Genomic DNA, 144,179 nt, shown 5'->3' on the forward strand with positions numbered 1-144,179 from the left:
ACACCTGGGTTCACTACACAATTTACGAGGAAAATAGCTCCACTATTATATTAAAAAATGGCGATATCATTCACAGAATTCAGGATTTTAGTCCAACTCATGTTGCAGTAAAATCCAAAGAAAAAACATACAGAAAAATACATGACCGTAAGTTTCTGTAAAAAATGTTAATTGTTGATTTATTTGATTTTCTCTTTTAGACGAAGTACTAGTAGCTGATCAAATTTCTAGAAACTCAACAATAATACAGCTACCAAAAATTTCGTGTTTGATGTTGTATGCTAACTTATGCCCACACTGTCGACTTGAAGTTACCAATTCTGGAGAGCTCCAATCTCTTTTAGGAGAGAAAGAGTCCGCCGTCGGCAGTCTGAACGCGTGGAACCATCTAGAAATTTCTTCAAAATCCGGAATTAATATCACTTTGTCTAGACAAACTGACGAGCCACACATGGAAGGAATTTGGATTATTGACTTGAGAGAATGCCCCACTGTTTTTAAAAGAAAACTACCATCGAAAGAAGTCGCTGCCAACAAAACTTGTCAAACTTTAAACGAAAATGATTCTTCAGTGGGATCACTTAAGAAAAGCTCACAATCTCTTTGCAACGCTGGTGAACTGGGACAAAACTGCAGCCTAAAGTGTGAAGATATTCTAGGTTCTGACAGAAAATTTTGTGAAGAGTATCAGATTTGTGAAAACACTCGTTCTGATTGTTATTGTGCTTGGGGGTCTCAAGGACCGTTATGCAAAGAGAGTAAGTAATTAGACTCTTTGATTTTGGTTGGTATAACCAGAAATCGAATTATTTTAGCTTGTCAAAATGGAACATGGGGTCCATCCTGTAAGAAAATCTGTCCCTGTTCTGACAATTGCGACAAAATAACGGGAGAATGTTTAGAACAATCGTCAAAATCAAGTAGTAAGTTTATTTATATTTGATTTTTAAATGGAATATTGTTATGTTCTTTTTGTTTTAGAAATAACAAAGCCGTCTGTGCTTCTCGTACTGACTTTATTTTTCAAGTTTCTTAATAATGGTCTCTGAGTGAGGTGCCTGCTTGTATTGATGACTGCTATAGTTCGTAGAGTGAGAGTTTGAATGAGAGAAAAGTGACTAAATCTACGCAATAAAAAGTGTACCATACGCGCGAAATTTAATATAACCCCAGTAACTGACAACCCTGTCAACCCATTTCGTGTTTTTAGTGTATTTTGTAGCATAATTTATTGCCAACCTATATGTCAACTGCCGAAATATCCCAATCTCTCACCGGATGTACTATAACTGGTCCAAACTAAAGAGAGACATCCTAAAAATATACAAAAGTGATATTTAATTTAATTCTTACTTTTAAGTTAAAGGATTACTTGCTTATTGTTTGCAATTGAGATTATTATTAAATTATTACATTCCTATGATATTATATTTATATGACATTAAGCTTTCAGGAAATTATCATATTTTTTATATTACATGTACTAATTTGTATTAATAGAAATTATAGGAAAAAAAATATTGTTAAACCTCCTTATAAATATGTATGTTGTGTTAAGTAAACGAGGTCTGCCATTTCATGATTTGTCTAATTCAAATTGTCTTTTCTGAATTAACCCAAATTTACAATGTTTCCACGATAAAGTTCTTCCAGCAAATAGTTCGACTGAGGTGACAACAATTCTGTCCAATTTTGGTCGTCGAAAAAATATAGTTTGAAATGGGTATTCTGCATTCGTAAGGAAACCTATTTATAGAACACACAATTTTGTAAAATTGGTTTATTTTCCGTTATTTACGGTCACATGATATGAGAAAATAGATATCGAGTTTTAGATAAGATAAAATTTCATAGGAACGATTTCTAAATAGAAGCGTTTACTGTAGATAAGTAAAGTTTACAACGCAATCATTTTCACAAAAGACGTGCCTTCACTAAAGTTGAAATGAAAAGTTCGAAGTTTGTGCTTAATAACAAATTAGTGCTTTTATAATCTTAATACAGAGGGTATAAAAATAGCGGATTAACGCTGCAGTATGTTGTATATGTGCGCCTGAGGAATCTTAGCACTATTGTTCTGCAGTTTCTATCTTCGCAACCAGAATATGTTGAGTTCACGTTGTAATATACAGGGTAAGTAAACACGAATAAAGTGCAAAGATTTTAATCCCGGTATCAGACAACGCACTTTGAGATACTGACCAAATTTCGCGTTCCGAAACGTCACCGTTTTCGAGAAAAAAATGGTTAAAGTTTTTGCAGAAAATGCCGGACGACACTGATTTATTGGGACAAGTCAAGGATTCATCATCAGTTGAGTGTTGGGAAGAAAAACGCTAATTAACAAATCACCAATGGAGGGCACTTGGTCAGTTTTCGTAATAATTGCAGGTTATTTTTTTGTTATTTTGATTATAATTAAAGTTTCAGTTTGATCCACAAAAAGTCATTTTACCACCAATCGATCGAGATAAAGATTGGCTCTTTTGAGGGCCCAATTTATTTCAAACAAATTAGTTTTTTGCAATAGGCACTTTTGAAAATGTTGTTTTTAAAACCAGTAATTAAGTGAAAGTTAAACAAGTATGATAAGTGATAATGATAAGATAAGAGGGAGCTTAAACGTTTTTTGTTTGAACGGTTTTTGCAGTCATTGGGAAACAGGGTTTAAATTCAGTTGCATAAAACCTCCTTTCTACGGTCCATTCTAGAGTGAACCGAATTTGATTTACGACCGGTTTTAAAATATATTAGACTATATTTTGCGATCAGAAAATTTACAAATCCTATTGCACCCTTGATGATATTTGATGATATATCGTGTGATTCATTAAATTTCCATTCTAGGTAGGCCGTGTATTTTGGACGTGCGTTGACTTCTTGTTCGATAACTAGCAAATCTCGCAAATATTAAGTCGAAACTACTGTAATGGTGTTAGTTACGACATGAATTTTTTTCTCAAAGCCAACTGCGAATGGAAATTTAATGAATCATACAATATGTTTAATTAACAGGTTTAATTACTCTCATTCTATTAACTTTTTTTATCTTAATGTTAATTAGGTAAATAACACATGTAAATGAGGATTAACTTTAAAAATGATTTAACGAAACAAGACTACTCTGATCTGATTTGCGCTATGACCAGTTAAAAGTTGGGGTCATACTATAAATCATAGGTAGGTACGTTGAACGCATATCACATTTATATAAATAGTTCTATGAAATATTGACAATAAAATGATATCATTCAAAACGGCAACATACAGGGTGATTTTTTTAAAACGGCAGGCGTTGTAGAATTTTTATTTATGAACCAATTTCAAAAATTTAAAAAACAAATTAAATGGTTTTTAATTTACTATTTTAAAACTTTTCTAAATGTCTTAGTATCTTTTGGGCGATACTCAACTTTCCTATTTTAAATTGGAACCCTTTTTTTTTTCATAATTTGGAAGATATTAATTTTCTTGATTCAGAAATGTGCAATATGTTCTATTTCTACCAAAAATATTTTAAAAACATTATCAAAATTGAAAAAAAAATAAGCAATAAAAGTTAATAAAATCTATTGCATTGTGTCAAATAAAAGAATGCCGTTATTGTAATGTCAAAAAGCAGCAAATAACAGAAAGGATCGGCATTTTTTTTGAAATTATTAATAACAAAAGACAATAATAATTACAAATCAGAAAAAACAACTACCTAATTTAATTAAAATACTGTTGAAACGCCATCCCGTTTTTTTCATTGCACAATTGACACCTACGAGAAATGCATTGTGCAATGTAAAGTGTAGCCTATCTTGTTGAAAGAAAACTTGTTCTTTCTGTTATTTGCTGCTATTTGACATTACAATAACGATATTGTGTTATTTGACACCACGCACCTAGATTTTATTAACTTTTATTGCCTAATTTTTTTCATTTTTGATATTTTATTTTAAATATTTTTTGTAAAAGTAGAACATATTACACATTTCTGAATCAAGAAAGTTAATATCTTCTAAATTATGAAAAAAAAAATGGGTGTCAATTTATAATAAGAAAGTTGAGTATCGCCTAATAGATACTAAGACATTTAGAAAAATTTTAAAATCATCAGTTTATAGTAAATTAAAAACCATTTAATTTGTTTTTTAAATTTTTGAAATCGGTTCATAAATACAAATTCTACAACGCCTGCCGTTTTAAAAAAATCACCCTGTATGTATATTTAATAACAGAAATGCAGTTTAAACATACATTGCTTCGTCATTATTGACAGAAAATCTTCTCGCTGGATTTTAATTACGTTGAATCGTGGTTGTTAATTTTTAAATTCCGCAACAATTTTCATCTAATTCTTTAAAATAAAAGACAAACATTTCTAGTTGCCTTTTCAATCATGTCAAAATCAGCGTCGTTTGGCAAATAGGAGTTTAATTCACATTTTTATGTGTTATTTAACTTATTAACATTAAGGTAAAAAATGGAGTTGAAATTATAAGAAAAGGAGTAATTAAATTTGTCGGAAAAGCGTCGAATAATCCAGGGGGGTTTTGCCCCATTCGAATTTCGATTTTTTTTTGCAGAATTACTATCTACAGCGGTGTCTGATATTGTGGTTAAAATTTTTGCACTTTATTCGGATTCACTCTGTATGTATGTACCGGGTGTTCCGCAAATTACTGGACATAAAAAAATAACATGGGAATTTAAATTCTATTTTGTCCTGCTTTCCCGAACTTTCAAATAAAATTCGGTTAATGGTGGATTGTGCTTTCAGAGGTTTTAATTTAGAGAAAGAACTATTTTTAAGTTCTTGCAAGACCCCAAGCACAAACCTCGTTACAGAATTTTTACTTTTCATTTTACTCTTAGAAAATGACATTCTTATAGCAACCTGTCTTAAAGAGTTTTAATGCAGAAGTGCATTTAACTTATTTAGAAAAAACAAGAGTTGGCTATTTATCAAAAAAATGCATATTAAGCCTTAACAATGACTCTAATTTTCAAGATATCTCTGCTTCTGACTTTTTAAAACATTTTTATAGTCGACACGGGTTAGCAAATCCAAAGTTATAAATAATCGCCAATACAATGTTTATTATTTGATAAGATACGAATATAAGATAAGATTGTGAGTTACAAAGTGTCTCAACATCTGCTAATGTCATGACGTTCAACATTGCAAGGTTTTCTTTAGATCGCATTTCTAAAACTGGTAAGTTTTGCATGTTGTAATAGTGTAACCCATCAGAACACAACAACAAAGGAACATTATTTATAATTATCATAAAACACGAGTAGTCCGGTCAAATTAGACATTCGGTGCTACATAAATTCGCAACAAGCTGAATTTTGGTACAATTGTTCAAAATACAATTATAAATAAACCCTGAATGTTCCCCATCATTCCCGTGTATGGAAATTTTTTTATTTAAGGTCAAAGGTCAACAAAATGAGTTTTTCGCCATTTTCAGCAAAACGGTAAGTTTTATCATAAAAATATTTCAAACTAAAATTGTAGATCATAAAATTATCTATAAAAAATATATCAACACTTTTTTTCCTACAAGCCACCGTTTCAGAGATATAGCGATTCAAACAGTTGTAACAGCCACCTATGAGATAGTGTACTTTGCGCGTTTTTTTTAACGTGGTTTCCCCAGTAGGCCTACTCCACAAGTCAGTAACAATCCTGTTTAATTAAAACTATTGTAAATAATGGATATTAGCAAAAAAAAAGCGATGTTGATAAAAAAAGTTGAGACATTTATTCATCTGAGTCGTAATTTTCGAATTCTGCTTCTCGATTTTCTTCTTGTTCTTCTTCTGCTTCATTCTCGTTTTGGGTGCAAGTAAATTCAGCCAATAACGATGTATCGCAAGTCAGCTCGTTGAAGTCAAATAAATCATCAATTGTTGATGATTCAACATTAGAGCATGACTTGCCTTGGCAACTTGTACACCCCAGAGAACAGAACAGTCCCACTTTTTTGCAACCACATTTTGCGCTGCATCCCTTTTTGCAGTTGCAAAAAATTGCGTTTAGTAATTTTTCCGGCGCAGGTGGAAGCAAAGTTGGAACTGGTTCCAATTCATTGTTTACTAACTTCCAACCCCAGTCTGTTGGGTTTTTCTAAAAACCAAGCCACACTTGAACTCAGTATTTTATTCAATAAATAAAGGGACTGGGTTTCATTTTATACCTGTTATTTTATATTTTAAGTGCAAGTTACAATGACCGATAGAAAAATATTTTAACTTCTACTATATAATAATACAACTCTAGATATGAATATACGTGGCGTACTCAAACATGTTATGACGATTACAACTGTTACAACTTTTTGAATCGCTATATCTCTGAAACGGTGCCTTGTAGGAAAAAAAGTGTTAATATATTTTTTGTAGATAATTTTATGATCTACAATTTTAGTTTGAAGTATTTTTATGATAAAACTTACCGTTTTGCTGAAAATCGCGAAAAACTATTTTTTTGATCTTTGACCTTGAATAAAAAAAATTCCATACACGGGAATGATGGGGAACTTTCAGGGTTTGTTTATAATTGTATTTTAAACAATTGTACCAAAATTCAGCTTGTTACGAATTTATGTAACTTCACCCTAGCTTTTTGGTCTAATTTGACCGGACTAGTGAGCAAACAAGTAAAATTTTGTTTCTAAAATAAGTAATCAGATCTATTCAAAACCGTCACTTTAATTATGAGCAAATAACATAATATACTGGTTGTGTGTAGGCGGTTATTTTTGATTCATTTAAATAAAAATAACGATTCATATTTCTTAAAATAGACCGTCATTAAATTCAATTTTACGTTGATCTTACCTGTTTTTGATCAAAATCTTGTAAAAAAAGTGACAATATATAAATTCTGCGGAACATTTAGATGGAAAACTTCATGAACTACAGGAAAGAAGTAAATCTATAAATAATTGTGTCGCAGAACACACCGAAAGATAAGATAAAATTTCGTTGGAACAATTTCTATATAGATAACAGGACCGTATGAGGCCATAACTAGCTTTTTTGAATATACAGAGTGTCCCAGAACTCGCGACCCATAGAGCAAGGGAGGGTGGCGACAGCAATACAGATAGTAAATATCAAAACAAAAATTGATTAACTTTAACAGTATTCGAGAGAGGATAAAAAATTAACGACCAATCCCGGAAGCTTTTCGTTTCGAAATTTTGGTTCAGAATTGTTGCCTCCATAAGCTTTTTTTCTTTGGGTCATGAGTTCTGAGACACTCTGTATACATTTTTAATCAAAATATTAACAAAATCTATTCAATATACTGATTTTTTTACATACACACAATTTCTTAACGTGCACTGAGTTTAAGTGTGTAGATTATGGAAAATTAGTTATGGCAAGTAGACTTTCTATTTTGCGAATCCTAGCAATTACAAGACACCCCTCGCCCATCGTCGGCTAAACGATCCTGATTGGCCACCCGTATTTCCGTTTTAACTCAATTATCATGTGCCTTAAATATTTTTCGTTCATGTGCCTGTTTTCTCTAGGTCACGTGTTCTAGGACCTACAGATATGTAATATATATTCAACAACAAATTTGTTAAAAATAACTTTTAATTGTAGTTTCTGAAAAGTTTTACCAAGATATATTTATTGTCTATTTGTTTTTGATTTCAGGTCAATACATTCACCAAAGAAAACTTTTGTTCTGCTTGATTGAATGGTGGCATCTCTAATTCTTTCACCGGGCTGTGCAATATCACGCGAAGACATAACTACCCTCAAAATAAGAGATAATTTGTGTCAATCAAGAATAATAATTTAACCAAGTTCCTGCAGGCACCTACAATAATGAAACTGCCCATAACATCTGGATCCACTTCACAATTTATCTGGAAAATAGCATCATAGAACGGCGATATTATTCACAGATATATGGGTTTAGGTCCAACTCATATTGCAGCAAAATCCACAAAAAAACATAGTGGAAAGTACATGACTGTAAGTTTCTCCAAAAAGTGTGAATTTTGAATTTATTCGATTTTCTTTTTTAGACGAAGAGCTTGTAGCAAACCAAATTTTAATAGTACAGTTACCAAGAATTGTAGAGGAGACGGAGGAAAATGTTCCTTCGAGGTAAAATGACTCCCTTTGATTCCCAAACTGGCGAGGTCAGATCCACACAACAATATCCGCAACAATGTAAGTAGATTAAGGCATTAAATAAACGAATAGACAGAAACTAAGCGTCCGAATATATTCTTCTCTCTGAGCTTACATGGTGGAGGCGCCCTATAACAATCCCGTAACATTGATTAAGAATAAACGAAACTGTAAAAAAATTTCAAGTAACATTTAAAATTAAATTTGAAGGGAGAAGTATATTGCAAGACGTTTAGATAAATTTAGGTAACAAACTCCAAAAGTCTGATAAGACCGGTTGTTCTATACAGATGGACTTGGACACTCAATAAGGAAGATCAAGAAAAACTTGAAATTTGGGAGATGAAAATGCTACGGAAGATATTTGGGGGTGTTAAGACACAGGATGGGGAATGGAAGAGAAAAACCAACCGAGAAGTCAAGTATATGTTCAAAAAACCAGGAATCAGCCAGAAAATAAGAGCGCAGAGAACAAGCTGGTTAGCACATATTGTGCGGATGACCAACCACAGAGTCACGAAAAAATGTCTAGAAGAAGGAACTGGCGAGAATAGAAGAAGAGGTCGCCCGAGAAAAAGATGACTGGACGAGACAGAGAGACGAAGAGTGCCGATGGATGGGAGGGAAATGGCAGCAGATCATCAAGAGATCAAAGCCAAAAGCCTACAAGGCCTGTAGAGCTGCCATATATACAGGGTGGGTCAAGCTTGCATAGTCTCTCTGTGACGCTTTTTATAACTAACTATTTTATATTTTTGAAAAGGTAAATGTATATGTCTAAAAAAATGCATATTTAAGAATTAATTTCAGTTGTGAGGAGTGCACTATTTTTGCAGGACCGCATTCAACTTTTTATCTTTAAATGTAATCTACCACTTTTAATGAAGAATTTCCATGAGTTATTTGGTAGGCTATTCAAAACTGTTAACTTTGTAGTATTTCAATTTAAATTTTTAAATTTACCGCCGGATGTATAGTTGGTGGTATAAGCAACATGAAAAATGACGCTACGCGATACGGCCATGTTCACATATCAAACGTTTAAAACTCTTTAAAGGTCTGCTTCATCTCCCATCTAATGCCCCTCACAACTTTCAAATTTTTGGTCGCAGCGTTGTCAAGCTATGAATTTTTTTCCGAAAATTCTTGAAGTTGCAGTGTCTGACTTAAAAATTTACAGCACCATTACCTTTCGAGATATGAAAATAAAACTTGACAGGTTCAATAACTAAACTATGCTTTTTCTCTTGATTTGACAGGAAATTAATTTTATGGTTAAATGTAAAAGAGAGGCGATTTTAATTAATTTTCAGGAATTACAAATGGCTAGAACTAAATCTAATTATTTTTTAGCGAGAAAAACCATCCAAGACTAACCAGAACAGATTGACTGCAGAAGACATGAATTTAGGTAAAAAGTCTTTTAACAACCAGTTCAGAGATAAAATTAAATTATACTTTAAAGATTCCAAAAATTGATGAAAGATTCAACTGCTTGGAAGGTAACCAAGGCACTGAAGGTAAAGAGTTCAAGGAACAGAAGAAGGAACTTGAAGAGTTGTTCAACTAATTTCCGCAAAATTCTACCAAGAGGTTGGGCAACCAGTAGGAACAAACAAAAGTGAGGATGATCTGTGAGGTGGAAGAGGGATTTTTCAAACTGTTTTTAGCAGTTGGTGCTAAAGAAGAGGAGAAGTTCTGGAAGTGAATGTATTATTATTAAAATTAGTGGATTTTTTAATTAATTATTGTGTTTTTAATTTTAGGTATTATAAATGATAGGAATTCTTTATCAAAATTTGAATTTATTGTCGTATCGCACAATGTTAAGGCCCTTATGGTTTTTGAGTTACAAGCACTTTAAGTTGACCAATCACAGCCCATAAATTCTTAGATAACATTCTGTTGCTACGTTACCAGCAAAAATGTTTCCTTAAATTGCACAAAGATGCGCTGTGAATGGTTAACTTTAAATGCTTGTAACTTGATTCTATAAATGCCTGAATATTGTGCGATACGATAATCAACTCAGATTTTGATGGAAAATTTCCTATTAGAAGGAAGTTCTTCTTAGAGCAAGGGAGGATACCGACAACAATACAGATGGTAAATTGATTAAAAATAAAAATTGATTAAGGTTCGAGAAAGGATGAAAAATTGACAATCAATCCCGAAGACCATCCCAATTTCCTAGCAATGAGAGTGCATTGTTCTCCTGACCAATGGATGATGTATGTGTCCATAGTTATCGATTGTCAATATTCTGTTCAGCTTCCGGATTGGCTACAGTTTTTTTGTCTTAACTCAATTATTTTTGAGCTTAAAAATATGGGTAATAGATTTTTACGGTTTTTTAAAACTTAAATTTTTAATCAAAAATAATGTTTGTTTTGTTTCAGAATTACGTAATTCTTAAATTTTATAAAAAATGTTTATAAGCTGAAGCTCAAGCATTACGAAAAAGGCCGCAAGAAAAAGTTATTGAAAGCCAGTGTATATAATACCCTGTATGTACATAGGTACTCATATACTTTTCAAAATTTACACATACGTGTTTTGAGAACAACTAGACAGTAGTATCACGTCATTTTGTCAAAATTATGACTTTTGGGTGGTGGAAAGGCTGAAAAATTGCTCGTAATTTAATAATATTCATTCACAAAACATAAAAATCAAGTTACCTTTGATTTCTGTAAAATCAGAGTGTACTTTTCAATTATTATTTCATGGGACTGGGAAGTTTGTTGTCCATGTCAGTTCAGTTTGTTTATTATTATTATTATTATTTTGAAATTTTAGCATTATAATTGACAAATGTCCATTTGGTTACCATTCTCACCAACTGTTCCGTTTAGGGTTATTTTTTATCGCCAACCATAATAACTTTTATGTTTTGTGAATGGATATTAGCTAATTATTTGAGAAGGACATTAAATAATTACGTCTTAACGTCCGAGTTTTTTATGAATTAGTTAATATCCACAGTAAATACAAAGCTTTATTGAAACATGTATGAAGGTGGCAATGCTACCACCCAACAGTTCTGCAAATTTCCAATTTTTTATTTAAGTTTTGAAATAGCGAGGAAACCATTTTTAAACATATTTTTTGTTACAATTAATATAAATAAATGGAAATCATCAGATTTTAATCTTCGGAGTTGTTTTCATTTCCGAAAATACATTGAATATTATGGATTAAGAGTACCTAACTATGTTATTATGAATTATTTGTATCATCATTATATTATAATGTATCTACTTTACATCTAAGCATAGAAACGTATTAGATACATTTTAATGTTCATGTTTCGATAAATTAAATTAAAATAGGTACTTACTAAAAGAGTGCCGTCTACAAATAATGAGGGTTAAAGGGAGATGCTACATTTGACGTTTGGATGTTTAAGATATTTCATATAATTTTTTCTTTACGCAGAATTCTGAAGCAAAATTTACCGTTACAGATTGTTCGACAACCCCATAATGGAACAAAAGTTTTCCGCAAACAACAAACGAAAAAAGTGTTACAAGCAGATGAGGAATTATACACCAAGGGCAAATTTGAGGACTGGTGAAACAAAATTTCACTTCAAATTGTCATGCAGCAGTGAGAGAAGTCTAGGATATTTTTGGGAATTAGTATGCATTGTTTAAAATGCTGTAATTTATTTATTAAGACCCGCTCTTTTACAGTCTGTAGAACATTTAGACCAAGTTCGTTTCTCGGCGTCTCAGCTGCATACTTATAAAGCTGACTCGAAAAGTGGAAAAGTGGTAAAGAGAAACATTTACAAAGTGGAAGTGACATTTTTAAATTTAGTGAACTATTTATTTTCTACTTATGCTTTTAATTTTAAAGATTCCAAATGATGGGTGCATTTGTTTAACATTAAATTTTTATTAAATCATCGTAATTTTTATCATTTACTATTATTGAAATTTAGTGGATAAAAATAGCGAGTATTATGAATCATAACGCCTTCTAAAACGTCTTAGGGAATCGAAGCTATTGGTCAAAGGTTTTCAATATTTTCAGTTTAACAAATTTCTTTTTGATACGTACCAAGTGAGTCACTGAAACATTTTTCTGTGGTTTTGGTTAAGCTGAGTTAATAAAAGTTTTAATTAACAACAATTTAATGTAATTAAACAAAAATTTATCTTAAGTAAATATTGACATGGAAGGATTCTTGAGCATGGTTTTATTTTGACTTCCTCAGTACGTTTTAAGACTTTCCCTCTGCCTTTTTTCGACCCACAGTGCTTGTTTCTTTAAATGTCCTAACAATGTTTTGCACAGTTGCAAATAGATGGTTGTAACTGTGATCGATCGAATCAATCAAATTGTTAAAGCTCGTTAATACACAAACGTGGTAAATTTTGCCAGTCTCCATTCGCTGTTCTTTCTCCTGTGCAGAAATAAGCTTCAATTAAGAACGTTTTTTGGTCGTTTGACAAACCTATTTTAAATGAATTAGTAACTAACACCTATCAAACTGTTTTTATATCAAGTTAAGACACACGTTTACAAGAGATCAGACCACTAGATAAAGAATTCATTTGATCACTCTGTAATTTTAGTTGATTTCGAAAGTCCACGTGACCAACTTCTTGCAAGTATTGCATTTTTTTGGACATGGTATACATTTAATACACTTTTTTATTGTTAATATAGGCACTAGAAGATCTACAAACCCAAATCGACGATAAACGACAATACTTGCCACACTGTAACCAACTCGTGTTTGTAGAACCCAATTTAAACAACATAAAGAAGAGTCTATGACAAGAATCTTAGTAGGAATTCTTCAAATTATCGTCCAGTGGTACAATCCATTGTCTTAGAGGCAGCGTTTGAGTCTGATTAAATAATAACAAACTGTTAGTTATGCTCTCAGATATTTTTGTGTTCTTTTACTAGTTCTATGTTTTGTTTAATCAATTATACGATTAAAAAACAGAATAACCAGGTGGACTTCCAATTCCTCATCAACAACATTTTCAGGCAAAATTCTTTAAACAACTACATGGTTTTCAATAATGTGATATCGAGGACTGGACGCCGAAATATAATTACGATCGAACTTCAGGTAAGATCTTTTGATCTAGTAATAAAACATCATGGCCTGCTCCATTATTACTGACTTGTGCATTCGGCATTTTGAACTGATTATTAGCTCCAAAGGGTTTTCTTAGTAGTGTTTGTGTTCTTATAATTTCCGTTGTCGTGCCTTCTTTTGTCGCACTTACACGATGAGTTCAAATTGAGTGGGAGAGATCGCCGTTTCTCTGGAATCAAGCGTTCAATGGGAATTGCAATGTTTGCACAAGCCGTGACTAATACAATAAAAGGTCGTGTAAACCATATTTAGTTTTGTCGTTATTACTAATATTTAGGTTAAAGTTAATGTACAATTTGCTCTCGCTACTACCATTATTAGTTACCAGAATTAAATTAGTCTACAATGAGAAAAATTTGAATTTGAATGTTTGAATTCTCGTCAATCGGTTTGTTTGTTTGTTACCCCATCCCCTCCGCCTCAAGTGATAACGAAGTGAATAAAATTGCAGTATTTGAAGTGAACACGTTTACAGTAATGATTGAATTTTGTGACAATTTTAAGATTTCCTTTAGGTAAGATTTTGGGTTTTATAATTAATAAGCAGGCCGTGTCGTAAGTCGCGAATAAACTTGAAGAATTCATAAAGGCCGGCTTTAAAAAAAACATAAAATTGTGGTTTTCGTTGTTACGTCAGTTTCACTTCAAGGTTGAACTATCCATATTTGAAGATAGGGCGTTTCAATGTAAAAGTTCGTACAAAATTGCACGAAAACGAAAAGAGCTATTTAATGCGGTTTTTTGTGTTTGAAACAGCACAAAAAATTGTAGTGACGTTACCCTATGAGATTTATATCTTGGTTTTATAAATATCGCGAATAAACTTGACGAATTCATAAAGGCCGGCTTTAAAAAAAACATAAAATCGTGGTTTTTGTTTTTATGTCAGTTTCACTTCTTAAGGGGATATCAAACAAATTTCAGTATAGGGCAAATTCAATGTATTTTTCCAAACACGATTACTCGAAAACTACTTGAGTAAATTGCTTTCTGTTTTTTGCATATGAATCTGTTCAACGTGCACTATGTTAAATGCTGTATACAATTTGGTGTTTAGGAAAAAATTGTATTTTTCATAAATTTAGTTCAATGTATTATTAAGTTTTTTCAATCATCACAATTTTTTAATATAACTTCAGTATTGAACCAAAAGTCTTTTTAACTACTTTCCAAACCTTTTTTAAATTATATGCATGAACTGATTTTTTTTTAATTTGCATATAACGTATTCGATGTGAAATCAGTTTAAGAAAAAATGGAAACATCGTTCTGTTTAAGCGTTTATTATTTGAAATCGTTTTACTTGTAAAAGACACTATTTTAAAAATAAACTTGGTACAATTTGCTTCCACCCCAAAAAGAGAGGTGAGTCGATAACAGCCGAATACTGTCGGCATTGAATACTTAACATATTTCTAAGTATACCTATGTATTTCCACGGATCAAACCATATGCAATGTTTATTTATTTTGAATTTCAGATCAACCAATTCGTCAAAAAAAAGAAATTACAATGCGTTTATTGTTCTGCTTGATTGGAATAGTAGCCTCTTCATGTCTTTTATCAAACTATGAAGGATCATGCGAAGAAATAATCACACTGAAAAAAGATACAGAGATCATTTGTGCCACCAACAATAACAACTTAACCATGTTCCTGCACCCACCAACAACTGAAGCTTCCCAAAATACAAGTTTGGCTTTGGACATTCCAGAATCTGAGTGGAAGTGGAATAATTTGACAAATATATTTGCATTACCTGTTATTGATCGTCGATGGGAACGTAAGTAAAATAAAATTGAGATTTATTGAAAGTGAGGACTTTTTTTAGATTTTGCGACAGTTTTTACCAATTATACGATGTTTAAACTACTAAAACCATTAAAATCGTTTTCTGTATCTTTATATTCGCCCGAGAGAGTCGACTTTTTTTTAAGAGACAACAGGCATTCAAACAGAATTTCTGATCAGTTTGGAAAAAGGAACTCCTTGAATTTTACCAATATTGAAAACTTCGAACCTTTTAAGTCGGTTTCCATATCCATATATTCACCCGGAAAAGTTGCCTTTTTCTTTGTTGAAGGCAAAGAGAAGTCAAAAAAGTTTGAAAGTCAGTTTATAAAATCGAACACTTGGGTCCACTACACAGTTTATTTGGAAAATAGCACCATTAGTATATTACAAAACAACGCTATTATTCACAGATATGTAGGTTTGAATCCTACTCACATTGTAGTGAAAACCACAGAAAAAACATACTGGAAAATACATGACTGCAAGTAACTCTAAAATGTGTGAATTTTGAACTTATTCAATTTTTTCTTTTAGACGAAGTACAAGTAGCAAATCAAATTTCTACAAGACCAACAATAGTACAGTTACCAAAAATTTCGTGTTTGATGTTGTATGCTAACTTATGCCCACACTGTCGACTTGAAGTTACCAATTCTGGAGAGCTCCAATCTCTTTTAGGAGAGAAAGAGTCCGCCGTCGGCAGTCTGAACGCGTGGAAGCATCTAGAAATTTCTTCAAAATCCGGAATTAATATCACTTTGTCTAGACAAACTGACGAGCCACACATGGAAGGATTTTGGATTATTGACTTGAGAGAATGCCCCACTGTTTTTAAAAGAAAACTACCATCGAAAGAAGTCGCTGCCAACAAAACTTGTCAAACTTTAAACGAAAATGATTCTTCAGTGGGATCACTTAAGAAAAGCTCACAATCTCTTTGCAACGCTGGTGAACTGGGACAAAACTGCAGCCTAAAGTGTGAAGATATTCTAGGTTCTGACAGAAAATTTTGTGAAGGGTATGAGATTTGTGAAAACACTCGTTCTGATTGTGCTTGGGGATCTCAAGGACCATCATATAAAGACAGTAAGTAGTTAGACTTTTGATTTTAAATTTGATTTGATTTCGATATTAAAAAAAATCAATTGATTTTAGCTTGTAAAAATGGAACATGGGGTTCTTCATGCGAAAAAAAATGTCACTGTTCGGATAGATGTGATAAGATAACAGGAGAATGTTTACAACAATCGTCAAAATCAAATGGTAAGTTTGTTTATATTTGACCCTTTGTTTATAAAAATATATTTTTTTTTTTACAGAAATAATTCAGCTGTCCCGGCTCTTCGTATTGACTTTGTTTCTCAATTTTCTCCTGGATGTGTTGTCATATTAATTTGATTTATAATTTTTTTGCACGATAGAACAATTTTTTGCTTAGTTTCCGCGCCTGTTGTTGAGTTGAGTTTACTGGTTACCAAGATAAACAAAATTTATTTACTGTTCTAGAACGGTAAGTAAAAATTTCAAAATAGTCATTTAAAAAAAAGGATTTATATACATTCTCATACCGAAACTTTGACTTTTCAGGAATTATTGAAGAACAGTTAATGTCAATTATTTGTAACATTTTTAGTTTTAAAAAAATTATCGAAATTTGTCTATCGTGCAAAAAATATTATAAGTATTACGAACTATACCGACTATACCGATCTCAGACAATAATTGGAGTTGTAGTTTCGCTCCTCCCCTCTAAAGTGTCCTTACCGTTCTTAATACTTAATATACTATATTTATCTTATTTTTTGTATAATTCTTATTGGTATACAGTATGTCAGTGGATTGAGTTCACAAGAGGAAAAAGAACGTTATTTTTCATTTTACAAAAAAATGACAAAAGAATGAAATTTGTTCCTTAACTTAAACCAATTTCCACTATTTGATTAACCCATTACCTGTTTTAGCACATAGTTCAATTCTAACTCGTAATGCTTTAAGACTGTTTCGAATTTTCTCATTTATTGTTAAGGATGCAATTGCATTTCTTTTCCAATTTTTTAATACTTACACATTTTTGGGTAAATTTTCCTTTAGTCTTTAACACACTATTTGATATTGTGAATCCACAGCCTGCTATTATTTAAATACGATTACAAAATTTAATAAACACAAGTAATGAAAAAATAATTTTTAAGATTACAAACTAATAATAATTTTGTAATTTTAATTGCAGATTTATCTGTTTTGAAATAAGCAAAAATGTTATTTCTTTGTCATTTTTTTGTAAAATGGAAACTTTTTTTCCCTCTTGTGAACTCAATCCGGGGACATACTGTAGATATTTTATTGTATTTATAGTTACTATTACGGAGTCAAAATTTCAAACATCACTGGCAAGCTTTATTGTCATTGTGACTGACGTTATTGTTTGTCATGTCAAGATTTCTACATTTGCTGTGCTGTGTTATAAATTTTAGGGTTGACGATTATTAAGCAATTACGCTCTCTGGTGACGATTCTTAAACTAAACCACACATGCTTTATTGTGGGAAACGTGATGAAAAATGACTTATAATAATTAAATTTCCTTTTGAAACAATAAGATTTTGGCTTTTCTCACACGTTGAAACTATGAAAACAAACTTCAAGTTTGATTTTTTACGTTTTTTTTATTCGAATTTTGACAAGAGCCCACAGTGTCATTTAACAGCTGATTTTTGACAGAATAATGTGGCACGAAACCTTAGTGCAAAATGTCAATAATGACAGTTGACAGTTTTTAAACATCAATCAATTTGTTGTTCGAAATTTTGATTCCGCCATAGTAATATTTGTTTGACCATAAATAATCTCTATATAATATAATCTATAATTTTAAGTTCATAGCTACTAAAATACCATCGCGATAAAAAAAACTAAGACAACATGTTCCTATAAACACTTCCAAAACTGAAATGTTCATGTAGACACTATTATTGCAGGCTGAATCCGTCTTTTCGACATGTCACTGTGACACATGTGTCAGATTTGAAATTTATTTTGATACTGCTGGGTTGTCAACCATTGTTTCATTATCATCTAACTATAGCCATGTCCACCTCAGAAATGGGTTGCTGTAAATGATTTTTGTACTCCAGGTTTCTATGTTTTATTTTTTAAATGATTTTGTACGAAAGGACCATTCATTTTATTTATATTATGTTTATTGACTAATACGATATGGCAAGATTTCAGACCTGTTATCTTGACAAATAAATTCTCATAGATCACTAAAAAAAATAGCACACCACGTGAAACCAAGATTAATCAACTAAAATTTTATTGTCTTAGTTTTTTTTGAGCACGATTGTACCTAGAAATATTTTGGCATTGATTACAGCCGCAGATGGCAGTTTGAAGTCCGAGCCGAAAGGCGAAAGGCTTTAATAAGCCATAACATTCGTAGTATATTCAAGATTTAATCGGATTCTGCCGATTTTGCCGAAATTTTAATGAAACTAATTAATTGTCAATTTGACATATTGGTATTGTAAAGTGACAATTATGATAATTTGGTATCGTAAAATGTCTATTACAGTACGATTATTCAGCTGATATTTCAGTACAGTTATGAAATAGATGAGTTATGTTAGTCTGTTCTCATTGTACTATATTATATAGTCTCTGGGTTTTTATTGTCTTGATATTTAATCTACCCGTCCTTGTCACCCCAAACATGACAATATACAGACCGAATCCGGTTAATGTATTAAACAATCTCACACTCCCCTACTTAACAATATCTCCGTACTTTTCTACTTTATTTGTTGTATTATTAAAAATTAGTTATAAGAGTTTAATTCCATTTTTAAATAAATATGGTTGAAAACTTGAACCACTTCATTTTGACCCCCACTGTTTAATAGTTTTTTGCTGAACCAGTGCTATCAAGTAAGAATGTGATGATCATACTGATAAAGATGATGTGTCAGATGCAAGAGAAAATTAGTGACTACAAACTTTACAAACTTTTTTTTAAAAAGGTGAGAAATTCTGGAAAAGAAAGTGATGCATATTATTAAATTTAGTTTATAATTATTGTGTTTTTAATTTTAAAAATTATAAATACAAAGTGAGTCACATAATAACGAATTAAATCTGCAACACAAAATACACATTTAATAGGCATCGCTTTGTAAATTTTATTTCTACAAAACTTGCAAACATAGTTAGTGGATAAATTTGAGATTAGCAATAATTCTGTTAAATTAACAAAACAAATTGTTGCAAGTATGTATTTGTGTTATTGTGGAGATGATCCTCATGTTCGGTGAATGCTCAATAAATGCTGATGCAGCCGCCAGCCCTTTTGCATGACGATAACCTGATAGCAGCCTTTATTAATTGATTATAAATTAATTGATTAATTGATTATTTAACTTATTATTATTATTTAACTAATTAATCAATCGATCAATCGATTTAATTTATCTAATTAATTTACACTTTCACTTTTGGTATCTAATAAATACTCCATTAAAAAGCAATTAAAAAGTCATTAGGCTATTTAATTAATTTAATTGACCTTTAATTGACCTTTAATTGACCTTTGATTAATTACTAATAGGCTGTCTTACTACTAAGCTCATTTAACATTTTCCAAAATTTATTGATTCATTTTTTTTATAAATTGGTTACATTTCACTTTATTTAATTTAATAAATAAATCTCGTTAATCTGAAGTAAAAAAATCAACACATTTAATGGATAGTTAGAGTTAATTTTAATTGCACAAGTAGCTTAATTACAAGTTAGATTAATAATTTAAAGTACAATAAAGTGTATAATAAAATGTGCAATAAGTGCCTAAAATATTTATAGCCGATAAAGCAAAAGTAGTCTCTTTCTCTTTAGAGTCAGGTCACTGCAATATTAGAGATACCAAAAATTCTATCTATTATAAAATTAAAAAATCAAAAATATTCAAATTGATGCGGTAAAATCGTAAGATTACAAATTCTAAGTAGGGTTTATCTATGAATAGATCATCTATGAACAGAAAACCAAAATAATAATTGTTTTTCGATTATTAGTATTATTTTTTGATTACTTAAAAGAAAACTGTCATTTTGATTTCAAATGGAAAACTATACTTTTTATTATAGACCGATGTAAAATTAAATTTTGCGTTTAATAACATCAATTTTTGACTACAATTTTGGGTAAAAAATTATAGTTATTTAGATAAAAGTCATGAAAGTGACACATTATTGATGAGACCAGGGATTTAAAGACTTTTGTATGATTAAGATAAAGTTTTATTGGGATTATTGCAAAATTGTCGCTTTTATTTTAGATTAGTTTAAGATAAACTTTAATAAGACGCTAAGTTTGTGCTCTATAACAAATTAGTGAACTTTCCTAATACAAAGTGTGTTGATCTAAATACTGTTCTTGTGTAATAAAGTCGGTAAGTAAACTTTTGCAAAATCGAGCCATCTCAAACAATTTTTTTTTATCATATTGCTTGTAACTCAGAGATTCAAACCAACTATAATGTAACTTTCCGGCGATCGTTTATTTTTAAATACTATTAATGCATGATTTGTGGGCTTAAATCATGCATTAAAGTGGACTATTAATGAATGATTTAGCGTGTTTATTGTAGGCAACCAATTACACATGCAATTCAATAAATTTAATAATGATCTGAAGACGCGGTTTTGAAGGCCCTGAATCTGTTTGTTTGCTAATACCAAATCAAAACAACGATTAGAGCTTCCTAGTTCGATAGACATCGTTTGGAATTACACTCAAATCGGACACATCCATCATACATATAACCTCACTTAGTTTTTGCATATTTGGCTGCATAACCACCTTTGTACCAATTTTCTTTTTTTGGTTAATGGGAGATTAATAATCTCGCTTATTAACGGCGTTCACTACGTTCGTCCGGTTAAAATCGCTGAATTATTAATCGCTTTTATTAACCAACTTTTGTGTTAAAAAACTTAGTCATAATGAGTTTAATGTCATATTTTTATTCGAGAATGAAATAATCGTTGGAGTTATTCTAAAATTGCGTGAGTGGCTAAATTACAGGGTAGATCAATGATTTGAAGCGCAGTAAGTGTACAATAAAGTGTGCATTAATAGGTATTTGAGATTTTTTCTACGATAGTTCTCTATTTCTCATTTACAAAAACAAATAATTAGAAGTCATCTGTCATCAAAAGACAAAATAAATACAATTCGACTGCTGATTTGCTGTTTGTAAGCAAAAAACGTGCAAAAAAACTTTTATTACATAATGAACGAAACGCCTACTTTTTAAACGAAAAATGTCAGTCTAAACAACCGTAAATATATTTTTTTTAAAATGAACCTGATGGAGCGAAACGAACATCAATTAATAAAGTAATTTGAGTAGATGCCACTTTGTTGATCAATCTTTATTATACTAAATAGATTTTAATTTGCATTTATTAATTTTGCGTTAAGATTTAATTCACATCTGAAGAGCAGACGATTTGGACAATTTTTACCGCACGGCGTGTGTAAACGTTTCCAAAGATGTCATTTGAATGTTAATTTGACGTTTACAATTCATGAGGCTAAAAACATATTTTAATTTATAGGTTTACAATTTTTAAGCATGTTTTAAAAAAGTGATAATCCATGATGTCAACATAAAATTTATATGCTTCTAGATTAAAAATTTGATGAATCACACAATAAAAGTAAATCCATCAATAATTGTGTTGCTGATACCGTCAAAGATTAAAGACTTAAATTTATAAGATAGTTTTATTGGCATTCTTTCTAAATTGTGGCTTGTAAGTTTAAGATAAAATTTATGACGCATTTTTAGTTAAAAATCGATCTTTCTTTTTGATTAATTTTGTTAAAAATATGTATGGCAAAACAAAGAAAAAACTTTTTTTTTATGTTAATGTATAACTTTTAATATACAGGTGTACTCAAATAAAGTGCAAAAAATTTAACCCCAATATCAGACAACGCAGTATGACATAATGGCCAAATTTCGCGTTTCAAAATGTCACCGTTTCTGAGAAAAAAGTAATTGAAGTTTTCCGCAGAAATTGTTGCGTGCCAATGAAATGTGCTTCACTGTCAAAGTCAGACCAAGCCATCAAAAAGTTGAGAATAAAAACGCTAATAAACAAGTGGCAACAAATGTCTTTATGGGAGTTTAACATTTATCATGATGAACAATTTTACTTACAGTGCCAAACTGTTTAAATTTTGAGTAAGAATTTTTTTAATTTTTTGTCAGTTTTTTCAAAAGTGTGGCGATAAACCTAAAGTTTAACTGCCAAACTGTTTAAATTTTGAGTAAGAATTTTTTTAATTTTTTGTCAGTTTCTTCAAAAGTGTGGCGATAAACCTAAAGTTTAAAAAAGCTTTTTCTTTACGAATGAAACTGAATTAGAGCGTCCAATAGAGGGCATTTAATTTATTTTTGTAATTACTTTAGGTAACTTTTTTATTATTTCGTTTCTAATTAAAATTTCAGTTTGATTCACAAAACGAATCGGGAAAAGTCACCTTCCAAACCAATCAAAATAAAAATTGGCCTATTTGAGGGCTGAATTTATTTCAAACAAATTATTTTTTTTCCAATAGGCACAATTAAAAATTATGTTTAAAAAAACAGTAATTAAGTGAATGTTGCTAGATTCGATGCCATAACCGTCGAATAACGTGTTATCTCTGGCAGTTTTGCTTCATTTGAATTTCGATGTTTTTTGCAGAATTATTACCTACAAAGTGTACAAAGGTCTCTGAATCTTTGCACTTTATTGGAGTACACCCTGTATAAAGTGAGTTGATCCAGATTCTACCCTCCTGTAATAAATCAGTATGAAATCTAATGTAATTGAAATTGCTAACTTTTGCAAAATAGAGTATCTCAAACAAAGGAATTTTTGTCAGATTGCTTGTAACTCAGAAACTCAAATCAAGATTTTAAGGTCATTTTTTTCATCAGAAATTAGTCATTAGAAAAGTAATTAATTGCATTAAGTAATTGCACAACAGGCTAAATTTCAGACTAGATTAATGATTTATTTCGCGCGAGTAGTAAACAACTTTTTTTCTACAATCGTAGCAAAATCACACAAAATTTAAACATCAGTGCTTCAAGTAACACAAACAATTGTTTTAAAATTGACTTGACAGAATAATATTTATACCGAGTTTTTACGCAAATTTAACGGTTGGAATTTAAGCAGTCCATACAAAATATACGTGAAATCTTACAAAAGTCGCTAAATAATCTATACATTAGCAAATTTTAACAAATTTTTTTTTCCAAAATTTCAAAAGCTGTTCAAAGCGGGGGTAAAGTTGTTCACAACTGTTTACAATTTTTTTTATACAGGGTCCGGCAACACTTGCGTCCACCACCAATATCGTCTTCAATTTTTAAAGACAAAATTTTGAAAATTTGCACACGCTTGTAATTGACAAAGCTCTAGAAGTTGACGCAAAAATTTGTTTTTTCTTACTGATAGTTTTGGCGTCGCGACGTCTTAAAAATGTAATTTTAGCTATTTGTAAATAGCTATTACCTACTATTACTAACATTATTTTTATTGTATTTTTAGCACTGTTAAGTTGGCAATTATGGAGAACAACACAGATGAAGTTAACAAACTGAAAGAGCAAATTAGAAAATTACAAGAACAAGTCCAGTTCTTAGAATCCCAAAAGCAGTCGAGCACCTCCTCAAAACCTGAAATTGTGGTAAGTTGATCTTGCAGTGTTGTCTTAGTTACAACTATTACTTTTATAATAAAAACCTAACTAATTTTGAAAAATTTAACAGAACACAAAAGAAACCATAACACAACTAACGACTTCCCAACAAAGTCTCATCAATGAGCCATCAGCGCAGCCGTCGAGTTCAGCCACAAATAACGACACACACTCCGTCAAAAATGTGAGTTGGTTTAGCAGAAGGGGGTCGAATATCGATCAGATAATATAAAACAAAAACAACAAAATTTTTAATAAAACGTAAACTTTATTCTTTTCACAACATAATAGCGGCAACAAATCTTCTGAATTTTGATAATATAAAAGTGTAAAAGACAAAAAAAGAAACTATTGCTTGATCGATATTTTCCTCCTGTAGTCGGTTAATATTGATCAATGTCTATTTGCATGATTGGTTAATCTGGGTGTCGGATAAAAGTCTTCAAAGGATGGACTTTTTAAAGAAACGCTCATGCATTGACCATGGGTACTCAATGTTGTAATGAAACTGCGCACTATTGCAGGTGGTAATTTGCATCTGCTCTAAGAGACGACAGCACCTTACTATATCTCCAATACCATGTTTAGTTTGTGTAAAATTAAGATGATCGATATTAGCCGCTGATTCGACTGCGTTCCACTACTACTATTTCCGGCAACCGTTTATTAATGAGATTATTACTGCACGATTTGAAATAATTTTTAGTATTGAGCGATTCTTTATGTCTATACAGAGTGAACCCAAATAAAATGCAAAGATTTTAATCACAATATCAGACAGCTGTAGACAACAATTCTCCAAAAAAAATCGAATTTCGAATAGAGCAAAACCTCGCTCGGATTACCCGTCATGGAACTGAATTAGCACTGTTTTCCATCAACTGCAAAAACCGTTCGAACAAAAAACATTTACGCTTACTTACACTTAATTACAGATTTTAATGGCACGACACATTTTAAAAATTGAATATGGCAAAAAATGAATTTGTTTGAAATAAATGAAGCCTTTAAAAGAGCCAATATTTAACTCGATTGGTTCTTAAGGTGACATATTTCGACTCGCTTTGTGGACCAATCTACAATTTTAATTAGAAACGAAATAATGAAAAAGTTACCTGAAGTTATTACAAAAAAATACCAAATTCCCTTAATTGGACAATTCAGAATGTCATCATTACGCGTAAATTCAGTTTTACCTGTAAACAAATCACTTTTTATAAATTGAAGGTTATCATAACACTTTTGAAGAAACTACTAGTAAAGAATAAAAAAATCTAACTCAAAGTAGTTTGAACAATTTGGCACTGCAAAATTTTTCTACCACGATTATTGCTAAACTGAGGGGAACTCCGATAAAGGCATTTTTGTTTTTGATTAATTAGTGTTTTTATTCCCATATTTTTGATGACCTGGACTGACAGTGAACTTGAAAACTGCCCATCAGTGGCGCACCCCAATTTATACAGAAAACTTTAATCTTTTTTTTTGAAAACGGTGACGTTTTGGAACGCTAAATTTGGCCATTATCTCAAACTGCGTTGTCTGATATTGGCGTTAAAATCTTTGCACTTTATTCAGGTTCACTCTGTATACTACTGAAAATCACATGTTCTCAATATGTTCGTGCGTTAAAACATCTCGACTATTAATCGCCTTAATTAACCGACCTGTTTGTTAATTAACTCATTTTTCATTATCAGGTCGTCCAAACTTCTGAGATTCACATGACATCTAAAAATCGTCCTTCACCGGAGGAACATGTATTTCCAGCAACAAAAAAGTGTACACGCGCTACAGAAAATGTAAGTATTAGTTTAGAAACATGAAAAACAATTACCAAAAATGTTTACATTTTGAAAATATTTCAACCAAAAATTCTACCAAAATAAACACAACTTTTTGGTGTTTCTTTTAGTTTCCACAATTCGAAAAACAAATTGGAACTGTCGATTCCGGGAGAGAGTTTGAGAAACTAATGTGTGGGTTTTACGCTCGAAAGTTAAGTACCAACAGTGACGTGAAAAACTTTGAGATGACTTCAAACAAAGTGAACTGCGGAAATTTTGATGATATTGAAATAAAAGTTTTTTTAAAAAATGGGTTGAAACGAAGATTTTTACTGCAACTGAAACATAAAGACAAGGCACAAGTTTTGGAAAAGAAACATTTTGAGACAAAAAAAGATTTTCAAGCGCAAAAATACTTGGATTCTATTTCTAAGATTACTGATAAAGAAGATGGCGATGTTTTCATTCTTTATACCAACAATGAAGTCGATGTAAAAAGCGACACAGTTTTGTCAGGAGAAATTCAAGTTCGACCGTGCAAATTAGATGACGAAAATATTTTATTGAATACCTCGAAACGATTAGAAAACACAGTTTTGGAATTAAAAAAAGCAGATTTTCAATTTTACCTTTTGTCGCAACAGTTTGATTTAAAAACCGCTGAAACTGAGCTTAAAGAAAAATTGAATAGTCTTGTTATCCGCGAGTTGTACGCCGAGTTAACTTACTTTCTACACAAATGGTGGACTCAAAATTACGTTTTGACCAAACGAGATTTTGTTGCGAAACTAAGTGAACTAGCATTTTCACCTTACATCCAACAACTTTCGCCTGAAAATGCCAACGACAAGACGGAAAACCTTAAGAAGGCTATCATGCACTTTGAACTTACTATCGTTGAAAATAAATCTATTAAACTTCCATGGCACGTAGAGCAAAACGAAGAGTTTACTAAGTGCATGAAAAAGTTTGCCTTATCAAAACACGAGGCGTCCACACCAACAAAAGTGTCATGGCTTCTCGAAAAGGCACCACTTGTGGTTAAAGTGAACAAAAACAACGAAAAAATGGTCCAGTCCGTGTTAAACCTTCTCAAACCACAATTGCATGGGAAGAAAATTCTTCTGGTTGGAAATCTGCGCAGAAAAAAAATTAAGGAATGGGACGTTTTTGAAAGTTTAGAGGACTTGACTAGAAAATCGATCTCTGAAAATGTTCGCCTTCAGATCATGGAGAATTTTATGATTTCGCTCCAAGGAAGATCCGAATTTTCTCTTCAGCATCTCGTCAATATTGATCGAGAGATGGCTCAACATATTAAAACAAAGGAACTGTTTGAAATGTCTCGGAAGAAGTGTTGTCTTATAGGGCAGAAACACGAAAAACTTCCAGAATATCACGTTTCTAGAAGTGTTCACTTTCCTCGAACGAAAAAGGTTGTGCAGGAAGAAAACATTTTTGATAATCTTGACAACAATTTGAACGTTTTCTGTGCGGCGCCTGGAATGGGCAAATCAAGAATGATGACTGTTTTAAACAACAATTGTCCGTCTGATTCATGGGCGTTTTATGTCAGTTTGATAAACTGCAATCGACTATTTGCAAAATATGAACTAAGCAAATTAGATGATCAGTTAGACCAAATTTCAAACAAAATTTTGATGTTTGGTCAGTCGGAAGACGTCTTCACCAAACAAATTCGACAAGTTTTAATCAAGCAAAACAAAGTTCACATATTCCTGGATGGTTTAGATGAAGTCGACAGTAAATATGTTGACCTTGTTCTAAAATGCGTACAACATATGCACAAGAAAGGTCTAAACATCTGGATCTCATCGCGAGAAAACTTACGCGAAAAACTAAGTCACACCCTAAAAGTCGAACCCATAGAAATTCAAGAACTAAGTGAAGAACAGCAGGAACAGTATTTAGAAAAGAGACTGCAGAAACGATTCGAAAAAGAGCAAATAGAAAAGATCATCAGCGAAGTTTTCAAAAGTGTGGACGTCAACAACAGTCGTCAGTTGCTTGGAATTCCACTGCAGCTGCACATTCTTAGTGAAATATTCCTGAATAACACGAATGCGTTTGAAGTTGAAGGACAAAACATGTTTGTATTAACGAGAATGTATAAGTTATTTTTCAAGGGCAAAAGCCAAATAAAACATGAGAAACTTGGTATTGACAAGAGTCTTAAAAGTCAGCTCGGGATGAATTTTGAACAAGATTTGGAACAGTACGAAATTCCAGCATTGGTATCATGTTTGGATTATGACGATTTTAAGAGTCTACAAATAGACGTAACCAAAAGCAAAGATTTTTTAAGTACGATCAAGGAACAAGGAGATAAAATCGGAATTGTTAAAAATGTTAATCAACACGACTTAAGAGAATATTTAAGTAGAAGAAACTTTTTCTTTAATGACGTGGTAATATTTCACCATCAAACTTTTGCCGAATATTTTGCTTCTACGTGGTTAAAGAAGAACAGAGAAAAAGTCGTACTTTTAGAAGGCAAATTTTTTGAACCAAAATACGACAACTTAAGGAAGATCTTTGACATGATGATGGCTGAAAATAATTCTCTGCATTTGGCTGTTATTTATCAAAATCTAGACGAAATTGAAAAACTCGCCCCCACAAAGTGTGACGAGAAAGACGAAGGCGGTAGACTAGCTTTTCATTTAGCTTGCACTTACGGCAATTTCTTTAATTTTTTCAGTTTGCCAGCCAGTTTCGAACTAGATAAAGTTGAACGTGCAACAAGTCTTTATATAGATATGGTTGATGTGTTAGCTAAAGAATTGAAAGATGTGCATCAACGAGACAATTTATTTCAGTTTAATTGTTTGGAATATTCACTTTATCGAGGGAGTTTATATCCGATAAAAAAACTTGTCGAGATGGACGTTTTGACATTTGAAGAAATAACTAAAAGCATTGATTCACATAACTTTAAAGTTACAAGTTTTGCAATTTATGTATCGGCTTTAGGTTACATCAATTTATTTAAGAAAATGTTTCAAGAAAACCCAAAATTGACTTATAAAAACTTGAATTATTTTTATGATAGGAATTATTTGTTGTACATGGCCATTAAAGGTTGCACAAATGACGATTGCACCAAAGAGAAAAAACAAAATATTGAAGTAGTTAAAATCATATTAGATGAAATAAAAGACAGAAATATAAACAACATGTTTTTTAAATATGACAATGTCGAGTATAATCCTCTAGATTTTGCTTCTTACTACGGACGTTACGACATGTTTGACACGTTGATGCAAAAGGGAGCACAGTGCAGTGGTGGAAACACAATTCTGCATCATTTGGTGAAACAGCAAAATCTTAATAAAGAAGTAATGAAAATGTTACAACACTATGGCGTCGACATCAAAGCTCGAAATACTAAAGGTCAAACTGCACTTCACCTGGCACTCAAAAATCGTTCTAGTAATGCCAAAATTTTGATCGAAAATGGAATGGATGTAACTATTCAAGATGAGATGGGCAACACCCCATTGCACTATCTAATGGAAAGTGAGGAAGAAAACACAGAAATGTTAAAATTATTGATAACGAAAAAAGTCAACGTCAACGCTCAAAATAAAGAAGGAAAAACTGCTCTTCATCTGGCAATCAAAAGTGATTTTTGTGAAAGTGCTAAAATTTTGATCGAAAAAGGAATAGATGTTACAATTAAAGATGAGATGGGCGACACACCTTTGCACTATTTAATGCAATTTGAAAACAAGTTATTTCACTATCAAATACAAAGTAGGGAAGAGAACGTAAAAATGTTAAAATTATTGATAACGAAAGAAGTCAACGTTAACGCTCAAAATAAAGAAGGGAAAACTGCACTTCATCTCGCAAGCAGAAGTGGATTCTGTAAAAGCGCTAAAATTTTGATCGAAAATGAAATGGATGTTACTATTCAAGATGAGATGGGCAACACGCCATTGCACTGTTCAATGCTAAGTCGGAAAGAGAACACAGAAATGTTAAAATTATTGATAACAAAAGGGGTCAACGTCAATGTTCAAAATAAAAAAGCAAAAACTGCACTTCATCTCGCAAGCGAAAGAGGTTTCTGTGAAAGCGCTAAAATTTTAATCGAAAATAAAATAGATGTTACTATTAAAGATGAGATGGGCTACACGCCATTGCACTGTTCAATGCTAAGTTGGGAAGAAAACGCAGAAACGTTAAAATTATTGATAACGAAAGAAGTCAACGTCAACGCTCAAAATAAACAAGAGAAAACTGCACTTCATCTCGCAATCGAAAAAGATTTTTGTAAAAGCGCTAAAATTTTGATCGAAAATAAAATAGATGTTACTATTAAAGATGAGATGGGCAACACGCCATTGCACTATCTAATGCAAAGTTGGAAAGACAACACAGAAATGTTAAAATTATTGATAACGAAAAAAGTCAACCTCAACGCTCAAAATAAAGAAGGAAAAACTGCACTTCATCTCGCAAGCCAAAGCGGTTTTCTTAAAAGCGCTAAAATCTTAATAGAAAACCATGCAGATGTGACAATTTTAGACAACATTAATTGTACGGTTTTCCACTTCTTAATGCAAACAGAAAACAAAAATTTTGAATTAGGGAAATCTTTAATGGACAAAGGTCTCCACCTAAATGCTCTCAACACATATGGTCAGACCCCATTACACTATGCTTGCTGGAAAAGTTGCTATGCAAATGTGCAATTTCTGCACAGCTACAACGCTGACTTTACAATCGTTGATGATCGCGGATATACACCGTTACACTTCGCAGCATCTTCTAAATGTGAAAACATTCAAACAATGGATTTCTTACTAAAACTGGGTATAAATATCGACGCTCGCACTAAGCAAGGTCGCACTGCAATTAACATAGCTTGTGAAGTTGGATGCTTTGAGAACGTTGCACATCTCCATAGTCTAAACGCTGACTTAACAATTGATGATAATGATGGGAAACACTGCTTTACACAGTGCATCACAAACAAATGATGCAAACTTTGGGATTATAAACTTTTTACGACAGCGGAGTGTTGATCTCAATGCTTTCAATAAGAACGGACAAACGCCTCTACTTGTCGCTGGTAAAAACGGTTGTTTAAGAAACGTGAGGTATTTGTATGGCAGAGGCGCAGATTTAACAGTCAGAGATAAGAACCAAAAAGACATATTTGATTACGTACAGAATTGGAACAATTCCTATGACAAAGAGACACTACTAAGTTACTTAGAAGAAACGAACTGGTATTCGTATGTATGTGTAAAATATCTTAAATAAGCAGCATAAATAGACAAATTGGTTTTAGGAATCTGGGTAACATCTCTTCAGGCAGGCTGAGATACCACCAACTAGGAAAATTGATTAATGTTTTCATCCCCGCAGAAAACACTGTACATTCCACAACATATCGACACAACATAAATAGCCAGCCCCAACGAAATCAAGGAAGAAATAATGCTTTTTAAACCAAAACGTCCCCCGGAATAGACCTTATACCAAATAAAATACTCAAATTATTCCTCAAAGTAGGACTGGTTATGATTACTTTTCTTCTCAACGCCATTTTAAGCCTTAAATATTGCTGAAATTATTCTGGCATCCCACCAGTAGGTGTTTTTGGTTCCCTCCTTTATTTACAATGGTTTTATAAATATGTTGCAAATGCTAATAGAATCCAAGAATGTTTCATTTAAAATGCGCAAGTTGAACTGCCTGTTGTACCGCATGTGAGTTGTCATTCTGCGAATTGAGAGGTTTTCCGAAAGATCAAGTACTTTTTGCAGATTTTGTGCTAGTCGGAGAGTATTTCCGTACAGGTCATCATCAAAAGAACGTTTCTCCTGATGTGTGGGGAGATGAAAATTTAGTTTCTTCGTCTGAAATAGACTAATAGTACTCATGAGGACGCTTCTTAACGAAAACTGAAAACGTGGTCAAAGTCCAACGCATTGCAGCTACGATAAAATGAAGAAGATCGTCTTTGCGTTTTTGCGTTGGTAGCATTAGAATGATGTACAGTCAGTCATCGGTTGACATTCAAGGCTACCAACATTTCTGTAAAAGTTTGTAGGTTTTCGTACTCCCAATTATAGCAGACAAAAAAAAATATTATTTTTTTTACGAATTTTGAGTTTTAAAAGTATCCTCTATCTCTGCGTCAAATTTGAAACTTTGGATATTAAAACTTGCAGAATTGTAAATTTTCCGCATAAATTTAAAAAGCATTGCCATCGCGGTGTCAAATTTAGAATTTTAAAATAAGTGTCAATGATTGCGTAATTCTAGCAAAAACTTTTTGAAAAATTTAGTCCAAATTTAAATTTTGAAAGTGGCGTCATCTCTGAATCAAATTTGGGATTTTAAATATTGTTAAAATTTTGAATATACAGGGTGTATATATGAAAAAGGCTTATGAAGGCAACAAGTCTGAACCAAAATTTCGAAACAAAAATTTTCAAGCTCAAAAAATAATCGAGTTAAGACAAAAAAACGGTAGCCAATCCGGAAGCTGAACAGAATTCGAAAATCGGTAACTATGGACACATAGTATCGTTCATTGGTCAGGTGAAAATTACACTCTCGTTGCCTAGGAAATTTTACTCCATCACTAGAATAAACTTCCGGGATTGGTTGTTAATTTTTTATCCATTCTCGAATACTATTGTAAAAGTCGTAGATCGTCTGGCCTGGGTGGTTTAGTCACGCCGGTAATTTCTGGAGGGTCCGCAAAATACTTACGCAAGCGCCTCCACCAAAATTACCTTACCCTGTTAAACACACGCGGAAGAATTCTCAAATTACTCTTTGTTCGTCTTAACGTTGACCCTTTTGGTCCTACAAATAATTTATGTCTATCACGATCGTCCTGTACTCGTTTTCCTGGTCGAAATTCAAAGAACGGACCCAATTGCTACGTTGTGTTTTAAATCGAAAAAAGAAATTCATCTTCGATGGAAATTAGTTGTGTTCTCCGGAAGACAACTCGGGGTCTTCCGGGTAACCAGATTACAGCAAGGCCGCTGTTGCAGAAGGAAATTAAAGATTTGGGCACACTTCACTTAAGTTTATTTACAAATAAAACAAAAAAAAAACCCACGAACTTAAATAAATTCGGGCAGATCGCTTATCCACAGGGCTGTGCTTCCCCTAGGAGTCTCCTTACGTTACGAGCGTGGGATTTCCTGTACGCGAAGGCTTCACCCTAACTCATTTTATCCGCGCAGGCTTCACCCTAACTGACACGTACGATGTTCGCGAAGGCTTCACCCTAGTTAATTTTAGTCTCCCGAAGGCTTCTCCCTAACTACTTATTTTTGTTTCGGTCTCGCGTCGGACTTTAAATTTTCTGGATTATCACAGGTAGTGGGTAATTGAACATGTTCGGTCTCTTCCCGTCGGCTTAAAGGTTTGAATTTCAAACAGAAAGATATGTACTCCCAAATGGAGGAAAGAAAGTTAAGTTTATTAGCTGACCCAAATTGTGGGAAAGACGGAAACTACCCTCAGGGTTCAGCTGTGATTTAGATAATGAAATAAAATAATTCAAATCTGAGTACAGTCGCGGAACAGTAGTGTCGTCAAAATTAGACACTGAACAAAAGACATTATCAAGAATTAGTTGCAGATATTAGAAAGTTCTACAATAGAGCAAGCTGAAAGGGTTGCATTTTGGTGGTTTCCCAGGACGCTTAGCGCTAAGGTTGGGATTTCGGCGATTTCCGCTTGGCAAAGCGACACGGGTGACGGCGGCACATGGTGCGGCGGTCGGTGACGGCGACGAACGCGGTCAAAGAGTTACGCAGGCGGTCAGCGGATACGCAAGGCGGCAATCAAAGGCTCGGACCTATACGATCACAATCTGAACAGGCCCTGAAGGTGCCGTTGTTGTGATTTAAAAAAGAGATGGTTTTTCCGGTTTTAAAAAAATCATTTTGTATCCAATTTACAGGTACATAACTAATCTCAATCATCCTACATAAGCACTCCGGTAATTTATTCAAAAGTTTAGCATAAAACCAAACGGATTTTGTATGCGTATTCTAAGTAAAAAAATGTTGACATAGTTAGGATGTTTTAGATATTTTAGCTCACAAAAAGATAAAATCAAAGACACCTTATGATTTTTGAGCAACAAATGAAATAGAAATTAAAACCCGCTGACAGACAGTATTTTGTTCAAACTCAGAATCTTGAAAATGTTAGAATCTTAAATTTTTTTAATTTGCTTATGTACATTTTCTAAAGGTATAGCAGCCGCCAAGATAATGTAGCGCTGACCTGCTCAGATGACTTGACTTTTAAGGGTTTTTACGACGGTGCGGTTGGGGGGCCCATAAATTTAGGCATTTATTTCTACTGGTTTAAGCTATCAAACATACATTAAATTGTTAGGATCGCATTTGCTAAATTCAAAATTAATAGGATTCATATCAGATTAATTTTATTTTTTGTACCAATAAAAAAATATGTAAAAATCAACAACAAATTACGAGATAATTTATTAATTAATTAAATATATATAATTTATTAACTAATAAATAGAAAAATTAATCAAATTCCATTTCACTGGAATCGTCGTCGTCATTTAAACTAATTGTTAATTCTCTAATTGGTTCCAATATTTGACTAATTACCTAAATCCTGAAAATGTACGGTCCGGGATTACGTTTAGATAATAGCTAGGTATGACATTTAAGAGTGGGTTTCTCCAAAATTAGTCAGCACTAATTGTTATTAAGTACCATCGTTACTATTGTTATTATTTACTTCTGAGTAAAAAACAGTCCCAAATTGTAGGATTAAGATTAAGTCTATGTGTATTATACAAAAGACGGTATTAGCTATAATAATTCCGACATCGAGCGTATTTTTTCCAGCAATTTTTGTAATGCAACGGAACAAAATACTTAATATAATACTGATAATAACTTAAAACGAAACCGAAAATTATTACTCAAAAGATTCAAAATAACAAGACGGCGAAAACGCGTTTTCACATTAGAAAATCAATAGTATTTATAAAAATAACACTACTCCTAAATGCGAACTGCATAAGCAGTGATTGAGTGACAACCCAGGTCTCAGAGCCGAAATTTATGACCCCCCAACCGCACCGTTGTAAAAACCCTTAAAAGTCAAGTCATCTGAGCAGGTCAGCGCTACATTATCTTGACGGCTGCTATAGTAACATTGGAATTTCCTGAAGGTCACTTAAATCTTCAAAATATTTGAAAGATTAATTTAATTAAATTATTGTGTAAACTGGTCCATAATTACATAAGTGATATTTTAATTAATTATACTTATTCAAATAAAGGGTCTCTTTCAACATATCTAACTCTACATAGTTTCAATGTTAAAAAGTACCTAGACTTAATTTATTTCGCATAATTAAAACGAATTGAAGAAAGGTCCGGTCTACTTGCAAGGGGCGATCGCCATAAATGAACAATGAAATAAATTTACAGCTTGCGGTTAACTTCTAATAGCGTCATAAATTACCAGAATTCAGACAAAATTTCAATCAAGAATTTTAAAATTGCCATAGTTCATTTGTTTTTAAATAACTTAGAACTCTGTTTTCGCATATCAATTTTCATAATTTGGAAATCTAGACATTATCCGGAGTCGAATTTTAATTTAACACCAGTTGTCCAACTTTAAACAAAAATGATTTTTAAATGCATTCACTATTAAGTATTAAGAACGGTAAGGACACTGTCAGCAATTAATAATAATTGCAGCGACTAAGAGGTTAACTACCTTTGTACGTTGCACCGGGTTTTCGCAAGTGGCTTAGCTAGCACTCCAAATCGGAGGACAGTAGTAGAGAGAACGGAGTTAGTGGTAGTGGTCATTGAGTGGTAGCAGTGAGCCTTTGGATCAAGCGGGACAATGCCTACCCCGATCTACATATTGTAAGTAGTTTTAAGTTTATTTTATTCTAGTATCAATGTAGTTAGTAGGAATTAGTTAGGAATAAACAATAAATACTCCCAAAGCCGTGTCATTATCGTTATTATTTACCGATTGAAGACAATTGTTTGGAAGAGAAGCAAAGCGACGACTCCAATTATTGTCTGAAATAATGTGATTATTAAATTTATTTTGCAGTAAAGTTTTTAGTGAGACAAATGCGATTACGAAAAACAAAAAAATTATAATTGTGGATAACCGTAAAAAGTGTGTACAATTAATAGTTACCTCCCAATTTAATCAAATAATAAAGTTTAAAATTGGTGATTAAATTTTGTGATGATTTTTTTTAGGTAAATTTTTGCATTTTCTAATAGATGTGAATAAAAGCAAAAAAATACACATACAAGGTGTTTATAAATGTTTCTATCATCAAGGGTGGCTCTAGAATTCCTGTCATGCACTATTTTGCCGCTTTGTTTTCATAGCGATTCCATATGTTTGAGGTTAAGTACAAATGTCAGTTGAACATTTCTAAACTCACATTTGTAATGAGCGGCAAATTTTCTTTGACATTTCATAGCCACCCTTGATGCTAAAAACAATTATAAAGACATTGTACTATAACGTTAACTCTATACTAAAACGTGTAGGGTAACCCTCACTCTAAAGTTGAGATGTTCGAGTTCGAGCGTGTACGTACTTTCAAAATTATCTCCTCCCGAACCGTACCATTCTCGCTCCTTTTGCCCCGCTAGAAAAATCGACGAATTTCCAAACTAACAAAGTGGCCGGTTTTCGTCCTTTTCGGCCGTTTGGTTTTCGAGAAATAAATTTTTAAAAATCGTTTTCGTTCGTCCGGCTTTGCTGACGTGGTAGATGTTTCAAAATGCTTTAATGTTCGTGGGGACAAAACCATGACCATTAAGTCGAGAGACTCAGTCATAAACATCTCAAAAGGGTCTGATTTTTTGTAAACCTACACAACATGTACGGTAGCGGTTTTTTTTTGTCTCGGCACTTATTTAAATCGGTCCGAGCAACGAAGGAAACATTAGCGGAGAGTGATTTATTTAATCGAGTTCGACATCAAGGTGTGTTTTCCGTATGTATGCGAGTTTTGTTTATTAAAATTTAACTCGAATAAAAATCGTTTATTAACAGAGTTAACTTCGGAATTCAGAATACATTTTGGGTCCAGTATATATGGGTACAATAATCAAATATAACAAATATAGATAGTGGTAGAATGACTGAAGTCCACGGACAAAGGGCGTCCCATTATCTACACTAATGTATGGAATGACTGAAGTCCACGGACAAAGGGCGTCTCATTATCTGCACTAATGTAACTCCTCCCCCCTTAACTTCGAAATTAATACAGAAGTATGATTTTTAAGCACTTCTTCTGTTTCACCCCTAGATGTGGAAGGGGTAGGAACATCTGTTGCTGTAGGTCTTGGATGAGGACTTCTGACTTGGCATATGTATCCCCTAAATCTCCATGCAATAATAGGACTTAATTGGCGAACGTAGTTGACTTCTTTCCTTAGATTAGAAATCTCGTCTAAATCGATATGCTGCAACTCGATATGAATTGCTTCTGTATGCTCGTTGTCCTCAGTAGTTTCAATGGGCGGTAAAATGAATGGTTCACCCACTATGGCGTTTTCTTCATTGATGATACGGATCTTTTCATTAAAGATGTCACAGTGATGGGGAATCTTGATCAGGCTGGGATTTTGGATGATGATATACTCAGTGTTCTCGCAGTTTTTCTCAAATTTTATCGGAGTCGTTCTTGGTATTACTAAGGCGTAATCGTCGCTGATACGTTTAATAACGGAGTTGTGCAAGTAGATGGATGTCAATTTGCATTTTCTGCCCGTTAAGTTCTGGATGAGAGAAATTACACAATCTTCTCCATTCGGGACAAGCTTGTCTTGGCATACGTATAATCTTTCGATGAGTCCACATTGACCTTCTTCGTATTGGTGAGAATGTGAGCTGAGCATGAGGTAGGATTTTTTGGGAATTATGGTTAAGTTATTCTGAGGAATTGGGTATAAATGATAGTAGTCAAAGTTATCTGAATTAAAAATTGGCATAAGTATGGCAAAAAGGAAATTTTCAAATTAATTATATGGTAGTACGAAAGAATGTTGTTAAATTGTGGAATTTTGTTTGGTTTATATAAATCATTCAATTTTTTTTAACATTTCATTAATATCAGTTGTAGAAACTATTGAGTTGTGCGCAACATTTAATCTAGCAAACGTTAGAGCATTTTCTAGGTTATCTAATAAATTGATTAAATTTTGAGAATTTAGGATTATTTGGTCTAGTGTGTTTTGTGCCCTAACATAGGCCGACATGTCAGTAAAGGCTTTATTGAAATTTTCTTCGAAGCGATTCAAACGGCTGGCGATTAATCTTTGATTTTTATCAAGAGTAGCGATTGTATGATTATAGTGATCTATCAAATGTTGGTTCAAGGAAATCTGAAAATTAACCTGTTTCATTGTTGAATCTATGTTGTTAGAAAGAGTTTTGATTGCTGAATCATATCTCAAAGCATCGTCCGAATCTAAAGTTCCAAATAAAAGTTTTGACGTTTTTCCCACGAGATTAACCAATCCTCTTTTATTTCTAGCATGTGGTGTTAAGTTTTTAGTGGTATGGAAGCAATTATTCTGTTTTTATCAAAAAGGTTTTGTTTTTTTGACGTTTGATGAAGTCGCTTCTTGGTTACAATGAATGATTAGTTGGTGTTTAAATTGGTTTAAGGGTTTTTCAGTTACGGGAAATTCTATGATTGGGTTTTCTATAGAGGAATGTATTGTTTCGTTGTCTGTTATGTTGATTAAATTCGCATTTGGAGGTTTAATTTGAATGTCCGAGATAATTTTGATTTTTGGTTTGTTTGTCGACATCATACTTGCTAAGCTTGAGCTGTCAGGAACGGTGATTAAATTTGGGTTTGCGAGATATCTTTCAATTGTTTCTGAAATATCTCCTTCATTTGCTTCAATTGATGTATCTTCGTCTTTTTCTATGTTATGAATTTCGATGCGAGATAGTGCGTCAGCGTTAGTGTTGTGTTTTCCCTTTTTATATACGATGTCATATTCAAATTCTTCTAGCTTTAGTCTCCATCGTACTAATCTAGAATTGGGTTTTTTTAAGTTGAAAAGCCATTGCAGGGGTTTGTGGTCGGTAACAATAGTGAACTTATTACCAAATAAATATGGTCGGAAGTACTTAGTCGCCCATACTACAGCTAATAATTCCTTTTCGATTGTGCTGTAGTTGCCTTCAGCTGAATTTAGCGTTCTGGATGCATAAGCAACAGGTAAATCTTTGCCAATTGTACCTTGGCTGAGGACGGCTCCCAGTGCTACCTGTGATGCATCTGTAGTAAGGATGAATGGTTTTGTAAAGTCTGGGTATTGCAGAATTGGTTCGTTCATTAGAATATTTTTACAATATTCAAAGGTTTCGCAAAACTCTAGTGTATGTTCAATTTTTTCTCCCTTTTTTAGACACTTTGTGAATGGCTTGGTTATTTTGGAGAAGTTTTTGATAAATCTGCGATAATAGGCCTGGAGTCCCAGAAACGATTTTATCTCTTTCACTGTTTTTGGTATTGGGAATTTTTTGATCGCTTCGATTTTTTTTGGATTTGGCTTAATTCCATCTTGCGTGACGATGTGTCCTAGAAATTCCACTTCTTTCCTTAAAAATTCCGATTTATCTAGTTATATCTTAAGTTGATACTTGCGGAGACGATCAAAAATTAGTTTCAGGTTTGAAATATGTTCTTGCAAGGACGTAGAAAATACGATGATGTCATCCATGTATACGAAGCAAACTTTGTGTTGTAAGTCTCTTAGAACGTTGTCCATCACTCTCTGAAAAGTTGCGGGAGCATTTTTTAGGCCAAATGGCATACGAACGAATTCGTAATGTCCGTTTTCGACATTAAATGCTGTTTTCTCTACAGAGTTTGGTTCCATCTCGATCTGGTGGAAATCCGATGCCAAATCAAGGGTTGAAAAATAATGGCACTTTCCTAGCTTGTCGAAGATGTCATTGATGTTGGGCAACGGATATCTATCGTCGATTGTTTTTTCGTTGATTTTTCTGTAGTCGATTACTATCCTCCATTTCTCTTTTTTACTAGCGTCCATTTTCTTCGGAACTATCCAAATTGGTGAACTCCATGGACTTACAGAAGGTCTTATTATCCCGTTTTCTAACATCTCATAAATTTGTCTTTCTATTTCGGGTATAAGATCTTGTGTGAATTGGAACTTCATCTGTTGTTTTTATTTCGTGCTTTACTTTATTAGTAAAAGTTAGTTTTTCTTCGTTTTTATGAAAAATGTCAGTATAATTTTTACATAATGAGATAATCGCGTTTTTCTCTTCTTTATTAAGATGTTCAGTTCTTAATAGATTTTTTATCTCTTGTTTGTCAGGGTCATGATCGTTGGTTGTAGTAAAAAGATCTTCAATGTGAAACAAATTGAAGCGTTTTTTAGTGTCGTCATTGAAATTTATAACTTTCATCGGTGAGTTTAAGGTGATGGTGATTCTCGAATCGGTTTTATTTTGAATTTCACCAATTGCATAGCCGGAATTAGAGATTGTTAATATTTCAGGAATGTACAGTTCGTTTATAAATTGTTCTGGAATTATTATTTGTCCGTCAAAGGTATCTACGGGAAATCTAACTCTCGCTGTTTCGTGAGCATCAATGCTGAAGGTTGAAGAAATCTTATTCATATTTCTTTAGAATAACGGGATTTCAGTATGATTTTGGGTGTTGACTAATTTGCGATTTGCTAAGTCGATGTTAAAGTTGAGGTCTATAAGATCTCTTATTCCTAAAATTCCATCAAAATATTCGTGAACGTCGAAGAGCAAAAATGTTATGATTTTCTTAGCGTTTAGTTCTGGAAAAGCAGGGATATCAGCTTTATATTTGAGTTTCTTTTGACCTATCGGCGTTTTGATTAAACTAGAATCTTGATAGATTAATGTGGGGTAAATTTTTTCTGCTATCGAAGGTCTTAAAATGGAGCGATTACATCCGGTGTCAATTAGTATCTTAATGGGGGGGTTTTGGATTTCGATATACGGTAATCCATCGCAATTAACGTTATTAATTTCGCAAATTGTTGTTCCGTGAGGCGGGCTGATTTCGTAAAAATTTGAGGGATTATTCATCTGTGTTTGGTTCGAAGGGTCGTTGAAATTATATTCCTGATAAGGGTGTTTATAGTTCTGATTGTATATTTGTTCTGTATCAACATCGTTATTGTCATTATCGTCGTTGTTTTCATCATTATATTGTAAATACTTGTAATCAAAATTTTGTTCGGCTGATTCATTTTGTGGAATTTGATCATAAACAAAGTTTAGTTCTTCTGATTCGAAATTACGTGGTCCCGATTGTCTAAAGTAATTATTGTATTGCGGATTGTATGATCTTTGAACGGAAGGATTGCGGGATGTTGTGGACATTGGTTTTGGATTGGATCTTAGAGTATTTCTGGACGTAGTGGACATAGGCTCTGGTCGGTTAGTAGGTCTATTAGAAAATTTGGGATGAAAAACATTTCTTGGCTGACCGAAAACTGGTGCGTTCGTGAAAAATTTTGGTTTTGGGGCCCTGTTATTCGGTAATAATTGTATCGGTTGGCTCGGAAATGATGGTTTAGAGTTAAATTGATGGTTGAGTGGTTGATTGAATGAATTTCGAGTTAGGCTTTGAGAGTGATTTACTTCAGGTTTTCTTTGAAATCTTGGTAGTGATTGTTTTGGTTGATTGTGTAAAAAATTCGAAAAATTTTGGGTATATTGAAAATTTTCCTCCTCCGTAACATATCCCATAGCCATTTCTAGTGTTGCCGGATTACGAAGCCTTACGATGCTTTGTATTGATGATGGCAACCCGCGGATAAAAGTTTTTAACGCGACTGAGTCATGTTGTTTTGAGTATATCTTTTTTGTTTCTGCAGTCATTTCGGTTTCGGGCAAGCTGTTCAGTTTTGAATCGAGTTTGCTTTTTACAATTTGAATGCGCGTACCAAAGTTTAAAAGTGACTCGTTTCGGAATGGATATAAGGTGATTAAATCCTGTTCTAAGCAATCGAGATTTCTTTGATCACCAAAATTTGATCTTAGAGCCGTTTTTATGAGATCCCAAGAAGTTAGGTCGGTTTTTGTGCATATTAAAATTTGCGCTCTACCGGTGAGCTTGCTTAATACTACTCTTAATAAATATTTTTTGACTTCTTCATCTGAAGCAAATGTCGTAAATAAATAATCGCAAGCGTTTATGAAAATTTCTAAGGTGTTGATATCGCCGTCGTATTGAGGTACCGTTTCGACCTAAAGTCGTATTAACGAGAGATTATTACTACTATTATTAGGGGTAGTCATTATTTGTTGCTGATTTGAGTTTAAATTGATTTGGTTAAGTTGTATGATTAACTGATCTAGTTCGTTGGTACTTTCGTACATCCAATTGTTAATTTATTTAAAAAAAAAATAATTTAATTTGCCCTTTAATAATTCAGATGCAATGAATTAGGAGAGACAGGAAGCTCAGACTCACCTAAGCCGGGTCGTGCCGTTATTGCCTTCCTGGATTGTTATTGCCTTCCTGGATTCTGTTCCGGTTTCTTCTGGGGAGATTTTCTTGTCGTGATGCAGGAATTTTCTTTGCCCAGGTTCTTGGTTAACGCCAATGGGAATAAAAATTCCAAATTGCGAAGAAATTTTGCCCGATGCACTACTTAATCGCAACCTCGCGTTATCCTACCGACTGCGCCAGTTTTGTTTATTAAAATTTAACTCAAATAAAAATCGTTTATTAACAGAGTTAACTTCGCAATACAGAATCATCAGAATACATTTTGGGTCCAGTATATATGGGTACAAATATAACAAATATAGATAGTGGTGGCATGACTGAAGTCCACGGACAAAGGGCGTCCCATTATCTACACTAATGTATGGAATGACTGAAGTCCACGGACAAAGGGCGTCTCATTATCTGCAGTAATGTAACTTGCGTAACTTACACTTAAAAATCAGGAAGCGCGAATTCATTGTTCAATCACAGATCATCATTTGATGGACAAACATTTGTTGATAGTCTGTATAAAAAATTTGCATAAATACCAAGTATCTAACAGGCTCTTTTTAGGGGTACTTATGCAAAAGTAGAACAGATAAATAAAATGGACGCGACGAGTATCGAATTTTATTACGACTCGGTCGATTTTTAATCGTTCGGCGGCAGTGGATATTAGAGAGACAAAAAATGCAAGTGTGAAAGACTTAATTGCGGGAACTCATTACACAAAAGATGTAAAAGATAAGAAAATTTAAGAATCTACTAATTTACCGGTTTAATGCTTTTGTATAGTGAGTACTGCAATTAAGCCATAAAATCACTATTTGGTACCTGCTGTAACTGTAACTTGACAGCGGAGCTTCAAATATTGCCCGAGTGTTATGACCAGTATTTTTTACCTCTTTTCTTGAGATCTGAAGTGGTATCTAAACAAACTGCCCCTTCCGGGTGACGAAGACTTTATTACTTAAAGCATAATCAAAGAAACGAACGTGTGATCAATTTCGACTTTCTAAATTTTAATCCATTCCCGACCTACCACAACAATAGCGTATCGAAATAATACGATTTTTCATTAATTTGTCGCATATTGGGATATTTCTAGAAACAGTTACCGATGGAAATTTTATTGCAAGCGTGTGATTTTGGTACAGGGAAAAGTTACAAAAAAAACATATCTACAAATAAATCCTAACTTATTCTGTTCTGATGATATAAATTAAATATTCTTCATAATTTAATTATTAGTTCTAAATGACGTCACCCCATTCCCCTACACAATTAAAAAAACGACCATCACACAGCGATAGTCGCGATAAACAAATATGAATTTGACTAAAACAATAAATTAACAAGGGATTAAGAAATCTTGATAGTCGTTTTATTGTAGTTTAAGAAAAAAAAACGAATTGTTCATCATAAATACCCCAACACCTAAGTACCATTTACGACTGGACCGACTTTTAATCGTTCTAAACTAGTAAATAGGTATTTGAGAGACTAAAAATGCAAGTGTGTATGATTAATTGGGGTACTTATTACACAAAAGGAGTAATCCATCACTGCAGTTGAGTTAGTTTCGTTATTTATGACCATTATCCACTTCACACCGTTTTTCACCAGAAAAAAACCGACCATCAGACAGGGATAGTCGGGTGGCACATTTTACCGATGTTTTGCATCGATAACAAAATCTGCTATTCGGTACTATTGTGTAGTGAGTACTCCAATTAAGCCATAAAGTCATGCCGACAACTGTTCAAGCGGAGATAAGGATTGGATAAAATAATGTTCACTACGAATGAACCGATCAATAAATATGAATTCGAAGAAAACAATAAATCCACAAGGAATGAAGAATTCGAAATCTCTGAAGATTAAGACCGAACATCATGTTCGTTTTATAATAGTTTAACAAAAAAAATCAGAACCCTTGAATACCCCAAAACGTACGTCTACAATTACACAATGTTTAAATACATAAAATATAATATACGGTAGCGGATTATTTTTCTCGAAAGAAACGCCACTTATTAAAATCAATCCGAGCTCTGCAAAAAACATAATTTGACATTAATTAATTACGAAACCGTACCCTCAATTTACAAAAAGTATGATTTTTCACTAGGTGGCCCTCGGAATTCTGCAGATCTCGCTTCTTTCGTGAACCTCGCTTTTCCGTGACGTTGAATTATAATTTAAGATTGCTTATTTATTAGATCCACAAAATTCCGAGGACTACCTATTTAATAGTATTTAGTCATTTAACATTTAGAAAAGGAAATTTTCAGATAACTTCATATTTTGTGTTTTTCAATTCTTGACACTTTGTTAGAAAGTATTCGGCATGGCAAAATGTAAATTTTCTTGATAATTTTAAAATGAAAGAAAAGAATAAAAAGTTTAACAGAAAATAAATTAAAGAACCAACGGGCTTCGCTATTAAAAATTTAACAGTACCACGCAGAAAATTCATAACTATCTGCGCCTTTCGTGGTTTCTAAGTCCATTGCAAATTCTATTACAATGAAAGAAGAAAAAATATAAGACACACGGTGTAGTTTCTCATTTTGGCATCACGTCATAGCAAGAAAAAAAGATATAACAGAATCACGCAAATTTATATAAATTGGTGAGTTTCTAAGAATAATTTCGTTAATTCGCGATTTCAACTGATTTTCTATTGATTTCCCTGATTTCCTCGTAATTTTTTAAATACACCGATTTTCCTGGGAGGTTAACCATTCGGGTATTAATAAGCAAATCCGCTGTTTGTGAAAAAGGTTTATTTGCGTTCTGTTTTGAACTCATGCAATCACACAATAATAGATTCTCAGTTTATGAAGGAAGACTGCTGTTGATAATTTTTGTGAATTTTTTGACAACAGCTCAATTCATGGAATTCCACAGTTAGTTACCTTCCGAAACATTCTATTTTTACCCAAATAGGGACTTAAAAAACTCATTTAGCACACCCAAAGCAAATACTTATATCCCAAACATGCATAAAAAATCGTATTTTTTTTTGTAAATTGAGAGTACGGTTTCATAATTAATTAATGTCAAATTATGTTTTTTGCAGAGCTCGGATTGATTTTATTAAGTAACGCTTCTCTGGAGGTAGAGAAGCCGCAACCCTATATTATATTTAATGTATTTAAACATTGTGTAATTATAATTAATTAATTATAGACGTACGTTTTGGGGTATTCAAGAGTTCTATTTTTTTTTTGTTAAACTACTATAAAACGAATAGAATGTCCGATCCCACTCTTCCGAGATTTCGAATTCTTCATTCCTTGTGGATTTATTGTTCTCTTCGAATTCATATTTATTTATCGGTTCATTCGTAGTGAACATTACTTTATCCAATTCTTATCTCCGCTTGAACACTTGTCGGCATGACTTTATGGCTTAATTGGAGTACTCACTACACAATAGTACTAAACTACCGAATAGCAGATTTTTTTATTGATGAAAAACATCGGTAAAATGTGCCACCCGACTATCCCTGTCTGAGGGTCAGTTTTTTTCTGATGAGAAAGGGTGTGAAGTGGATGTCGGTCATAAATAACAAAACTATCTCAAGTGATGGTTTACTCCTTTTGTGTAATAAAATACCCCAATTAATCATACATACTTGCATTTTTAGTCTCTCTGATATCTAGTTACTGCTTTAGAACGATTAAAAGTCGGCCGAGTCGTAAATGGTACTTACGTTTTGGGGTATTTGTGATGAACGGTTCGGTTTTTTTTGTTAAACTACAATAAAACGACCATCAGGACGTCCTGTCGCATTCTTTATATAAGTTTCGCATTTTTAGACACCTTTTAATTTATTGTTTTTTTCGAATTTATATTTATTTATCGCGACTATCGTTGTGTGATGGTCGTTTTTTTAATTGTGTGAAGGGAATGGAGTGATGTCAATACATGTCATAAATAATAAAATTTAAGAAGAAGCACCAAAATTAAGAAGCCATACGCATTTGCATCCCTCTAATATCTACTGCCTTACAACGATTAATTATTGACCGAGTCGTAATGGTCACCAAAATTTGAATTCGTTGCATCAATTTGATTTATCTGTTAAACTTTTGTTAACTCAAATTGTAATCCTTTTTACGTCTGCCATGACTTTCGATAAAAACGTATAAATCTGTTTTTTGATATTTTGTCGGAATTGACACTTTGAAAAAAATGGCCTGTTACATGATATTGAAAGTGTGGCAATATTGCGTAGTGAATATTAAAATTAAGCGCCTAACAGTCTCCATTTTTTGTAAATTTATTGTTCTCTTCGAGTTGTTTATCCATTCATTCATTATTATACAATCAGAACAGAATAAGTTAGGATTTATTTGCAGATATGTTTTTTTTGTAACTTCTTCTCGTATCAAAATCTCACGCTTGCAATAAAATTTCCATCGGTAACTGTTTCGAGAAATATCCCAATATGCGAAAAATTAATGAAAAATCGTATTGTCTCGATACGCTACAGTTTCGGGGGATAATAGAGTACGACTTTGTTGTAGTAGGTCGGGAATTGATTAAAATTTAGAAAAATTTGATTACGCTTTAAATAATAAAGTCTTCGTCACCCGGAAGAGGCGGTCCAATTTGTTTAGATACCACTTCAGATCCCGAGAAATGAGGTGAAAAATACTGCTCGGAATACTCGGGCAGTATTTGAAGCTCCGTTGTCAAGTTACAGTTACAGCAGGTACCAAATAGTGATTTTATGGCTTAATTGCAGTACTCACTATACAAAAGCATTAAACCGGTAAATTAGCAGATTCTTAAATTTTCTTATTTTTTACTCCTTTTGTGTAATGAGTCCCGCAATTAAGCCTTACACACTTGCATTTTTTGTCTCTCTAATATCTACTGCCGTCGAACGATGAAAAATCGACCGAGTCGTAATAAAATTCGATACTCGACGCGTTCATTTCATTTATCTATTGTACTTTCGCATAAGTATTCTTAAAAATAGCCTGTTAGATACTTGGTTTTTATACAGAGTATCTAGAAATGTTTGTCCATCAAATGATGATCTGTGATTAAACAATTAATTCGCGCTAGTAAAGAGGAGCTCCGAAACATGCTTCCAGATTTTCAAGTGTAAGTTAACGCATACAAACCCAAAACACACCTTGATGGTCAAAGAGATCCTGTATTAAAAATAAGCCGAACGCCATTAATAAATCAATTTCCGCTAATGTTTTCTTCCTTGTTCGGACCGATTTAAATAAGTGCTGAGACAAAAAAGCCGCTACCGTATGTTGTGTGTACAAAAAATCAGACCCTTTTCTGAAATGTTTACTGCATCTTTATGACTCTCTCGACTTAATGGTCATGGTGTTGTCCCCACGAAACCGACGTGCGGCGATGTCCCAGAATCCACAGGAATCGAACCCAGAGTTTTAAAAATTTATTTCTCGAAAACCAAACGGCCGAAAAGGACGAAAACTGGCCACTTTGTTAGTTTGGAAACTCGTCGATTTTTCTAGCGGGGCAAAAAGAGCGAGAATGGTACGGTTCGGGAGGAGATAATTTTGAAAGTACGTACACCGTCGAACTCGAACATCTCAACTTTTAGAGTGAGGGTTACTCTACACGTTTTAGTATAGAGTTAATGCATATTTGGGATATAAGTATTTGCTTTGGGTGTGCTAAATGAGTTTTTAGGTCTTTATTTGGAAGGTAACTGTAGAATTCCATGCGTCAAAAAACTCACAAAAATTATCAACAGCAGTTTTTCTCCATAAACTGAGAATCTATTATTGTGTGATTGCATGAGTTCAAAAAAGAACGCAAATAAACCTTTTTTTGCAAACAGCGGATCTGCTTATTAATACCCGAGAGGTTAACCACCCAGAAAAATCGATGTATTACTCTTAAAAAATTACGAGGAAATCAGGGAAATCAATAGGAAATAATTTGAAAATCAGTTGAGATCATTAAAACATAAGGGGCAACCAATAGGAAGTCAGAGAAAATAATTAGGAAATCAGGGGAAGTTAGACGAAATTACTAAAAAATCTGGGAAAAATATTAGAACATCAGGGGTCAATCGATGGGAAATATGAGAACATTACTAAGAAATCAGAGAAATTCAGACGAAATCACAAGGAAATCAGGGAAATTTGGACGAAATTACAAGAAAATCCGAGAAAGTCTTAGTAAATCACTATTAATCAGAAGAATTTGTTACGAAATCAGCAAAACTTGGACAAAATAACAAAAATCAAAGAAAGTAAGACGAAATCTCTGGAAAATTTGGACGAAATTACAAGAAAATCCGAGGAATTTAAACGAAATCACAAGGAACTTAAGGGCGTATGCTATTTTTTAAAAATATTAACCTTTGGGATTTCCTAGAAAATCAGTGTATCAGTATTAGGAAATCACTATGAATCAGAGGAATTCGTTAGGAAATCAGGGAAACTTAGACGAAATAAAAATAAATCAAAGAAAGTTAGACAAAATCACTCGAAAATCATTAGAACATCAGGAGCAATCAATAGGAAGTTAGGGAAAATCATACGAAATTACAAGAAAATCAGGGAAAGTTAGAAGAATTTAAAAGGAAATCAGGGGAAATTAGCGAGGAAATAAGAAGAAGTTATGTGTATACAATTTTTGAGAAGCATTAACCTCTGACAAGTTATGTCATTATTAAGTAATCAATATGATATCAATAAGGGAAAAGTAGTAAGATACGAGTATCGGGGGCAATCAATGGAAAATCAGAGAATATTACTTGAAAATCAGGAGTTAGATGATATCAAAATAAAATCAGCTGAAGTTAGACGAAATCACAAGGAATTCGAGAAAGTTTGACAAAATCACAAGACAATCAACGAGGAAATCAGGTTAACTCACACACTAACTCAGAAATCGCCTGTATTCATAGAAACTTTTTATAGAAACAATTTATAAAAATTCGCAAGATTCTGTTGTTTATTTTTTCTTGCTATGACGTGGTGCCCAAATGAGGGACTACACCGTGTGTCTTATATTTTTTCTTCTTTTATTGTATGAGTAATAGAATTAGCAATGGGTTCAGAAACCACGATAGGCGCAGCCTGTCTGATTTATGAATTTCCTGCGTGGTACTGTTAAATTTTTAATAGCGAAGCCCGTTGGTTTTTAAAACCTTTTATTCTTTTTTTGATTCTAAAATTTTAAGGAAAATCCAAATTTTGACATGCGTAATTATTTGTATCAGAGTTTCAAAAAACAAAGACCACAAAATATGAAGTTATCTTAACACTTTCTTTGTTAAATGTTAAATGACAAAATGCAATTAACTAGGTGGCCATCGGAATTCTTTAGAACTCGGTTTTTTTGTAAACCTAATTTTTCCGAGGCCATCTTTGTTTCATAGTATATCAAATAAACAATCTCAAATTAGAATCCAACGCCACGGAAAAGCGAGGTTCACGAAAAAAGAGATCTACAGAATTCCGAGGGCCACCTAGTTAACTCTATACTAAAACGTGTAGGGTAACCCTCACTCTAAAGTTGAGATGTTCGAGTTCGAGCGTCTACGTACTTTCAAAATTATCTCCTCCCGAACCGTACCATTCTCGCTCCTTTTGCCCCGCTAGAAAAATCGACGAGTTTCCAAACTAACAAAGTGGCCGGTTTTCGTCCTTTTCCGCCGTTTGGTTTTCGAGAAATAAATTTTTAAAACTCGGGGTTAATTTCCTGTGGATTCTGGGACATCGCCGTACGTCGGTTTCGTGGCGACAAAACCATGACCATTAAGTCGAGAGAGTCATAAAGATGCAGTATACATTTCAGAAAAGGGTCTGATTTTTTGTATACACAACATATACGGTAGCGGTTTTTTTTTTGTCTCGGCACTTATTTAAATTAAATCGATCCGAGCAACCAAGAAAACATTAGCGAAGATTGATTTATTTAATCGAGTTCGACTTATTTTTAATACAGAATCTCTTTGACTATCAAGGTATGTTTTCGGTATGTATGCGTAACTTACACTTAAAAATCAGGAAGCGCGACTTCATTGTTTAATCACAGATCATCATTTGATGGACAAACATTTGTTGATACTCTGTATAAAAAATTTGCATAAATACCAAGTATTCAACAGGCTCTTTTTAAGGATACTTATGCAAAAGTACAACAGATAAATGAAATTGACGCGACGAATAACAAATTTTATTACAACTCCGTCGATTTAGATATTAGAGAGACAAAAAATGCAATTGTGTAAGGCTTAATTGCGGGAACTCATTACACAAAAGGAGTAAAAAATAAGAAAATTTAAGAATCTGCTAATTTACCGGTTTAATGTATTTGTGTAGTTAACTATTTGGTACCTGCTGTAACTGTAACTTGACAGCGGAGCTTCAAATATTGCCCGAGTGTTATGACCAGTATTTTTTACCTCTTTTCTCGGGATCTGAAGTGGTAAACAAACTGGACCGTCCCTTTTAGGTGACGAAGACTTTATTACTTAAAACATAATCAAAAAACCGAACGTAATGAATGAATTTCGTTATTCCAAATTTTAATACATTCCCGACCTACTACAACAAAGTCGTACTCTATTATCTCTCGAGACAATACGATTTTTCATTAATTTTTCGCATATTGGGATATTTCTCGAAACAGCTACCGATGGAAATTTTATTGCAAGCGTGTGATTTTGGTACGGGGGCAAGTTACAAAAAAAACCATGTCTACAAATAAATCCTAACTTATTCTGTTCTGATGATATAAATAAAATATTTTTCATAATTTAATTCTTAATTCTAAATCGACATCACCCCATTCCCCACAACTAAAAAAACTACCATCACACAGCGATAGTCGCGATAAACAAATATGAACTCAAAGAAACCAATAAATTAACAAGGGATTAAGATGTTCTGATGGTCGTTTTATTGTAGTTTAACAAAAAAAACGAACCGTTCATCATAAATACCCCAAAACGTAAGAACCATTTACGACTCGGCCGACTTTTAATCGTTCTAAACTAGTAAATAGGTATTTGAGAGACTAAAAATGCAAGTGTGTATTACTTAATTAGGGTACTTATTACACAAAAGGAGTACACCATCACAACACTTGAGTTAGTTTTGTTTTTTATGAGTATTTATATGTACCGACATCCACTCCACACCCTTTGTCACCAGAAAAACAACAACCATCAGACAGGGATAGTCGAGTGGCACATTTTACCGATGTTTTTCATCAATAAAAAAATCTGTTATTCGGTAGTTTGGTACTATTGTATAGAGTACTCCAATTAAGCCATAAAGTCATGCCAACAACTGTTCAAGCGAAGATAAGGATTGGATAAAATAATGTTCACTACGAATAAACCGATAAATAAATATGAATTCGAAGAGAACAATAAATTCACAAGGAATGAAGAATGCGAAATCTCTGAAGAATGGGACCGGACATACTGATGGTCGTTTTATTGTAGTTTAACAAAAAAAATCAGAACCTTGAATACCCCAAAAAGTACGTCTATACGTAAAGTACGTAAAATATAGTTTTCCTCGAGAAAAAACAGCACTTATTAAAATCAGTCCGAGCTGTGAAGAAAATATAATCTGACATTAATTAATTATTTAATTAATTAATCAATTAATGTCAGATTATATTAATTAATTACGTACTCTCAATTTACAAAAAAAATGCGATTTTTCACGCATGTTTCGGATACAAGTATTTGCTTTGAGTGTGCGAAATGAGGTTCTTATTTCGGTAAAAAAAGAATGTTTTGAAAGGTAACTGGAGAATTTCATGAAAAGTTATCAACAGCATTTTTTCTTCATAAACTGAGAATCTATTGTGTGATTGTATGAGTTCAGGAAAAAACGCAAACAGTGGATCTGCTTATTACTCGAGAATCACTAGAAAATCAAGGGAACTTAGACGAAATCCGTAAAAAATCAGGAGAAAATATTAGTAGAACATCAGGGGCCAATCATTAGAAAATCAAAGAAAATCACTAGGAAATCAGAGTAAATTAGACGAAATCCCAAGAAAATGAGGGGAATTTGGACGAAATTACAAGAAAAGGAAATCAAGGGAAGTTTGTCGTATGCCATTTTTGAAAATTATTAACTTCTGAGATTAACCTTTCTGGAAAATGAGTCTTAGGAAATCACTATGAATCAGAGAAATTCGTTACAAAATCAGGGAAGCTTTGACGAAATACAAAAAAAACAAAGAAAGTTAGACGCAATCGATGGAAAATTATTAGAACATCAGGGGCATTCAATAAGAAACCAGGGATTGTCAGACGAAATCACTAGGAAATCAGGGAAGTTAGGCGAAATCAAAAGGAAATCAGGGGAAATTAGCGAGAAAATAAAAGGAAGTTAAGTGTGTGCCATTTTTGACAAGTATTAACCTCTGACAAGTCATGTTGTCAATAAGAAATCACTAGACAGACAATATGGGAAAATCATTAAGATATCAATAGGAAATCAGATAATATTACTTGAAAATCAGGAGTTAGACGCGACATCAAAAAAAAATCAGGGGAAGTTAGACGAAATCACACGGAAATCAGGGGAAGTTAGACAAAATCACAAGACAATCAGCGACAAAATCAGGTGAACTCAGCCCCTGGTCAATACCAATTTATAAATGAATAAACTTAAACAAACAGGTCGTTTCCAAATAATGGATCCCAAAATATAAATTATTGTGGCCCATTTATAATTATTGCTGAAATCTCAAAATGTTCTAAAGTTTTTTGATTCGACCATTTTTCTGTATGTCCGTTTTAAATATGACCGCGAACATCCTGAATGTACATAATAATTCTTATTATCGAGGATAATGAAATGCAATATTTATTTTCGAATTAACAAATTTACAGGCGATTCTGTTAAGTCATAACTCATAAAATGGTTGGGACCCATGACAGGTCCGTACCAGACCTTCTCAAACGCAAAACCGACCGTAAAAGATTGGACAAATGTAACTTCAATCATCCCCGTTAACATCATCGCTACGTCAACATTCTATTTATTCATAATTATTTTATTTCTTCGATTAAATAGAAATTTAGTAAGAGAGCGAACTCTGTTATTCTTCATAATCTTTTTTGGACCAGTTTTGTTACTGGTGCTCTATTATCGATGGTTTGTTATTTTCCTTTTCCAACTCCTGTTATCAGATGTTGTGGACAAAGATCAACAACACTTAAGTCGAGAGTCGTACCGCAACACATTCACAAAAGAAAATCGTAAGTAGGGTTAATTAGGAGGTGGTTATTATTGATTTACTACAGCCCCATTCTATGGCTTAGAGGACACCAACTCAGAAATCGCCTGTATTCATATAAACTTAACAATTTATGAATATAAATTTGCGAGATTCTGTTGTATATAAGTTATGTTATAAATGAGAGACTAACACCGTGTGTCTTATATTTTTTCTTCTTTCATTGTATGAGTAATAGAATTTGCAATAGGCTCAGAAACCACGAAAGGCGCAGCCTGTCTGATTTATAAATTTTCAGAGTTTCAAAAAACGAAAACCACAAAATATGAAGTTATCTTAACAATTTCTTTGCTAAATGTTAAATGACAAAATGCAATTAACTAGGTGGCCCTCGGAATTCTGTTTTTTTGTGAACCTAATTTTTTCGAGGCCACCTTTATTTCATAGTATACCAAATAAACAATCTCAAAATAAAATCCAACGCCACGATAAAGCGAGATTCACGAAAAAAGCGAGATCTACAGAATTCCGAGGGCCACCTAGTTCTTTCTAATTTGCTTATTTAATACAACTTTTTTTCTACATTGCTATTGTAACATATTTAACGTTTACGTATTTGTTTTAGATTATTTTGGAATTCACCAAAAACACGAGATTCAAAGAACTACAATGCATTTATTACTTACGCGAAAACTTTTGTACTGCTTGATTGGAATGGTGGCAGCTTTAAGTCTTTTACCAGAAGACTGCAGGATATCATGCGAAGAAATAAAAGAATCCGAGATACTTTGTGCCACCAACAATAACAATGTAACCATGTTTCTGCAGCCACCAATAATGGAAATTTCCCAAGACACTCCTTTGCTTTGGAACAATCCAAATTCTGACTGGAAGAAAAGAAATTTGATAGATATATTTTCATTACCTGTTATTGATCGAAGATGGGAAAGTAAGTAATAAAATTGTAATTATATAAATGATAATGAGAATTTTTAGACATTCCAACAAATTTTACTTATTATAAAATGTTCAAACCTTTTAAGTCGGTTTCTTTATCCTTATATTCACCCGGAAGAGTTGCCTTTTTCTTAGATGATGACGAAAGGTTAAATTATTTTGAAAGTCAGTTTGGAAAATCGAACACTTGGGTACACTACACAGTTTATTTGGAAAATAGCACTATTAATATATTACAAAACAACGATATTATTCACAGATATGTAGGTTTGAATCCTACTCACATTGTAGTGAAAACCACAGAAAAAACATACTGGAAAGTGCATGACTGCAAGTAACTCTAAAATATGTGAATTTTAAACTTATTTAATTTTTTCTTTTAGACGAAGTACAAGTAGCAGATGAAATTTCAACGAGACCAACAAAAGTACAGTTACCAACAATTTAGTGTTTGATGTTGTACGCCAACTTATGTCCACATTGTCGACTTGAAGTTTCCAACACTGGAAAATTGCAATCTCTTTCAGGAGAAAAAGAGTCCGCTGTCGGCAGTCTGAACGCGTGGAAGCATCTAGAAATTTCTTCAGAATCCGGAATAAACATAACTTTGTCTAGACAAACTGACGGACCATACATGCAAGGATTTTGGGCTATCGACCTGAGAGAATGTCCCACAGTTTTTAAAAGAAAACTGCCATCGGAAGGAGTCTCTGCCAATAAAACCTGTCAAACTTTAAATGAAAATAATTCTTTAATGGATTCACTTAAAAGAAGCTCACCATCTCTTTGCAATGCTGGCGAACTAGGACAAAACTGCAACCTAAAGTGCCAAGATATTTTAGGATCTGACAGAAAATTTTGTGAAGAGTATCAAATTTGTGAAAACACTCGTTTTGATTGTTATTGTGCTTGGGGGTCTCAAGGACCGTCATGCAAAGAGAGTAAGTAATTAGACTCTTGGATTTTGGTTGGTAATAACAGAAATCGAATTATTTTAGCTTGTCAAAATGGAACATGGGGTCCATCCTGTAAGAAAACCTGTCCCTGTTCTGACAATTGCAATAAAATAACAGGAGAATGTTTAAAACAATCGTCAAAATCAAGTAGTAAGTTTATTGATATTTTATTTTTAAATGGAATATTATTATGCTCTTTTTGTTTTAGAAATCATAAAGCCGTCTGTGCTCCTCGTACTGACTTTATTTTTCAAGTTTCTTAATAATGGTCTCTGAGTGAGGTGCCTGCTTGTATTGATGACTACTGTAGATCGTACAGTGAGAGTTTGAATGACAGAAAAGTAAAATCTACGCAATAAAAAGTGTACCATACGCGCGAAATTTAAAATAACAAAATAACCCCAGTTACTGACAACCCTGTCAACCCATTTCGCGTAGGAATTTAGTGTTTTTAGTGTAGTTTGTAGCATAATTTATTGCCAACCTATATGTCAACTGTCGAAATATCCCAAACTCTCACCGGCTTTACTATAACTGGTCCAAACTAAAGAAAGACATCCTAAAAATATACAAAAGTGATATTTAATTTAATTCTTATTTTTAAGATAAAGAATCTTATCCATTCTTTAATTGTTTGTAATTGAGATTATTATTAGATTATTACATTCCTGTGATATTATATTTAGATGATATTAAACTTTCAGCAAATTGTCATATTTTTTATATTACATGTACTAATTACTATATATATAAAACGTGTACAGGCGGAGCGCCTCTAATAAAACGAGAATACCGGCGAACGAGTTACGTAGTTTTGCGCGAGTACCTTCTTTCACCGATTTTTTCTCGACACTTTCGCCGAGCTTTCCCAAACGTACACTTTCCCGAGATTCCGGTGGGTGTGGTTTGGTCCTTTTCCGACTTTTACTTTTCGCGTGAGAGACTTTTGAAAATCGTTTTCGTTCGTCCGGCTTTGCTGACGTGGTATATGTTTCAAAATGCATTAATGTTGGTGGGGACAAAACCATAACCATTAAGTCGAGAGAGACTATAAAGATGCAGTAAACATTTCAGAAAAGGGTCTGATTTTTTGTACACACAACATGTACGGTAGCGGCTTTTTTTCTCGGCACTTATTTCAATCGGTTCGAGCAACGAAGGAAACCTTAGCGGAGATTGATTTATTAATCGAATTCGACTTACTTTTAATACAGGATCTCTTTGACCATCAAGGTGTGTTTTGGGTATGTATGCGTAACTTACACTTGAAAATCTTTAAGCATGTTTCGAAACTCCTTTTTTCAAGCGCGAATTCATTGTTTTCAAGAGCGAATTCATTGTTTTCAAGCGCGAATTCATTGTTTAATCACTGATTATTATCATTTGATGGACAAACATTTCTTGATACTCTGTATAAAAAATTTGCATAAATACCAAGTATTATGCGAAAGTACAACAGATAAATGAAATGAACGTGACGATTATCGAATTTTATTACATTAGAGAGACTAAAAATGCGGGAAATCTTTACACAAAAGGAGTAAAAAATAAGAAAATTTCAGAATCTGCTAATTTACTGGTTTAATGCTTTAGTATAGTGAGTACTGCAATTAAGCCATAAAATCACTATTTGGTACCTGCTGTAACTTGACAGCGAAGCTTCAAATACTACTGTATTTTTTACCTCTTTTCTTGGGATCTGAAGTGGTAAACAAACTGGACCGCCGCTTTCGGGTGACGAAGACTTTATTACTTAAGGGGATATCAAACAAATTTCAGTATAGGGCAAATTCAATGTATTTTTCCAAACACGATTACTCGAAAACTATTTGAGTAAATTGCTTTCTGTTTTTTGCATATGAATCTGTTCAACGTGCACTATGTTGAATGCTATATATAATTTTTGTAAAATGATTCTTTAATGACTTTTGATTAATTAAATACGCAAACTTGGTTGAAAGCAAAATAATTTTTAGCATTCCACATGCCTAGACTAATTTTACATAATGTCGACTAAACAGATTTTTTTTAAAGTTAATAGTTTTTGAGAAATCGTGTTTGGAAAATTTCATATTCGAAACATGTTATCCTTGTTTAGCAGTAACATCTCTTTTCTCTGTACCAGAGAGGTCTGGTAGGTAGAAATGCGGGTACCATAAATCAATTTTGTAGCCGAAGGGATAGTTTACAACTGAAGCTTTTCCATAAACACACAAAATCTTAAATTTGCCTGAAACAAGATTTTTCTCTTTTATTCAAACTGAACGTAGCTTTGAGGATAATCATTTCAAAATTTTGGATTTTATATCTGATGAATTAGGATTTTAAATTGTTTTAGAATAGTTTTAGGTGATAAATATTTGTCTTTATCTTTAGTTTTTAAGGGGATCTCGAACAAATTTGAATATAGAGCAAATTCAATGTATTTTTCCAAACACGATTACTCGAAAACTATTTGAGTAAATTGCTTTCTGTTTTTTGCATATGAATCTGTTCAACGTGCATTATGTTAAATGCTATATACAATTTTTGTAAAGTGAACATTTAATGACTTTTTGATTAATTAAATTTGAAAACTTGGCTGAAAGCGAAATAATTTTTAGCATTCCACATGCGTAAACTTTTCAAAATTCACACATACGTATTTTGAGAACAACCAGACAGTAATATAACGTCTTGTTGTCAAAATTATGACTTTGGGGTGGTGAAAAGACTGAAAAAATTTTCGTAATTTAAAGGTTTTAAAAGATAGATCAATCACTAAAGCAACAGAATATAATTATTATATATAATTTAATTATTTATAATTATGTTCACTATTTTTTTTTACATTAACAAAAATCTTGGACAAAATTCGAAGATCCCAGTGCATCCATTAATTAATTCTTCAATTTTTGCTATTACACAAATCCCACCTTTTCGGGAAAAATTTAATTTATTTATGAAGATAAACATTAAATAATAATAAAGAGATATTGTAATTATTAAGTTTCACGGGTGTAATTTGTAAAATATCGGACTCTACTATCAAAGTATTTAAGATTTATTGGCCATGGGCAATAATAATTTGGCCATCAGTGCAGTCAAAACTATTAGCTATTGTCCTGACCACAAGATGATGGTAATAATAATCTAAACCACTCAGGCTGGGGTTTTAAGAAGTAGTTTTTACTTATGGTTTTATTACCGTAGTAAGCAGACTGACCATGGGTAACTCACTAAAAGAGTGCCGTCTACAAATAATGAGGGTTGAAGAGAGATGCTACATTTGACGTTTGGATGTTTAAAATGTTTCACATAATTTTTCCTTTACGCAGAATTTTGAAGCAGAATTTACCGTTACAGTTTGTTAGATATCCCCTTAAAGCATAATCAAAGAAATGAACGTGTAATCAATTTCGTTTTTTTAAATTTTAATCCATTCCCGACCTACTTCAACAAAGTCGTACTTTATTATCTCTCGAAACCGTAGCGTATCATTTTTCATTAATTTTTCGCATATTGGGATATTTCTCGAAACAGTTACCGATGGAAATTTTATTCCAAGCGTGTGATTTTGGTACGGGGAGAAGTTACAAAAAAAAACATATCTACAAATAAATCCTAACTTATTCTGTTCTGACGATATAAATAAAATCGACATCACTGCATTTCTCTTCACACAGACTTATAATCGTTCTAAAGCAGAAAATAGATATTAGACGAGACTAAAAGTGCAAGAGTGTATGACTTAATAAGATACTTTTTACACAAAAGGAGTACACCATCTGAGTTAGTTTTGTTATTTATGAGTATTTATAAGTACCGACATCCACTCCACACCCTTTGTCACCAGAAAAAAAAACGACCGTCAGACAGGGATTGTCGGGTGGCACATTTTACCGATGTTTTTCATCAATAACAAAATCTGCTATTCGGTAAATTTGATGTAAAAATTTGATAAAAAAAATGATTAATGATAAATAAATATGAATTCGAAGAGAACAATAAATTTACAAAAAATAAAAAATGCGAAATCTCTGAAGAATGGGACCGGACATACTGATGGTCGTTTTATTGTAGCTTAACAAAATAAAAAATCAGAACCTTGAATACCGCAAAAAGTACGTCTATAATTAAGCAATGTTTAAATACATAAAGTATAGTTTTCCTCGAGATAAACGGCACTTATTGAAATCAGTCCGAGCAGAAGAAAACATAAACTGACATGAATTAATGACGGAACCGTACGCTCAATTTACAAAAAAATACGATTTTTCCCGCATGTTTCGGATACAAGTATTTGCTTTGAGTGTGCTAAATGAGTTCTTTAGGTCCCTATTTCGGTAAAAACAGAATGTTTCGAAAGGTAAGTGGGGAATTCCATGAAAAATTATCAACAGCATTTTTTCTTCATAAACTGAGAATCTATTGTGTGATTGCATGAGTTGAAGAAAAAGCGCAAATAAACCTTTTTTAATCACCAGAAAATCAGGGGCAGTTAGACGAAATCACTAAAAATCAGGAGAAAATATTTGAACATCAAGGGCCAATCAGAGGAAATCACTAGCAAATCAGGGTAAATTAGACGAAATTCCAAGAAAATCGGAAGAATTTGGACGAAATTACAAGAAAATCCGAGAAAGTTAATCGCAAACACAAGGAATTCTAGGAAAGTTTGTCGGATACTGTTTTGGAAAATATTGAACTTCTGGGATTAACCTTCCTAAGTCTTAGGAAATTACTACTATGAATCTAGAGGAATTCGTTACGAAATCAGGGAAACTGACAAAATACAAAAAAAAAAACAAAGAAAGTTAGACGAACCAGGGAATGTCAAACTAAATTATAAGGAATCGGGGGAAGTTAGGCGAAATCAAACGGAAATCAGGGGAAATTAGCGAGAAAAAAAAAGGAAGTTATGTGTGTGCCATTTTTGTCCTCTGACAAGTCATGTTATCAGAAAGAAATCATTAGACAGACAATAAGGGAAAATCATTAAGATATCAATAGGAAATCAGATAATATTACTTGAAAATCAGGAGTTGCACGCGACATCAAAAAAAATCAGAGGAAGTTTGACGAAATCACACAGAAATCAGGGAAAGATAGACAAAATCACAAGACAATCAGCGACAAAATCAGGTGAACTCAGCCCCTGGCCAATATCAATTTATGAATGAATAAACTTAAACAAACAGGTTGTTTCCAAACAATGGGTCCCCAAATATAAATTATTGTAGCCCATTTATAATTATTGCTAAAATCACAAAATTTTTGACTCGGCCATTTTTCTGTATAAATATGGCAGCGAAAACTGAAAACCCTGTGTGTATAATAATTCTTATTATCGAGGATATTGAAATGCAATGTTTATTTGCGAATTAACGAATTTACAGGCGATTTCTGAGTTGGTATCCGCTAAGTCATAAAATAGTTGTTTAGACAAACTTTTTAACTTCAATCATCCCCGTTAACATCATCGCTACGTCAACATTATATTTGTTTATTATTTTTTTATTCCTTCCATTAAATAAAAATTTAGTAAGAGAGCGAACCCTTTTATTCTTCATAATATTTTTTGGACCAGTTTTGTAACTGCTGCTCTATTATCGATGGTTTGTTGTTTTCCTTTTCCAACCCCTGTTATCAAATGTTGTGAAGAAAGATGGCACTTAGTCGAGGGTCGTACCCGTACCACATTCACAAGGGAAAATCGTAAGTTGGATAATTAGGAGGTGATTATTACTGATTATTACAACCCCATTTTATGGCCACCAACTCAGAAATCGCCTGTATTCATAGAAACTCACCAATTTATAGAAATTCGCGAGATTCTGTTGTATCTTTTTTTCTTGCTATGTCGTGGTGGCCAAACGCCGTGTGTCTTTTTTTTTCTTTCATTTTAATAGAATTTGCAATGAGTTCAGAAACCATGAAAGGGGCAGCCTGTCTGATTTATGAAGTTTCTGCGTAGTACAGTTAAATTTTTAATAGCGAAGCCGGTTGGTTCTTTAAGCCTTTTTTCTTTTTTTTATTCTAAAATTTTCAGGAAAATCTACATTTTGCCATGCGTTATTATTTGTATCAGAGTTTCAAACAACGAAAACCACAAAATATAAAGTTATCTTAAAACTTTCTTTGCTAAATGTTAAATGACAAAATACAATTAACTAGGTGGCTGTCGGAATTCTGTAGAACCCGGTTTTTTTTGTCAACCTAACTTCTTCTTTGTTTCATAGTATATCAAGTAAACAATCTCAAATTAAAATCCAACGCCACGGAAAAGCGAAATTCACGAAAAAAGCGAGATCTACAGAATTCCGAGGGCCACCTAGTCTGTATTAATAAAAATTATAGGAAAAAAATACTGTAATCCTCCATATAAAAATGTTGTATTAAGTAAACGAGTAATAGTTATTAACATTACAAGCAATGTAAAGGAGTTTTTACTGGGGTCAGAAGGGTACATGTATGAGTACATGTAAATGAGGATTAACTTTAAAAATGATTTAACGAAACAAGTCTACTCTGATCTGATTTGCGCTATGACCAGTTAAAAGTTAGGGTCATACTATAAATCATAGGTAGGTACAGTTGCGGCGGATGAAAAGTAAGACAAAATGACAAGTTCAAAATTTTGCCTTTGTAAAACCACCTATAATTGAAGTTTTTGAAATGTCAGTTCGATTGTCATTGAGACAGGACGATTCAGTGTCGTAGAAGAAAGAACTTTAGTTCAAACTTTAAATATTTAATAAAATTAAATGTTGTTAACAAAAATTAATATTTTATTGTAGCACCACCGGAATTAATAACACTTTCAAGTCTCCGTGGCCATCGACATAATAGCATGTTGAACGAAATGTTCAGGTATCATTTCAGCTATCCGAAATGCTCTGGATCAATTCTTCGCGGTTATTGGGCAAAATTTTGTCATTTATGTTTTTGGTCATGATACCCCGAATGTTCTCAATAGGATTCAGGTCGAGACTCTTGGCCGGCCAAGGTAATGTTTGCACCCTGTTTGTCCTGTAAAAAATCGCTCACAGAGCTTGGACTGTAGTTGAAAAGGGGTTTTCGCAAAGGAAATTTGCTAATGCCACGTCTTCGGTTGATATTTTTCTTCGACCAGTTCCTTGCCTTCTTCGGATGGTTCCCGTCTCTCGAAATTAACGTTTGCACGTAAAATCGTATTCTTATTGACACCAACTTTATTTGCAATAGTTTTTATGACGACTCCATCTATAAAACGAGCTAGAATCTGAGCTTTTTGCAATTCTGTGAGTTGGGGCATTTTAAAGATGCTTGGGACAACTCTGGTTTATTTTCCTTTGACAGTGACATTGTGATCCTTGATTAAAACCTAATTTACACCTTATGATTTTTTAAATTTTCAAATACAGAGTGAAACGTCGATGTCTTACTTTTCATCCGCCGCAACTGTACGTTGAACGCTTATCACATTTATATAAATAGTTCTAGTAAAATGAAAAATAAACTTTTTTTCCCTCTTGTGAACTCAATCCGGGGACATACTGTAGATATTTTATTGTATAGTCGGAATTTTTTAACTTCGGTTTAACTCCGCCCACATTGACAAATGACGATTTGAATTTGTCGAATCAAGGAATGGCTAGCCTCCTTTACACAACATAATCAAAATTTTGACAACTCTAGTGTCACACTTGTCAAGAAGCTTTGCAGTTTTGTGGGAATTTAATTAATCGTGAAACCTTCGTCGATTTTGACCTTGTTTCGTCTTCTAATGTGTAGACATTGCTACCCCGGCTTCTGGCAAATATCAACGAACTATCAAAATGTTGCATAGTAAATCAGATTTCCAGCTAAAATTCAATTGGCCTAAAAGGTAGGCGGAGTTAAACCAAAGTTATAAAATTCTGACTATAGTTACTATTACGGAACAGAGTCTGGCACTAAGGACTCGTCCGGAAACTTATCGATTTCCGGATCCCGTTGGCCTACGGTAAGTTAATCCACTCGTACCTTACTAATCGCTGTTTTCAGGTCAAAGTCAATGAAGAGGAATCCACCAAGAAGTGGAGCAAAGCAGGAGTCCCTCAGGGTTCTGTCCTAGGGCCGCTCCTGTATTTGCTCTACACCGCGGACGTTCCAACGACGGAGGACACGGTCATCGCAACGTTCGCGGACGACACGGCCATTCTGGCCCAAGGAAGACACACTGCAGGACTCGCCAAGAAGATCAACACCCACCTGGAGGAAGTCGAAAAATGGACAGAAAAATGGAAGATCAAAGTCAACGGGAAGAAGAGCAACGGAATCATTTTCACGAAGAGACCGAAGAAGCACAAACCAATAAGAAGCATCAAGTTCAGTGACGAAGACATCCCATGGAAGACGGAAGTCAAGTATCTTGGAATCACCCTGGACCAAAAACTTGACTTCCAGAAGCACATCAACGAAGCGGAAATCAAGGCAAAAGGATCAATCAGGAACTCTACCCACTCCTCAACCGGAGGAGTAAGGTAAGTATTGAAAACAAAATACGTATTTACACATCTGTTATTAGGCCCACCATGTCGTACGGAGCACCAACCTGGAACCAAGCAGACGAAAGAAGAAAGAAGAAACTCCAAATCGTGCAGAACAGGACCCTGAGGAATGCCATCGATGCCCCATGGTTCATGACCAACGAACAAATCCACAACGACCTGAAGATTCCACCCATTGAAGATGTCATCCAGAAGATCGCCAGGAGGCACTTCGAGAAGGCAGCAAAACATGACAACCCAACAATTCGGAAACAAACAGAGGAAACCACCACGAGAAGATTCAAGAGACCAAGACTCGCAATGGAAGAAGGATAGAAGCAAGAAGAAGAAGAAAAGGCCCCACACTGGAAACACAAGACCCACCGAAGAAGAAAGAAGAAAACCACCGAAGAAAAGGACCCAAGACTGTGGAAGAACACGAAAATCGTGAGACCACGAAAAAGGAGCCACCGACAAGATGATGACTATTACGGAATCAAAATTTCAAACATCACTGGCAAGCTTTATTGTCATTGTGACTGACGTTATTATTTGCCATGTCACGATTTCTTACACTTGTTGTGTTATAAATTTTAGGATTGACGATTGCTGTTAAGCAATACGCTCTCTGGTGGCGATTCTTAAACTAAACCACACATGCCATCCTTTATTGTGGGAAACGCGATGAAAAATGAATTATAATAATTAAATTTCCTTTTGAAACAGTAAGATTTTGGCTTTTCTCACACGTTGAAACTATGAATACAAACTTCAAGTTTGTTCAAGCCCACAGTGTCATTTAACAGCAGATTTTTGACAGAATAATGTGGCGCGAAACCTTAGTGCAAAATGTCAATAATGATAAAAGACAGTTTACAATTTTTAAACATCAATCAATTTGTGGTTCGAAATCTTGATTCCGACATAGTAATATTTGTTTGACCATATAATTTTAAGTTCATAGCTACTAAAATACCATCGCGATAAAAAAAAAACTAAGACAACATGTTCCTATAAACACTTCCAAAACTGAAATGTTCATGTAGACACTATTATTGCAGGCTGAATCCGTCTTTTCGACATGTCACTGTGACACATGTGTCAGATTTGAAATTTATTTTGATACTGCTGGGTTGTCAACCATTGTTTCATTATCATCTAACTATAGCCATGTCCACCTCAGAAATGGGTGGCTGTAACTGATTTTTGTACTCCAGGTTTCTGTTTTATTTTTTTAAATGATTTTGTACGAAAGGACCATTCATTTTATTTATATTATGTTTATTGACTAATACGGTATGGCAAGATTTCAGACCTGTTATCTTGACAAATAAATTCTCATAGATCACTAAAAAAAAATAGCACACCACGTGAAACCAAGATTAATCAACTAAAATTTTATTGTCTTAGTTTTTTTTGAGCACGATTGTACCTAGAAATATTATGGCATTGATTACAGCCGCAGATGGCAGTTTGAAGTCCGAGCCGAAAGGCGAAAGGCTTTAATAAGCCATAACATTCGTGGTATATTCAAGATTTAATCGGATTCTGCCGATTTTGCCGAAATTTTAATGAAACTAATTAATTGTCAATTTGACATATTGGTATTGTAAAGTGACAATTATGATAATTTGGTATTGTAAAATGTCTATTACAGTACGATTATTCAGCTGATATTTCAGTACAGTTATGAGATAGATGAGTTATGTTAGTCTGTTCTCATTATACTATATTATATAGTCTCTGGGTTTTCATTGTATTGATATTCAATCTACCCGTCCTTGTCACCCCAAACATGACAATATACAGACCGAATCCGGTTAATGTATTAAACAATCTCACACTCCCCTACTTAACAATATCTCCGTACTTTTGTACTTTATTTGTTGTATTATTAAAAATTAGTTATAAGAGTTTAATTCCATTTTTGAATAAATACGGTTGAAAACTTGAACCACTTCATTTTGACCCCCACTGCATAATAAAGTTTTTTGCTGAACCAGTGCTATCAAGTAAGAGTGATGATCCTACTGATAAAGATGATGTGTCAGATGCAAGAGAAAATTAGTGACTACAAACTTTACAAACTTTTTTTTTAAAAGGTGAGAAATTCTGAAAAAGAAAGTGATGCATATTATTAAATTTAGTTTATAATTATTGTGTTTTTAATTTTAAAAATTACAAATACAAAGTGAGTCACCAGCAGTTCCACACGAACTGAACCCGACACATTAAAAACTAAAACATCTTGCAGAAACATAATTTTGTTAAAAATTGAATATATCAATCTTAAATTAACCAAAACCATGAATGGTTGAATTGTTTGCTTTTTGATACTTTAAATAACCACCTTCTTTTAACTACACTTTCGTTCATTTATTTTAATTAAATTTTTCGCTTAACTTCACTTATTTTTTTTTCACTCAAAATATAAATTCCAAGAATTTAAAATTAGTGGACAAATCAGTTTGAACTATTTACTTAACACATCAGATACTGAATACATAAAAAAGTGATTTCATAATTTGTTTTTGAATTAAAACTTTGTTAAGAAAATTTGTCACACCCGTGACAATATTTTAACAAAAGTTGGCAAAACTGGTTAAAATTTGTGGAGTTAAAAATTTATAATTTGTATACAAAGTAACAAATTGATAATGCAGTTTTTGCACCAATTAAAGTTAAAAGATATATTAGAGAAATACTAAAAATAAATGTCACGGGTGTGACAATTGTTAGATCGGACTTTCCAAATTTGATGATTTAAGGCTTAAACATGTACACACAGTTGGTTTTAACAACTCCTATTAAAATGCTCACATGTTAAAGAAACTCTGGATGGTATGGAAGGCACAATAAACGTATCGTTCACAGAAAGGTAATCAACAATTCTGCTAAGGATTTCTTCTTGAAAGCAAAAAATCAATTAATAATATAAATATTTTGTATACTGGCGAATTCAAAGTCAAAATATCTGAATCAACTAAGTAAAAATATTCAAGCAATCAATACCAAATATCCAACAATATCTCATATTTTGTCCAAATAAACAAGTTAGTTTAGGGTGGATGTAGGTATGTCTAGCGGATTTATATCATTTATATCAGAGCGATGATGATGATAGCATTGCTATCGAAACGCGCGTCAGCATTTTTTGTCAAATTTGGTGTTTGGGGAATAAATTGTAATTTTGATAATTTGTCAACAACACCAAGAATTGATACAATAAATTTTCTTTGATGATGATAGCATTGCGATCAAAACGCGCGTCAGCATTTTTTGTCAAATTTGGTGTTTGGGGAATAAATTGTAATTTTGGTCATTTTCTTATTAGAAATTATTCGAGAATAAAATAATTGGTAGAGTTATTCTAAAATTGCTTGAGTGGCTAAATTACAGGGTAGATCAATGATGAAGTGCAGTAAAGTGTACAATAAAGTGGGCATTAATAGTTATTAGAGATTTTATCTACAATGGTTTTCCATTTCTAATTTACTAAAAACAATTAATTAGAAGTCATCTGTCATTAAATGACAAAACAAATACAATTTGACTGCTGATTTGCTGTTTGTAAGCAAAAAACGTGCAAAAAAACTTTCATTACATAATGCACGAAACGCCTATTTTTTGAACGAAAGTATGTGCAAAAACAAACAAACCATATATAATTTTTTTTGACAAATGGACCAGATGGAGCAAAACGAGGGTTAATTAATAAAATAATTTGACTAGATGCCACTTTCTTGACTAATCTTCATTATACTAAAGAGATTTTAATTTATAAACGCATCTGAAGAGCAAACGATTTGGACAATTTTTACCGCACGGCGTGTGTAAACGTTTCCGAAGATGTAATTTGAATGTTAATTTGACGTTTACAATTCATAAGGCCAAAAACATATTTTAATTTAAAGATTTACAATTTTTACGCATGTTTTAAAAAAGTGATAATCCATGATGTCAACATAAAATTTATATGTCTCTAGATTAAAAATTTGATGAATCATATGATAAAAGTAAATCCATCAATAATTGTTTTGCTGATGCCACCAAAGATTAAAGACTTTTAAATTTATAAGATAGTTTTATGGGCATTATTTCTAAATTGTGGCTTGTAAGTTTAAGATAAAATTTATGACGCATTTTTAGTTGAAAGTCGTTCCTTCTTTTTGATTAATTTTGTTAAAAATATGTATGGCAACACAAGGAGAAAACATTTTTTTAATGTTAATGTATAATTTTTAATATACAGGTGTACCCAAATAAAGGGCCAAATTTCGCGTTTCGAAATGTCACCGTTTCTGAGAAAAAAGTAATTAAAGTTTTCCGCAGAAATTGTTGCGTGCCAATGAAATGTGCTTCACTGTCAAAGTCAGACCAAGCCATCAAAAAGTTGAGAATAAAAACGCTAATAAACAAGTGGCAACAAATGTCTTTATCGGAGTTTAACATTTATCGTGATAGAAAAATGTGGATTTTACTTACAGTGCTCAATTGTTTAAATTTTAAGTAAATTTTTTTTTTATTTTTTGTCAGTTTCTTCAAAAGTGTGGTGATAAACCTAAAATTTTAAAAAGCGTTTTCTTTACGGATGAAACTAAATTAGAGCGTTCAATAGAGGGCATTTAATTTATTTTCGTAATTACTTCAGGTAACTTTTTAATTATTTCGTTTCTAATTAAAATTTCAGTTTGAGTCACAAAACGAATCGGGAAAAATCACCTTCCAAACCACTTAAAATAAAAATTGGCCTTTTATTTGGGGGCTCAATTTATTTCAAACAAATTATTTTTTCGCAATAGGCACTTTTAAAAATGATGTTTAAAAAACAGTAATTAAGTGAAAGTTGTTAGATTTGGTGCCATAACTGTCGAATAATGGGTAATCTCAGGCGGTTTTGCCTCATTTGAATTGAATTTTTTTGCAGAATTATTATCTACAAAGGTCTCTACATATTTGCACTTTATTGGAGTACACCCTGTACAAAGTGAGTTAATCTAGATTCTAGCCTCCTGTAATAAATCAGTATGAAATCTAATGTAATTGAATTTTGCAAAATAGAGTATCTCAAACAAAGTAATTTTTGTCAGATTGCTTGTAACTCAGAAACTCAAATCAAGATTTTAATGTTACTAGATTAATGATGTGCTATAAAGTGTGCAATAAAACGTAATATCTATTTCGCGCGAGTAGTAAACAACATTTTTTCTACAATCGTTGCAAAATCAAACAAAATTCAAACATCAGTGCTTCAAGTGACACAAAAAATTGTTTTAAAACTGACTTTGACAGAATAATATTTATACTGAGTTTCTACGCAAATTTAGCGGTTGGAATTCAAGCAGTCAGCAGAAAATATACGTGAAATCTTACAAAAGTCGCTAAATAATCCATACATTAGCAAATTTTAACAAGTTTTTTCTTCCAAAATTTGTAAAAGCTCGGGAGTAAAGTTGTTCACAACAGTTGACTAGTATATTATGAAACGCGTTTCATAATGAACATTTTGCCGCACGCACGTTTTTAAAGTAGTAAGTGCGGCAAAATGCATTATGAACAAGTATCATACGTTATTTTTTCTATTTCGCCTTATTTTAAACGAAAAAACTTAATTTCGAAATCTAGGGAATTTTAGGGTAATTGGCATTTGCAAAATGTTCGTAAAAAAATTCGAAGTAGTCAAATCCAATTTCAATCAGTTTAACAGGTGTGACGCTTTGAGGTTACCGGAGCGCAAGGGAGCCAAGAGAGCGAAGATGTTGATCATGATCAAGATGGTTCTCTTGCATCCAAAGAGTTTTTCTCCGATGAATTATTAAGCCAAGTACAACAAGAAATAATAGTGTATTGATCGATTTATCATGGTTTTTTCAAAACCAAAATCTAAATTGTCAACGTTGACGGCAGGTTGACGGTTCGTCTGCTGCAAACCTAAGAAAAATATAAGTTCCTGGAAATATTGGCACGGGATTGGTCCATTACGATATCGAAATACGCTTAAACGCGTATCGAAATAACTTCATTATGAACGCAAAACAGAAAAAAAAAATTATACAAGGTCCGGCAACACTTGTGTCCACCCACAAAATCGCTTTGAATTTTAAAGATAAAATTTTGAAAATTTGCACACGCTTAATAATTGACAAAGCTCTAGAAGTTGACGCAAAAATTTGTTTTTTTTTACTGATAAGTTTTGGCGTCGCGACGTCTTAAAAATGTAATTTTAGCCAATTGTAAATAGCTATTACCTAAATTTAAACATTATTTTATCATTTTTAGAACTTAAGTTGGCAATTATGGAGAACAACACAGATGAAGTTAACAAACTGAAAGAACTAAATAGACAACTACAAGAACAAGTTGAGTTCTTAAAATCCCAAATCCAGTCGAGCACCACCTCGAAATCTGAAATTGTGGTAAGTTGGTCTTGCAGTGTTATCTCAGTTACAACTATTACTTTTATAATAAAAACATAACTAATTTTGAAAAATTTGACAGAACACAGAAGAAACCATAACACAACTAACGACTTCCCAACAAAGTCTGAATGAGCCATCAGCGCAGCCGTCGACTTCAGCCACAAATAACGACACACACTCCGTCAAAAGTGTGAGTTGGTTTAGCAGAAGGAGGTCGAATATCGATCAGATAATATAAAACAAAAGCAATACTTTTAAAAAATTCAACAAAATTTTAATTAAAATGTAAACTTTATTCTTTTCACAACATAATGGCAGCAACAAATCTTCTAAATTTTGATAATATAAAAATGTAAAAGACAAAAAAAGAAACTAATGCTTGATCGATATTTCCCTCCTGTAGTCGGCTAATATTGATCAATGTTTATTTGCATGATTGGTTAATCTGGGTGTCAGATAAAAGTCGGTCATGAATTGACCACGCTTTCTAAATGTTGTAATGAAACTGCGCACTATTGCAGGTGGTAATTTGCATCTGCTCTAAGAGACGACAGCACCTAATTTATCTCCTATACCAGTTAGTTTGTATAAAATTAAGATGATCGATATTAACTGCTAGTCGGTATTCAACTACGTTCCCCTACTACTATTTTCGTTTTGAGCGATTCTTCATGTACTTACAGAGTGAACCCAAATAAAATGGAAATGATTTTCCAAAAAAAAACGCATTTCGAGTAGGGCAAAACCTCGCCCGGATTTCTCGTTATGGAAGTGAATTTAAGCATTGTTATTCACAATCATTTAAATAAGCAAACAAGAAACATGTTTGATTTAATAGATATTTACATAACAAGTGCGGAAAGTGAGCAATTTCGCACGAGTGTAAATGTAGATGCACGAGGCGCCAGCCGAGTGCAGATGTTACACGAGTGCAAGAAAGACACTGTCCGACGAGTTGTGTACACTATTTTTCCTACGACCTTCCATCATCAGGAAGAAACCATAAGTCTTGACAATAGTTCATTTCTTATCTATTCTAATTATCAATTTTTACGACCATGAGGTTTTATATGAATAAAAGTGACGTATTCTACATAGTTAGATGGTTGATGTTTTCGTACATTAATTTCCGAAAGTAAAAGTCACTAGTGTGATATGAATATATCCGCACAGACCTGTCAAAATTGTCTTGTCAGAAACGACATAACCAATTCATTTTTACCATTATGCATGTTGTTTTACAGTGAATCGTCTAGATATTTAAAACAAAAATTCAAGAATTATATTTGTTTTTCAAAATAACTGTCAATTTTGACAGTCATTTAACCGTGTGGAAAATGTCACTTTCATATGGGGTCGTAGGAAAAGATTTTTACGTCAATTGTGTCATCTCCTTAAAGAGTCAAATGTCACTAGTAAACCTACAGTCTATTTCACCAACTTATCCCGATCTCTCATAAAACTTTAAGAGTACGATTCAAGTACTTCTGAAACAAATTCTTCACTTGCAATTGCAAGTGTTGTTGTTGTTTTCTTTAAGGTTCTTTCATAGCCCGCCCAATCATCTTCGTTTGTTCGTCACAATTTGTGATGCCTCCACCCATTCTAGAATTGTAATGACTGGAAAAGTCTTATTGTGCTGTTCTTCAAAGGTTATTGCAACAAAAGCGAGAGTAAAGATGAGTAGAAACTTTTGCTTTTCGCAATTGAACCTCCATTGATGCTTTCCACACAAATCTTCCAAAAAGATGATCTTGAATGAAAAACCCCACAGCGAGGTGTTTCTGAAGGGAAGAAAGTTTGATTCCAGAACAAAAGCGTTGATAATGTAAAAGAAAATACCTCAGAACAACTTACAACAACAATTGTTCCGGTGCCTTTCAAGGTCCTTTCATAAAACACCAGATGATCTTTTGCACCAATCTCAGAATTATAATGAGCGGAAGAGGTTCTCCTGAAGAAAATGTTGGTGCAAAGGGCTTAGATAATGGCCTAATTAATGGCAAAGAAAAAAAACGTAACCTCATAGCCTCACAAAAATAACATTTCAAGTTGGATTTGCTTAGGCAGCACGTGAAGCACACTCAGTGTCGCCAACCTTCGAGAGTGAATTGGTTGTTTCATCGGTGCCAACTGAAACATCGGCAAGTAAGAAAACCTCACATCTTGACTGTCGATGAATAAAGGATTTTAATGGGAGAATCGCACCAGTCCGTTCTGCTGGAAAGGGGACTCTTGGTAACTTTTAACATAAAAAAATGAGAATTGGAACGAAATTTGAGAAATACAAGGTGTTTATAAATGTTTCTAGCATCAAGGGTGGCTATGAAATGTCAAAGAATGTGAATTTCGATTTTTCAACTGACATTTGCAGTTAACCTCAAACATGGAGCAAAGTAAGTTTGGAGAAATAAACTGTTCTATTAATGATTCACGTTCGGTAGAAGTAACTAATTTTAGTAACTTTTATTTTTGGACTGTGTAACTGATGGTTATAACTTTTCTAGTGTAATGCTTTGTAAAACCTGATGTCATCAAAATGACAGTTTTTGAATAGTTATTTTCCAAACGAAAAAGAAGAAAAGTATCAAAGCTCTGAATCATATTTAACTAGTTCATCGATTTCATCTTCATCTTTTGAATATTGTCTACAGCTGCGTCTCCCATGAGTGCTGACCAGTCTTGCCTAATTAATTTTTCGCAGTGTGAAACAAAATTTTTCCGGTTGTTTGGTGTGCATTGCGAAATTGATTTTAACTATAAATTTCTGACTTTCTTCCTTCTGATTTCTGCAGGAGAATATTCTGTATTCTACCTTTTGAAACTGGTTGTTTTGTAATAGTTGATTCCATCTCGTTTTATTGTCAAATTTGAATGACAAATTTATTTGACAGACAGTGATGCCAATGTTAAATTCCTAGTTATTTCAAAAATCCAACGTAGCGACACGAAAGTATCCGTTAGTTACTTCTACCGAAAGTGAATAGTGAATAGTTGTGGTTTAAAATTGACGTAAATAACAATATAAATAATTTTCAAGATAGTTATATTCACTATGAAAACAAAGCGGCAAAGTAGTGTACGACAGGAATTCCAGAGCCACCCTTGATGCTAGAAACATTTATAAACACCTAGTACCTCGGGCACCCCTCCGTTTAGGTAGAAGACAAACCGGTGACTCGGAAAATGAAGGCGAAACTAGTTTCAGATCCGCCGTTTCTGAGAAACTCTGCTTATCGAATCTCCGAGTTTTTCTTGAAAAAGCGAGGGCTATCAGAATTTAGTATAGTTTAATAATTGATAACAATCACTTACGTTAACGGGGTTTCAGATACGGTTTTGTTTCCAAGTTTATGATGTTTAGGTTTTAAAACTTACTTTGCTCCATATGTTTGAGGTTAACTACAAATGTCAGTTGAAAATTTCTAAACTCACATTTGTAATAAGCGGCAAATTTTGGTTGACATTTTAAAGCCACTCTTGATGCTAGAAACATTTATAAACACCTTGTACTATAACGTTTATTAACTTATCTGATGAGGTTGAAAAGTTATCTTCATTGCGTCTTTGTTTAAAGTTCCGAATTATCAGCTCGAAAAAAAAACGACAGTCAAGTCGTCGGGAAATCCCATAGAGGTTTTTGCAGGAAACGAGATAAGATTATTAATAGATGAAAATTTTGCAATACGAATGGGTGTTCTCATTGTTGTTATTACGCTCATTCGAAATTAGTGCAAAATTGAAGTTATTTTTTTAGGAACAGACAAATAAGTGTCTAAGTGGGATAAATTTATCTAACTGGTGAGTAATTAACTATAATTAATTAATTTGAATGGTTAGTTTACTCACATGATTCCAATTTTCTGTTTCGTAAAGATAAATGCAAAAAATGGAGTTGGATTTGGCATTGAGAGCATTGTGCCTCGTTCTGGTCTTCACGGTATTAGAGCACCGAAACACGAAAAACATAGAAACAGTCATCGGAATCGATTTAGGAGCGACTTACTCATGGTAAGATCTTCTTTCTGTATGATGACTTACCATAAACCAGATGGTAGCAAATTCTGCATTTTCTCCCTCTTAACAATGCTAAAAGAACCAATTTTAGCGTGGGTGTTTTAATAAGGGGCCACGTGGAAATCATCCCCAACGACCAAGGAAACCGCCTCACCCCCTCGTACGTGTCGTTCACATCAGACGGCGAGCGTCTCTTCGGCGACGCCGCCAACAATCACTTGACCACGAATCCTGAAAACACCATCTTCCACACCAAGCGTCTCATTGGAAGAAAATGGAGCGACTTATCAGTCCAAAACGACATCAAACTCTTCCCCTTCAAAGTCGTCGAGAAGAATTTCAAACCCTACATCTCCGTAAGAGAAAACCTCTTCGCTCCTGAAGAAATCTCCGCCATGGTCTTACGAAACATAAAAGAGACAGCTGAAGCATATTTGAGAAGAAACATCACCCATGCTGTCGTGGCAGTACCTGCACACTTCTCTCAAACTCAACGTCAAGCGACCATGGACGCTGGTACCATCGCTGGACTCAACATAATAAGAATAATCAATGAACCCACAGCTGCTGCTCTAGCGTACGGTTGGGATCAACACGATGGTATAAAAACAGTTTTAGTGTTTGATTTGGGTGGTACCACCTTCGATGTATCGTTGTTGACCATCGACAATGGTGTCTTTGACGTTTTGGCCACCAACGGAGATTCTCGTCTGGGTGGTGAAGACTTCAACCAAAGAGTTGTGGACCACTTCATCAACTTGTACCAGCAGCAAACAGGTAAATACGTCCGCAAAGATATCAGAGCTGTTCAAAAACTCCGGCGTGAAGTCGAAAGAGCCAAACGAGCGCTATCTTCACGCCAGCGTGTCAGACTTCAAATCGAGTCGTTTTTTGACGGTTATGACTTCTCGGAAACTCTGACCAGAGCGAAGTTCGAGGAGTTGAACATGGACCTTTTTAGATACGCCATGAAGTTGGTACAAAAAGTACTTAATGATGCCAAGTTGAGCAAGAAAGATGTTGATGAAATCGTCTTGGTGGGTGGTTCAACACGTCTTCCTATAATTCAAGTGTTGCTAAAAAACTTCTTTAATGGTAAAGAACCGTGTCATCGGCTCAACATTGATGAAGCTGTAGCCTACGGAGCTGCGCTCCAAGCTGGGGTACTTTCTGGTGAACAAGGCAGAAACACCATCGTGCGATTGTCGGAAGTGAAATCATTGAGTGTGGGCATCAAAACTGAAATCGGGGTCATGACCAAAGTCATCCCAAGAAACACAGTCATTCCGACAAATAAAACTGAATACTTTTCCACAGCCTTTGGGGATCAAATTTCAATGTACATATTTGAAGGAGAGCACTCTAAGACCAAACACAACCACTTGTTGGGAAAACTGGATCTGACTACTGTTCCTCGAGTTGCTCCAGATGTTCCTTTGAAAAGAATCACTTTTGAAATCGATGCTAGTGGTGTCTTGCAATTATCAACTGAAGACGGTGAACGGCTCGTCATTACCAATCAAAACGTGTTGACTCCTGAAGACATCGAAGGGATGACTCGAGACGCTGAGAAGTTCGCCGATTATGATAAGAAGGTGAAGAAGAGAGTTGAGGCAAGGTACGAACTTGAAAGTTACGTCTATTTTCTTAGGAATCAATTCAGAGATGAAGGTAAATTGGGTTCCAAAGTCTTCGGTGATGCAAAGAAGAAAATGGAAGAAGCCATTGAAGAGAAAATCTATTGGTTGAAAGATAATCAAAACAGAGAAGCTGAAGTGTACAAGAAAGAAAAAAATAAACTTGAAGATGTGATAGAAGCAATTACTGAGAAATTGTCCCAAGGATTGGATGAGGATGATCTGGGAACTGCAAGACTGAACTGATAACTTTACTAGTCTAAAATAAAGAGAAAACATTCTGGAATTGGAAATGATATTAAATTTATTCTAATTATTAATAAATGTTGTGCTTTTCATTTTAAAGATTAGAAATATTGTATTGATTTAGTGTTAAATTTTTATTTAAATACTAATAAAGATTTGAAGATAATAACTTTAATACCAAATTATTTAAAACTTTAGATGCTCAAATGAGTAAAATACAATACTAAACTTCAATTTTCTTGCAGAGACTAAATGCTAAATAACTAATTACAGCGCCCTTGTTAAATTTGGCGCCTACAAAAAATGCGTTTCAAGGAAAAATTAAGTTTAGAATCGCTAACAATTTGGCACAGTTATCAGGAAATCTCACTCAATGTCTTTCATAAAAAAGTTTTTAGAAATTTTTACTTCTAAACGTAACAAAATTTTCCACAGTTTAATATGTTTCTCAATTTTTACAGTTTCAATCAAAAAACAGTAAAATTTGCAGATTTTATTACGTTTGATTTGATTGTTACCTGTGTTACGTCACACAATTAAGAATAAAAAAACAAAATTTTTAGAATATTTTCACTTTGAAACGGAGCAAAACCAATTTTCCACCAATGACCCGGCGCCTCCACCATTTTTGGAACTTCCGTATTTCAATTCAAAAGGCTTTTGCGGGTTTTGGAGTGTTGTAATTCGATTACTTTATTGCAAAACTACTTTTTTGTACGATGACAATCTACACTGACATTTTTGACAATCTTTACTAACGTCAAAAGTATAAAAAAGACGAGATTAAATTATATTATATTATTTTGTTTTAAACAATTCATTGCAAACTGTACTAAATTTAACAGATTAATAATTTTTTTTTGCTGAACATTTTAGTATCCTTTTGGTTCGTGCGTACAAATGGTCTACGTTTGAGAAAAATTACAATTTTGGGTACTTGTTATATAAAATACTATTTTGTCCAAGCCATGCTGAAAGTTATTTTTTTGAGCGATTTTGAGTCTTAACCTTGCAACTTGTAAAGTAAAAAGAGTGATTTTTCTTGATCTTTTGACACCAGTAATTTATTGGTTGCCTATTTTGGTGTTTCAACATGGCGAATTGTCCGTTAATTAGTTAATTATTTTTGTGACACACCAGTTCAGAGTTCAGATTTGAGCCTCAGAATTTTAGCTGAAAGACTGTTACAAGTTCTTAGGGGTTGTCTAGGATGCAACTTTTTACTTCTCTTTGCTGTGATTTTTCTAACTTCTGTTTTCTTTCTTTTTACTACTACTTTAGCATTTTTGGTGTTGGGCCTTTCGTTATCTCTTTTTGACCACAACATCAACAGTGGCAATTCTTCACATATGGTTAAATTTTCGATTGATTTTCCGACTGTTTATTTACCGTTTGCTTAGTTTTGATGCTTTCTTCCACTTTTATTGTTTGTTTTAATTAAAAAAATATAAAATAGATAAAAAATAAAAAAAATCTTAGGGTGTTAAATAACCTTAGGAAGATGAATACCGCAGAATTAACTTTAACACTGCAAACTAAAAATGCTACTTTTAGTTCTGGAACTGAAAAGCAACTATTTTAGGCTCTAGAATTAAAAATCACTAAGTTTAGTTACTTTTTTTAGTCAGCAATTAAATCTTTGAAGCCAGGATTCTAAATAACAGAAGCGCAAAAAAATAAACGGCAAAAACCGCATTTTTCTATTTATTATAGTTTTGACGAATCATTCAAAATTACGAAATAATTATTCACCAAATAAGATTTTTTCGACAAACGTCAAAGAAAGTTTCCATTTTTTATGTCTATCGATTCGCGAAAGATGTCTTTTTTTGACTTGTAAAAAAAAATGAAAATAAAAATATAGGGCAAACATCAGTTTTAAAATCGCTATATCTACTGGAGTATCACTTTCACTTTCCGACTTTATTTGGTTGAAAGAAATTAAAGAAATTGCAGCACCAAAAATTGTAACAAAAGTTAACTTTTTTTTCATAACAAATAATGTTACAACCCTAATATTTTAATTTTTTGATTGCGTGACAAGATTTTGGTTCTTTCAAAACTGTTATAAAACATATCGTCGGTTAAGAGTGTTAACCTGCCAATATAATAATGCAAATTTTACAGGAGATAAAAAAAACTTAAGAACTTTATTTAAAATGAATTTATAACAGAATTTAAATTACGAACGGATCAATACTAGTCAGCTACGATTTATATATATGTACTAATAATTTAAAAATAACTCTCAAATTCATACTTTACAGAATATAATTCGAGTTAGCAGGTTTTCTATAATATAATATTATAAAAGCGACAAGTAAAATTAACTTCAAATATTTACTGATCAATATTGTATTAGTTGCATCGGGGAAAATGGAATAAATAACAGATAAATAACAGATAAATAACTACCTACTCATGGGGAATATTGTCATAATAAGGGTGTATTTTCTAATTCTTATAAATCTTTGAACTTTTTTGCCCTTATTTTTAATCTTGAATCATATAAATTCTCTAGTTGTTAGAACAAATTTCTTCATAGTTTCTTTCTCTAATTGTTTTATTCATTTCATCAATACTCAATATTGTCTTTACTTTAATTTCAGATTCTAGTTTTTGTCGTATTTTTTAAATATCCTTCTAAATTATTGCGTCTCTACACATTTTTTCGGTTTTCTTTTTTCAGTATTCTGTCTAACTTGTTTTTATATTTTTTTTACCAAAATTCATCAATTTTTCTAATTTTAATTTGTTTGTCTTCTTTTCTCTTTGTCAAGTTTTGTATTTACATTCTGAAAAATTTAAAGAATTTTACTCATTACCACTCTACATGCCTCATACAGTCTTTAACACGCCATCAAAGTCTTCAAACAATACTATTTACACCATTATACTTTTTACAACCAATAACACCACTCCAATTACTGCAAACTTTGAGATTTTACGACTTTTTGATACCACAAAACGCTGCACAATTCCCATTATTCAAACCGTCGCCATCTGTTGCAACAAAATGTTGCATCGACGTGCACTCCTCTTCCTATTATGCCTCATTTACCAACAAGCCGCCACCACAAGTCCTCAAACAGAAAGTGAAGAACTGCGCGCCAGAAACTTCCTCCAACTGCTTAACAAGAAGAATGAAGACCTTGAGTACAAATTCACTTGGCGCATTGGACGTACGCCACCAACCTCACCGAGGCAAATCTGCAGAAACAGGTAAGTGCGATCAAATAAAAGTTTCGAAAATCTCGATTTTTTTGGTTTCTTTTGACTAAATTAGCACCAATAAAGAGACTTCTTATCGGTGTTATTGACTACATAAGTACTCATACAAGTTTTCTATTATTGAATAAAGTCATAAAACTAAGAAGTTTTAACAATGCGTCTCTTAATTATCACCAAAAGAACTTTTTTTGATCGAAATCAACGGATTTTTTGCTCTTTGAAGTTAGCAGCGAGCGTGGAGGTGGCCGCAGAGCGCAAGAAGAACTGGCAGGAAGTCACCAAATTCAACTGGCACGCTTTTTCAGACCCCGACCTCAAACGCCAGTTCCAAAAGCTCTCCAAACTCGACAACGACGCCCTCCATGAAGACAAACTAAACCACCTCAACAAAATCGTCAGCGAGATGGAGACGATTTACTCCACGGCCAAAATCTGTGCCTTCGACGACCCTTTTAGATGCGACTTAGCTCTAGAACCTCACTTGACGGACATTCTTAGCGACTCCCGGAACGCCGAAGAACTGAAACACGTTTGGGTGGCGTGGAGGAATGCGACTGGCCCTCGCTGCCGACGCCTCTATGAAGAGTACGTCGATTTGTCGAACGAAGGAGCGCGGTTGAACAATTTTACGAACAACGCGGAGCAGTGGTTGGATGATTTCGAAGACCCGAAGATCAGGGAGCAGATTGAGGCGCTCTGGGAGCAGTTGAAGCCGTTGTACCTTCAAATCCACGCGTACGTGCGGTACCACTTAAGGAAGAAGTATGGAGATGTGGTGACGGAAAAAGGACCCATTCCTGCACACCTCCTGGGGAACATGTGGGCACAGTCCTGGAGGAGCGTCTCGGAGTTCACTTTACCCTTCCCCGAGAAGAAAGACGAGGATTTGACTCAAGAGCTCCGAAACCAGGTGAGATCCGTCTTCAATTAACACAGATTTTGAGGTGGTGTTGGCAGAACTACACCGCCGAGCGCATCTTTCGCACCGCTGAGGACTTCTTCAAGTCTATTAACTTGACGGAGATGCCGGAGAGCTTCTGGAGGGACTCGATCTTGACGCAGCCTCCAGACCGCGAGATTGTTTGCCACGCTTCCGCGTGGGACTTTATGAATGGCAAAGACTTCCGAATAAAACAGTGCACGGATGTTACTTTCGACAACTTCATCACAGTGCATCATGAAATGGGACACGTGGAGTACTACCTCCAGTACAAGAACCAGCCGGTGGTTTACAAACGTGGTGCCAACAGCGGCTTCCACGAGGCCATCGGCGATCTGATTGCTCTTTCCGTGGAGTCGCGGAAGCATCTTCGGAAGATTGGACTCCTGAAGACCCAGAGGGACGATCCGGACAACATTTTAAACACTTTGTTTCAGATTGGAATGGAAAAAATTGTTAGTCTTCCGTACGGGTACTTCCTGGAGCTGTGGAGATGGGGGGTGTTCGAAGGGAAGATCACCCCAAAAGAGTACAACTGTAAGTACTGGGAGTTGAGGGAGAAGTACCAAGGGGTAGAACCCCCAGTTGATCGAAGCGAGGAGGATTTTGACCCTGCGGCCAAGTTTCACGTTGTTGCCAACGTTCCTTACCTCAGGTACTGTGCGGTTGGTACCACTGCCTCCACGTCACGTTTCTTTTTTCAGGTACTTCGTTAGCTTCATCTTACAATTTCAGTTCCACAGAGCTCTTTGTGAGAAGGCTGGGCAGTACGTAGCAAACAACCCTTCGAAGCCTCTGCACGAGTGCGACATTTACCAGAATACCAACGCCGGAAATGCTCTCAAGTACCAACAAAATGTGGCGAAATTAACACACTGAACTCTAATTTTAAGGGAAATGATGCAACTGGGTTCTTCCAAGCCGTGGTTTGATGCTATAGAAGTCGTGACAGGACAACGAACAATGGATGCTAGTGCTCTTATTGAGTACTTCAAGCCGTTGCAGGAGTGGTTGGAAAAGGAAAATAAGAAGAATGGCGCGTTTGTTGGTTGGGAGAAGACTAAGAAAGGTGAGGAAATGGCAAGAGAAGAGAGATAAGTGAACGTTGATTTTTAGTGTGCAGAGCTGCATAATAAGATGAAAAGCGCGCAGCTATGTCCAAATAAAAAGTTGAAAACTGTGACTTTTTCTATTTATTTATCTTTTTCCGTCCTTCTAAAAGACCCCACAAACCTCGTTTTTGCACGACGGTTTCGACTGTTAGAACGAACCGTCGGAAAAACCGAGGTCTGTGGGCAAAAACCGTTGTGTTGAACCATCGCCATCGGTTCGAGTAAACACGAGGTGTGTGAACAAAAACCGTCGTGCTTTATCAGTGTCTTTCGTAATGTTTTGCTTTCAACAGTCTTTTGCTGCTGCTTATCTCGACTCTTCTATAATAGTAAAAATGACCAAGAGTCACTCGTTTTATCAACTCTTTCGTCCATAATTTAGAATAAAAGTTTTCTTTTTTTGTATTTTCTGATCCGAGTGCGTTTCTGAAAATGTTGAACGTATTAATTTAACACTCATTATTTAATTTGATTTCGGAAATCATCAACTGTGATTCAAATTAACCACTTTGAAAAACGTACATTTAATTCACTCGTCAAATTAATATCACAAAACACTATTTGAGAGTCAGATTTGATCGATTGGAGTAATTTTTCTTCGGATTGTAACTGTGTATGTAGGAAACCAAGATTTGATTTACCACATTTATATACCTAGAACTAACCCGTCTTGATTGGTGGCACTCGCTTGTTTTTTGAGACTACTTATCTTTTTTTTTTTTAATGTCGCTTGGTTCGTCTATTTCTTAATTAAGACAGTCGGAGGGATAAGCGCATGATTTGTCTATTTGTTAATTAAGACAGTCGGGATAATAAGTGCATGATCCGTCTATTTGTTAATTGCGAAATCAAAATAAAAAAGTCACAAGTTAAAGGAAACAAACAAAAAAGTAAAATGTTATTGTCGGCAAAAAATAAAAAAAAATAAAATTATATAGAAATTAAAAAAAAGCACAGCTCACGGCATTTAGGATGGCAAGTGTTGGCGCAGCCGAATGGTGACGACTTCATCGCCCATGAGTGGCTAAACATTAAAAAAATATGAGCGTGCTCTTGCCATCCTAAATGCACAGCCTGTAATTGTTGAGAGTCTCAACTTGAGACCAACAACTAGGTATGAATTTGTTTTTTTTTTTATTACAGGGTGTTAGGTAACGTTACGGCTATAGACTAATGGGTAATTAAGGAAGGCAAACTGTCTTGGAATCCGCAATTAATTTTATTTTTTTCGTTTTAGTTAAAAAGCTACAAGGCTTTAAAGTTGACCAATAGAATGGCTTTAAATAATTTTTCAATTTTACAGAAATCCAAGTAGCTATCGGACCAAACGAATAATTTGTCACTTACCCGTCACATTTGAAGCTTTAAATCAGTGGCGTCAATAAAAGGGAAAAACAATAACGCAATTTTATTCAAAAAACACAATAAAGCAACACTACAATAGATGTTCAAAATGGCCACCTTCTTGTTGAACACATAATTGTAAACGACGTAACAATATTTCCTTTATTGTACCCAAAACATTTTCATTTTGACGAACTTGATTTGTGATGTCCACAAAAATGGAACAAGTACGCCGCTGATAAAAAATAAGAACCGTCAATTTGACATCAAACAAAAAATTTCGTTCAGTAACTCTGATTCAAATTTTTGTAACCTTATGCAAATTGTTCCCTGATTGGTCACATTCAAAGCCTTCCAGCTCTTAAACGGTTCAAGAAAACCCGAAAAAAACTTCGAAACATTACTTTTCACGGCTGCCTCCATCACCCCTTTTTCTATGGCCGTAACGTTACCTAACACCCTGTATAACTATAATGCATTCACGATCTTTTTAGACCGCGGCAAGCCATGGAAATCTAGTAACTTGGTTGGTAGTCAACCTTTGTGAGCTAAAGTTTTCTGAAAATGATTGACATTCGTTCTGTCGATTAGATTTGTCACCTTTTTTTGGTTATGAATTGTGTCTGAAATCTTTCCTCTGTTGCCAGTTTGAACCGAAAATTCAGAACTTGAGAATTTTATTGAATTTTTATCTAAAATTTTGAAATTATTTTTCAACAAATGCAATATTAATCATAATGGAAGACATTACTGCCGGTACATTCCATTGGCAAAAAGTTTACCATTCTCAAGAAGTACTTCTGCCAGGTCTTGATTCTAGTCATAAAACCTTAAAAAAGTTTATTTGATCGAATTAGCATTTGACCCAGGGTTTTATGTTATGGAATCTCACACTAAACGCAAACTTGGGCGAATTTCGTTAACTAAAAAGTGCAGCAATTTAGAATTTGAATTGTTTTTCTTTTCATAAAGTCTTGTGATCTTTCACTTCTCTGTGTTTGTAACTCATAGACTAAATAATTTTGAAAAGTGTTGTTCTCTCGACATAAAATTCTAATTGTTGCCGCTTATCAGCCAAGAACTCTGGAAACGGTTGCACGCCGCACCTACAAATATTTTGAAAACAAACGTCTCCGGGACTTTATACCTTTCAAAGAATATATTTGTAACACCTCAGATCATTTGTTCCAGTCTTAAATCAGGCCGATCTTTTCGAAACTGCAAGTAGCACTTTTTAAAGGCAAATTTTGTTCGAAAACAAAATCACTTTAGGCATTTTATTGCAATATTTTGAAGATAATGCCTTTAAACTGTTACTTCCACGATTAAAAGGAAATGATGTGACAGTAAAAAAACTACCTCTGACAGTAATTGCAGCCAACAAAAAGAAAAAAAAAACATGGCCTACTCTGGTCTAAAAAGATCGTGAATGCATTATATTATAACTTTTAATGAAAAGTCAGCAAAAATACATCTTTATTTCAGGTATTTAATGTTTGATAAATTATGACCTCAGTAAAAGATTGACATTTTTATTTCTTCCTCCTCCACCTCCTCCACCGCCACCTCCACCACCTCCTCCGCCTCCTCCACCTCCTCCTCCGCTACCTCCTCCGCCTCCACCGCCTCCTCCGCCGCCCCACAGTTCCGCTCTACCTCCTCTAGTAAAGTAATTCATTTTGATGTTCGCAGTTTGTCTGGTTATCTTGCAAATTGATTGAAAAAAATTATTAATAATTACATTAAAAAACTTTATAGTAAGTAACAAGTTTAAAAAGTCATTTTTTATTGCTACGAATGCTATAAATGCCATAAGAAGTCTTTTTAAACATGTATATTACAACGTTTTATCTACGACTGTTCTCCATTTCTCGTTTACAAAAACGGGTTATTAGAAATTATCTATCATTAAATGCTAATATACAATTTAACAACTAATTTGTTGTATGTAAGCAAAAAGTGTCCAGTAAACCTACTATTTACGATCGTAGATAAATAGATTACCTTTAATTACTATAAAACTTACCAATTGCAACTCAAAGAATATTAATTTAACTGGTGAGGAAACCGTACTGCCTACAGAATTTATACTATTAATTCAGACTTTGTTATCTTATCTTATTATATTGATATAAAACAATTTGCCCGGAAAAAAAAAACGATAATTGTAACTATTTTTAACTGATGACGCAATACATTCATAGAATAAGCTAGATGACTGCGCCAAAAAATTAAGAGAGCAAGGAAAGATGCCAACATCAATATAGACTGCGAATTCAAAAACCAAATTAGTCTAAAGGGCCCCACAAACCTCGTTCTTGCACGACGTTTCTGAACGACGGTTTCGACGGTTGGAACGAACGGTCGGAAAAACCGAGGTCTGTGGACAAAAACCGTCGTGTTGAACCGTCGTTCCAAAATATCAGAAATCTTTGAAATCCGTCCGTCTTCGTTCCATCGGTTCGGGTAAACACGAGGTGCGTGGGCAAAAACCGTCGTGCTTTTTCAGTGTCGTTCGTGCTATTTTGCTTTCAACACTCTTCTGCTGCTGCATATCTCAACTCTTCTATAATAATAGTTTAACTGGCCAACAGTCAGTTTTGTTAACTCTTTCGTCCATAATTTGGAATAATCCGAGTGCGTTTCAGAAAATGTCAAGCGTATTAATTGAATATGTACTCATTATTTAATTTGATTTCGGAAATCATCAGCTGTGATTCAAATTAACCACTTTAATTTTGAAAAACGTACATTTAACTCACCCGTCAAAATAATATCAGAAAACACTATTTGAAAGTCAGATTTGATCATTTGCACATATTTTCCTTCGGATTGCAATTGTGGTAGGAAATTGATTTACTACATTTATACTTATACCTAGAATATTAATTTATAAGCGCTAATTTCGGAAGCTTAGTAGTAAGAAAGGCCTATTATTAATTACATCTTAATGACGTAACAATCAGTGATCAGAGGAAAAGTTTTAATTAATTTGATTAGAAATTTAATCAGACTCATCATCACTTTATTTAACAACAAATTAATGAACGAATAATGATAAATTAATTTGACATCAAATTAGAAAGCCCTAATTAATTTCATTTACTTTTATATCTAATTAAAAAACAATTAATTGCTTATTTAATTAATTAAACAAATAATTAATCGTTTAATCGATTTAATTTGTCTAATTAATTTACACTTTCACTTTTAGCAACTAATTAATACCCCATTAAAAACCAATTAAAAGGTCATTAGGCTAATTAACCGGCTAATTATTTAATTTGATTAATCTTTGATTTTCCTTTAATTGACCTTTGATTAATCACTAATGGTTTCTCTTACTACTACCTTTAATAAATAAATCCCGTTAATTTGAAGTAAAAGAAAGCAACGCATTCTGAAATTATAACAATTGATATTTTCTGGAATTTTTTAAAAACATGTAGGAAGCCACCGCGCCGCTACTGACTACACTATGATTCTGTTTATCGCTTCAAAACCGACCAAAAATTACCGAAGGTGTGTGGCGCCGTCCGGCTTCGTTCATCGTTCCAGCAGTTTGACCCGACGTTCAAAAACGTCGTGCACGAACGAGGTTTGTGGGGCCCTTAAGGGGTCAATTTCAAGTAGTTTGCGACGTTGCTAAGGTAGCTGTGATGTGATTGACGTTGCTACGTCGCAAACACGTTTAGCGACGTCGCTAAATAACTTAAATTGACCCCTAAGCTAATTCTATTCGAACAAAGACGAATATTTCAATTTTCTACGCAACAAGACCGTAATGCCAGCCTGTCAAATGGACAACTGGGGTGCGATTTTGTTTCTCAAAATCATAAATATCGACACTGATAAAATATAGTCATCTTTGTCTTTTGCATTTAAAATTTGTATTTTTGTCCTTGTCATTTATCACTTCGTCTCGTATCGTTCAGAAACAAAATCGCACCCCAGAACTCTCTATTTTGGGTATTGTTAAAGACTTCGGAATCTCGATTTAGACACCAGCTTTATGGTAGGTATCCCGGTTCAGACACCAGTTTAACATATGATAGGTACTTTGGTTGATGGTTACTCGGGTAGAAGATACAATAACTGCGACGTTATTCTTCGTACTTCAACAATCTATTTACACACTTAACAATGAAGATTGACAAAGTTACTGTATGTACAATATCTGAATTTAGACTATACTCTACTAGACTGACTTCTATACTATACAATACTATTTTTTGTAATGGATGAGCGTAGTTTATATATGGTTCAAAAACATTAATAAACAATTAAAAGTGAAATTTAAAAGGTGAGAACGGAAATAGCTAAAATAATGATGGTGAAGGTGCGAAGGTGACAATTGTGACATTGAGTGGTAATGTTTATGAGTTTGTGACTATGGGCACATAAAGGGCCCCACAAACCTCGTTCTTGCACGAAGTTTTTGAACGACGGTTTCGATGCTTGGAACGAAACGGTCGGAAAACCCGAGGTCTGTGGGCAAAAACCGTCGTGTTGAACCGACAGTTTTACCCACAGACCTCGTTTTTTCCGACCATTTAAGCCATTTAAGCCATATTTGGTACCTGCTGGACAGGGGAGCTTCAAATATTGCCCGAGTATTATGACCAGTATTTTTTACCTTTTTCCGACGACTACTATAAAATATGCCACATTTCATACAGTTTTCTGGTAGTGAAAATTTAAAATTGCAAACAATTTCAGTGCGAAGACGAACGAAGCGCATAGCCGTGTGCAATGAAAAATTTGAGATCTCTAATTGGCCGACAACTGTGTGTTTTTGTATTGCACACAGGTTGACGCAGATCGGGCATTATCGGTATCTAACTTTCGGCGCAACGGCATAATTATTTTGTCCGCGGCTAGGTGCTCTGCCGAATGTCATTTTAAGTTTTAACTTGCCTAGAGATAACTTGACGTGTTTTTGCACCGTTGTTAGCAAGTGGAAGAGCGTAAAATATAAACTTTAATTAAAAAAATAAATATTAACTCTGCGATTTTTGTGATCGTCGGAAAAATATCGTGTACAACACGTGTTGAAAATTCGATTTCACACTCGTTTGCTTAAGCCACTCGCCTACGGCTCGTGGCTCAATTCTGCAAAACTCGTGTGAAATCTTCCATTTTCAACACTTGTTATACAATATACTATACCAGATTTTCGAATGATCCCGTAAATTACGACCGCAAAATTATTAAACAAACTTACCTCTTTGAATGTTGCTTTGCTTTGCTCATTACCACATTGTTGGTTCGGTGGGGTAAAAGTCTGCCGTACCGAATGGTTAACCTGCAATTAACAAAATCTGTAATTTTGGAAAATGCACTTTGAAGACGAAGAAAAAGAAATATTCCTTCAATTTATATAACATTATATAACATATTAATTTATTATACAGGGGGATGAAAAAAAGACGCCCATGTTGCAGCTAATTCTTTCCTGAGCCCAAAATTGAAAACCAAAACACAATTTCGCCGTCTAACCTCAACTTTTAGAAAGTCATACGGGAGCATAAAAAACTCTTTTTCGACAGTGTAAGTAATTTTCTTCAATGATTACTTGTTATCAACTTTCATCTTGATTGTGTGAGTTGGAATGGTGTTGTTTATATAAAGTTTCCCAGAGGATTGCAAATTTTTCAATCATTCCATTTGTCAAATTTATGTCTAAAGTAACATTTTCAGTTGATGTTGATTTATTGTTTAGGAAAGAAATTTCAAAATTTTTCACTGACAAGTCAAACGCTAATTGTAATCCAGCATTAGCAATTGTATAATTGTATTTGTCAGTATTTGTCGATTTTGAAGGAATTGTCTTGCTCTAAAAAAATGAAACTTCATAAGATACGTGTTGTTGTTGTTATTAATAAAATATTATACTGATATTTTAACAAATCGGTTAAATTTAAACTAATTTCAATAATCATTGACGTAAATATTAAAATTAGGAATGATTTAGTCGGTTATTTGAAATTTAAATAGTACCTACCCATTTCTACTAAAACGTAATAACTAGATTTTCAAATAGTCTCATAAAATATGACTGCAAACTTATTAAATAAATGTAACAAACTTACCTCTTTAAATCTTTTGGCTTGCTCATTAACCCTGCGTTGATTCGGTGGGCTAACAATCTGCCGTACCAAATGGGTAACCTGTAACCAACAAATTTGTAATTTTAACACCTTGAAGAAGGAGAAGAAAATTAAACATTCTTTTATTAATTTAATATATTTTCTAAAAATGAAACAAATGTTAAATTAACTTACATTTTTGTTGGAGGGGTCATTGATGTTGGAAGGAACATTCTCCAATGCACTGACGACGTCGTAATCCTCGTTCTCAACTGCAATTTCCAGCAACGTTCGACCGTTCAGTGCCTCATTATAGTCAACACCGGCATTTTGAATTACAGGTGATTGAAGTTGGTTATTAAAATAGGCCGAATAAACAGGACTCCAACCAAAGCTGTTGAGCGCCTTAATGTTGGCCCCAGCTGATAATAAAAGCTCAGATACTTTATCGTGGCCGTGGTGAGCGGAGAAGTGAAGAGGTGTTGAATTGTCTTCATCGCAGGCGTTGATCAACAGTTTGACAATTTCTAGATTGCCATACCGAGCAGCCAAATGCAGTGGTGTCCATTTGTGTTTATCAGCAGAGTTGATGCCGACTCTAAATTTTATCAAACATTTAACTGCCGTAAGATGTTCATTGCGCACTGATACATGTAATAGAGACTCGTCATAAACATCAGCGACTTCCGGTTTATATTGCAGTAATTCTTGAAGAAGCTGCTCATGGCCGTTCATTGCAGCTGAGAGTATTGCATCTTTCAAATTGACGTTAAAACCAAAGTAAAGTATTAATTTTGTTAACTGACGGTTATTAGTTTGGCAAGCAAAACGAAGCCATTTCTTTGATTGAAATTTTATTTGGTTTTTATAGCATCTGATTTTTTCAATTGTATCGTTCCAGCCGTATTTAACGCAATAGTACAAAAGTGTAAAAAACAGATTTTCGCCTTCGTTCTTAAAGTAATTCAGTTTCCACTCCCAGTCCAATGCAACAACTGCGGAAAGACATTCTGATTTCAGAGCAAACAAAAGACAAAAGTCTCTTTTGAATTCTGCAGTATTCGTTTTACATTGCTGTAAAAGAACGGAAAGCATCTGTTGACATTCTTCTTCTTCCTGTGGTTTATAGAAAGAACGATCGTTTACCACATATAATTCGTTTAGTTTATTAACCTCCACTTTCGGAAATCTTTGTCCCCAGGAACAAGACACTTGCAAAATATGTCTATTTTTAGCATCTTTGACTTGAAGTTCATCTTGGTACTGTTGAAGAGCGTTAAAGTTTTGAGTTATAACTGCCACAAAAGAAGGAGAACTTTGAGCCAGTAACATATCAAGTAAAAACCGAACATTGATGAATTCCGGTTTAAAAAGACAATCGGGAATTTCTGCTTCATTTTTTGCAAAATATGAAGCCACAAAATATTCCGCAAACGAATAGTGTGCAAAATGTGGTTTGTTGTCTTCTGTGACTTTTGTTATAAAGCCAAACTCGTCGCCATTTATCTTAATATTTTCTAAAAAGTTGTTGCAATCCATGTCAAACGGATCACCATACTGGTCACCAAATAATAGTTTTAATGCGGCTTTTCGATAGTTTGACATTCTAGTGTTGACAGTTTCTTTCATAAATTTGTCCTGAAATTTATTTGAAAGATCAATTTCAGCTTTCTCTTTAAACACTTTCAATTTTTCTTGTACAAAATAATCGTACAATATTGCGATGTTGTTTAGCTCTTTCCATTGTTCTTTCTCCTCACCGTTCTGTTTGTTTAAGAAAAGTTCTGTTAACATCAACAAATATATGGGAATTCGAAATATGTCATCTTGATCTTTGCTGTACACATTTTTTTTAATTTGATCCATTACTTGAAATATAGAATTCTGGTTAGGTTCCAGTCGCAGCCGATTTTTGATGTAGTTATATTGCTCTTTTTCATTCAACTGAACGATGCTTGTGGATAAAACGCAGAAATCATTTTCAAGTGATTTTCGAATGTAATTGCGACAAGTGATCCATTGCGATGATACGTATTGAGTAAGCCCATTAATTACCCTTGTTATAATTTTCAAATTCTCTTCGGAAAGTTCATCTAGACCGTCCCATAGGTACACAACTTCACAACGTTCCATTATCAGTTTGAACAAGTATTTGTCAAAAACATCACTAACTACCACTTTTTTTGCCACGAAATTTTCCAAACTGTTTTTCCAATCAATTTCTTTGTAATAAGTTGAACAAAAAAGTGACATATCCTTGGGTGTCATAATTATTGCAAGATTTGTAGACATCATGTTGTTTTTTAAGCTTTGGAGTAAAGCTGATTTTCCCATCCCAGGATCGCCTGTTATAATGCTTATTTTGGTCAGAGTCTTGTACAAAAATGTTTCTTTCAGTATTCCACTCTTGCAGCAATAATCATTCACTTCCGAGACACTTCCCTTGGTTTCCACCCATTCTAACAATTCTTCAGTCATTCGGAAATGATGAAAATTTCTTTTGGTGTAATGTTTTTTACATACTTTTTGGAATTCCTTTGGAGATATTTTTGCTTCGCTGATGTATAATGTTGGTTTCGGTTCTTTGTTGGTGATAAAATCTTTCTCAAAAAAATGTACGTTGAACCGACTGGTATCCAACTTAATTATTTCATTGTGTTTTGCAGAGTCTATCAAAATTAATGTGTTTGTATCAACAGTTTCAAGAAAACTGACATTAATATAGTTTCTCAAAACTGATCTTGGAATGTAAGCAAGTGGAAGTTTTTCTTGTTTTTGTCTTAACTCGTACGGCTGATCCAGCATTTTTAGCAGAATGTCTGTCGTTATTACTTCTTCAAATTCTTTGTGAAACTCAACGAGTTCATTCAAACTTTCTTTTTTTCCAGATAAGATACATTTAAAACAGTCTTTCACCTTGTTCGAATCTTCTGAATTAGTGAGGTCTGACAGTTTTTGAAAAACTTCGAAAGCTTTCGTTTGAACACTTTGTGCGTTTCGTATCAGTACAAATTTTTTGTGTAAACACATTTTGACAACCATCTCAATGTAAGGATTTTCTTTCAGTAGCAAAGGACAATTGGTTGTTAACCACAGCAGTTTAGCACGTTCGACATCAGAAAATGTTCTTTTATTGGCAACATAATTACATTTAATATAATACGTTCGTATTGTTTCTTTAGTTGTTTCTTCGTTTTCGAATTCGTCAATGTTTCCCCAAAGTTGTTGAACGACGTCAAGCGATTCTTCTCGGAAAATGATTAGAAGAAACTCTGACATCACATTTCGCAACAACGTTCTGTTTTCGTTATTGGGACCGGAAATTATGGGACAAATAAACTGCTCAAGTAAACAAAGAGTTATTACTTCTTCCATTAGTCGTTTATTCAGTTTCAGTTTTAATTTTTGCTCATTGTCCCATTTATCAATAAACTCAACAATCCTCTTCAAGGCGACGTCCAAGTCAGGCAGGTTGTTTGGAAATAAATTCTTAAGCTGTTCAAGAACTTGATTTTTGATTCCATTAACGTTGAATTGATTAGTGCAGAGGAGAAAGTGTTCAAAAAACGTTTCATATTTACCAGAAATCTCAGAACTAAATAGCGAATTTTCATCTTTCTCAAGATGAAATTCATAGCGAACCATTTTGCCATTTTCCAAGAATTTTGCTTTTTCTGATTGAACAAGTCTAACTTTCAAAATTTCTCCATCAACGTTGAGCTCGACAGGGTAATTATTAGGATTGTTAAAAGTGCGATTTGTCATGAGAATAAATTTGTAATTCGATGCATAGTGTTGAAGTTCTTGAAAAGATTGATAATATTTCTTAATGCTAAAATCTCCTTCGTTTGAAGTTAGAGCCTTTAAAGAGAGGATATTCTTTTCGTTTGTATGTTTACGTTGAAGCGCGAAACCTTGCTCGTTTTCTCCGCCTTTGTCTAAACTAACTACAACATCGTCAAAGGTTCCAAATTCAGGATCATTACAAGCAACGTAAAAATCACGTATTGAAGGATCTTCAATCATCTTCAAAATAAGATGAATCACCATATACTTTTCATATTCAAATCCAGCATTAGTCGTGCCAGTTCGTTTCGTAAATTTCAGAAATGGAATATCAAAATTGTATTTGTTTAAAACAATTTTATTTGATATGTAAGTGTAAAGTCTTATCAAATATCTTTATTTGCTTCAGCTATAAGTTAGTATTGCAATAAAAGGTTTTCTTACCGTTTTGTCTTGATCAGGCAGTTTGACATTGGTGCGATCCTATAACAAAAATTGGCATATTAACCAGGGTCCGGCTATTAAGGTCACCAAAAAGTTTTCAGAAACCGTGCATGCATAGAGAGTCCATAAAAGTTTCTTTCTCAAAAGTAGCTTTGGAATTCAAGTCATTTAATTATTTTGATGCGTGAATCTGTATTGTATTTCATTGAAAACGTCACTTATGTCGGTTGCAGTTGTGTGTCAAATCATGACAAATCGTGTTTTTATAGGACTAAATTAAACGTAATTTTGGCAGTTGATAGCCACCTTTGAAGCAGAATTATTTATAAATTTTTCGTAATAATGTTCAAAAAAAACTTATTAACAAAAATCTCTGACTCTTGACCTAATGGAGCAGCAATTTTTCATTAGAAATAACTTTCCACTGTTCCAATATAAATTTCATCCAAAATTTGTTATAACTATTGTAGTAATTGAATTTAACTACGTACTTTATAATAATAAACAAACTACTTACCTTCTGCTTTTTCCCTTTTTTGTCTCTTTTGCCACCAGGATTGCTGACTTGGGCAGGATTTTGATCCTATAATGATTTGTTTTTTAGTTTAACTTCATACGTAAATGAGGTAAGATAACGAAGGTATACATTTTGTTGCAGATTTTTATATGAAATGTTTGTGAAATTATTATTGATCAAAAAAAGAAATACTACAAATTTCCACAGTATGTCCCCGGATTGAGTTCACAAGAGGAAAAAAAACTATATTTTTCATTTTACAAAAAAATGACAAAGGAATAATATTTTTTGCTTAATTCAAAACAAATAAATTTTTAATCAAAACTTTAATATTATCAGGGTGTGTTCTTAAAATCGATAAAAAAAAATAACAAAGAACTTTTTTATTTTTAATTTTGCAAAAAATGTCAAAGGAATAAAATTTATTCCTTAATTTAAACAAATTTCAACTATTCAATTAACCCACAACCTCTTTCAGCACATAATTCAATTCTAACTCGTAATTCTTTAAGACTGTTTTCAATTTTCTCAATTATTGTTATGGATGCAACTTCATTTATTATCAGATTTTTAATACTTATATACTTTTATACAACTTATTTATTGACATTTTCCCTCAATCTTTAACGCACTATTTGATATTTTGATTCCACAGCCTGCTTATATTTACCTACAATTAAACAATTCAGTAAATAAAAATATGAAAAAATTGAATTTCAGAGTACAAACTAATAATTTTGAAATTTTAATTGCAGATTTATCTGTTTTGAATTAAGCAAAAAATGTTATTCCTACATAAATATTTTGATACAATGTGAAAATTAAGTTGTATGGGATTTATCTGAGCTCGCTCGGCTGTAGTATGCAGTAAATAAGTGTGGAAATGAGTATTTGTCTTTAAGGGTTTTTATGAAAGTTTGTGGTTGGAGATAATTTCTGTATTAATTTTCACAGACCTAGCTGTCAACTATAAGATAAATTATCAAAAACCAACCGTAAATCGTCACAAAAGCTCCGAGATAGATAAATTTTATTTGTTTTTCATAGTTATTGTCGTCAAAAATCAGATTGGAAAATTTGGGAAATAAAATTAGCAACTTAACAGCTTATAAGGGAGACCGGGGATGGTTGACTATAGGGGTAGGTAGACTAATCGCCAAAAACTCGTCAACGATATGAGTATTACGTCATCCCGGCCCAGCCGCGCATTACTCTCCTCCCCCCGCTCAGTCGTCCGGAGCGCCGCGCTGCGAACGCGCGCAATTTTCGAATAGTGACATGTGATTTGTTTTCGTATCATGTAAGTAATATTTTCATATTGTATTTTTTTTCATCTGACACCTACACATTTTATGTTAACCATTTGCCTATTAGTCAGAGTGTTTCTTGAGTGCATATTAATCATATTTTATGTATTATTTCTTAAGTTGATGGCAGTGTTTAGGGAACCCATGCCATTGAAACTTAAAACGGCGTCTGGGGTTGGTAGACTAATTTTTTTCGGGGCTGGTTGAATAGTTAGTCAACCAACCCCAATATAATTTGAAGTTTAAACTATCTCGTAAATTAACCTTTTATTTGTGTTTTAATATTTATTTTGTTACAGTACAATGAGGAATTATAAAAGAAAGACTGAACGAGCTGATACACCAAAAAATGTCGTAGAAAGAGCTTGTCATCTAATAATTTTTGACAAAAAAAGTATTAATGCAACTTCAAAACAATATGACATTCCCTATAAGACATTACATCGTTGTGTCGAAACTAAAAGAGAAATTGGAACGTAATTCGAACTTGACGAGAACAGAATTAACCTTGGACTCAGTGGGATATATTAAAAATAGGCAAGTTTTCACTACTGTAGAAGAAGAACCTTTAGCAAGTTATTTAAAGAAAGCCGCTGATATTTATTATGGATTGACACCATATGAGACTCGAAAATTAGCATGTCAGTTCGCCATAAAAAATAACAAAGCTATGCCTAATTCTTGGAGAACAAAATTGTTAGCTGGCGAAGATTGGTTAGGCTCGTTCCCCAAACGTCATCCTTCTTTATCCATAAGGACACCTCAAGCAACAAGCCTTTCAAGAGCTACATCAAAGATTAATATGAGACTGATTAAGAGTTTAGTTTAAACAAAATGATTTATACTTGTGATGATAAAACAAATATATAGATAATTAAGTTTAAATACTAAAAATATATATATTTAGTAATTACTATAATTTCAACAGAGCAATAAAAATGTGCATTTAATTTCGAGCGTAAGAAAAGTTGATTTAAAACTGTTTAATTAATAAAACTAATAAATGTTTAAATAAAAACTAAGAGTTGATAGTTTTCTTAAAGACTTATTGTAAGGTAACTGTCTGTACCTGATTAAAATTGTTTTTGAATAAAAAGAGTTTTGTTAAATTATAAAAAAAGTTTGATTACTTGACTTTTCTCATAATTTGTTACATAATGATACAAAAACAATACATAAGTCTACTTACCCCGGGCATATAGTCAACCTACCCCGCACCCGGGGTAAATTGACTAAGAGTTGTTATTCTGTAAAATGCGTTAAATTATGACCATTGTATTAAATAATGGACTAGTTTTTATATTTTTTTATAATCTTAATAGTTCTTCTATCCACTGATGCAGTTTTATTGTCTGTATGTATAAAAACACAGAAAATGTGTATAATTTTGTAAAAAATTAGTCAACCATCCCCGGTCTCCCCTACTCGGATGATTATACGATTTTTTGAAGGATCTCTCGCGGTTGATAGCCTGGTTAGTTATTACCAGCAGATCGGCGCGGGGCTGTTGGTTTACCAAGATTTATATAAACTGTTAAAAATGAAGAATCAATTTTACAAGCTTTTTATAAAAATGGTTACGCAAATTATCCGAACAGGAGGCATGTCAGTTAATCATCGGACAATTTTCCGCGTGATCATTTCCACTTCCCACCAAGATAGTGTGAATAAGTAAGGTATAGATAAAACTGGTGTTACCTTGTTTAGATTTTTCGACTGCAGTTCGTTTTTCAGCAACACATTTTGTTCTTCTAGTTTCCGATTTTGTTCTTGAACTTTCCAATATTTTTCTTCCCATTCTGATTTTCTTCCTGAATTATCCTCTTCAGACAAATTCGACGGATGTGAACTCTGAAGAGCCTCATTACCTTTCTGTAATTACCAACATAAATCAACGTCAACTACACTTTCAAATTGATTTAAAAAAATACAAGTATAAGCAAATTTAATTTGAATGCTTAAGTTATATTGTTATCAGTACCACTTATCATGTAATTTAACGGCAATACAATTGAGCGGCACTCGGAAAAAAGACATTTTCCTCGACTTTTGCGCTGTCCGTTCTGACCAGAAAGCGGTTTGGTCTACTTTCAAGTCGACCAGTCCAAGTTTGCACAGAAAGTAACGACGTCAAGTGCAAGATTCAGTATGACTCAGTTTACCCTTATTTACTCAGGAACTTTTTCAGTGACGCGCCAATTATTATTTAAAATTGCAAAACGAGTGAAAATCATATACAACTTTTCATTATACAGATGTCCCAAAACTCATGACCGATAAGACCAGGGATGGTGCCCACAGCAATACAGATGCTCAAACAAAAATTGATAAAATTTAATAGTAACCGAGCATAAAAATCTTGAAAGCTTATTTTAGAGAGAAATAAAAGACCATCCCTTAAACAACGAAACTCTATCTAATGTTCATCAGACCAATAAATGATAATATGTATCCATAATTACCGATTTCCAAATTCTGATCAGCTTTGGGATTAACTACCATTTTTTTGTCTTAACTCGATTATTCTTTGAGCTAAAAATTTTTTGTCGAAATTTTGGTTCAGAATTGTTGTCTCTAGGTCACGTGTTCTGGGTCACCCTGTATACTTAAGTTGATAAAAAGTTGATTTCAAGAAACAGACAAACCAACACACATTCAGATACAGGTGCTTTTAAAATACACTAGCAAACTGAACACGGTAATTAGTGAAGACAAGTAGAATGAATTGGCAAAAAATGTTGTAGGTAATACAGTAGAACTTGGTTATAACGACCTCGGTTGTAACGCCAACTCGTCTATAACGTTACAATTTCGAAAGTCCGGACAAATCTCCATAAGAGTTAATGTTTTTAAATTCGGCTATAACGACCTCGCGTACAGCGACAACCCTGCTATAACAACCGAATTTCTGTATCGATTTGTCGGTTATAACGACAACACAATCTTGCAGTGTAAGCCTCCGCTACTAGGAAATGTTTTTTAGTCGACTTCCCAGGAATAATTTTATGGGAATAGGATGTAACGACCTGTTTTAGCGCCAATTGCATCAGTTACTGTCTGCTTTTCTGTAGTCATGGCAGCAAAACGAAAACAGTTCACGATTGAAGAAAAAATAAAAGTTATCAATGAAATTGAAGGTGGAATTAAAAAATCCGAAATTTGCCGCAAATTTAACATCCCAAATACTACTTGTCAAACAATCTGGAAAAATAGGGATGCTATCAAATCTGCTTTCGACAATAATGAGCTAAAGTCGAAACGATTGCGTAAACCTCAACACTCGGAGATTGACCAAGCTCTTATTGAATGGTTTAGGCAACAGCGAATTCAAAATGTCCCCATCAGCGGGCCAATATTGAAGACAAAAGCGGAGCAATTTGCGGTACGTTTTGGAGTGCAAGATTTTGTTTGTTCCAATGGCTGGATAGATCGTTTTAAAAACCGTCATGGGATAAACGGGGGCAAAATGACCGGAGAAGCAAATTCCGCTGATGTCCAAGGAGCTGAAACCTGGATGACAACCATATGGCCAGAGATTCGCAAAGGATATTTGCCTAAAGACATTTTTAATGCCGACGAAACAGGCCTATTTTACAAATTATTGCCCAGCCGAACCCTAAAATTTAGAGGAGAAAAATGTGTGGGCGGAAAATTATCGAAAGAGCGATTGACAGTTCTGTGCTGTGCAAATTTGGATGGCTCTGAAAAAAGAAGACCTTTAGTAATCGGTAAATCTCAGAACCCTCGTTGCTTCAAGAATGTGAGACATTTTCCTAATGTTCGTTATTGTGCAAATAAGAAGGCATGGATGACAGCCAAACTTTTTGAAGATGAAATTCTCAAATGGGATCGAGAATTAGCGAAACAGAAAAGGAAAATTCTTCTAGTAGTCGATAACTGCACTGCCCATTCCCGCCCAAACAACATCAAAAATGTTAAGATCGAATATTTACCACCCAATACCACCAGCGTGATTGAGCCTCTAGACCAAGGCATTATCAGTAATTTTAAGACGCACTATCGTCATTCAACTTTGTTGAGATTTTTGGAATGCTTGGAGAAAAAGGACGATTTTGGCATTAATGTGCTAGACGCTATTAAAAATATAGAATTGGCTTGGGACAAAGTAAAATCTACAACTATTCAGAACTGTTTTAGACATGGAGGCTTTAAAATAGTGGATGACGAGTTGAACCAAATCGAAACAGATAGTGAAAATAATGATACGGAATTCGATGAAAGTGACGACATACCTTTGTCAAACTTAAAGCAGTTGTTACAGTTAACTTCCAATAATATGACATTTGAAGACTATGTGTCTATAGATGATGATGTTGTAACCAGTGAATTACTAAGTGACGGCGAGATTGTTGAAAACATTATTCAGAATTCGGATAATGCCGAGGACAATGCCAATAATGAAGATCAAGACGATGACAACGACGACGAGGAAGAAGAACAGTACGTTGCACCACCTAATCTTAAAGAAGCTGTTGTAGCTGCCCGATTATTGCAAAGATTCTGTGAAACATCTAGTACAGACAAGGACTTATTTAACAATGTTTCTCGCATAAAACGTCAGATTGAAGATCTTTATCATGATCGTTTATTGCACCAAACGAAACTCACCGATTTTTTCAATTGAATAACATTTTTTATACAGGGTGTCCCAAAAGTGACGCACCACCTTAAAAGGGGGTAATTGGGTGGTCCTCCAGAGTACCAAAAAAATGTTAAAAAAAATTCCAGACTCTCTGTTTTCGCAGGAGGAGTAAAAGAAAATTAGGAAAATGGCAACATTGCAGAAGTGTACCCCCTATAATTTAAATTTCCAGTAGTCAAAGCCATAGTAACGTTGCTGTTGTATTGTTGGCGTTAGTCAGGTCGGCTCATGAACGAGTATTGTAACTATGGTTTCACGTGAACGATGCCACACTGATCGAGATTGTTAATTAAAAAATTTTCTTAACAGTTTTTAGGCATTTCTTACAAGATTTTTCCGATTTTTTTTGCACCATGCCTTTGCGCAAAATGTTCTTTGGGTAACAAATTTATTTGAACGTAAAATTATTGCACAGAAATCGTTAATTTTCGCATCAAACTTTGCCTCTTCAACCCATCGTATCTCGAAAAATTGAAGACATGGATTTTTTTTAACATTTTTCCGGTGATCTATGGCATTGTCCGATGATACAGTTTCACGGTGGTGCATCACTTTCGGGACACCCTGTATATGTATTACAATACATATGTTATTATTATTATTGTTAATAAAAGTTAAGAAAATGCCCACATTTAATTGAGTTATTAATTTCTATATGTATGTAATAAAATTATCAAAGTTGCGTGAATTTGGTTATAACGTCACCTCGGTTAAAGCGACAATGTGACAGTGGTCCCTTCGATGTCGTTATAACCGAGTTCTACTGTAGTTATTTGGGTACCAAGGCCAAAAATGTTTCTTTTTTTAATGGCCGAAGCGATAGCCGAGGCAAGAAAGAAGGCGAGGGCAAAATGGCACGTTTTAGCTGTGATACACACAAGATTTTTTAGGCGATATCATTAAATTTACAAGCTAATTAATTTTTATTTATGAATTATTGATTTAATCATTTATAACAACTGAATAATTGTAAATATTTATGAATCATTCAGAAAAGTTCATATTTTCTTTATTTACATTTGCAGTTTCGGCATGGTTAGCTTCTCAATTTGTATGAATTATGTTTGATGTGCATTTTGATGTTGTTGCAGCAACACTGCTAGACATGTTAATTTTCAAAAATTCAACACGTCTTTGTTGCACTTTACAACAGTTTGTCGATTTGATTTTACCTAAATAATTATAAAATTGGGGGTAATGTCGGTATCTTGATGTAGTATGCAAAATTATGGATAGATGGCGCCACCATAGATCGGTCAAAAATGTTTGCGACCAGAAAAAACTTACTTTTAGGCCGCTTTTGAGACCTAAAAATTCCATTTTCTGTTTAAGTCGCCTAAAAAGGTCTTTTTGTTTTCGAGATTAAATTGATCGAATTATTAGTCAAAATTTCCACTTCGCCAGTGAATTAAAGAATATAATTTTGATTGCTTAGCAACAATTCAAAGTTTGTAGTATTAGATAGATATTTTCATCAGTGGTTCAAAATTATTTCAATATTTGTTCAAAATTTCCAGTTCGCCACAGGATTTAAGGTAATTTAAGGTAGAATAAAATCTTGATTATTGAGCAACAATGAAAGTTTTGTTAGTTTTAGGTGGACATTTAATCAGTGGTTTTTCAAGAAAGTGGTAAGATGTGTGTTTTTGTATTGGTAGAAAAAAAATAGTCAATTCAATTCCTTAAGGCTGAAATGTTTTATAAAACGCCTCGTAGTATTTTATTGCCAGATAAGTCATAAGCCCGTACACTTAAAAATTAAAAATAAAATACTAAAAACAACTTGAGTTTTATTATCACATCTTTAGATTAGTGATAAGAATCCAATACATACAATACATTTACGTGTATCGCCCACTTCATCTGATAATAATAAGCCTGTTAAATTTTGATTTCCCCCTATTGTGGCCTCAAAGTTATACGCCGTCGGTACATAAGCCTCATTTATTACCTATAAAACCCAATTTTAGTAGCGGAAGGTGTATATGAGAGCTGAGTGTATCTTGCAGGTTAGAGGTTTTTATCAAAGTTGGTACTAATTTAGTGTCAAAATAAGTTTGTTTACATGTTAATTGACAGTTTTGGTTAAATCAGGAATTTATTGAAAATACAAAGCGATTTCAGTTTCATTAGATGAAAAATGAATAATAAAAGATTTCTACTACGTGATGTGGATGTTTTTTGACTAGTAAACATGTTTCCAAACAAATCGTCTATTTTTCCGAATTGATGATTTGGGCGAACATTTGCATTCTTTTAATCGAATCTCAGTTTAGATTCGAAGCAAGTGAAACTATTGAGGTTCAATGAGCATGAAAAGATGAAGTTATCAACGTTTTAATTCTCGAAGGTTATATTTTCTTTTTTTTCTGAACATGTTAAGCCATACACTGGACATTATTTGCACCCACTGCACCATCTCATGTTAATTACAGTTAAAAACTAGCACGGTAGGTTACGTTCTTTTACAAATCTTGTTTTTCAGTCTCTACTCATAACGAACAAAAACATTGGCGATTTTTGTCTAAATTTTGAGAAAATCAAATAATTTCTTAACGTTGCTATTGTTTCTGTCATTTCGATTACTTGTAAATAAAAGTCAACTGTCAACGAAACAATGCATGCGATCTAATAAATCAAAAAATATCACTAGGAGGTACAACCCAATTAAACAATTTGAACCTCACGTTCAAAATAAACAGTGTATAAATATGCAATAAATACACGTTGAAACTAATTGTAAAAAATACGAGTTAGAAACTATTCTAACTTTAATACTTGAGTTATCTTATCAGTTATTACTTATCATTTTATTTATAGGCCCTGTAAGCAATTCATTATTTGTTAAGAAGTTTGTTTACTTGGGATAAAACGCTAATTTCACAATACCAATGCTCACAGAAGTGCATAAAAATAGTCAAAACTTTAGTTACAAAACTGTGGCAAAGTTTGCCTAAGTGGACCCTTTGCAACAAGTTAAAGTGATTATTTTTATTAGAAAACTTCATGCTAGATACTCTAAGCTAGGCAGGCAGCATTTAGCACCGTTGCTTTTAAAAATGTTTAGAATGCGTGTGTTGGAGAGAAATCGAAAAGTTACTTGACACCTTAAACTCAAATTAAACTCGTACTACCCTGAAAGGGTGGGGCCCAATATTCGCACATTTACACGTCAATACTAAAATCGTGTCAATTTTTTATCATATACAGGGTGATTTTTTTAAAACGGCAGGCGTTGTAGAATTTTTATTTATGAACCGATTTCAAAAATTTAAAAAACAAATTAAATGGTTTTTAATTTACTATAAACTGATAATTTTAAAATTTTTCTAAATGTCTTAGTATCTTTTGGGCGATACTCAACTTTCTTATTTTAAATTGACACCCATATTTTTTTTTCATAATTTAGAAGATATTAATTTTCTTGATTCAGAAATGTGTAATATGTTCTACTTTTACAAAAAATATTTAAAAAAAATATATCAAAAATGAAAAAATGTAGGCAATAAAAGTTAATAAAATCACGGTTGCTTCAGCGCGGACAGAACGTTCACTGCGCTTCTAGAGCCGGGCGGTTCGTGGGATATAATTCTGAGTCGTACGCGGAACTCCCGAATATTCTCGCAGCGCTCCAGCATTTGGCTAGTGGTAGGGGAAATATCTGTACAGAGGATGTCCCAAAACTCGCGCCCCAGAGAGCAAGGGAGAGTGCTGACAACAACACAGATGGTAAATTTCAAAACAAAAATTGACTAAGTTTAATAGTATTCGAGAACTGAAAAAAAAGTTAACAACCAATCCCGAAAGCTTATTCGAAAAGTGGAGTAAATGGCCATCCCAATTTCTTAGGCAACGAGAGTCTAATGTTTAACTGACCAATGGATGATAGTATGTGTCCATAGTTACCAATTTTTAAATTCTGTTCAGCTTCGGGATTGGCTACAGTTTTTTTGTCTTATCTCGGTTATTTTTTGAGTTAAATGATTATGGTTTCAAAATTTTGGTTTAGAATTGTTGCCTCCATAAGCCCTTTCTCTCTGGGGCGCGAGGTCTGGGACATCCTGACACCAGCGACCGTAAACTAGTTACGTTGGTTGTTATGTTGACGAACAACAGATTTACGCAACATTTTTAACATCACTGTTATATTTAATTCAGATTAGCATTATACATAGAAGATAGGGTTTTTCTAATTATTAATTCTATTGATAGAACTTAGGTGAACATGTCATTACTCACCCCTCAACAGTTGCTCGGGTCAGAAAATTATACTCCTAATAATTACCGAATGAATTGAACTGTCTTGTCGTTTTTCGCAATATTTAAAGTTATTTTGCTCCCGTAAGAAGATTCAAATAAAAAATTTTAACAGAAGTTCCAATTTACAGTGACTTAAAGTTTGACGTTCTTATCAGGTGGTCTGGTGTTATTTTGAACACTCTGTATAAGCCATTTTGTTGCTACACTGTTGTGTGCTTCAACAACAACTTTTTTTATAAATTAAAAAACAATCGTAGATAAAATGTTGTAAGATACACGTTTAAAATGCTTTAAAAGCTTAAATTTGAAATAACTATTAATTTTCGAATTAAAAATGTATTTTCTGTCATTACACAGTTTTAACAGAAATAATTCCTTTATTTATAAATGGGCCCCTCCCCTGTTTTCATCATTTTCATCTCTTCTACCGTTTTCTCCGACTTTTTCATCTTTTCCTTTTCCTGTACTTGCTGCTCTATATTTTCTTTCTCTCTTTCTTTGATCTTCATTATCTTTTCCCCCTCGCTCTTCAAATCTTTCTCCCCAGCAATATTTCCGTTCTTCTTCTCTAACTTCACCGCCACCACTTTTTCGCGCTCCATTTTCTCCATCTTCTCCTTCATTTCCCCCTCGTCCGCCTCTTCCTCCTTTTCTTTGTACTTCTTCATACCAAGGACCATCACCTCCTCCTACTGTCTCTCCAAATCTTTTTCTCCACCAATTTCCAACACCACCATTACCATCTCCTCGTCCTCTATTCCACCAAAATCTCCAAACTCCTCCTCCTTCTCCTCCTCCTACCCCTCCCCCTCCCCCTCCTCCTTCTCCTCCTCCTACCCCTCCCCCTCCCCCTCCTCCCCACTTTCCCCCTTTTCCTCCTCCTTCTCCTCCTCCTCCTCCCCCTCCCTTTCCTCCCTCCTCTCCCCCTCTTCTCCCTCCTTCTTCTACTCCTCCTCCTCCCCCTCCCCCTTCTCCTCCTCCTCCTCCTCCTCCCCCTCCTCTCCCTTCTCCTCCCCTTCCTCCTCCTACCCCTCCCCCTCTTCTCCCTCCTTCTTCTACTCCTCCTCCTCCCCCTCCCCCTTCTCCTCCTCCTCCTCTTCCTCTTCCTCCTCCTCCCCCTCCCCCTCCTCCCCCTCCTCCTCCTTCTCCTCCTCCTCCTCCTCCTCTTCCTCTTCCTCCCCCTCCCCCTCCCCCTCCTCCCCCTCCCCATCCTTCTCCTCCTCCTCCTCCTCCTCCTCCTCCTCCTCCTCCTCCTCCTCTCCCTTCTCCTCCCCTTCCTCCTCCTACCCCTCCCCCTTCTCCTCCTTCCCCTCCACCACCTCTTTCCCCTCTTCCTTCTTCACCTCTTTCTCCGTCTTCTCTATCTCCTCCCCCTCTTCCTCCTCTTCCCCATTCTCCTTCAACTCTTTCTTCGTCTTCTCTATTGTCTCTTCCTCTTCTAGGATAATACATTTTGTCTTCTGTTCTAGTTTTTTTCAAATTACAAAATATCTGCCAACAACACACAATAGTAACAAAAAAAAGTAAAAGTAAGCGCATAAAATGGCATTCTATGACTTGACTGAATAAATTTCTTCGTTAAATGACAATGTAACAAATTCGGTCTTTACCAGTTTCAATAAAGTATTATTTTTTGAGGTGGCATTTATGTCATGTTAGCGTTAATTGATAACAGTGCTTAAAGAAGTCTATTAACGTATCATTAATTTTTACCATTATTTTACTCAACAAAAACTCACCAATTCTAATAAAAACCACAAAATGAATTCAGCAACGTTATCATTGCTTCAAGTAATGAATAAATCGTCAAAGCGACACAGTATATACAAACTTTTATCGGATAGATATACAATCATGTGTCGAACAAATAGATAACGATTTCATGTGGATATACTGTTTTTGTGGTCACACGGGTTCAAAAAAAATATTTTGCAGTATTTTTTTTTATTCATTAGCTCAGACAACCCAACACACCTGAATTTTTTCAGAATTTTTGAACTACGTTAACAGGGTTAGACCCAACAATAGGCGGCCGGTTTCGAGAGATTTATTTTCAAAGTCCACTCTTGGGGTTGAAACGAAGTTTAGAGAAAAAATACGAAATTTTAGTTGGTAAAAGCCAATACAACGTTCAATACAGTTTAAGCTTTCGAACGTTTTATAGAGGTAAACTTGACACTTATTAAGCGGCGGCGACTTCCAGGATGCAATTTTACGAAACCTCCTAACCCGAATAAATTGTAAATTTTGAACAAAAAATACGAGATTTTCAGATCAGATGCTTTTTGCTGACATCGAAAACATGTGGTAATTACATGTTTGTTTTCCTAAAAATACAAGCCCTCACTCCATTGCACCCCCTTAATAAAGCGCAAAAATTATGACATTTTTTTTTCTAGTTTCGTTTGATCTCCAGTGTCCGTGAATTTTCTCAAAATTTTTTAACTAGTTTATCTTGTCTATATCAGGTCCTTATCCATAATTTTGACAGTTTCGTTAAATTGTAATGAATTTATTGTCCCATAATCCTCCTAAAAACGCCAAATTTGACACAGAGGCTTTGGAGCTCTTGGAAAATTAAAAAAAAATAAAAAGCCCAATTTTTTGTTGTTTTCAACCCCCAACCCCTAACATACCACCTTTAAATTTTGGAATTAGGGAATTATTTTTTTTACGGTATATTGAGGCCATGGGAAACATGTGTGCAAATTTTCAACATTATGGAACAACTCTTTCTACCCTAGACTCGAGAGCCCATAGCTAACCATTACATTACAAAGAAAACGTGGACAAAATTAATGTATCCTGTTTAAGAAACCTAGCAACATTAATATTATTTGTGCTTGAGTTTTTCGGTTAGGCGTGAGTTCTGGGATACCTGTATAGATGCTAATAATCTAAATGGATGGGCTTTATCTCAGAGATTAGCAGAAAAAGACTTTGAATGGTTGACTTGTGATAAAATGAAAAATGTTGACGGTATATTGTTATCAGATAGTGCTACGGATTATGTTTTAGAAATTGATTTAGTATTCCCTGTAGATCTGGCTATTCATAACAAATTCAGTGACTTGCCTTTGGCTCCGGAAAATAGAATACCTCTAGCCTGAAAAGTAGAAAAACTGCTTTGTGATTTCTATGATAAGAAAAATTAAATAATTCATTACAAAACATTAAAACTTTACAAGAGTTTAGGTGTTAGAATAACAATGGTTCACAGAGGTATATAATTTACTCATTCAAATTTCATGGCACCATATGTAAAATTTAATACTGAACAAAGACAAAAGGCGAAAAATGATTTCTGGCAATTAATAGTTAATGCCCCATATGGTAAGTTTATGCAATCTGTTAGAGACCAACAAAATATTAAATTATATGGTGATGAAGAAAAATTACAAAAAGTGATAAACAAACCTAATTCTAAACACAGAACTATATTTAGCACACACCTCATATCGATGAAATTAACTAAGATTTGGCATGATCGCACCAGGAGCCGTATTTTTGAACCGTTCGAGTCGAGACGTATAGGATTTCATCGGTCTTAAGGGCCCCACAAACCTCGTTCTTGCATGACGTGTTTGAACGACGGTTTCGACGGTTGGAACGAAACGGTCGGAAAAACCGAGGTCAACACGACGGTTTTTGCCCACAGACCTCGGTTTTTCCAACCGTTTCGTTCCAACCGTCGAAACCGTCGTGCAAGAACGAGGTTTGTGGGGCCCATTAGTCGGACTCGCTTCAGCGTTCCCGTCAAGTCACCGGTGACAACTCGTATACGTCTCAACTCGAACGGTTCAAGAATACGGCTCTAAGGGCCGGTTGCAGAAACACGGTTCAAAATTTGAACCGGTTCAAATCTGACTTAACCCAGGCTTAAATGATTTATGCGTTGCACAAACATTTTTGAGCGGTTCAAATACTAGTTAGCACGGTGTTAAACTAAGCCAGGTTCAGAGGTGGAATAAGCCGGTGTTCAAAGTGACAGCTGGATTTGTGAGTTTTCAAATTACAAAAGTACACAAATTAAAAGCTAAGTTTTTACATTTTTTCTGGTGCAGTTTTTAATCAACCTTAAGTTCAAAATATAATTGTTTATTAAAGGTTATGTAATACAAAATTTCATAATATGTTTTATTTTATTTTTTTTTCAAAACGAGGTTTCGATTTTCCAAAGCTACAGTCATGGTTTCACAACATAAAATCGGTAGAAATCTTGAACCCCACACGCACCGGAACAAGTCATTTTCTGCTTTCCTACAAATACTGGTTGCCCTCCGGTTTTATGCCACGGGTACATTTCAAGGAGTTCTTGGCGATACATTTGGAGGTATCTGCAAGAGCAGTGTCTTCAGGATTATCAAACGCGTCACACATCATCTTGCCTTATTGAAAAATGAGGTGTATCGAAGAAGCAAACAGATAAGTTTTTATGAAGTTTTTACCAATGTATGTTTCAGTCATTCGTTAATAAACCTTTCGTGCACGTGTGTCGTTTGATATTCCCAAGATATCACAAAAAACAACTACGTGAAAATGCCAACAACGAGAAGGGCGCGCCTGGCAGAGAAGCAAAGTTTCTTCCTTCTAAGAGAACTTCCTGGCGCGATTGATGCGATAGATTGGTGAAATGTTTACCCCTTTTCTCCACCACTTTTATTAACAAAAACTTTATCACTGTAACAAACTGCTCTACATAAGAGATAACATCTCTTAACCTCAGTTTTAAGCGCGAAACCCAGAAATTGACAGAGTTGCAGCGTAGCCAACCGTGGAATCGCAGGGAAATACAATAAATCGACGTATAAAACAAGGTAGATCTCCCGCTTTAATGTTTTGAACCGGTTCATTTAATCCTCACGTGAATTTTGTTTGCGCAACGCGACAGTAGGTTAACCCTGGTTCAAAATTTGAACTGGATCAATTGAACTGGTTCAAATCGAAATTTGAACTGTGTTTCTGCAACCGGCCCTAAGTCAATCAATCAATGGGAAGGACTTTCGCTATGAGGTTTTGACGGAATTGCTGTACATAATTTTTATACTGATTATCTATTATATCTATTGTTTTGCTTATCTGATAACAGTGTCGATAAATCGCGTATGTTAGACGATTTCCGCTGCATTTGAAGTGATAGCTTCTATCTTGTGATCCCCGTAATCTGCAATTTGCGAACTTTCCTCATAAAATTGGTAAGTTTACCGCATTTGAACACAGTAAATAGATCGAGAGAAACTGACAAAATTTTGTGCCTAACCGAAATGTAATGCATCATAATAGCCTTAACCACACCACTTACTTAAGAATCAATTTTATACACTTTTTACATAAAACGTGATTGTAATTTCTAATTGCTTGTTTTCTTCTGATTAGAATAATGTCTAAGCGTGGTTCGAAGACCCTAATTAATCTAGGAGGACAAGGTGGCAATGATGGGGGAGGAGGAGGAGGAGGAGGACAAGTAAATGTATTTACTCTACCAGATAAAGGAAATTTTGACGGAAGATATATGAGAGAGCTGAGAGAAGTCCGTGATGAACAGAAATACGAAAAGTCCATAAAAGAAGTACTTTACTTTAAATATAGAAAATGAATTAAGTAAAATAGTAACAACAACAGTCTGCTACTGTCAAGAAATGGTGTAACCATTAACAATATAAGTATATAACTTCTTATATTAATTGTTTTAATTATTTTTCTTCCGTTACCTTTTTCTGTTTTTTTTTAAACGTTCCTGTATATCCGTATGAAAATCGTTATCCTTTTTTTTGACACATGATTGTTATATCGTTACTGAATTTATTTCGTGACTTTTACTAAAATGTGTACAACAACACAATTGAATAAATTATTGATATGTTAATAGACTTCATACAACAGTGTTTTGTGGGTTAGTGCACCTGTCAATTGTTCGTCAAAACTATGTAATGCGGTGCAGTAATAAACGTTGTTTGTTGACATTTGACACTTGATTGACGTTTCATTAACTTGGCGTGAATGCAGTGAAATATCCCTTAATGAAGGGATAACTTAAATTAATTTATAATTTTTTACTAAAATTTAATTACTGATAGTTTCTATTTGTTGTTAGAGGATAGTTTGTAAAAAAAGATGAAAAAAAAGAAAAGACGGGAGTGTAGGAAGAGAAGAAAAAAGAGGCGGAGATTATGGTGTTAAAAGAAATAAAAGAAATAGTAGAAGAAAAGAAAGTGGAACAGGAAAAAACAGAGGTGGAACAGAAGGAAGAGGAGTTTGGGGCTTTGGCGAAATGTGGCGAAATGGAGGAGGAGGTGGTGGCGGTGGTAAAAAATCAACAGAAGTAGGAGAAGGAAGAAGTAATAGTGGTATTTTAAGAGAAACAGAAGGAGAAAAAAGAAGAAGTTATGGAGAATGAAATATGGGATAGAAATGATAGTGGTGAAAAAAATGGAACAGATCGGGGAAGAGTAGATGGAGAAGTAGGAATCGGAGATATAGAAAGGAGAAGACCAAAGAAAAAGAAAAGGAGAAAGAGGAGAAGGAGTATGGAGTAATTGGTGGGGCGTAAGATTTGGGTTAGAGAAAGGTGATGGTGGTGGAAAAAAATGAACAGATCGAGGAGTAGTAGGAGGAGAAGTAGTAAACCGAGGTACAGAAGGAGGCCAAAAAGAAAAAAAAAAGAAAAAGGAGAAGAAGGAAAGGTGGTGGCGGTAGTACAGGAGGAATAGAAGTAGGAGCAGTTATTAATGGTAGAGTTTCAGGAGAAATTGCAGAAAGAAGAGAAGGTGGGAATAGTGATGTTGTGGAAAAAGCAGGAGGGTAAGAATAAAAATATATAAAAAAGGAGGGGAGGTGTTGAGAGTGGTTATGGAGGAGTACAAAGAAACGGAAGAAGAGGTGGACAAGAAGAAAATAGAGGAGAAGATGGACAAGATGAAAAAGACGGAGACAAAGAAATAAGAAAAACGACAAAGGTAGTAGGAGGGAGTAGTGGCGAAGGAGGATGGGAAAAAGGATTTGGAGGAAGAAGAGAAGAAGGTGGTAATGGAGAACAAAAAAGAGAAAGTACTGGTAGAAGGAAGTTAGAGAAGGGGAAGATGAAGAAGACGAAAGAAACAGTAGACAAGGAAACGAACTCATTTATAAATAGAAAAATTATACCAATTGAATCTTTGTATCGACAGAAATTAAATTTTAAATCAATTTAATAGTTATTTGAAAAGCCACAAATGTAACAAAGAGGCTTCATAAACGTGTATTGTACAACGTTTTATTAATGAGTTAATTAAAAATCTGTTCTTTTTTATCATGGTAGACAAAAGTATGTGATTGAACTGGTTTTGAAGTCTTCAGTTAAATTATCAAAAATTAATTCTAACGCCCTCGTTGAAGGTTTGAACTAAATTCTTCTCTACGGTGTAACTCTCTGGTGTAATTTTTCCTCAAATCTTTTTTTTTTTATTTTTTAAGCCGATTTCAAAATTATTGAAAAGAAGAAAGAAATTTTCAACGCTCCGCTGCAATGTTTTGACATAAAAAGTCTATCTATTTTTTTAGTTTTGACACTTATTGTCAATTGATTGTCAAGATCTTTGTTCAGTTTGCTTCTCTTAAAGCACTGTTTTGTAGATACGGTTAATTGTCAATTTTAGAGAAAGATTCTTCTGAAGATTCCCATTCTGCTTTAGTATGCCTCAAAACAACCCAGCACCGGCAGAAACGCCCCAACTTGGTAAATATTCAAACCCATCCAACACAAAAAATTGTATTTTGGATTCAAGTTTATGTAAGTCCTGGCCTCGGGCCTAAGCCTCAGTACATGAACTGTCGCTTTTGCTTTTCCAATGTGTGGACTTATATGGTAGCAGAAACATATTGGAAAACTCACTTGGCAGCTGGATTTATCTGTCTATGCTTGTGAATATCCATAAGTCGCAAAAAGTTAAGTAGTTTTATGAGGATTTACTCATTTCTAGATGCTGGCCGTGCTTTTGGATTCCATATTGCACGACCTGTTGTAAGCTTAAAAAGCATTATTGTCCAAATTGTGGAAATCTTTTAGGGGTTTACGAAAGTTGCTGAAATGTATTGACATCTGTAGTTTATAAAGAATGTTTCGGATGATTGGTGTTTTCTTATTTCCAAAGAATTCAGGAAAATCTCTTTGAAAATGTCTGTAGTTTATTAGAATTGTTTTGAAGAGTCTCTAAAAAATCTCCAAGAAGTCCTCCAGAGTCACCAAGAATCTCCATACATCTAAAACTCCATAGGGGTGATTTATTTCTCCACAAGTTCCACATTTTGGAGAAATTTGAAAAACTCAAACTAAATAAACGTGAAAAAGTACCCAGCACTATAAAACCGCTGGTAAGTTAAAACTACGACTTCACAGCGTAAGATAAATTTATTTTACTACGTGGGGGCTAAACAATTGTAGTTCTTACATACAACATGGTACTACTTATACCAACATACTATAAATTTCTTAGAAAACAAAGTCGTACTTTTAACTAATGGCTTTGGATTTATTGGTTCTAAAAAACTACAAGAAATACTCAAAAAAGCAAAAGGTGAAGAAATGTATTTAAATCTAAGGGTGTCAAAAATTTGGTGCAGTTCCAAGGAGTAGCTAGTGTGGATCTCCACGAAGAATTAGAAGCCGACTAAAAGATTTTCATCTAAGCGAAGAACTCAAGGAACTTTCAAGAGAGCCACCAATTAAATGCTGTCCTGTACAACGAGAACTGGTGGTAAATTTGGTACTTCGCCCAACTGCCATAAAAATGGATCAAACTGTTTTTTTTTCGAGCGCTGTGATTGATAGTACCTTTCTACTTTCCAGGTTTCAAGTCAACTGAAGAAGGTACTGCCGTGAATATAGCCTCTTTTCTTGGTACCGGTGTACTGCGCTATGAAACCCGTTGTCGTGGGCTTGGGGAAGGCGCTAGGAACCCAGTCGTACCATCAAAAGTACCAAATTCTATTCCTGACCATTTGTCCGGAACACGAAAGTGGATGACCGTTTTTTATTCGCGTGAGTACTACGAGTACTACTCTCAAAAAGTGCGGAATTTTGTTAGTAGGCCTGACGACGTAGCCGCAGTTGTCATCAAAATAACCAAGTAAGGTAACGACTTCTTCTGGGTGGTGCAGAAGAACGAACCTGCGTAACAAGTGGTACCATCAACTTCTGATTTTCTAAGATTGTGATGTTAGATTTGGTGGATTAAGACGGAGATAAAGAAGCCGTCTATTTGATCTGAAATGAGGCAATGCGTGTAATAAAGAGGGTGAAAGAAAGTACCTGGAGTAGCTTACTTTTGTTGACGACGAAGAGTCCGGCTTCTGGGAAGCAAACCGGTTTATGAGACCGCATCATCATGAATAAGATGTGTTTGGAGGGGTGTTGTACCAGTCAATGCCATAGATTACTTCGGTCAAGTTTTCTATCAGAAAAGAATCTTTTTAAAAAAATAATTTTCAAAATTTTGGGTGATTTTAATGCAGGAGCAAGGCCGTACTGGGCGCTTACCTTCTAACCTAATTTTTGAGTGTGCTAAATTATTGTATGTAAAACAGGACAAAACTTCAATTTTTAGAAATTTTCTCTTTTACGAGAAAACAAAAATCTCCAAAATTTTATGTAAAGATTCAAAAATTTTGAAGTAAAAGATTAGAATTTAAAATGTCCATAAGATGTAAAAATAGTCAAATGAGTTTAATAATTTAATAATCAAAAAATTTTGAAAAAAATCGAAATTTATGGGTCAATTTCAAGTCGTTTGCGACGTCGCTAACACCTTTAGCTCTTTCAGTTTGTTAACTTCATCTGTGTTGTTCTCCATGATTGCCAACTTAACAGTACTAAAAATACAATAAAAATAATGTTTAAATTTAGGTAATAGTTGTTACATCAGAGTCAGGAAAATGTTTTATTTTGACATTTTAGTGATTGTATTGTATTTTTTTTGAAAGCCTCAATTATTAAAATAAAATCAATAAAAATTTTCAATTAAATGAGGTTAAAGACCGGCCGAAGAAAACGAAAACTGGCCACATTGTTAGTTTGAAAACTCGTCGATTTTAAAAACTTCCTTAAATTCGCATCTCGTCAAACTCGAATATCTCAAGATCAAAGCGAGAAGTTTTAGTATAGAGTTAATAAAGCAGCGTTTGACTATGTGAGTATTAAAAAAATTTGGTATTAAAACCAAAGTTTTTACATTGCACAAAAATAGTAATTAAAAATTTGTGTAAAACGAACGAATTTTTGTGAGAATACAAAATCGCGTCGACAGCTAAACCAGTTGTAATACCATTACATGATATACAAGGTGTTATGGTAATGTTACGGCCGTATCAAAAAATCTAAACTATCTTGAAATTCGCATTTTTTTTCGTTTTCTCAAAAATGATACTAGGCTTTATTATCGTCTAATTAGGATGATTTAATCCAATTTTGAATTTTGCGAAAATCCAAGTAGTCTAAATTGTTTGTCGCTGAAATCAGTGACGTCAATAATAGGAAAAAGAAGTACTGCAATTTTGTTTAAACAACGAAGAGAATACAATTTTTTAATAAATGTTCAAAATGATCATAATTTTGAATAATACAAACATGTTACCGCCGTAATAACTATAGCCGTATTGTGCAGCAAATAAGTTTATTTTCACAATTACCAACTAACTACGCCACTGGTATAAAATTATAACTGTCATTAATCAATTAAAAAAAAATCCTAGGATGACTTTGAATAAAAATTCGGTGATTTTTAGCAAATTGATCTTTGATTGAAAACAAATAATACCTTCGTAATCTTACTTTTCACGGCTACCTCTATCACCCCTTTTGCTTTGGCCGTAACGTTACCCAACACCCTGTACAGGGTGATAAAAAAGCGCCCATGCTTTCATCATGTTATACTTGATTCTTTCCTGAGCCCAAAATTGGAAACCAAAACGAAGTTTGTGCTTTTTTAACTGAGATAGAAGCTTTTTTATAAACCATCAAACCATCAAACAATTTCAGGTTAGCTATAGGCTCTTGGGTCTAGGGTAGAAAGAGTTGTCCCATAATGTTGAAATTTTGCACACATGTTTTCCTTGGCCTCAATATACCGTAAAAAAAAATCAACCCCAAATTCCAAAATATAAGGGTGGCATGTTAGGGTTGGGGGTTGAAAAGAAGAAAAAGTTGAGTTTTTTATTTTTTTTTTGAACTCTTCAAGTGCTCCGAAGCCCTTATGTCAAATTTGGCGTTTCTAGGGGGATTATGGGACTTACAATAAATTAATTAAAATTTAACGAAATTATCAAAATTATGGATAAGGACTTGATTTGTAACGGATAAACTAGCTCAAAAATTTTGAAAAAATTCACGAACACATTGGAGATCAAAACAAACTAGAAAAAAAAATGCCATAAATTTTGCCCTTTATTAAGGGGGTGCATTGGGGTGAAGGGGTTGTTTTTTTTAAGAAAACAAAAATGTAATTACCACATGTTTTCGACGTCAGCCAAAGGCATCTAATCTGAAAATCTCGTATTTTTTGTTCAAAGTTTAAAATTTATCCAGATAAGGGGGTTTTGTAAAAGCGCATCCTGGAACTCGGCAGCGATAAACAAGTGTCAAGTTTACTTCGATAAAAACGTTCAAAAATTCTGAAAAAATTCAGGTGTGCTAGGTTGATTAAACTGATAACGAAAAAAAATACTCCACAATTTTAGGCCTTCAAGAAAGGGGTGAAATGGGGTGAGGGGTGGTTTTTTTCAACCAAATTAAAAAAGTTACTTGCACGTTATTTTGGTTTCTACTAACAGAATCCTCCTCTAAAATTTCATATTTTTTTCTCAAAACTTTGTTTCAACCCCAAAAGTGGACTTGGAAAATAAATCTCCGGAAACCGGCCGCCTGTGGGCTGTTGGGTCTAGCCCTGTTAGAGACGTCAGAAAATTATGAAAAAAATCAGGTGTGTTAGGTTGCTTGAACTGATGAAGAAAAAAAATAGACCACAATTTTAGGCTTCCAGGAAAGGGGTGAAATGGGGTGAGGGGTAGCTTTTTTCAACTAAATTGAAAAAGTAACTAGCAGGTTATTTTGCTTTTTAATGCCAGGATCTTCCTACAAAATTTTGTAATTTTTCACCCAACTTTGTTTCAACCCCAAGAGTGGACTTTGAAAATAAATCTTCCGAAACCGGCCGCCTATAGGCTATTGGGTCTAGCCCTGTTAGAGTGGTTCGAAAATTCTGAAAAAATTCAGGTGTGCTAGGATGTCTGAGTTAATAAAGAAAAAAAATACTCCACAATTTTAGGCCTCCAGGAAGAGGGTGAAATGGGGCGAGGGGTAGTTTTTTTCAACTAAATTCAACACGAAAAAATGGGGTAGAATTCTACAAATTTAGTGTTTTTCCAAAAGTAAACAACCAAAAAAGTTCCAAAAAACTTAGAAAATGCCTTGTTTTTAAACACCCCAAAATGGCTTTCTATTTTTGGACCAGGGCATTTGGCGTCTTAAAAATCACGGCAGAATCCTACAAATTTAGCTGTTTGCCCAAAAGCAAACAACCGAAAAAGGGCTAAAACCTCTCAAAAAGCATTAATTTTTATGCACCCCAAAAGTAGCCAAATATCTGTAGATGGCTTTTTATTTCTGGACCAAACCATTTGGCGCATGCAAAAAAAAAAGGGAAAAACAACACCAAATCAAGGAGAGTTGGTACCGGGACATTTGGCGTTTTAAAAACTGGGGAGAATCTTACAAATTCCGCTGTTTCCTCAAAAGTAAACAATCGAAAAAGACCTAAAATCATCAATTTTTCTGCGCCCCAAAAATCTATAGACCATCAGAAATTGGACACATGATAAAACCATTTAAAACCTTACAAAATCCGTTGTTTTTAGACATCCCAAAATAGCTTTTTATTTCTGGACCAAGCCAATTGGAATCATTGAAAAAGAGACAAAAAACTTATTCAAATTTATGAGGTTTTAGAACCCTCCAAATGGATTTTTATTCCTGGATCAGGACGTTAGAGCACTTACAAAATTCACCCCAAAATGGCTTTTCATTTATGGATCAGGATAATAACTGGTAAAATAAAATAAAAAATTGAACAGGTCTAAAATTGGAATAAAAAATATTGTTAAACAAAAATTAAAGAAATTAAAACTATACATATATCTCTGACTATATTACCAAGTTTGTCATCTAATAAGATTTGGTAAAATCTCTCAACGTCTGTAACATATTCTGGTTTCCCTAAATTTATCTCTACCAAATGTGCCCCATAAAATAATATACGTTAATCCCGATTCATTGATGAATATTGCTTATTTTCCATACTTTGTCTTCTTCGTTTACATGGATTGCTTTATCTGTTTTTTCATAACATCCTAGTTTAGACCAGCACAGTTAAGACACTTTTAAAAACCTAGTAAATTCTTCTTCTACAATCCGATCTATTTTTACAGCATTTCCTCTTTCACGACACCATTTATAGGTATGTATCTATCGAAGAGAAACATCGGCACGACCATCAATTCTGAATCCACAGGACAGGTCATTGTTGTTCGATATTACTGTAAGTCGATGGAAGACTCTCAAAACCGAGGAAAAAAATCAAAAACTATCTATTAAACTCATTTCAGAGACCCAGAATATTGTGCATTTCATTTCCTGACCAAGGTGGTTTGGGTAACAAACGAACCTTTAAAACCCATCAGATCGGCTTCCAGTTACTAAAAGTCCAATATTAAAAAAAAAGGAGGCTTTTCAATTTTACTAAAACAATATAAACTTTGTAATTCATGTTTTATTATAACTATGACTATAGAAAATATATTTTCAAAACAAAACCAAAACCGAAATAATACAGATTTAGGTGATCGAAACTAAAATCAACTTGCCCCTAACCTTAAAAATACACTTTGAATTAAGTATTACTAAACTTAAAAATATACTGAATTAAAACTAAAAATTAGCCGCAATTACATTTTTTTCTCTGCTATGTTTCGAGAGACGAATTGCTCTTTCGCAAAATAGATTAATGATTTCTTCACCCCTAGTATTAACAGCTATATCAATGCCATTTTCTAGCGATGGCTCTGCCGGAATGTTGTGATCATCTAGAACAGCTCTAATATCCTCCTTTCGGAGGCACATCACAGATGCTTTCTTTTCAGAATCTACATGCATTCCCATAATAAGAGAAAGAGAAGGATGTGTAGGACGATCATTAAAATATTTCGCCATTGTGAAGACATTGAAGTAGTGATTTTCAAAAACTTGTTTTACTGCATCTTTTACAGCATGTGGATCACATTTTAATTCGATTATAATCCCAGATTTACCATTATTCAGCATTATATCAATTTTGGTTCTATAATTTGGGATGATTTTTTTCATTTCCAAAGAGAAATCCGTTGTGAGTACATGTCAATGTAATTATACTCTGTAATGTTGCCTCATTTAGTGGATCGATAATTTTTGACTGTTGAAGTAGACGGGTTACAGTACTTCGAAAATTTGCTAATTCTTTATTGAACTCTGTTAATGAGCCATCTTTTTCACAGAGACTGACAAGTTCAGAAAATGATTTTGAACAATCCTTGGACAAATTTTCGTTAATACCATATTTAATAAAAAAATAGTTTCGTAGCCTCGTTGTCAATTCCTGAATTAACTCGCCGTTAGGTATTTTGAGTTTTGAATCAGCATATGTTAAGTATTCAAGAGATATAAAAAACCTAACAATAATGTGTTCGTCACAACGCAAATTCGCATCAGCTAATATCCCATGCAACGATTGCAGATCACTTAATTCTAACGGTCCCAGTTTCAAATCTTGCATATCTATCGCACTTTGTAGTAGGCTAGTCAACAAGTTAGGCACGACATCCTCATGGAATAGGTTATACATCTTGTGAATGTAACCATATTGTTGCCAATAATTTTGCAAAGCATGTTCTCCCAGATCTAAATTCTCCAGAAAACTCACAACCGATTGAGGATTACATAGTCGTTCCTTGTCCCCATTGTAGTATCCATTATATTTGGCTTTCGCTTTTGTCCTCAACCCCTCCTCTACTTCAAACCGATCAAACAGCATATCGACTTCATCTTCAGAAAACCCATAGTAATCCTGGCACAGATTGGGGGTTCCGAATTGTAGTCGTTCCAAGTTACCCAATACGCTGGAAATCGTTATACTAGCAATATCTAAAATTCCTGTCATAAACACTCCTTGAAAGAGGTCAGGAACTCCTTTTAAAGCATTTCCAATAGCTCCAATGGCGAATGAAGCAACTTCCGTTAGGTCGTTCAACTTGGCATCTACCAGATTGTACAATGCATTTGAAACAATCGAGTCATACTCGTCAACAAGCAGGAAAACTTTTTTTTTATGAAACATATTCAGATAAACTACCAAGTCTTGCAACCCCTCCTTTACACGTTTTTCTGGAATTTCTTCGTAGGCACGTTGGTTACACCATTGTCTGCAAATATCTTTTTGATAATCTTCCAACGGTGACACTGTGGATTTGTAAAGGTACTTGTGTTGCTCAAAAGCGCAATGTATAGCTAGTCTACACACATTCACTGCATCAGATTGATTTCTGATGGGATCACAACATTGAAAATTCAGTGTGATAATCGGATATTGCCCGAAATGAGTTGTTACAAAGTTCTTATTCCGCTGGTCCATAATTTTTAACTTAAACCTTGCTGAATTGAACAGTTTATAGTTGACCTTTTCTTCCAAAACCGTTGTTTTCTCTATTCCATTTTCATCTACTTCCAGTTCCAAGAATCGTTGGAGCATAGTTAAGTTTACAGTTTTTCCAAACCGACGCGGTGCTGCATAAAGTATCACAGGAAAGTCAGATTGAAGAATTGTAAAAATCAACCCACTTTTATCAACAAAGCTATCACAATTCAGAACATCTTCAAATACCGGTGAAAGGGTACATTTTCTCCCGGTCGGATGGTCCCCCATAATAAACAAAGAAGAGTAACTACCTGTAACAATGATGAAAACCAAGAATTAATGTTGGTCACAATAAATAGCAAAATACAAACAAATTGGAAGCATGATAGACAGGCCAGAGTGAATTTAACAATCGTTGTATTTTGAATTAACCCTTTAACTTATAATTTATCTGTAATAATTTCATAAGTTTGAGTAAGTATAATATGCAACTTTTACGGACATTATGAGTCAATGGATTAATGGCAAAATTCAAAATAGAATTTTTTATGCGCAAAAAAAGCAGCCATTGTGCAACGTATTGCATGCAAGTTTTTTTGATACGAGTGATTCTTAAGATTCTTAAAATCAAAGGAATTATACGAATCTGATGAATCACCAAGAAGATAGAATAAATTTGATTCCTTGATTATATTAATGATTTTCTACGTTTTTAACATTAGTGGTAAAATGGAGGGCGTTTGACAGCCCAAATTGTAAAAAATAAATTATAAATGTGGGCAATATCAAAGAAAGCAAGATTGTCGCGGAGTATGACACACTGTTAACAAACACACCAACAATTCAAAAAGTTTTAAATCTTTTATACGGAGCAGAAAAAATTAAACCCTTAGGTATAGAGGTAGCAAAGAATATTAATCAAGTAAGGTAAGTATGGCTATAGCGTAATTTTGTCATTGAATATCTCAAACTGTGTTCATTGGTAAAGTGTATTGAGAATTGTGAGTAAATAAAAATAAACTCCACAAATGCTGTGAGCTTGGTGGCTTGTACTCTAGCAGGTGTAAAAAACTAACATTTCTTTGTTGTCATTTTTTCTAATTTCTAATTCAGATAAATTTTCTAATAAATTAAAGAATGACGAATACAGAAAGTAAAATTGTTGCAGAGTATTACACACCATTAAAAACAAGACAGCCATCTGAACTCCAACAATTTAAAAATAGTTACAAATCTTTTACTCTTGATAAAAAGCTAAATATACCAAAAAATATCAATGAAGTAACTCAAATGAAAAATCGTAATTTTGCTATTGAATATCTCAATTCGACTATAAATAAAAAACTAACAAAGACAGAATTTTGCAAATCTAAAAATATTTCTAGAAATTCCCTAAATATGGGATTAAATTCAGTTGGAATTCAGATTGCATGTAAGACGAGAACAAATGAGAACAAACAATAATAATAATCATAATAATAATAATTTATTGACGCCACTAATAGCCATTACATAATCATACATTTAACATTTAACAAATAACCAGAAAGAACACAACATAACATAACATTACAACATTGTTTTTAACTTAGACTTAAAAATTTCAATTGAGTTATACCGAAACAAATCAATATCTGCATCATTGCAAGACTGCAATAGTATATTCATTGGAGAAAACTTAACATAATTTTGTTTAAAAATCTTAATGTGAAAACTTTTACATTAAAACGCCCTCTCTTCAAATTTGGATAGTTCAACCTTAAGCCTCATTTCCATGGTTCGTTCTAGAGAGAAACAAATTCGATTTACGATGGAATTTGCGTTATTGCACCATATTTTGCGGTCGGAAAATTTGCAAATCCTATTGCACCCTTGGTTTACAATCCTCTGCTTCAATTTGGGCGGACAAGCTGGTTGAAACGCCGAACCACCAGACGGACTGCTACATTTGATAATAACCAGCAGGTTTAATTACTCCAATTCTTTCAATTTGAACACTAAATAACACATATAAATGTGGTTTAATTTTAATAAAGATGTCGATAAATGTAGATGAACCTATCATTGTATGGAAACAGACGAGAATGAATGCAGGTAGGTACACTGGCGGCCTTTTGAATTTTCTCTATTGAATAAGTATCGTTAGTCTTTTTATCATTGAACGTAAAAAATTAAAGCAAAATTGTTTTTCTTGTATTTTTAATAAAACATGGAATAATACAGTATTTAATTAAATTACATAATCCAACAATAAAAAAATTAAAATTATTGAAATTACTTTTTATCAAGCAATAAGAATGCACTAATATCGAATTGCAGCACCATTTTGTTCAATCGCCTGCTCATTGACTCAACACTACCTTCAGTTATTGCATTCCATGCTTGCTGAATTCCTGCCCACAATTCATCCGCGTTTCTAGGAATGATGTTCAATTCTCTAATTTTTTTTACAATTAAACTCCATATGTTTTCGATTGGGTTTAAGTCAGGACTTCGCGACGGCCAATCTAATACTTCAATATTATTGGTCCGTATCCACTCTTGCACTATCCGGCTGGTGTGGATAGGACAGTTATCCTGTTGAAAAATGTAATTTCTATTGCCAAATCTTTCAGTGACGGTTGGTAACATGGTGTTTTCTAATATGTTCTGGTAAACAGCACCAGTAAGTCTTCCGTTGATTCTTACACATGTCCCACTACCATCAGCGCTAATCCAGGCCCATACATTCACTGAAAATCTTCCGCAGTTGTTTATTTTATGCGTATATTTTTTGTTATATCTTTGATTTCTCGGTCTAGCCGAACTCTACCATCATAAAAAGATTTAAAAACCTTTTCGTCTGAAAATGCTACTCTGTTCCAAAAGTCTACACCTTCATTCAAGTACTGAAGAGCAAATCCGACTCTGTTTTCCTTATGCGCCTCAGTTAAAAATGGCTTTCTAGCTGCCGCCCTATTAGCCAAACCTGCTGCTTTAATTCTTTTTCTAGCGGTTCTTACAGAACCTGGAAAATTAGTTTCTTGGCGAGCTTTTACAGCACTTGAAAAAGGCTCCTGGTCGATGTGGTCCACCAAGGCTGCATCTTCCACGTTGGTCGAAATTTTTGGTCTGCCAGGAATTCTAGCACGTGCCACTGTATGCTGTAATCTCCACTTCTTTATGATTTTTGAAATGCAGCTGTGGCTAACGTTTAGGTCTCTTGCAATTCGTCTTAAGCTCCAACCTTCTTCTAATTTACTGATGGCTCGTACTTTTGCTGCTTCTGTAAGGTTTCGAGGCATATTTTTATAAAATTTTTATTTTTATAAAATTGACAAGCTTGACAAGTAACCAACGTTTTTACATTAGAAAAATTTTGGTGTTTCCAAACTAAAGGCCGCCAGTGTATGTTTCTTATCTCTGTGAGTAGATTTACACTTTTGAAGTATATTTGATTGAAATGAAATATATTTTTGTGGATTTGGGCAGATTTATTACCTGAAGATTTGAATTTTTAATTTCGTTCTATGAATTGAATTTTCTGGATTTTAATGAAAGTTGAATGAAAATGCCTATTCCAAATTCTGCAACCATTTTACTTTGCTCTAGTTGTGAAAAACGAAACAATTTTTAGAGTTTAGATTGGAATTTTCAAAATAAGAACGGTATGTCATTCAAGGTCCTACGGCGACCAATGAGAGACAGCGGAGAAGTTAAAGTAGTGTCACGTCTTGACGGGGTCTTTCAATCATGACACAGTTTTAGGAGTGTTTATCGTTTTATTCCTAACTTTTCCTACTAACTACATTGATAAACACTAGAATATAATAAACTCAAAAATAATTACAATATATCGGTAGGGGTTGGCATTGTCCCACTAGATCACAACTCACTCGCTACCTTAATAACCCCTACTACTACTGGCTAACTACTCTTTGTACGTCGCCCATGTCACCTCGTTTCCACAAGATGACTTTGCTAGTCCTTGGTTTTAGAGTGCTAGCTAAGCCACTTGCGAAAACCCGGTGCAACGTACAAAGGTAGTTAACCTGTTGGTCGTCGCATTTATCATTAACTGCTGATCTTTTAAAAATTGTCGTTCTGACAATTAACTTATTGCCTAAAGCTTAACTATATTATCCTAACCATTTACATCTCTATCTTATGCCTAATCTCCTCTTCTGTCCCGCATTTCCCTCATGTCCGGAAACGTTGACTCTTTACATCCTGCCACTAGCTTCGACTAGAAGAACAAAGCTGAACTTCCTCACACCTCGGAGTGGAACTCTTTCAACTGCACTGACGGGTCCTTCTAGGTGTGAAAACTTGTACTGCTCTGGAGTGAGGCTTTACCTTAGTTTCTCTTGGGTTATACGTTTTCCTTGACCATTTAGGAGCTCTTACTCAAAAGGATCTTGCTTAGGTTTTCAGGAAAGTTGCGTGGTTACAGGATTCTCAATAAGGGTGAGGTTAAGTAAACAGGGAAAAAGAATGGTCGATCTCTTTGTCCTCGCCGCTTCTTCGGCACCATGTATCAACTCAAGTAGGATTGAGCTCAAGCCGTCCCTTCCAAATCACGCAGTTTCTTCTCGGTTCCGTTGAGTGGTCACTCTGCCTCCACTTCGCCTTCCGGTTCTTTGGTGGCACTCCTGGAAGTGTGATGTTCCTTCTAGCCTACCAGTAGGACAGTCGGTCTTGTCGTGACATCTCAGACGGTCCATCGGTGATGGGGACAAACAAAAGACAACAATTACAAACTAATAGATTTAACTCCTAATCTAACCTTACAAGCTAGTTACAAATTACTCTGACGTTTACATGGATTATCTTACTCTAAAATGCTAACAACAAAAATGCGAACATGACATTGTTGTTTTCTAGCCGACCTTCACCTTTCGATCAGCTGTGTCATTAAGCGCGTTACCCATATTTGTCAACCCGAATAAAATTTAAAGCTCCCCTCTTTTATTTTTTGTCAAAAAAAGTTTCCCGTTTTTCCCTCTTTTCTTTGTGCCTGTCTGCTTACCTTAATTTAATCTCTTTCTTCTTCGCTCAAATTCCTCGGTGAGTAGAATGTAATATTGGCACTCTGCCCCTTTGCTAATCCGAGTAGGGTCTCCTTCCCTATCTCCACATGGCACGTGCTCTGCGTTACCCTACTGTCTTCCTCTGGCAGTCTTTGGGACCTATCCTTCCGGGGAGGGTAACTGTCTTCTTCATACTTCTTTTTACAAATCTTGATTCCTTTGATTCATGCTTTCTCCTACAAATGAGTTTAGTAATTTAATAATCAAAAATTTTGAAAAAAGTCAAACTTTAGACGTCTAATTAGAAGATCTAAATTTGACCCATAGATGACACCACTTTCAAAACTAAAAATTTGTGGGATATTTAAAAACAACGTAGTTTTTGCGAAATTCTGAAATTTTTAATATCAAAAACACGACCTGCTGTATATTTACGACCTGTGCATTCGTGCAGTTCAACTGTTTCTCCGCACATGCTTTGGAAAGCGCCACTGCTCGGGCACTTTTGGGAATATTTTATCATATTGGGTTTATTACCAACATTGTTTTTGACATTTCAAATTTGAAGTTTGAATTTTCAAATTATTACACGTTGTTTGTTGCTTTTTCAAGTTTTCGTTGTGTGCTCTGTTTACGATCGTTACTTTATTACACTTTTGTGTTTTTTGTAGCTTTCAAAAGTCAAAACACTTACTAACCCCAAAATTTAATTTGTCAACAATGTCAAAAGCGCCCGAGCAGTGGCGCCCTCCTCGGCCAAAAAAGGCGTTTTTTTGGAAACATTCTTGATACGAGGAAATGAGATTATGCACAGGCCGTAGATATACAGCAGGTCGTGATCAAAAACTTTAAATTTGACTTAAAGATAGTGCCAGTACAATTCTGTACTTTTTGAATTTAATTTTGAAGTCTAAAGTTTGCCACTTTGAAAGTCAAGAGGTGAATTTGGAACAAAAATTAAAATTTCGACATAATTTTACAAGTTTTGATTTTTAAGGTTCTAAATCTGACACAGAGAACGCTATTTTATATTCAAAATTTTGGATCTTTAAAATCTCAAATTTGATTCAGAGATGACGCCACTTTCAAAAATCAAATTTGATCTAAATTTTTCAAAAAGTTTTTGGTAGAATTATTTATTTTAAAATTCCAAATTTGACACCGAGATGGCAATGCTTTTTAAATTTAAGCGGGAAATTTACAATTCTGTAAGTTATGATATCCAAAGTTTTAAATTTGACTCAGACAAGATAAAGGCTACTTTTAAAACTCAAAATTTGTAAAAAAACTTATTTTTTTGACATAACTGGGAGTATGGAAACTTACAACTTTCACAGAGATGTTGGTAGCCTTGAATGTCAACCGATGACTGACTGTACGACGCGTCATTCTAGTACTACCAAAGGTACTCACTTATTTATGACGAAGATTTTGATGAAGAGTTTGTCATCAACAAGAACTAAAAAAAGAAAAACGCGGAGACGATCTTCTTCATTTTATCGTAGCTGAAATGTGTCGGACTTTGACCACGTCTTCAGTTTTCGTTAAGAAGCGTCTTCATGAGCACTACTATTAGTCTTTTTCAGGAGAACAAACTAAATTTCCATCTCCCCACACATCAGGAGAAACGTTTCTTTGATGTACTTGATCTTTCGGAAAATCTCTCAATTTGCAGGATGACAACTCATATGCGGTAAATCCAGGATTTTTACAAAAACGGGCGTCAAGTAAAAGTATCTCAACATCAACAAGCTAATTGAGCTCAAACTCTTGACGATCAAGTTTTTGGTGGATATCTTCCGTCAAAACTCCAGAAAAAGCGTCGGTCGTTGAAAAAAACACAACGTGCTTCAAAATGGCAAGTTTTCGGCCGAAGCGTGAAGAGGGACTTGAAAATGTCGTAAAGCATTCGACATTATACTCAAAAATTACAAACGATAAAAAATTGGAATTTCAAGAACAAAAAATATTCTCATTTTTATAACTCTTCCGGTTATATCGGAGGCAGTAGAGAACTTGCGCATTTAAAAATGAAACATTCTTGGATCCTATTAGTATGTACAACATATTCATAAAACCTGGGTTATGGGAGGGAAGGAAGAAGGGAACCAAAAACACCTACCGTCAGAATAATTTCAGCTTGGGCCAATATTTAAGGCTTAAATTGGCGTTAAAAAGGAAAGTAATCATAACCAGTTCTACTTTGAGGAATAATTTGAGCATTTTATTGGTTATAAGGTCTATTCCGGGGACTGTTCTGGTTTAAAAAGCATTATTTCTTCCTTGATTTCGTTGGGGCTCTTTATGTTGTGTGCATATGTTGTGGAATGTACAGTGTTTTCTGCGGGGATAAAAACATTGACCAATTTTCCTGGTTGGTGGTATTTCAGCCCGCCTGAAGAGATGTTACCAAAATTCCTAAAACCAATTTGTCTATTTATGCTGCATATTTAAGATATTTTGCACATACCTCTGAAGATCATAGTTCATCAGGATAACAACTACTACAATGTATACTTCAAATTACCAGTGTAAGTAACTTAGTAGTCTGTCTTTGTCATAGAAATTGTTCCAGTTCTGTACGTAATCGAATATGTCTTTTTGGTCCTCATCTCTGACTGTTAAATCTGCGCCTTTGCAATACAAATACCTCACGTTTCTTAAACAACCGTTTTTACCAGCGACGAGTAAAGGCGTTTGTCCGTTCCTATTGCAAGCATTGAGATCAAAACTTCGCTTTAGTAAAAAGTCTATTATCTCAAAGTTTGCATCATTTGTTTGTGATGCACTGTGTAAAGCAGTGTTCCCATCATTATCATCAATTGTCAAGTCAGCGTTTAGGCGATAAAGATAAGCAAAGTTCTCAAAGCATCCAACTTCACAAGCTATGTTAATTGCAGTGCGACCTTGCTTAGTGCGAGCGTCGATGTTTATACCCAGTTTTAGTAAGAAATCCATTATTTGAATGTTTCCACGTTTAGAAGATGCTGCGAAGTGTAACGGTGTATAGCCGCAATCATCAACGATTGTAAAGTCAGCGTTGTGGCTGTGCAGAAATTGCACATTTCTGTAGCAACCATTCCAACAAGCATAGTGTAATGGGGTCTGACCATATTTGTTGAGAGCATTAAGGTGGAGACCTTTGTCCATTAAAGATTTCGCTACTTCAAAATTATTATTTTCTATTTGCATTAAGAAATGGAAAACCGTACAATTTTGGATGTCTAAAATTGTCACATCTGCTTGGTTTTCTATTAAGATTTTAGCGCTTTGAAGAAAACCTCTTTTGCTTGCGAGATGAAGTGCAGTTTTCCCTTCTTTATTTTGAGCGTTGACGTTGACTCCTTTTGTTATCAATAATTTTAACATTTCTGTGTTCTCTTCCTCACTTTCCATTAGATAGTGCAATGACGTGTTGCCCATCTCATCTTGAATAGTTACATCCATTCCATTTTCGATCAAAATTTTAGCGCTTTCACAAAAACCTCTTTGGATTGCGAGATGAAGTGCAGTTTTCCCTTCTTTATTTTGAGCGTTGACGTTGACTCCTTTTGTTATCAATAATTTTAACATTTCTATGTTCTCTTCCTCACTTTCCATTAGATAGTGCAATGACGTGTTGCCCATCTCATTTTTAATAGTAATATCCATTCCATTTTCGATCAAAATTTTAGCGCTTTCACAAAAACCTCTTTCGATTGCGAGATGAAGTGCAGTTTTCCCTTCTTTATTTTGAGCGTTGACGTTGACTCCTTTCGTTATCAATAATTTTAACATTTCTGTGTTTTCTTTCCGACTTTGCATTTGATAGTAAAATAGACTTTTCTCAATTCGCATTAGATAGTGCAATGGCGTGTTGTCCATTTCATCTTGAATAGTAACATCCATTCCATTTTCGATCAAAATTTTAGCGCTTTCACAAAAACCTCTTTTGCTTGCGAGATGAAGTGCAGTTTTCCCTTCTTTATTTTGAGCGTTGACGTTGACTCCTTTCGTTATCAATAATTTTAACATTTCTGTGTTGTCTTCCTTACTATCCATTAGATAGTGCAATGGCGTGTTGTTCATCTCATCTTGAATAGTAACATCCATTCCATTTTCGATCAAAATTTTAGCGCTTTCACAAAAACCTCTTTCGATTGCGAGATGAAGTGCAGTTTTTCCTTCTTTATTTTGAGCGTTGACGTTGACTCCTTTCGTTATCAATAATTTTAACATTTTTGTGTTTTCTTTCCGACTTTGCATTAGATAGTGCAATGACGTGTTGCCCATCTCATCTTGAATAGTAACATCCATTCCATTTTCGATCAAAATTTTAGCGCTTTCACAAAAACCTCTTGCGATTGCGAGTTGAACTGCAGTTTTCCCTTCTTTATTTTGAGCGTTGACGTTGACTCCTTTCGTTATCAATAATTTTAACATTTCTGTGTTCTTTTCCTCACTCTCCATTAGATAGTGCAATGACGTGTTGCCCATCTCATCTTTAATAGTAACATTCATTCCATTTTCGATCAAAATTTTAGCGCTTTCACGAAAACCTCTTTTGCTTGCGAGATGAAGTGCAGTTTTCCCTTCTTTACTTTGAGCGTTGACGTTGACTCCTTTCGTTATCAATAATTTTAACATTCCTGTGTTCTCTTCCTTACTTTTCATTAGGTAGTGCAATGGTGTGTTGTTCATCTCATCTTGAATAGTAACATCCATTCCATTTTCGATCAAAATTTTAGCGCTTTCACGAAAACCTCTTTTGCTTGCGAAACGAAGTGCAGTTTTCCGTTCTTTATTTTGAGCGTTGACGTTGACTCCTTTCGTTATCAATAATTTTAACATTCCTGTGTTCTCTTCCTTACTTTTCATTAGGTAGTGCAATGGTGTGTTGTTCATCTCATCTTGAATAGTAACATCCATTCCATTTTCGATCAAGATTTTAGCGCTTTCACGAAAACCTCTTTTGCTTGCGAGATGAAGTGCAGTTTTCCCTTCTTTATTTTGAGCGTTGACGTTGACTCCTTTCGTCATCAATAATTTTAACATTCCTGTGTTCTCTTCCTTACTTTTCATTAGGTAGTGCAATGGTGTGTTGTTCATCTCATCTTGAATAGTAACATCCATTCCATTTTCGATCAAAATTTTAGCGCTTTCACAAAAACCTCTTTTGCTTGCGAGATGAAGTGCAGTTTTCCCTTCTTTATTTTGAGCGTTGACGTTGACTCCTTTCGTTATCAATAATTTTAACATTTCTGTGTTCTCTTCCTCACTTTTCATTAGATAGTGCAATGACGTGTTGCCCATCTCATCTTGAATAGTAACATCCATTCCATTTTCGATCAAAATTTTAGCGCTTTCAAAAAAACCTCTTTTGCTTGCGAGATGAAGTGCAGTTTTCCCTTCTTTATTTTGAGCGTTGACGTTGACTCCTTTCGTCATCAATAATTTTAACATTCCTGTGTTCTCTTCCTTACTTTTCATTAGGTAGTGCAATGGTGTGTTGTTCATCTCATCTTGAATAGTAACATCCATTCCATTTTCGATCAAAATTTTAGCGCTTTCACAAAAACCTCTTTTGCTTGCGAGATGAAGTGCAGTTTTCCCTTCTTTATTTTGAGCGTTGACGTTGACTCCTTTCGTTATCAATAATTTTAACATTTCTGTGTTCTCTTCCTCACTTTTCATTAGATAGTGCAATGACGTGTTGCCCATCTCATCTTGAATAGTAACATCCATTCCATTTTCGATCAAAATTTTAGCGCTTTCAAAAAAACTTCTTTTGCTTGCGAGATGAAGTGCAGTTTTCCCTTCTTTATTTTGAGCGTTGACGTTGACTCCTTTCGTCATCAATAATTTTAACATTCCTGTGTTCTCTGCCTTACTTTTCATTAGGTAGTGCAATGGTGTGTTGCCCATCTCATTTTTAATAGTAACATTCATTCCATTTTCGATCAAAATTTTAGCGCTTTTCCGAAAACCTCTTTTGCTTGCGAGATGAAGTGCAGTTTTCCCTTCTTTATTTTGAGCGTTGACGTTGACTCCTTTCGTTATCAATAATTTTAACATTCCTGTGTTCTCTTCCTTACTTTTCATTAGGTAGTGCAATGGTGTGTTGCCCATCTCATTTTTAATAGTAACATTCATTCCATTTTCGATCAAAATTTTAGCGCTTTCACAAAAACCTCTTTTGCTTGCGAGATGAAGTGCAGTTTTCCCTTCTTTATTTTGAGCGTTGACGTTGACTCCTTTCGTTATCAATAATTTTAACATTTCTGTGTTCTCTTCCTCACTTTTCATTAGATAGTGCAATGACGTGTTGCCCATCTCATCTTGAATAGTAACATCCATTCCATTTTCGATCAAAATTTTAGCGCTTTCAAAAAAACCTCTTGCGATTGCGAGTTGAAATGCAGTTTTCCCTTCTTTATTTTGAGCGTTGACGTTGACTCCTTTCGTTATCAATAATTTTAACATTTCTGTGTTCTTTTCCTCACTCTCCATTAGATAGTGCAATGACGTGTTGCCTATCTCATCTTTAACAGTAACATTTATTCCATTTTCGATCAAAATTTTGGCATTACTAGAACGATTTTTGAGTGCCAGATGAAGTGCAGTTTGACCTTTAGCATTTTGAGCTTTGATGTCGACGTCATAGTTTTGTACCATTTTCATCACTTCTTCATTAAGATTTTGCTGTTTCACCAAATGATGCAGAATTGTGTTTCCACCACTGCACTGTGCTCCCTTTTGCATCAACATGTCAAACATGTCGTAGCGTCCGCAATAAGAAGCAAGATCTAGAGGATTGTAGTCATCGTCATATTCCATAAACATGTTGTTTATATTTCTGTCTTTTATTTTGTCTAATATGATTTCAACTATTTCGATATTTTGTTTTCTCTCTTTGGTGCAATCATTTGTGCAACCTTTAATGGCCACGTGCAACAAATAGCCGTTGAAATAATTCATAAATAATTGATTACCAACCAATTTTGGGTTTTCTTGTGTCATTTGCTTAAACAAATTGATGTAACCTAACACCGATACATAAATTGCGAAACTTGCAATTTTAAAGCTATGTAAATGAATGCTTTTGGATATTTCTTTATATGTCAAAATGTCTATCTCAATAAATCTCACTATCGGATATAAACTCCCTCGATAAAGTGAATATTCCAAACAATCAAACTGAAATAAATTGTCTCGTTGATGCACATCTTTCAATTCTTTAGCCAACACATCAACCATATTCATATAGAGACTTGTTGCACGTTCCACTTCATCTAGTTCGAAACGGTCTGGCAAATTGAAAAAATTAAAGAAATTGCCGTAAGTGCAAGCTAAATGAAAAGCTAGTCTACCGCCTTCGTCTTTGTCGTCACACTTTGTGGGGGCGAGTTTTTCAATTTCGTCTAGATTTTGATAAATAACAGCCAAATGCAGAGGATTATTTTCAGCCATCATCATGTCGAAGATTTTCCTGAAGTTGTCATATCTTGGTGTGAAAAACACGTCTTTTAAAAGTATGACTTTCTCTCTGTTCTTCCTTAACCAAGTACACGCGAAATATTCGGCAAAAGTTTGATGCTGAAATATTACCACATCTTCAAAGAAAAAGTTTCTTTTACTTAAGTCGCTATTAACATTTTTAACAATTCCCATTTTATCTCCTTGTTCTTTGATCGTGCTTAAAAAATCTTTGGTTTTGGTTACGTCTATTTGTAGTCTCTTAAAATCGTCATAATTCAAACATGATACCAATGCTGGGATTTCGTACTGTTCCAAATCATGTTCAAAATTCATCCCGAGCTGACTTTGAAGACTCCTGTCAATACCAAGTTTCTCATGTTTTATTTGGTCTTTGCTTTCAAAAAATAACTTATACATTCTCGTCAATACAAACATGTTTTGTCCTTCAACTTCAAACGCATTAGTGTTATGCAGAAATATTTCACTGAGAATGTGCAGCTGCAGTGGAATTCCAAGCAACTGACGACTGTTGTTGACGTCCACACTTTTGAAAACGGCACTGATGATCTCTTTTATTTGCTCCTTTTCGTACCGTGTTTGCAGTCTTTCGTGTAAATACTGTTCCTGCTGTTCTTCACTTAGTTCTTGAATTTCTATGGGTTCGACATTTAGAGTGTGACTCAGTTTTTCGCGTAAGTTTTCTCGCGATGAGATCCAGATGTTTAGACCATTTTTGTGCATATGTTGAGCGCATTTTAGAACAAGATCAACATATTTACTGTCGACTTCGTCTAAACCATCCAGGAATATGTGAACTTTGTTTCGCTTGATTAAAACTTGTCGAATTTGTTTGGTGACGACGTCTTCCGACTGACCAAACATCAAAATTTCGTTTGAAATGCGGTCTAACTGATTATCTAATTTGGTCCCTTCGTATTTTGCAAAAAGTCGATTGCAGTTAATTAAACTGACATAAAACGCCCATGAATCAGACGGACATTTGTTGTTTAAAACATTCATCATTCTCGATTTGCCCATTCCAGGCGCCGCACAGAAAACATTCAAATTGTTGTTAAGATTATCTAAAATGTTTTCTTCCTGCACAATCTTTTTCGTTCTAGGAAAGTGAACACTTCTAGAAACGTGATATTCTGGAAGTTCTTCGTGTTTCTGCCCTATAAGACAACACTTCTCCTGAGACATTTCAAACAGTTCCTTTGTTTTTATATGTTGAGCCATCTCTTGATCGATGTTGACGAATTCCTGGAGAGACAGTTCGGATCTTCCTTGGAGTGAAATCATAAAATTCTCCATGATCTGAAGGCAAATATTTTTAAGGATCGATTTTCTAGTCAAATCCTCTAAACTCTCAAAAATGTCCCATTCCTTAAAATCAGCTTTGGTCACATTTCCAATTAGAAGAATTTTCTTCCCATGCAATTGTGGTTTGAGAAACTTTAACACGGACTGGACAATTTTTTCGTTTTCTTCGTTCACTTCAACCACAAGTGGTGCCTTTTCGAGAAGCCATGACACTCTCGATGGTGTAGACGCATCTTTTTTCGACAAGGCAAACTTTTTCGTGCACTTAGTAAACTCATCATTTTTCTCTACGTGCCATGGAAGTTTAATAAATTTATTTTCAACGATAGTAAGTTCAAAGTGCATGATAGCCTTCTTAAGGTTTTGCGTCTTGTCGTTGGCATTTTCGGGCGAAAGCTGTTGAATGTAAGGTGAAAATGCTAGTTCACTTAGTTTCGCAACAAAATCTCGTTTGGTCAAAACGTAATTTTGAGTCCACCATTTGTATAGAAAGTGACTCAACTCGGCGTACAACTCACAGAAAACAAGACCATTCAATTCTTCTTTAAGCTTAGTTTCAGCGGTTTTAAAATCAAACTGTTGCGACAAAAGGTAAAATTGAAAATCTGCTTTTTTCAATTCTAAAACTGTGTTTTCTAATCGTTTCGAGGTATTCAATAAAATATTTTCGTCATCTAATTTGCACGGTCGAACTTGAATTCCTCCTGACAAAATTGTGTCGCTTTTTACATCGACTTTATTGTTGGTATAAAGAATGAAAACATCGCCATCTTTTTTATCTGTAATTTTAGAAATAGAATCCAAGTATTTTTGCGCTTGAAAATCTTTTTTTGTCTCGAAATGTTTCTTTTCCAAAACTTGAGCCTTGTCTTTATGTTTCAGTTGTAGTAAAAATCTTCGTTTCAACCCATTTTTAAAAATAACTTTCATTTCAATATCATCAAAATTTCCGCAGTTCACTTTGTTTGAAGTCATCTCAAAGTCTTCGACGTCACTGTTGGTACTTAATTTTAGAGCGTAAATTCCACACATTAGAATCTTGAAATCCTTCCCGGAATCCATTGTTCCGGTTCGCTTTTTAAACGTTTGAAACTAAAAGAAATACCAAAAGTTGTATTTATTTTGCTTAAATTTTTGGTTTAAAATGTTATTAGATTTTTGGAAATCATGTTTTTACTGCACTAATACTTACATTTTCTGTAACGGGAGCAGTGTACGTATTTCCTGAGGGAATGTGCGTCTGCGATGACTTTCGAATTTTGACAGTTTTGACGACCTAATAATGAAAAATAGTTATTAATAGTTATTATATAAAAAACAAGTTTAATAAAAAAACAATTAATAGTCGAAATGTTTTAACGCCCGATCACAATAAACAAATCTGATTTGTCAAACATTATTAAAAAAAATTAAAAATGCTTGGGTTTAATAGACGGTTAAATGTTTTAAAGTTGGGTTTTTTATATTGAACGTTCAAATAAAAAGCGGATCGAAGTCACCATGCTTTTGTCCGCATGGAAGTATGTCGTTGATCTTAGGGGGCGTCCATAAATTACGTGAGGTGTTTTTAACAAAAATTTGACCCCCCCTCCTTCTCTGGTGAGATGTCGTAAGATTTTATTCAACCCCCTCCCCATCCCCCAATCTCACGCGAGATTTTTCAAAATGTGTGTTTCTTAATAATAATTAATAAATAAATAAATAATAACTTTTAAATATTATTAAGCCGGGACTGGTCGAAGTGACCAAAGTAAGCGCTGCGGTAAACCAGATGGTTTATAGTGGGCAGCTTTTACCATGGCGTACCTGACTTTTAGAGTCGAATATTATCTTATTGCACTCATAATGTGGAGGGTGTAAACAGACTATTGTGTCCGAAAATTAAAATTTACGACATCTCCAAGTAGGTAGAAAAATGTGGACCCGTGCCTCTTCCAGGTATTAGCGCGGAGGCTCAAGATGATTGTTGATCCCTTCACCGTGTTTTTTTTTAATGAGGTTGATAAGCTTTTAATTTTTGTTTATTAATTTAAATTTTAAACAAGTTAAAAAATCGAGGGCTATCAAGTTTTTAAAATTTTACAACGAAAAAATGTCATCATTTTAATGTTGGAACGTGTATTTTACATAATTATAAAGAATTTTCGAATCCTAACACAAATACATATAAGTAATTCAAAATGTAATTATCAACATAATGCTTCTGAATTTGTGAAATGAATTATAAACATTCGTTTCCTTCTCATTGTTTTCTCATACGCAAAATTAGTTTTCTATCGCAATCCAATTTTGCTGTTTAATTAATCCACAAATAGGTACTTTTCAGAATCTTTTGTAAGGAGTCTGTTTGCCTATTTGTTCTTAATTCTTTAATTCTTAGAAAAAATGGGGACTTTAAGTGGAATATTAAAATGTCGTTAAACTAAAAGGAGTGGTAATATGTATAAAGACGACCGGTAAGTACGAAAAATCATTTCGTCGTCTATAATAAGCGGCAACATCCGCTATCTCATTTGTGAAAATATTTTGTTTCTACTTTTTCTCAGATGAATTTTTCACGGGAATCTTACTGGTGGAAATTATTTTTCATCTTTTTGAATAGATTTAATCTTAAGCTAAGATTTGATGCCAAGTAATCATTGAGCAAAATTATTTACACTGCCAAAAAATCAGTTTGTTTGCGCTCCCGCTTGACTTTGTAAAAATTGAGATTGCGGAAGTTGCCGCTTAGACGACGATTTTGAAGTTAACTGTTTGGCGAATTTTGTTCAATTTTGTTTTCTTTACGACCTATTTCATGATGTGGCAACCTTGGTTAGATCAATCTAATGAAGATGAAAATGATGATTTTATCGACGTAATTGGTGTAGAGCCAATGGACGTTCCAGAGCAAAACTTGTTAAAAGAAGGTAAGTCAAGAAAACCATTATTTTTATTTATTATCAATTCATTATTTTAAATAAAAGTTAGATATTTTTTTACGGACCTAATATTTATAAATGGAATTAATAACTACAAAATTTGTTTTTTCTTTAGGTGCTAGCGAGGTGCGAAAATATTTGTGCAATTCTGCAAAGGACTTGGTCAGAAAAGTCTATAAAAACTTGATTAACCGGGAAGAGAAAGCACCTGTCCAGGTTACATCTGAATTAACGGAAATACCATATCGGACAGTTCAGCGTCGTAGTTTTTTTATAACTTTATATAAATTTCATAATTTTTGTTTAATTTTTAATTAGATAGATAGGATTAGGATGTTCTTTATAATTTTTTATTTTTTTTTTATTTTTTCGTTCTCATCGTAAAAACTTGATGTCTCTCGGTTTTTTAAAATTAATAAACAAAAATTAAAAATTTAATAACGTTTTTAATAGAAAACATATTGAAGGGAGCAATAATAATCATCTCGAGCTAATACCTGGAAGAGGCACGGGTTCACTTTTTCTACCTACTTGGAGATGTCATAAATTTTAATTTTCGGACACAATAACCTGTTTACACCCTCCACATTATGAGCGCAATAAGATAATATTCGACTCTAAAAGTCAGGTACGCCATGGTAAAATGTGCCCACTATACCTTTAGGAGGATAGAGCAACTTCTCATTGCACACAAGAAACATTGGCCCTACTAAAGCTATGGTTTCCTAAGAAAACGGTGGCGTAATGTAGCGGCCGTAAGATAGCGGCAATGACGTCATAATAGCGGCAAGAAAAAGCGTCCGATCGTAGCGGTGGGTTTGAGTGTAAAGTTAGAAAACGTACACGATAAAGTCAATGTGTTGAACGACCATGGACGAACTTGACGTTGCTTCTCTGGGGTGTCTATAAAATGAGTTATCTTTAGATTAAGAACCCGAAGGTCAAGTGAGGCAGACCTATTCAAAATGCGCCCAAAAAAGATGTTTATAAAATTTTAATTCGTCGTCACCTGCAGTGCAGCAAAATTAAATTTAGAGGATATTTTCGGGTCACCTTAGTGTTGTATAATTACATTTTAAACTATATAAAAAAAGACATTGTGACAAAACCCTATAGTTTTATAGCACCCTTATTTGACACTCGAATATACTTGATGCAATAAAGTAGTAAAAGTAAAAGGGCTTGTTATTATGATTTCAACTTATTTCTTTAATAGTAATAAGATTATTTTGTTAATTAAACAAATATTTGTTTCTCCAAAAGAATCTTTATGGAAAAAAATATAATTTATAATTGGGGAGTTTTGCACTTATTTAATTATTCAAGCTTCATTTCTAAGATACTACAGTATCAGTATTTTTAAGGATTGGTTTTATTAATTTTGGGTAAATTTATGTACTTTTTAAATTGTTAAATGAATTTAATTAATTACTAAAGACGTCAAACTGATGAGAATATACGCATAGCATCTTAAATGCGGCAGAGATTCCACCACCGTAACGTCAAAAAACGTTGCAAGAACAGTTGCCACCGTACAGGCCACCGCTACAAATATTGTACGGCCGCTATTTTACGTGACGGTGGTTGCTACCGTCCGCGTCCTCGAGGAAACCACGCCAATGCGTTTATACAGAATGAATTTTTGGCCGTCATATTACGGCCGCTACATTACGGCACTGTTCTCTTAGGAAACCATAGCTTAAGAATTTTTTTGAAGTTAAAATTGGTGGTCGAAACAATGCAAATTCTTGGCCAGCGACTCCACTCCCTACGACTTGTGGTCTGACACCAAAAACAACTTTCTCATAAATTCCGTTTAATATTTTTTTTAAATCTAGGATAAAGTAAGGTTCGGAATACAATTTTGTTGCGTTGTGGTTTCATTTTTGTCCTGCAATATTTATTAAAAATAAGTTATGTTTCTATTTTAAAGATAATAGTTCTAACTGAGACAACACTGTAGAGCCAACTTACTTTTTTTTTAGATTTAGGGGTGATGATCGACTGGTTTTTTGATGGTGGAAGGTTTGATAGTTCTTCAAATTGTTTAATTCGTTCTTTCATTGTGCTAACTTTAACTTTGTTGTTCTCCATAATTGCCAACTTAGTATGCTGTAAATAATTATAAAATTATAAAAGTAATGTTTATATTTAGGTAAAATTAGTTTTCAAGTTCATTATAAATTTGTTATTAATTCAAAATCAGACTAGGTGGCCCTCGGAAATCGGTAAATCTCGCTTTTTTCGTGGACCTCGCTTTTCCATTGCCTTTGATTTCTTATTTGTTATACTATAAAACAAAGATGACCACAGAAAAGCTACATCCACCAAAAAATCGAGATTCATCCATTACCGAGGGCATCTAATTAACTCTCATTTAACATTTAACAAACCAATATAATTTCGTTGTTTATGTTCTTTAATTTTTGAAACTCTCATCGATATAAATAATTGCGTTTGTCTTGTTTTTAGCTTTAGATTAAAAATAAATAAATACTTAGAAGTACTAAAAATAAGTTAATTAAAAACCAACGGGCTTCGCTATAAAAAAATGAACAGGAAAATAGGTAAATTATACAGGCTGCATTTACTACGATTGTAGTTAACTCTCATTTAACAATTAGCAAAGAAATATCACTCCGTTGTTTATGTCTTTCGATTTTTGAAACTCTGATAGAAATAATTGCGCTTGGAATTTTTTTTATCACATAAAAATAAATAATAAAATGTACCAAGAAAAATAATTTAAAAACCAACGGGCTTCGCTGTTTAAGAACTTGAACCGGAAAATGCATAAATCGTAGAGGATTTATTTCGATTAAATACTTAATATTATGTTAAAGTTGTACAATGTAACCGTTTTTCGGTCAATCAAATGTTAGTAATTCTCAAATTAGTTGCCAGATTAACTTACATTCAAAAGATGGAAAAAATCTCAAAAAGCAAAAATTGGACGAGAAGTCGAATAAGAACACCTGGGGTGCGATTTTTGATAAATTATCTTATCACTTGCGATAAATGTCATTGCGTAGCTGTTAAACTTTTGTTTGCATTTGTTCTTTGTATATAAGCTTATTAAATGCTAAAAAGTTTACAATTACCTTAATTTTAAGAACTTGTAACTCAGAATTACGATTTTGAACTTCTATTTTGACATAAATTTTGAGGTTATGTCTCCAAAATTTATCACTTCATTTCGAGCTGGCGAGAAAATATCACTCCATGAAGACTTGATTTCGTGACAGAATCGAGGAGAGTAATCTAGGTCACGTGATTGGTGGTAAAAAGCGTCGCGAGCTGATGGGCCGCTGCGCGGTAGCTACTGCGCAGCTTTTAAAACTGCGAGCCAATAAAAACACCCACGGTCGAAAGCCCACCAGGGAATAATGACTTTTTGTTTTGTTGGTTATGGTCACATTTTGTTGATGGTAGAAAAGTGTTTCTATACTTTATCTACGTTATATGTGAATATTTGTCTAAATATTCCGATTCGTTTATGGTTAATTCCGCCATTAATAAAAAACTATGTACAGGGTCCGCCAACACTAGTGTCCTGGGCCAAAATCGCTATTAATCCATTTCCGACCTACTAGAACAAAGTCGTACTTTATTATTTTCCAAAACCGTTGCGTATCAAGACAATAGGATTTTTCAATCATTTTTCGTATATTGGGGTATTTCTCAAAACAGTTACCGATGGAAATTTTATTGCAATCGTGTGATTTTGGTACGGGTGTAAGAATCATATCTACAAATAAATCCTAACTTATTCTGTTCTGATTGTATAATAATTAATGAACGGATAACCAACTCGAAGAGAACAATAAATTTACAAAGAATGTAGAATGTTCGGCGCTTAATTTTATTATTTACTACGCAATATTGTTACACTTTCAATATCATGTAACAGTCCATCTTTTTCAAAGTATCAATTCCGACAAAATATCAAAAACAGATTTACACGATTTTATCGAAAGTCAAGGCAGACGTAGAAAGGATACTACTTAGAGTTAACAAAAGTTTAACAGATAAATGAAATTGATGCGACGAATTCAAATTTTGGTGACCATTACGACTCGGTCAATTTTTAATCGTTGTAAGGCAGGACATATTAAAGGGAATAAAAATGCAAGTGCATTTCTTAATTGTGGTACTTACCACAGTACTTGACAGTACTTGATAGTACTTAATTTTAAATTTTATTATTTATGTATCGACATCACCCCATTTCCCTTCACACAACTAAAAAAACGACCATCACACAGCGATAGTCGCGATAAACAAATATGAACTCGAAGAAAACAATAAATTATCAAGGGATTAAGAATGCAAAACCTATGTAATGAATGCGACAGGACGTCCTGATGGTCGTTTTATTGTAGTTTAAAAAAAAAAACGAACCGTTCATCATAAATACCCTAAAACGTACTATTTACGACTCGGTCGACTTTTAATCGTTCAAAATCAGTAACTAGATATTAGAGAGACTAATAAAAATGCAAGGTGTATGATTAATTGGGGTACTTATTACACAAAAGGAGTAAACCATCACAGTTAGTTTTATTATTTATGACCGACATCCACTTCACACCCTTTCTCACCAGAAAAACACCGACCATCAGACAGGGATAGTCGGGTGTCACATTTTACCGATGTTTTTCATCGATAACAAAATCTGCTATTCGGTAGTGTAGTACTATTGTGTAGTGAGTACTCCAATTAAGCCATAAAGTCATATCGACAACTGTTCAAGCAGAGATTGGATAAAATAATGTTCACTACGAATGAACCGATAAATAAATATGAATTCGAAGAAGAAATGAAGAATTCAAAATCTCTGAAGAATGGGACCGGACATCCTGTTCGTTTTATAGTAGTTTAACAAAAAAAATGAGAACCCTTGAATACCCCAAAACGTATGTCTATAATTACACAATGTTTAAATACATAAAATATAATATACGGTAGCGGCTTCTTTCCCTGGAGAGAACCGCCACTTAATAAAATCAAACCGAACTTTGCAAAAAACATAATTTAACATTAATCAATTACGAAACCGTGCTCTCAATTTAAAAAAAATACGATTTTTTATGCATTTTTGGGATATATGTTAAGTATTTGCTTTGGGTGTGCTAAATAAGTTTTTTAGGTCCCTATTTGGGCAAAAAAAGAATGTTTCGGAAGGTAACTGTGGAATTCCATGAAATTCTTCATAAACTGAGAATCTATTATTGTGTGACTGCATGAGTTCAAAAAAGAACGCAAATAAAACTTTTTTGTAAACAGCGGATCTGCTTATTAATATCCGAGAGGTTAACCTTCCAGGAAAATCGGTGTATTAGTTTTAAAAAAATACAAGGAAATCAGGGAAATCAATAGGAAATCACTTGAAAATCAGTTGAAATCATTAAAACATAAAGGGTAACCAATAGGAAATCAGAGGTAATAATTAGGAAATCAGGGAAAGTTAGACAGAATCACCAAAAAGTCAGGGAAAATATTAGAACATCAGGGGTCAATCAATAGGAAATAAGAGGACACTACTAGAAAATCAGAGAAATTCAGACGAAATCACAAGGAAATCAGGAAAATTTGGACGAAATTACAAGAAAATCCGAGAAAGTTAGACGAGAACACAAGAAAAAAAAATTAACCTTCCCGGGAAATCAGTGTATCAGTCTTAGAAAATCACTATGAAACAGAAAAATTTGTTACGAAATCAGAGAAACTTGGACGAAATAAAAAAAATCAAAGAAAGTAAGATGAAATCACTGGAAAATTTGGACGAATTATAAGAAAATCCGAGAAAGTTAGACGAAAACACAAGGAACTCAAGGGCGTTATGCTATTTTTAAAAAAATATTAATCTTTGAGATTAACTTTCCTGGAAAATCAGTGTATCAGTATTAAGAAATCACTATAAATCAGAGGAATTTGTTAGGAAATCAGGGAAATCGTTATGAAATCAGGAAAACTTAAACAAAATAAAAAAAAATTAAAGAAAGGTAGACGAAATTACGGGAATATCATTAGAACATCAGAAGCAATCAATATTCCTGTTGAAGTTAGGGAAAATTAGACCAAATTACAAGAAAATCAGGGAAAGTTAGACGAAATCAAAAGGAAATCAGTAGAAATAAGCGAGGAAATAAGAAGAAGTTAAGTGTATACCATTTTTGAGAAGTATTAAACTCTGCCAGTTATGTCATTAATAAGAAATCAACATAATATCAATAAGGGAAAATTATTAAGATATCTGGGGCAATCAATAGAAAATCAGAGAATATTACTTGAAAATCAGGAGTTAGACGACATCAACAAAAATCAGCTGAAGTTAGACGAAATCACAAGGAAATCAGAGAATTTTTGACAAAATCACAAGACAATCAACAAGGAAATCAGGTGAACTTAGATGTATGTCATTTTTGAGAAGCATTAACACCTGGTCAATACCAATTTATAAATGAATAAACTTAAACAAGCAGGTCGTTCTCAAACAATGAGCCCCAAAATTTAAATTATTGTGGCTCATTTATAAATTATTGCTCAAATCTCAAAATGTTATAAAGTTTTTTGACTCGGCTATTTTTCAGTATGCCTGTTTTAAATTTGTAAAATTTGTAAAATGTATAATAATTCTAATTATCAAAGATATTTAAATGCAATGTTTATTTGCGAATTAACGAAATTATCCCTAGAAACTCACCAATTTATATAAATTTGCGAGATTCTGTTATACCTTTCTTCTTTCTTGCTATGACGTAATGCCCAAATGAGAGACTACACCGTGTGTCTTATATTTTTTCTTCTTTCATTGTAATAAAATTTGCAATGGACTTAGAAACCACGAAAGGCGCAGACAGTTATGAATTTTCTGCGTGGTATTGTTAAATTTTTAATAGCGAAGCCCGTTGGTTCTTTAATTTATTTTCAGTTACACTTTTTATTATTTTTTTCATTTTAAAATTATCAGGAAAATTTACATTTTGCCATGCGTAATTCTTCCTAACAATGTTTCAAGAATCGAAAAACACAAAATATGAAGTATCTTAAAATTTCTTTTTCTAAATGTTTAATGACTAAATACTATTAACTAGGTGGTCCTCGGAATTCTGTGGATCTAATAAATAAGCAATCCCAAATTATAATCCAACGCCACGGAAAAGCGAGGTTCACGGAAGAAGCGAGATCTACAGAATTCCGGAGGCCACCTAGTACTGCTCCCTAAATTGAGAAAATCGGCTTGTATTTGGTTTTTCTAGATACAGGGTAATTTTTTAAAAACGGCAAGCGTGAACCGATTTCAAAAATTAAAGAAACAAATTAAATGGTTTTTAATTTACTATAAACTGATGAATTTAGAATTTTTCTAAATGTCTTAGAATCTTTTGGGCGATATTCAACTTTATTATTTTAAATTGGCACTTATATATTTTTTTCTTAATTTGGAAGATATTAATTTTCTTGATTCAGAAATGTGTAATATGTTCTACTTTTACAAAAAAAATATTTTTAAAAAATTATCAAAATTGAAATAAATAGACAATAAAAGTTAATAAAATAATATATAATTTTAAAAAAATCACCCTGTATAATCTTTAATTCTACGTTACTTTACTTATCTAATCTAAAAATAATAAAAAAATGTTTACCTTTCTAGCAAGTTTTTCAATGGATTCGTCAGATAAGTCCAAGAATAATTCAAAGAACCTTATTTTCCCAAGGTCAACAGTTGCAGGATCTCCTAATAAAAGCACTTTTGTTCGATTTCCATCCTGTTGTATCAATTGCAAAACTTTTGAAATAAGTTTTTTGTTATTGTGAGTTACCAACACAACAAATGGAACGTGAGTTTCCAAATTAAAATCGTCCATTTTCTGATCGTTAAACCAGTTATCATGTACAAGTTCGTGAGATAAATTTTTGATAAACACCAC

At 33.9% G+C, this 144,179-nt stretch overlaps 1 protein-coding gene, 2 long non-coding RNA genes and 2 pseudogenes across 3 annotated transcripts in view; 3 read left to right on the forward strand and 2 right to left on the reverse strand.

The window, feature by feature from the left end:
* Positions 1-654: 654 nt before the first annotated feature.
* LOC148176623 (uncharacterized) lies at positions 655-55,612 on the forward strand. The gene is made up of 3 exons (XR_015769884.1): positions 655-758; positions 816-923; positions 55,544-55,612. It is a non-coding gene; the product is annotated as an uncharacterized LOC148176623 (long non-coding RNA).
* An 18,351-nt stretch (positions 55,613-73,963) lies between these two features.
* Positions 73,964-76,169, forward strand: LOC148176624 (endoplasmic reticulum chaperone BiP-like). Its single transcript, XM_088033990.1, has 3 exons — positions 73,964-74,047; positions 74,123-74,257; positions 74,355-76,169. The coding sequence occupies exons 2-3, from the start codon at positions 74,127-74,129 to the stop codon at positions 76,144-76,146; spliced, it is 1,923 nt and encodes a 640-aa protein (XP_087890116.1). The 5' UTR covers positions 73,964-74,047; positions 74,123-74,126; the 3' UTR covers positions 76,147-76,169.
* Positions 76,170-78,979: 2,810 nt separating this feature from the next.
* LOC148176625 (angiotensin-converting enzyme-like) lies at positions 78,980-81,857 on the forward strand (annotated as a pseudogene).
* A 14,673-nt stretch (positions 81,858-96,530) lies between these two features.
* LOC148176626 (uncharacterized) overlaps positions 96,531-144,179 on the reverse strand; it is a 58,150-nt gene continuing 10,501 nt past the window's right edge. The window contains exon 2 of the long non-coding RNA XR_015770088.1: positions 96,531-96,788. This is a non-coding gene — a long non-coding RNA (uncharacterized LOC148176626). The remainder of the gene's footprint in view (positions 96,789-144,179) is intronic.
* Positions 117,678-119,833, reverse strand: LOC148176627 (uncharacterized; annotated as a pseudogene).

The sequence above is a fragment of the Gnatocerus cornutus genome, chromosome 4, assembly GCF_029298725.1.
Source record: "Gnatocerus cornutus isolate USDA-ARS CGAHR chromosome 4, icGnaCorn1.1, whole genome shotgun sequence".
In the NCBI taxonomy this organism is placed as follows: domain Eukaryota; kingdom Metazoa; phylum Arthropoda; class Insecta; order Coleoptera; family Tenebrionidae; genus Gnatocerus; species Gnatocerus cornutus.

Excerpts from the sequence above, each read along its gene's own strand:
- LOC148176624 (XM_088033990.1), top strand. The coding sequence starts at position 74,127 with ATGCAAAAAATGGAGTTGGATTTGGCATTGAGAGCATTGTGCCTCGTT. Across the intron at positions 74,258-74,354 it reads TTAGGAGCGACTTACTCATG|CGTGGGTGTTTTAATAAGGG; the intron begins GTAAGATCTTCT and ends AACCAATTTTAG.